Source organism: Tasmannia lanceolata, unplaced genomic scaffold, assembly GCF_043159265.1.
Source record: "Tasmannia lanceolata isolate RefF3 unplaced genomic scaffold, GAP_Taslan_0.1 ptg000003l, whole genome shotgun sequence".
In the NCBI taxonomy this organism is placed as follows: domain Eukaryota; kingdom Viridiplantae; phylum Streptophyta; class Magnoliopsida; order Canellales; family Winteraceae; genus Tasmannia; species Tasmannia lanceolata.
Genome location: NW_027518680.1, coordinates 8,106,703 through 8,239,910, shown reverse-complemented (window position 1 = coordinate 8,239,910; position 133,208 = coordinate 8,106,703). Strand labels below are relative to the sequence as shown.

The window sequence follows — 133,208 nt, the reverse complement described above, 5'->3', positions numbered from 1 at the left end:
CGAATATTTCTTCATGTGACTTGGGGTTCTGAGCCGATACATCTATTAGGGTGGCGGCTGCATCCATGTCACATCCAAGGTCAGCTAAATCCGTCCAATCCTCGCACAGCTGCGAAGATAATCGTGCACCTTGAGATGCATTTTCGCCCTTCCTCTCCTCCTCAACCCCCTCCATTCTTCCCCCAGTCCCTTCATTTGTTCTCCGCATACGCTCCCATCATTTTTTCAAATCCTCATCTTTCTTTCTGACATCTTCCTCTCTTTTTCCAACATCTTCCTCTCTTTTTCTTATTTCTTCCCATGCTGCTGTAATCATCTGCCACTGTCTATCAATTACATCTCCCTCTCTCGCCAAAAATTTTATATGCTTCGACTCATTTTCACTACTTCCTTTCTCCATTTCACTTTCTACTCCCAAAACTATCCCCTCGGATTCCAACTGTTCCTTATCGACTTCCATTGTCTCATCAACATCCTAATGTTTAAACATGACAGTCAATGATCAAATTTAAAAAATCAATAAGTAAAATAAAATAACGTACGCAACATAGTCCTGCTCGACTGCATTACCTCATCCTGTAGGTACTGTGACTTCTCTAACAGAGATACTTTCAATGTCACCACCACCTGAATTTTTGGAAAACATAGTCAGTTATCAAGATACTAGTATTGATATATACGTTAACAAATTTTTCATATCTCACCTCCGATTTCTTTATCTGCTTCTGCTCCACTAATCGATGTCTTTGATTCGTTTGCTTTCCAGTCCCATTTAAGGACACGTGGACGAGCAGTTGGATTGGTGGGAATCCAAAATGTGGTATGCTCGTATAACCATACCTGCATACATACGAAACACTATGTTAATCAAACTATAAACAGCACGGTTAGAATATTAAATGTCATGAGTCCAAATTACCTGAATTACCAACGAGCAGCCACCAAGGTACCTGCCACCCTTGCTGACTCTGTCTAGGTAATCTACGAGCCAGTCATACACTGCCATCGCCCAGTTATAGTTGCCAATGTTTCCTATGTCGTCGATGTAGGGCCAGAAGAGCTCGTCAGCTCGATGTGCGCTTTTTGTGAAAAGGACAGAGGCAAAAAGATGCAGGAGAACATATTTCACTGTCTTCTCTATCGAAACTTTATTGCGTTCTCTAACTAATGCTGTAATTTCATTCTCAATAACCGATGGCTTGACGTTGGCCTCTGGAAATGGCCAGCCAGGCACTTTAGGTTGCAGTTTTGTCCTGTCGAATGACAGAACCCTCACCACGTCCATTCGCTCTCCACTAAGTGGCAGTCCTAATGCCAATGCCACATCTCTTGGAAGGAAGGGGACATTTATACTCCCTAACGTGAACGTGTTAGTGCCGGGAGTCCACTTATCATGGATAGCTCTTATGAGAGGCTTGTGCATGATAATGTCCTCCATGCCAAACAGATGTCGGAAAGGAGTCTTTTCTATGGCATGAAAATGGACTGGCTTGAACTTTATCCTGTCCATTGCCGATTTGAAAGAAGCTGGAGAACATCGTGCTGGGACGTATGGAGCGTGCAAAACAAATTACATCGCCAAAATATATGTGGTAAATGAATTAACTTACTATGATTGATACAATTAACAACATACACACTTACATTTGTTCCTCTCTTCTTCACAGCTGCAGTTTTCGTCTCCTCCCCTTCTAAACTCCTTTCTGTCCTTCTTGGAGGCTTTGTTACTTTCACTCTATCACTTTTTCGCATCACCATCTTTCAAGGCTTTGAATGGCTCCTGACCGCATAAAAACTGTATAACAATGAACAACCAAATCAAAATCACCGAGATCAATTCATAACCCAAAAACTCAGTTATATTGACAATCATTAAAAATCTCGTCCTCATCATCTCTAAAATAAATTACCAAGAAAATCAATAAAATCCAACCCATAGCATAAACTCATATTCCCAATCAGTACTATTATGAAGAAAAGCTACCAAGCAAACCAACAATTATTACAATTCTCATACTTACCTGAAAATATGTATCATGTCTGTAACCTCTAAGGTCTGGCTTCTTAGATATGAAGCAAAGCAAATAAGAAATAAAAGAGCTAACCAATAAGTGCAACGATCAGTGTTCTATATGAATTTTCTGAAAGCACAACAACAAGGACAAACCCCCAAAACAGATTAGGAGGTCTGTTAAAATTCTCATCCACATGGGCATCAGGCGAGTATTAGCTCACATGCATTTTAAAAAAAACTTATAGCATCAGACCTTTTGAGAAACAAAGCAGATAAGCACTAGGTATTGGAATTCAATGACCACCATTGGACCAATAATTTAATAAATGAAATCGAAGATAAAACAAGTGAACCATGACTGCTTCAACAATGAACATGGGTCTCCACATGGTATTAAAGAAGGCCCAGCAACTATAAATTGTGCCCTCTACATTGTATTGAAGAAGGTGTTTTTGAAAACCCATTTCTCCACTCCACCTATTGTAAAAATAAAAGCCTAGCATAAACAAATAGCAGACGACCATTTGCATTTATTTTACTCCGTAGGTGGAAATGCGGTAACTGATATGTACATGAAATGAAATCGCATTTCTCCATTCCAAAAATTAACGTAAAAAATAAAACCTAGCATAAATGCAGAAGAAGGTCCTGAAGTTGAAAGTCAACTCTATTTCAGATACAAAAAAGGGGTTATTAGTACGTAAGGGGGGCTTCTCAAGGGCAATAGAGGTGACCTATGCATGGTATTAGAGAAGGGATTATGGGCCCTCAAATGGGGTAGGAAAAGTACCTTTGGAGGGTGCAGCAAATCCAAAGATGGTGCTCAAGTTGAAAGGCATGAGTTTTCAGCTACAAAGAAGGGGTTATTAGTACCTAAGGGGGGCTTCTCAAGGGCAATAGAGGGGAGCTATGCAAGGTATTAGAGAAGGGATTATGGGCCCTCAAATGGGGTAGAAGAAGTACCCTTGGAGGGTCCATCAAATCCAGAAGATGGTCCTGAAGTTCAAAGTCATGGGTTTTCAGCTACAAAGAAGGGGTTATTAGTACCTAAGGGGGGCTTCTCAAGGGCAACAGACGGGACCTATGGATGGTATTAGAGAAGGGATTATGGGCCCTCAAATGGGGTAGAAGAAGTACCCTTGGAGGGTCCATGAAATCCAGAAGATGGTCGTGAAGTTGAAAGTCATGGGTTTTCAGCTACAAAGAAGGGGTTATTAGTACCTAAGGGGAGCTTCTCAAGGGCAACCGAGGGGAGCTATGCATGGTATTAGAGAAGGGATTATGGGCCCTCAAATGGGGTAGAAGAAGTACCCTTAGAGGGTCCATGAAATCCAGAAGATGGTCGTGAAGTTGAAAGTCATGGGTTTTCAGCTACAAAAAAGGGGTTATTAGTACCTAAGGGGGGCTTCTCAAGGGCAACCGAGGGGAGCTATGCATGGTATTAGAGAAGGGATTATGAGCACTCAAATGGGGTAGAAGTAGCCTTGGAGGGTCCATCAAATCCAGAAGAAAGTCCTGAAGTTGAAAGTCATGGGTTTTCAGCTACAAAAAAGGGGTTACTAGTACCTATGGATGGTATTAGAGAAGGGATTATGGGCACTCAAATGGGGTAGGAGAAGTACCCTCGGAGGGTCCATCAAATCCAGAAGAAGGTCCTCAAGTTGAAAGTCATGGGTTTTCAGCTACAAAGAAGAGGTTATTAGTACCTAATGGGGGGCTTCTCAAGGGCAACCGAGGGGAGCTATGCAAGGTATTAGAGAAGGGATTATGGGCACTCAAATGGGGTAGAAGAAGTACCCTTAGAGGGTCCATCAAATCCAGAAGAAAGTCCTCAAGTTGAAAGTCATGGGTTTTCAGCTACAAAAAAGGGGTTATTAGTACCTAAGGGGAGCTTCTCAAGGGCAATAGAGGGGAGCTATGCATGGTATTAGAGAAGGGATTATGGGCCCTCAAATGGGGTAGAAGAAGTACCCTTGGAGGGTCCATCAAATCCAGAAGATGGTCCTGAAGTTGAAAGTCATGGGTTTTCAGCTACAAAAAAGTGGTTATTAGTACGTAAGGGGGGCTTCTCAAGGGCAATAGAGGGGACCTATGGATGGTATTAGAGAAGGGATTATGGGCACTCAAATGGGGTAGGAGAAGTACCCTCGGAGGGTCCATCAAATCCAGAAGAAGGTCCTCAAGGTGAAAGGCATGGGTTTTCAGCTACAAAGAAGGGGTTATTAGTACCTAAGGGGGGCTTCTCAAGGCCAATAGAGGGGACCTATGGATGGTATTAGAGAAGGGATTATGGGCCCTCAAATGGGGTAGGAGAAGTACCCTTGGAGGGTGCAGCAAATCCAAAGATGGTGCTCAAGTTGAAAGGCATGGGTTTTCAGCTACAAAGAAGGAGTACCTAATGGGGGCTTCTCAAGGGCAACAGAGGGGACCTATGGATGGTATTAGAGAAGGGATTATGGGCCCTCAAATGGGGTAAAATAAGTACCCTTGGAGGGTCCATCAAATCTAGAAGATGGTCCTGAAGTTCAAAGTCATGGGTTTTCAGCTACAAAGAAGGGGTTATTAGTACCTAAGGGGGGCTTCTCAAGGGCAACAGAGGGGACCTATGGATGGTATTAGAGAAGGGATTATGAGCCCTCAAATGGGGTAGAAGAAGTACCCTCGGAGGGTCCATCAAATCCAGAAGAAGGTCCTCAAGTTCAAAGGCATGGGTTTTCAGCTACAAAGCAGGGGTTATTAGTACCTAAGGGGGGCTTCTCAAGGCCAATAGAGGGGACCTATGGATGGTATTAGAGAAGGGATTATGGGCCCTCAAATGGGGAAAGAGAAGTACCCTTGGAGGGTGCAGCAAATCCAAAGATGGTGCTCAAGTTGAAAGGCATGGGATTTCAGCTACAAAGAAGGGGTTATTAGTACCTAAGGGGGGCTTTTCAAGGGCAACAAAGGGGACCTATGGATGGTATTAGAGAAGAGATTATGGGCCCTCAAATGGGGTAGAAGAAATACCCTCGGAGGGTCCATCAAATCCAGAAGATGGTCCTGAAGTTCAAAGTCATGGGTTTTCAGCTACAAAAAAGAGGTTACTAGTACCTAAGGGGGGCTTCTCAAGGTCAATAGAGGGGACTTATGGATGGTATTAGAGAAGGGATTATGGGCGCTTAAATGGGGTACGAGAAGTACCCTTGGAGGGTGCAGCAAATCCAAAGATGGTGCTCAAGTTGAAAGGCATGGGTTTTCAGTTACAAAGAAGGGGTTATTAGTACCTAAGGGGGGCTTCTCAAGGGCAACCGAGGGGAGCTATGCATGGTATAAGAGAAGGGATTATGGGCACTCAAATGGGGTAGAAGAAGTACCCTTGGAGGGTCCATCAAATCCAGAAGAAAGTCCTGAAGTTGAAAGTCATGGGTTTTCAGCTACAAAAAAGGGGGTTATTAGTACCTAAGGGGGGCTTCTCAAGGGCAATAGAGGGGAGCTATGCATGGTATTAGAGAAGGGATTATGGGCCCTCAAATGGGGTAGAAGAAGTACCCTTGGAGGGTCCATCAAATCCAGAAGATGGTCCTGAAGTTCAAAGTCATTGGTTTTCAGCTACAAAGAAGGGGTTATTAGTACCTAAGGGGGGCTTCTCAAGGGCAACAGACGGGACCTATAGATGGTATTAGAGAAGGGATTATGGGCCCTCAAATGGGGTAGAAGAAGTACCCTTGGAGGGTCCATGAAATCCAGAAGATGGTCGTGAAGTTGAAAGTCATGGGTTTTCAGCTACAAAGAAGGGGTTATTAGTACCTAAGGGGAGCTTCTCAAGGGCAACCGAGGGGAGCTATGAATGGTATTAGAGAAGGGATTATGGGCCCTCAAATGGGGTAGAAGAAGTACCCTTAGAGGGTCCATGAAATCCAGAAGATGGTCGTGAAGTTGAAAGTCATGGGTTTTCAGCTACAAAAAAGGGGTTATTAGTACCTAAGGGGGGCTTCTCAAGGGCAACCGAGGGAAGCTATGCATGGTATTAGAGAAGGGATTATGGGCACTCAAATGAGGTAGAAGTAGCCTTGGAGGGTCAATCAAATCCAGAAGAAAGTCCTGAAGTTGAAAGTCATGGGTTTTCAGCTACAAAAAAGGGGTTACTAGTACCTATGGATGGTATTAGAGAAGGGATTATGGGCACTCAAATGGGGTAGGAGAAGTACCCTCGGAGGGTCCATCAAATCCAGAAGAAGGTCCTCAAGTTGAAAGTCATGGGTTTTCAGCTACAAAGAAGAGGTTATTAGTACCTAAAGGGGGGCTTCTCAAGGGCAACCGAGGGGAGCTATGCAAGGTATTAGAGAAGGGATTATGGGCACTCAAATGGGGTAGAAGAAGTACCCTTGGAGGGTCCATCAAATCCAGAAGAAAGTCCTCAAGTTGAAAGTCATGGGTTTTCAGCTACAAAAAAGGGGTTATTAGTACCTAAGGAGAGCTTCTCAAGGGCAATAGAGGGGAGCTATGCATGGTATTAGAGAAGGGATTATGGGCCCTCAAATGGGGTAGAAGAAGTACCCTTGGAGGGTCCATCAAATCCAGAAGATGGTCCTGAAGTTGAAAGTCATGGGTTTTCAGCTACAAAAAAGTGGTTATTAGTACGTAAGGGGGGCTTCTCAAGGGCAATAGAGGGGACCTATGGATGGTATTAGAGAAGGGATTATGGGCACTCAAATGGGGTAGGAGAAGTACCCTCGGAGGGTCCATCAAATCCAGAAGAAGGTCCTCAAGGTGAAAGGCATGGGTTTTCAGCTACAAAGAAGGGGTTATTAGTACCTAAGGGGGGCTTCTCAAGGCCAATAGAGGGGACCTATGGATGGTATTAGAGAAGGGATTATGGGCCCTCAAATGGGGTAGGAGAAGTACCCTTGGAGGGTGCAGCAAATCCAAAGATGGTGCTCAAGTTGAAAGGCATGGGTTTTCAGCTACAAAGAAGGAGTACCTAAGGGGGGGCTTCTCAAGGGCAACAGAGGGGACCTATGGATGGTATTAGAGAAGGGATTATGGGCCCTCAAATGGGGTAGAATAAGTACCCTTGGAGGGTCCATCAAATCCAGAAGATGGTCCTGAAGTTCAAAGTCATGGGTTTTCAGCTACAAAGAAGGGGTTATTAGTACCTAAGGGGGGCTTCTCAAGGGCAACAGAGGGGACCTATGGATGGTATTAGAGAAGGGATTATGGGTCCTCAAATGGGGTAGAAGAAGTACCCTCGGAGGGTCCATCAAATCCAGAAGAAGGTCCTCAAGTTCAAAGGCATGGGTTTTCAGCTACAAAGAAGGGGTTATTAGTACCTAAGGGGGGCTTCTCAAGGCCAATAGAGGGGACCTATGGATGGTATTAGAGAAGGGATTATGGGCCCTCAAATGGGGTAGGAGAAGTACCCTTGGAGGGTGCAGCAAATCCAAAGATGGTGCTCAAGTTGAAAGGCATGGGTTTTCAGCTACAAAGAAGGGGTTATTAGTACCTAAGGGGGGCTTCTCAAGGGCAACAAAGGGGACCTATGGATGGTATTAGAGAAGAGATTATGGGCCCTCAAATAGGGTAGAAGAAGTACCCTCGGAGGGTCCATCAAATCCAGAAGATGGTCCTGAAGTTCAAAGTCATGGGTTTTCAGCTACAAAAAAGAGGTTACTAGTACCTAAGGGGGGCTTCTCAAGGTCAATAGAGGGGACTTATGGATGGTATTAGAGAAGGGATTATGGGCGCTTAAATGGGGTACGAGAAGTACCCTTGGAGGGTGCAGCAAATCCAAAGATGGTGCTAAAGTTGAAAGGCATGGGTTTTCAGTTACAAAGAAGGGGTTATTAGTACCTAAGGGGGGCTTCTCAAGGGCAACCGAGGGGAGCTATGCATGGTATTAGAGAAGGGATTATGGGCACTCAAATGGGGTAGAAGAAGTACCCTTGGAGGGTCCATCAAATCCAGAAGAAAGTCCTGAAGTTCAAAGTCATGGGTTTTCAGCTACAAAAAAGGGGGTTATTAGTACCTAAGGGGGGCTTCTCAAGGGCAATAGAGGGGAGCTATGCATGGTATTAGAGAAGGGATTATGGGCCCTCAAATGGGGTAGAAGAAGTACCCTTGGAGGGTCCATCAAATCCAGAAGATGGTCGTGAAGTTGAAAGTCATGGGTTTTCAGCTACAAAAAAGGGGTTAATAGTACCTAGAAGAAGTCGCCATAGAGGGGCCATCAACTGCCCAACATGGTCCCCAAGTTCACAGAAAAGGGTTTCCAGCTACTAGTACCAAAAGAGGGTTTTCAAGGCCAATATAGGGGAGCTCTACATGGTTTTCAAGAAGGTGTTTTTGAAATCCCATTTCTCCACTCCACAAATTGTAAAATTAAAAGCCTAGCATTAACATATGTACATGAAACGAAATTGCATTTCTCCATTCCACAAATTAACGTCAAAAATTAAACCCTAGCATCAACAAATACCGTAGCATGCAACTCTATTTTACTCTGTAGGTGGATATGCATATATGAAATGAAATCTGAAATCCAAGTAGTGACTTGGTTTGGCAACCTAGAGGGGGGGTGAATAGGATGTTTATAAAATCTTTACCTTTTAAAAACTTTTCCTAAGATTTCACCAAAGACTTATCCCTTGTTTAATTAAGTTTGAAATAGTTGAACTTAAACAATATTACAAATTAATATAAGTTCAAAACCCTTGTTGATTAGCAAACTTAATTAGGTAATTTTGATATAGCCTAGTTAGCAAGGTTAAGATATTTAGGTTGATTATCAATGCTAACTACTCACTCAATTCTAAGCACAAGTAATCAAATAAGAGAGTGAGAGGGAGTGAGAGAAATACCAATCACACAAGTAACACAAAGATTTATAGTGGTTCGGCAAACGGCCTAGTCCACTCTTCTCAAGGTCGCACTTGAGGATTTCCACTATTGAGACCTCCACGACGCCCGGCTTCGAGGCTTTTACACTCCAAGGGAATTAAATAAGGATGCCCTTCCACCTTTACAATGACTCTCCTTCTCCGTCGAGTTCCAAGCGGTTCACCCAAGGGAATTAAAAACAACGGATGCCCTTGCCACCGATCGAATAAAGAAGAAGATAAAAGCTTTGCCTCTATGTAGGCTACAATGCAAGTTGAAGCTCCAAGGATGCTCTCAAGAATAAACAAGTTTAAGCCTAAACCAATCTCAAAAGATTTTCTCAAATCAAGGCACAAAGAGTTTGGTTGGTGAGAGAATTTAACCCAAAAATAGTTCACAAATGTTTTTCTATGGTTTCTTGAAGTTGGACAATGTTCCTGTCTTGTTTTAGACCCATTAGATGGGTATATATGGTGTCCCAACTCCATGTGACCGTTTGGGGGGCAAAACAGTCAAAACTAGGTCAAAAATTCAACTAGCCGTTGGACAACAACGGCTATATTTTTTTGAATTCATAGTGTTCTCGGAGTTCCGAGACATTTCTCGGAGTTCCGAGCAAATTCTCGGAGTTCCGAGCAAAATTCTCGGAGTTCCGAGAATCCAAACAGAGCCTTTATTTTTAGAACCTGGACCATTTCTCGGAGCTCCGAGAATGGTCTCGGAGTTCCGAGCTCGGAGCTCCGAGAATAATTCTCGGAGTTCCGAGCCTGGATTTCCAGCAAACAGTGTTTCATTTGAAAAATTCATATCTCCCTCATTTCTCGTCAGATTTCGATGTTCTTATACTCTACGGATATGAGAAAAATGAGAGCTATCTGTTAAAAATATTTTCAAAAATATTTGAAAATGTTTTAAATAAGTTTTGATAGGATTTAGTTGCTGGTCCAGGTTGTTGCTTCGGAACTCTGTTTTGTTCTTTCTTGTGTTGAATGCCATATGGGTCCCAACATGTTGGTACACCACCATGGCCATTCACTTATCTATTTAAGTCCTTAAAGGGTGTGTTAGTCTCTTTGAAAAACATATTTTAGGGGTTTTAAGATGTGCCTTGATAAGAGAAAACACAAGAGAGATAGGTGATACAATCTACCATTTTTACCACTCTCTTGAATGAACTCTTCAGGTAGCCATTGCTTGATCTTCTCTTTGAGTGCATGGCTTGCTTTGGGATCTTCAAGGTTGAGCTTCTTTGCTTGACACCTTCAAAGGATGATGCCACCATTTGGTTCAAGCTCATTTGCAAGTTGTTGATCCACAAGCTTTGGCCTTCATTGATCTTCCTTTGCTTGTTCAATGCTTTGAGATGGTTGTGTGGAACTTCTCCTTGGTCCTCCAAGGTGTGATTGGTCCAAGTATGTTCCAAGCTCCTTTGCCATTGTGTTTGGTTCATCTTTAAGCATAGGCCAACAATGGTGTGTGCTAGCATGGATTGACATATGAATTCCCTGTGTATAGCACAACACTCAAGGCAAACAATTAATCCATAAACGACTAATCAATTTGCGTTTATTAATCATCAAAACAAGATGATTGAATGAACCCATGGGGAACCCTTGGGCTTACAAAATCCCATCTCTCCATTTCACAAATTATTGTACAAAATAAAACCCTAGAATAAATAAACAGCAGAACGTTTCTCCATTTCACAAATTAATGTAAAACATAAAACCCTAGCAGCAACAAACAACATTTAAAAGCATTTACAACTATTTTACTCTGTAGGAGGAAATGCAGTAACTGACATGTATATGAACTGAAAAAAATAAAAAACATATAGCATGAAAAAGGATTTCCCCCCCCCCTTTTGCATCTCTCTCAACCTGATTTTCCTCTTCAAAAATAAATAAAAATGAGATTGAATAAAGGAAGGGAAGGAAACGACGTACCAGGTAGGGTTTCCTTCAAATGCGAGGTTTGATACGTACTTCACCTTGGTCGAGATCGCCGGAGTGATTGCCGTAGAGATCGCCGGAGGGAGGAGAGGACGAAAAAAATTTAACAGAGACGAGAGGAGAGAAGAGGGAAGAGAGAAGAGGGAAAACGTAAATGTTTTTTTTTTAATTTTTCTAAGTCATTTCACTGTTTCTGCCAGAGGGGCATTTTCGTCATTCGAAATTTCGAAATCCAAATTTTGACCCCCTTATGTCATTTCCAACAAACACTTAACCCCTCTGATATTATGTCTTTTATTAGTCCCCCCTGTGTCAAATTTCCTTTGCTAAGAATGTGAAGTAGAAGTAGGGATTGTAACTTCCCTTATTGGAAGTTGTTTGCGAGTGGAAGTAGGGACCACGTCCAATAAGTCTTTTCGTTTTCCCTCAGGCGTCATGTCTCTATAAATGCAAGTTACTGTTCATATATAAATAGCCCAACTGTGTGAGAGAGAGAGAGAGAGAGAGAGACTCGTTCAATGTTGGGTTGTTTTTAACACTTGGGCTATTAGAGGTACGTGGGATGTTTTGGTAAGATTCTAATAGGATTGGGTATTCAAATCCATTAAAAATTGTTCCCCTCCAAAAAAAAAATCATGTGGAGAGGTGTGAAAACGTTCCACGTGCCCGGTAGGGGTGTAAACGGATCTAATTCGAAGCGGATATGACTATATCCAAATTCGATTACAGAATACACTATCCGAATTGGAATTCGACGGATATTTAATATCTATTACCGAATTAGATTCCGCCGGATATTGTTCGAATTCATATATTATCCGTATCCGTTTATCCAGTAAATTTGAACATTTTACTGTAACACTTTATCTTTTTTCTCCTCCTTACTCCTCGAATGAATTTTCCAAACCCTAAAACCAGACCTCTACTTTCTCTTCTCAAAATTAACTCTCAAACCCTAAAATATATGAGATCATCTTCTTCCTTTTAAAACAAAGGCGGAGAGAGAGAGAGAGAGAGCGGTGGTGGGGATGGATGGTCTTTGGGTTTTTTTTTTTTTTTTGTATATGATGGAATGGGTTTGGGCTATTTTGAAGAGGAGAAGTGAGAGTGTTGACGGTGGAAGATGAAGAGAAATGGGGATGTAGATGGGGATTGTGTTAGAGATGGAGGTGACTGGCGGTGATGGAGGTGGAGAGGGGCGGCGATGGATTTTGATGGGAGTTGGGTGCACCAAGGAATGCCGGAGATGGTGTCTCTGCCTCCTCTTTTCTCCTCTCTCTTGCTTCTCCTTGCAAACCTCAGAAGTCTCCTCTTTTAATTACATTTTGGGTTTTTATATAGCCCTAAGTTGGAAAATTGATCGAGTCGTCCATTTACTATCAATGACCTAGATGACTGTTTTGCTTTAGAATTCTCTAGAAGCTATGCCAGCTTCTTTCAATCACCATCATCCATTTGTCTCTTTCATCCTACAACCCACATTTGTTGCTTCATAAAGAAGCCATGTCAAACTCCAAGAATGCCCTTAAAATGAGAAATTACTCAATTTCCCACCCAAAATACTTTTGTTTTTCTTTTCTAAGAAGAAAATTCACTTTTCTTTTAGAAACAAAAGATAGTGTGTCATTACTAAAAATAAATATTAATGATATTATTAATAATAAATAAAAAGAATGTACTTCTCGGATGCGGATGTTAAACGGATCGGATATACCATTTACTAGATTCGCATCCGCTAAGTGCCGGATATCTCATAAACGGATTCGGATAATATCCGCTTGAAACGGATTCGGATAATATTAGCTTTAAATGAATTCGGATGCGGACGGTAATCGAATTTTTGAATATCCATTTACACCCCTAGTGTCCGGGATTTCGCAAGACCGTGAATCTTCCCAATTAAGGGCGATAACATTTATGAGATTTTCTTCCAATCAATCTCCAAGTCGGTTCACCAAATAAATTAATGCATGCAAGTTGGTTTTTCATGTTTCATTATGATATTCATTAAGCAATTTATTCATTTTTTTTCTTGCACACCTATATGCTTTTAGGGGCCGTTTGGATATGCGGATTTTAGAAACCAGGTTTTTAGTTTGAAAACAGTGTAAAAGAGGGTTGGAGAGAAGAGAAGAAGAGGACCAACCGTCGTTTTTTACTCATTTTTTACTTCTCTCCCTTCTTTCCATCAGCAAGAGAGTAGAAGATCCACCCATTTTCTTGGTTTTAGAAATCTCAGGTTGCAGGAGAGATTTTTAAAATCTGATTTTCTTGCTTAAAATCCAAGAAACACTGCCAGGATAGCACACAGCAGCCTGATCAAGAACCCTCTTTTACACTGATTTCTAATAAATTTTATTATTCATTTTATTTTTTTGGCCGCCCCGTGCATCGCACGGGACTACAACTAGTCTATTACTATATAGCAGAAGAGAAAAGGAGAGAATTACTTGAATTTCTCCCAAAATTCTAATAGAATTACACATTACTTTTTCCAACTTTTTTTTTAACAAAGGTACCCATTCAACCCACATATTTTCAATCCTACCCCCTCCTTTATGCTTTTTAACAAAGGCACCCATTAAAGCCACATAATGTCAATCCTAACCCCTTCCTTTACGCTTTTTTATTAAAAAAAGTGGACAAAGACGTTTTCTTTTTCTTTGCAAAATTACGGACAAAGTGCTTGAAAGTTGCAAAATTACAGAAAAAAGTACCGAAACGGGTAACTGTATATGACAATTGTACAATTACGAAAAAAACTACAAAGAAGAGGTATCGAAATATGGCAATTACGAAAAAACTACTTTTACTTACAAATTTTTTGAGGATATTACGAATTCTCGACACCTTTAAAAATATTTACGAATTCGGGGTACCTTAGTAGGAACAACATATTATGGAAACCTCTATAGATTAGAGGGCTAGGATCAACCTATGGAAATGATTTTACGGGCACAACCTATTGATGTTGTGTTCCATCACATGGACGGTTTCGATCAACCTATGATGTGGTCTATACAGTTCTTTGTCGGCCCCGAACGCACAGGGTTTTTCACTAGTGTGTGTGTGTCTATATATATATAGAGAGAGAGAGAGAGCTGAACTTGTCATCTTATTGGTAGTGATATAATGATATTACTGCAGGACGAATTTCCATGGATTGTATGGTTTGGATGATTCGATTAGCATAATATTTGTATAGTGGACCATCCAAGGTAGGCCAACTGATGGACCATTCCAAATCAATGTAGCCATGGAGGTATGCCACGTGTAGGTTGGATATTTGTGCCAACTACTGACTTGGGTCGGGTTTAGAACTCATGGGTCTTGGGTAGGGTCAGATTTTAAATTGGAAAATCGGACTAAACCATGGGTAGGGCCGGGTTTAAAGAAAAAAACCCTACCCGGCTCATATGAGTGTGCTGTAACTTTCTTAAATATCTCTTAAATAACATAGCAAATAATTTTCCAATATATTGATACAATTGTTTTCATTGAGGTGTTCATGTCTCTTATATGAAAATATAGTGTCGTCCTTAAATTTATACACTTATGACATAAATTTAGAGATTTTTGGTGTGAAGATTTGTTTTTCTTTCCACCAATCTTTGAAATTAGTCACGTTCCTATGCTACAAAATGAAAACCCGACCCGAGTTGCACCATTGTTTTGTTTTAGGGATGCTGTGGCAATTAATTTCTAAAAGCATGACTTTTGTGTAAATATGAAACTATTAAAGGATTATTTGGCAATTTTATAACCTTGGAACGATTTGGTTTGGGATAAAAAAAGAAAATAAATTCCATGGTAGGGTGTCCCCACCCCACTTTGTCGAGTGGGACTAATTCCCTCCGGATGCGCACAATCACCCGTAAACCAAGCACATCGGGTAAGCCCAGAGGGATTCGAACTCTCGTCTCTGTGGAGCATACCCAAGACTTTAGAGCCACACCTGTATGGGTTAAAAAAGCAGTTTCAATTGCCGAGGTGGGAAAGTGTGGTGGGGGCCCACAAGATGAATGGTCCGGATCACAACAAGGATCCCAATTATCTTATTACTATCCTAGGGCCCAGTATACCGATGGAGCATGATCAAGACTGTTAAATACAGATTACCTCTTGGTGGCCCACAAGATGAACGTTAATCTTATGATCATCACAAGCAGAGGGGATTAGATTACTATTCCTTCTCTAATTCCATTTAAACCAGCTAATCTGCAATTCCTTCTCTTGTTATCAAAATTTATACGAAACTTAATCTCAAATGGCATCTGCTCTTGATAATCCTCTGTTCTTCTTGCTTGCTCTTCTTCTGTTTCCAGTTTCTGCCGTGGCTCAAAGTAATGGTAGCATAAGTTTGGGCTTTAGTCTCTCTACCAGTGACAATACTTCATGGGTTTCGCCTTCTGGTGATTTCGCATTCGGGTTCACTCGCGTTGCAGACAAAGATCTCTTCTTGCTTGCAATTTGGTTCGACAAAGTACCTGAAAAAACTATAATTTGGTCTGCAAATGGAGATAATCTTGTGCTTGATGGATCGAAAGTTGAGCTGACGAGCAGTGGAAATCTTGTGCATCGCAATCATCAAGGACGAGATATGGAGGGCTCAAGTCACTAACGGTAGTGTCACCTCCGCCGCCATGCTCGAGACAGGGAACTTGGTCCTCAGGAATTCGAATTCTGGTATCACTTGGCAGAGTTTCGATCTTCTACGGACACCATCCTGCCTACGCAGATATTGGATCAGGGCAGCATGCTTTCTTCTCGTGAAACAAAGACCAACTACTCGAGCGGAAAGTTTGAGCTTCGTTTCCAAACAGATGGCAATCTCGTGCTTTACACAACAAATCTCCTTACCAATTATCTTTACAATGCTTACTGGAGTAGCGACACTGCAGGAACTGATTCTCAGATGATCTTCAATCAGTCAGGTTACATTTACCTCAGGCAAACAAATGGGAGCATACACAACCTCACTTTGGGAAACATAGTTTCAACCAGAGACTTCTACCACAGAGCAACACTTGATTTTGATGGAGTTTTCAGGCAATATATATACCCCAAGAATGGCTTAAGCAACAGAAACTGGGCAGGTGAGTCCTGGTCTATTGTATGGTCGGTGCCTCATGACATTTGTATGGCAATTACCGATAATTATGGCAGTGGAGCTTGTGGGTTCAATAAATGAAGACCGGTGCAGAGAACTCTGGTTGGATGATTGTTTTTGTGCGGTCGCATTTTCAATGGTGTAGACTGTTTCAATGGTGTAGACTCTCAAATGGGACACCAGCCAGAACAAGCGACACCAGAACAAAATTTCTCAGGAATGCATTTGCGATTGTTTACTTACAAAGAGCTTGAAGAAGTTACAGATGGGTTTAAACAAGAATTGGGCAGCGGTGCTTTCGGCACAGTCTACAAAGGCGTCTTAACATCAAGTACTGGTAATTTCGTCGCAGTCAAGAAGTTGGAGAAGTTGGTGGAGGAAGGAGATAAGGAATTCAAAGCTGAAATAACGGCAAAATCCATCATAAAAATCTAGTACAATTATTGGGATTCTGCTACGAGGGATCACAACGGCTTTTGGTATATGAGTTCATGAGCAACGGCTCCTTAGCAAGCCTCCTATTTGGAAGTTCGAGGCCCAGCTGGAACCAACGGACACAGATTGCCTTTGGAGTTGCAAGAGGGCTTACTTACTTGCATGATGAGTGTGGCAAGCAAATCATCCATTGTGATATAAAGCCTCAAAACATACTTTTAGATTGCAATTTTACTGCAAGGATTTCGGATTTTGGCCTGGCCAAGCTTATGCAAGCGGACCAGACTCGAACAAATACAGGATTAAGAGGAACCAGAGGATATGTAGCACCCGAATGGTTCAGAAACATGTCAATCACTACAAAGGTGAATGTTTACAGCTTTGGCGTCTTGTTGCTGGAGATAATTTGTTGTAGGAAGAACGTGGAAGTGGGGCTGGATGATATAGAGAATGCAATACTGACTTATTGGGCTTATGATTGCTATAGAGAAAGGAAACTAAATTTGTTAGTGGATGATGACGAAGAGGCACAAAGCAATGCTAGGAGGCTGGAGAGGTTTGTGATGATAGCAATTTGGTGTATTCAAGAGGAACCATCACTAAGGCCTTCTATGAAGAAAGTGACCCAGATGTTGGAAGGAGCAGTTGAAGTTTCTGTGCCCCCAGACCCATCCTCCTTCATTAGTTCAATTGGTTGAAACATCTTCTCTCTTTCCTTGTACGAGGGTGTGTGTTTATATGTGTAGATGTGTGATTATACTCGTTCAATATTTTTAGAGTATGTCTGTTGTGTATTTATATGTTGATCTTTAATCAAAGTGTATTTTGGTCAATAATTGAGAATCCACTGTCAAAAGTCCCAAAATGCCTGTTAGATCAATAAAATTCTTTGTGGGATTAATTCTTCATAGAAGACAATCTAAGGAGTTCAATTGGTTGAAACTTCTTCTCTCTCTCTCCTTGTACTCGTTCAATATTTAGAGTATGTGTTTATATGTGTTTATATGTGTAGATGTGTGATTATACTCGTTCAATATTTAGAGTATGTCTGTTGTGTATTTATATGTAGTTGATCTTTAATCAAAGTGTATTTTGGTCAATAATTGAGAATCCACTGTCAAAAGTCCGAAAATGCCTGTTAGATCAATAATTCTTCATAGAAGACAATCTAAGGAGTTCAACTGCAATGAAATTTTAAATTTTAGAACCACCGATGTCTCAGAATGATCGAATCAATAACAGAAACAAAACTATATCTCAGAATAATTGAATCAAATTTTGCAAATAGTATGCATAAGCATGCCATTTAAAAAAAAAAAAAAAAACCACCGTTCTCTTTGCAAAAGTCAAATGGAAAGCCCTCGTTTTTTTCATTTATTTACAGCCCTTGCCACATTCACAGCCCTCATCTTATAATCATTCTATTTTATTATTAGATAAAAAGATCCAGACCGATTTCTATTAGGCTAAGAGATTGGTCTACACGTGCGGCACACAGGGAGCCAGGCACAACCCTTTTCACCTTTTCATCTTCCCCACCCCTCTAACTTAAAAAAATCACCACCACCTTCACCATGTCTCTCTTCTTTCTTTCGTTTGCTACAGAGAGAGAGAGAGAGAGAGAGAGAGAGAGAGAGAGTACACGATATGAAGTGATGCTGGTAGAGTTATAGGCCTTAGGGAGCCACATTTTTTCTTTTATTAAAAAAAGGTGCTTCAAAAAGTGTGACTCCCACCACCTTTCCTAAACAATCTTCTCAAAACCCTAATTTAGCCTGCGTGGGTTTTACCATATTGGTCTGTGGATTTTCTCCTCTAAATTTAGCTGAAATTGAGATACAGGGGATTTTGCAAGATTGCAGGCTTGAATGCTTTCCTTTTTTTTCCTTGAAAAAGATATTACTTTCCCCTTATAAGAGCGGATTTGACTGGAGGGCTTGGAGGAATTCGGATTCTTTTGCCAACTAAAGCCAACGATCAGTATTAAGAAATTATAAAAAATTAAAACTCCAATGTCAGCATAATTGGATAAAATTTTAAAAGTAATAATTAGTGACTCTAGCTAGGGGCAACGGGGCGGGGCCGGATGTTGCATTCTCCATCCCCATCCCGCCTCAAGGAAAACGCCGTCAAGACAGCACACAGCAGCTTGATCATGAAGCCTCTTTTACAATGTTTTCAAACTAAAAACCCGGATTCTAAAATCCACGTATCCAAACAGCCCCTAATTTTGACTCAAAATTCATGATTTTAAAAAATCAAAATCCAACAAACCCGACGGGAGTTATACTCCTAATGTTTAGGGATTCTGTGGCAATTAATTTCTAAAAGCATGACTTTTGCGTAAATATGAAACTATTAAAAGATTATTTAGCAATTTTAACACCTTGGAACGATTTGGTTTGGGGAAAAAAAAGGAAAATAATTTCCATGGTGGTGAGCACAAATGCTTGTCAAATAGATTAGTGTCCTTGTCTTCATTTATTTCTCTACGAATTCCTTGTCCATATGGGATTAGATTCCACCCGCAGGGGGAAAGTCCAGTCAAATAAAACTGCTTATGGTGAGAGTGATACTGATACTTTTTCAACAATTTTTGAATTGTACTAAGTTCTTATGGTAGAACTAGATACTTTCGTGAATTATGGATTGTACTAAGTTCTTCTTAAGGTAGAACTAGATACTTTTATGTGTGTAATCATGTTTTTACACAAATGATTGGATTCGTTCTCATGAAATCCATATTTTGTAATTCACAGGGATTAGCGAAAAAGGAGGAGCTTGTCTTGATTTTGACTTTGATGAGGATGACTTACTTGATGAGTAAATCTTCTAAAGTCATGAAGACTATGCTTTTATGTCAGTATGTATAGAGTTCATTTTTTTTTTTTTGTGAAACTTTATTATGGATTTCGATGAGAATCATACCCCATGAATGAATTCATCTAAGATCAGTAAGGGTTATATATGTGCAGCTACCTTTTGGTTGAGTTTAGATTATTGTATATCTAAAACTCTTTGTTTGTCATAAAAGGAGTCGTGTTTTCAGTTAGATTACAGATCTTTTATGATATAGACCATATGGTGTTGTGGATGCTTCAATATTTTGTTTTGAACATCACACTATCTATCTATTGGATTGTGTTATATGTAGAACATAAGAGGAGATTGTTGGATATGTTCTAATATAAGCCCATTGATAGTGGACTAGATGTATGGGCCCATATGGGCTGAAGCCCATAACCTCTCTTATTTCTCATCCTTATCCCTTGAATATTTACAACCGTAAATAGGGGCCGGGGGCAGCTGTCTTGGTATTCCACTTTGATACCTTGGGTGTGATGCTTATCTTCTCCACCGACCCTCTCTTCCCCCATCTTTCGCTAACATATACTATCCTTAATCTCAAATGGCATCTGCTCTTGATAGTCTTCTGTTTTTCTTTCTTGATCTTCTTCTTTTTCCACTTTCTGCCATGGCTCAAACTAATGGTAGCATAAGTTTGGGTTCTAGTCTCTCTACCAGTGACAATTCTTCATGGATTTCGCCTTCTGGTGATTTCGCATTTGGGTTCACTCCTGTTGCAGACAAAAATCTCTTCTTGCTCGCAATCTGGTTCAACAAAGTACCAGAAAAAACTATAGTTTGGTCTGCAAACATAGATAGTCTTGTGCTCGATGGATCGAAAGACGAGTTGACGAGCAGTGGAAATCTTGTGCTAAGCAATCATCAAGGACAAGAGATATGGAGGGCTCAAGTCACTAACGGTAGTGTCACCTCTGCCTCCATACTCGATACCGGGAACTTGGTGCTCAGGAATTCGAATTCTGGTATCACTTGGCAGAGTTTCGATCATTCCACGGACACCATCTTGCCTATGCAGATATTGGATATGGGCACCAGTAGCACACTCTCTTCTCGTGAAACAGAGACCAACTACTCGAGTGGAAGGTTTGAGCTCGATTTCCAGGCAGACGAGAATTTCGTGATTTACACAGTAAATCTCCCTACCATGGCCCATTACAACTCTTACTGGAGTACCTCCACTATGGGAACACAGTCTCAGATGATCTTCAACCAGTCAGGCTACATTTACCTCAGGCACACAAATGGGAGCATGCACAACCTCACTTCAGGAAACATAGTTTCAACAAAAGACTTCTACCACAGAGCGACACTCGATTTTGATGGGGTTCTCAGGCAATACGTTACCCAAAGAACGGCTCGAGCAACAAAAATTGGCCTGCTGGGTCCGGATCTGTTGTATGGTCTGTGCCTGATGACATTTGTATGGCAATTAACGATGTTTATGGCAGCGGAGCTTGTGGGTTTAACAGCTACTGCAGACTAGACGAGACTCAAAGGCCTAGTTGCAATTGTCCACCTAATTATTCGTACTCTGATCCCAGTAACATGTTCAAGGGATGCAAACCGGACTTTGTTTCAGAAAGCTGCGAGCCCAATGGATCAGGGAAAGGCCCTAGGCCTCAATTCCAAATGATGGAGATATTGAACACGAATTGGGCCTCAGCCGACTATCAATGGTATACTCCAATAAACGAAGACCAATGCAGAGAAACTTGCTTGGGTGATTGTTCCTGTGCAGTCGCCATTTTCAAAGGTGCAAACTGTTGGACGAAGAAGCTCCCAATGCCAAATGGGAAGATGTATGCAGATTTTGGAGGAAAAGCTCTCATCGAAGTACCCTTTGGTAATTCCACTTCACAGATTCCTTCTCCTTCAGGCTCAAACAATGGGAAGAGTGATCGAGGTACTCTGATCCTCATCATTTCGACGATTTTAGGCAGCTCTGTGTTTCTCAACCTCCTCTTTTTGGTAGCCATTTTGTTGGTTGTTTTCTTCATGAAACATAAGAAATTGCTGAGACATCAGCCAGAACAAATTTCATTAGGAATGAACCTGCGCTCTTTTACTTACAAAGAGCTTGAAGAAATTACAGATGGGTTCAAACAAGAATTGGGCAGGGGTGCTTTCGGCACAGTCTACAAAGGTATGCTAGTATCAAATGCTGGAAATTTCATCGCGGTCAAGAAGTTGGAAAGGTTGGTGGCTGATGGGGACAAGGAATTCAAAGCTGAAATAACTGCAATTGGCCGAATCCATCACCAGAATCTGGTCTAACTGTTGGGATTCTGCTATGAGGGGTCACAACGGCTTTTGGTGTATGAGTTCATGAGCAATGGCTCTTTTGCAAGCTTCCTCTTCGGAAGTTCGAGGCCCAGCTGGAACCAACGGATACAGATTGCCTTTGGCATTGCAAGAGCGCTCACGTACTTGCACGAAGAGTGCGGCACCCAAATCATCCATTGTGATATAAGGCCTCGAAACATACTTTTAGATGACAGTTTTACTGCAAGGATTTCAGATTTTGGCCTAGCAAAGCTTTTGCACGCAGACCAAACTCGAACGAGTACAGGATTAAGAGGAACAAGAGGATATGTCGCACCCGAATGGTTCAGAAACATGCCAATACAGCAAAGGTGGATGTTTACAGTTTCGGCACCTTGCTGCTAGAGATAATTTGTTGTAGGAAGAATGTCGAACTGGGACTGGATGACATGGATAATGTGATACTGACGGATTGGGCTTATGATTGCTATAGAGAAAGGAGACTGAATTTGTTAGTGGAGCAGTTGACGAAGAGGCATTGAGTGATGCAAGGAATGCTTGAAGGAGCAGTTGAGGTTTCGGTGCCCCCCCCCCCCCCCGACCCAACTTCCTTCATTAGTTCAATTGATTGAAGCCACATCTCCTCCCTTTCTGCATATGAGGGTTTGCGTTTGTGTGTACATGTGCAATTACACTCAATTCATTATTTAGCGTATTCCTGTCACATATTACTTTCTGTTTGATCTTTGTCAATTTTAAAGTGTATTTTTTGGTTAGCTTTATATTGTTTTATTTTGAGAGATGTAATGAGGACAAAAATGTATTTTGTGTCCATGGGCATTTTGGTCTTTTGTTGGCCTAGCTTGCACATGTGTGAGCCACACATGTTTGCTTCATCTTTTCCCACTACCTACCTATTTCAAATTCAAATCCTTACTTGGAACTCTAAACCCACCACTTCCCTAAGCATTTAAGACACCACTTTCACATACCCACTACCACTTACCAAAGCTATTACTTCTTTATTTTCCTTTGACTATGCCTATTCTCGTTACTTCACTTTTGTAGAGATTCTCAACTACCTAGACCTCCATTGAAGCTCGATTGAAGCTCTCTTGTGTGCAAGTTTTCCTTTTGAAGCTTTCTTCTTCTTTTTTGTTCTTGTCTTGTATTGTGTTCTTCCATCATATATATTGGATTACATCTTGTGGTGATTGTTCTTCTTCTCTTTTGGTTATTGTTCTTAGGCTAGTGTAAACTATGGTTTCACTATTTGAGAAGAGGATTTTCCGGTATTGTGAAATTCGTCTTTCTCTATATTTAACAGAGGTGTACTTTGGTCATTAAGAAGTTGAGAATTCATTGTCCCAAAATGAATGTTAGACCAATGAAATTGTTTGTGGGTTTAATTCTTCATAGAACAATTTCTAGGGATTTCATCTGCAATAAAATTTCAAATTTTAGAGCCACCAAAGTCCCAATGATTGAACCAACAAGAGAAATGAAACTACAGATGGTTTTGCAGATAGTAGGTTTCAATGGAGTGGTGGATGTTTTTTATCAGAAGTGAACCTAGTATTGTCTTACAATATGGTGCTTTATGAATAAGTAGATTCACTAAGGATTCTTTTGATGATATAGTGATGCTATTTGAGTAGATTTCTTAGAAAAACACACCACGCCCCAAGTGAAAAATAAAGAAGACAGCACATGCTATCTGGGTAAATTTCCTAGAAACAAACATCAGTCAAAACATTTCATTTGTACGTTGATATACGAACCGAACCATCGGTGGCTGATGCACAGATTAAACACTGATTTGTATCTCCATCCATTGAATCCCTTCTTCCTCTCAAGTCTTCCTCATAAGTAAGAAAGAGATGAGAGACATATTTTTTAAATATTTTTTTCAAATGGAGATTTCTTAATTGAGAAAACGGTTTCTACGCACAAGTGTAGATAAGTTATCTTTACACTAGCTTAAAATATAGTGGGGGCCCACATTGTTCGGGTGATCCAAAGCATTCATTTGATGGGCCCTCACATAGATAGGGTGAGCCCAAAATATCAGCTTCATAGGATCATCCTAACCCTTCGAACCGTGGAGGCAAAAAATGGACAGATTTGCGAAGGTTTATACACGTCCATTTTACCTCCACAAATCGTAGGGTGGGGCTGATCCTATGGAGTTGATTTTTTGTGGGCACCCTATCTATGTGAGGGCCAATCAAATGAATGGTTTGGATCACCAAAACAATATTCCCTTCACTGTATTTTAAGCTAGTGTGTAGATAACTTATCTACACTTGTGTGTAGAAATTGTTTTCTCTTCTTAATTATCTCTCGAATCACATGACAAATTATTTTCCAAAATATTGATAGAATTGTTTCGTTGATGTGATCATACTTGTGATGTGTAAAAATAGTTTCCTTCTTAGATTTATGCATTTAATGATGTAAATTTAGAGATTTTTTGTTTAAAAATAGGTTGTTTTCTAAAAGAAATTAGTCACACTAAACAATAAAAACTGACTCAACCCGAAAAACTATCTCGGGAAGGGTCGGCCTTATGAATCTTGGGTTTTTCCCATAAAAAATTAGACCCAGCCCTACCTGACCTGAGATAATTTCTCGGGTAGGGTACGATTCCGGAAAACCTGACCCGCCCGACCCGAGTTGCAACCGTAGCATTACTCTTAAAGTCAAGTCAAATGAAGGAACCGTGTTGTTTTTCATTGTTTGGTACGTACAAGAGTAACAACACTTCCTTTGCCCAGGGTGGGACAGTGTGGTGGGGACCGATAAAATGAATGGTCCATATCACTATAAGGAAACTAAATTCTGTTATCACTAATTCTAATTTCACGCCATTCCAAACAATATTCTAATTTCAATTGCCAAGGTATCTATCCTTCTCTTGGGCCCACTATACAGATGGAGCATGATCACGACCGTTAAAACATGCCACAAGTATTTCTTACTCGGAGATTGCAGAATTGCAGGATTCATGTTTCGGACCATTGAATTTAATACGAAGCAAACAAGGATATATAGGCAGAAATCCCAATCAAACAATCCAAATAACCACATGCGAGGTGGGCCCAACCATATATGCTGATGGGTCAAACCTTTAAATAAGTAGAGCGACAGACTCCTTTGACGGGGAAGCTCAATCATCTAGAGAACGTACAACACATGTTAGAATACTTAAATTTACATTCGATGAAATGGTCGTTTGTATAAACTATACACCAAAGAACTGTGTATAATCAATACAGCCACTCAAAACCGTGCTTAATGAGCGTTTAACTTTTAATGACCGTCCATCCCAAAAGCAAATACTGATCGGATGGTTATTAACTTGCAATACGGAGATTTGAGGTCGTGTGATCTTAATCGGTAGCATGTGCATTGATTAGACACTAGACATGGGTTATACACTGAACTTCAGTACATATAAAGTCGGTGACATTGGTAAGACTTTTCGGCTCTGTTTCTTTCCACATGAATTGGGCGTAAAAGAAAATTAATGTTCATATCTAAGTGGAAAAATGGGCCTAAAATTTGTTATCACGCCCATTTTACACCGAAAGTAACAGAGCCTTATTTTTCTTCTCCCCTGCCCCTGTGAACACGTAAAGAACAATTTATCTGATGGGGTATGAAAAACATCAGCCTATTAGCTGTCGACACGTGGCCCCAGAATGGCCCACCACAAATCCAGCGTCAGCCTAGGGGTATTATGGTAATTACCTCAGAGTAGGTAAACTCAAACCTATAACAGGCCGACACCTGTCCTGGGGTAGGTAATCCAACCACCCCAGGTTTCCCTCTATAAAAAGCCTTTCAGGGTTCAAACCAAAGGGTAATAACTTCCCAACCACCACTCTTAAAAACTCGCTCTGCACTCCTGCTCATACTGACTTGAGTGTCGAAGGGCCTGTCCGGAGCAACGACTCCGGGTTGGTCTTCTGACCTCGTTTGCTCTTGTGCAGGACTCAGCTCCCTCACTTCGGCTCCTCGGGTCCTCCAGCTCAGCTCTTACGTCACTGCCGTATCTGTTACCGATTTTAGGCCTAACATTATCCATTCATGAAACCATCACTATCAAAATCTATACTTAACAAAATCTCAAATGGCATATGCTCTTTCTAATCTTTTCAGCTTCTTGTTTCTTCTTCTTTTTCCACTTTCTGCAATCGCTCAAACTAATGGCACCATATGGCAGCATAAGTTTGGGCTCTAGTCTCTCTACCAGTGACAATTCTTCATGGGTTTCGCCTTTTGGTGATTTCCCTTGTTTTCGCTCGCGTTGCAGATAAAAATATCTTCTTGCTTTCAATCTGGTTCGACAAAGTACCTGAAAAAAGTATAATTTGGTCTGCAAATGGAGACAATTTGGTGCTTGATGGATCGAAAGTCGAGCTGTTGAGCAATGGAGGGCTCATGCTCAGAAATTATCAAGGACAAGAGATATGGAGGGCTGAAGTCATCAACGGTAGTGCCACCTCTGCCGCCAAGCTCGACACCGGGAACTTGGTGCTCAGGAACTCGAATTCTGGTACCACTTGGCAGAGTTTCGATCATTCTACGGACGCCATCTTGCCTATGCAGATATTGGATATGGGCAGGGGCGGAGTTACATGTAGTATAAGTGGGGCAGTTGCCCCTGTTGAGTTGGGCCAAATCCTTAATAGCCCCAACTCAATTTGGCCCAGGCCCCTTTAAAATTTGAAGGCTTGCCCCCCTCTTATGCATAAATCCTGGCGGCAGCATGCTTTCTTCTCGTGAAACAGAGAACAACTACTCGAGCGGAAGGTTCCAGCTTCGTCTAAGGACAGATGGAAATCTCGCACTTTATACAGTAAATCTCTCGACCAAATTCCTATACAAGGCTTACTGGTATAGCAACACTACAGGAACTGGTTCTCATATGATCTTCAACCAGTCAGGCTACATTAACCTCAGGCAAACAAACAGGAGTATACACCCCCTCACTTCAGGAAACATAGTTTCAACTAGAAACTTCTACCACAGAGCAACACTCGATTTTGGCGGAGTTTTCAGGCAGTACATCTACCCCAAGAACGGATCGAGCAGTGGAAACTGGACTTTTGGGTCCTGGTCTGTTGTATGGTCAGTGCCTTCTGACATTTGTATGCCAATTACCGATGATTTCGGTAGCGCAGCTTGTTTGCTCAACAGCTACTGTAGAATAGATGAGACTCAAAGGCCTAGTTGTCATTGCCCGCTTGGTTATTCCTACTTTGATCCCAGTAACACTTTCAAGGGATGCAAACCGGACTTCGTTCTGCAAAATTGCGTGCTTGGGAGATCGGGAAAAGAGCCTGGACCTCAATTCCAACTGACGGAGTTGGCAAACACGAATTGGCCAACATCTAACTATGAACGGTATAATCCAGTAAACGAAGACCATTACAGAGAACTTTGCTTGGCTGATTGTTTTTGTGTAGTTGCCATTTTCTATGGTACACACTGTTTCAAGAAGAAGCTCCCGCTCTCAAATGGGAGGATGAATGGACTTGTTGGACAAAAGACTCATCAAAATCCCCCTAGGAAATTCCACTTCTCAGTTTCCTTTTCCTTCGGGTTCAAATGGAGGGAAGAGTGATCGAGGAACTCTAATCCTCATCTTGTCGACTCTTTTAGGAAGCTCTGTGTTTCTCAACCTCCTCTTTCTGGTAGCAACTTTGTTGGCTGTTTTCTTCCCATACCATAAAAAACTACTGAAACATCAGCCAGAACAAGGGACCCCGGAGCAAAATTTCTTAGGAATGCAACTGTTATCATTCACTTACAAAGAGTTTGAAGTAGTTACAGATGGGTTTAAACAAAAATTGGGCAGCGGTGCTTTTGGCACCGTCTGCAAAGGTGTCTTAGCGTCAAATGCTGGAAATTTCGTTGCAGTCAAGAAGTTAGAGAAATTGGTGGACGAAGGTGATAAGGAATTCAAAACTGAAATAACCGCAACTGGCCGAACCCATCATAGGAATCTAGTCCAATTGCTGGGATTCTGCTATGAGGGGCCACAACAGCTTTTGGTTTATGAGCTCATGAGGAACATACTTCTAGATGATAATTTAACTGCAAGGATTTCAGATTTTGGCCTTGCAAAGCTTTTGCAAACGACGAGACTCGAACATATACAGGAATAAGGGGAACCAGAGGATATGTCACACCCGAATGGTTAAAAAACATGTCGATCACAGCAAAGGTGGATGTTTACAGTTTCAGCACCTTGTTGCTAGAAATAATTTGTCGTAGGAAGAACATAGAGTTGCACCTGGATGACGTGGCGAATGCAAAACTGACTAATTGGGCTTATGATTGCTATCGAGAAGGGAGAATGGGTTTGTTAGTGGAGGACGACGAAGAGGCATTGAGTGATGCAACGAGGCTGGAGAGGTTCGTGATGGTAGCAATTTGGTGTATTCATGAGGAACCATCGCAAAGACCTTCCATGAAGAAGGTGGCACAGATGCTTGAAGGAGCAGTTGAAGTTTCGGTGCCCCCAAACCCATCCTCCATTAGTTCAGTTGGTTGAAACCACATCTCCTCCTTTTCCGTGTGCGAGGGTGCTTGTTTGTGTGTGTGTGCAATAATGCTTGATCGTTATTTAGAGTATTTTGTTACATATTAATAAGTTGAGATTCCATTGTCAAAAGTCCCAAAATGGATGTTAAATCTATGAAATTCTTTGTGGGGTTAATTCTTAATAGAAGACAATCGAGGGACTTCATCCGCAATAAAATTTCAAATGTTAGAGCTATTGATGTCCCAAAATGATTCAATCAACAAGAGAAAACCAAGTATTGTCTTTCAATGGTGCTTCATGGAAAAGTAGATTCACTCTCAATCAAAGGATTCTTTAGACTATATAGTAATGTTATTTGGGCAAGTTTTTCTAGAATGACACACTACAGCCCGTGAAAAATTAAGATAGCACATGAGAGCATAAGAGTGGTGTTTCTTTAGACAAATGGCTGGATTTCAAAAGTATACTAGTAAATATCACTCAAAATTTTCATTGGTACTTTCATATGTGAATCAGCAGATGGATGATGAACAAATTATACCGTTACTTGAGCCTCCATCCATAGAATACCTCCTTCCTCTTAAGTAACAGAAAGAGATGAAAGACGCACAGATTTTAAATTTTCTGTTTTCTTAAAATTTATATTTATCTAGTTTTTTCTATATTTTAATATTTTTTCTTTTTCTTGATATAAACACGAAAATAATAGAAAATACATGTGCATAAGAATAATGTTTCTTTAGAAAATGGCTGGATTTCAAAAGTATACTGTATACCAGTAAATATCAGTCAAAAATTGCATTAGTATTTTCATATGTGAATCAGCAGGAGGCGGATGCACAAACTATATAGTTACTTGACTCTCATAGAATCCCTTCTTCCTCTTAAGTAACAGAAATAGATGAAAGGCACACATACATTTTCAAATTTTTGTTGTCTTAAATTTTATATTTAACTATTTGTTTTTCAATATTGTTATATTTTTTCCTTTTCCCCAATATCAACCCGAAAATAATAGAAAATTTTTAAATATCCCAAGATTTTTTTCTAGTAGAGAAATTTCCAAGAGAGATAGTTGTGAGTATTGTGAGACTATAGGAAGAGCACCATCACCATCATAGTCACAAATATCTGTTTCGGGAAATTCTCGGGAATGACGTATCTTGAGATATATTTAAATTTGTTGTCATTTTTGAATTTATATCGGGAAAATAGGGGAAATAAAATGTATAAAAATATGAAATTTAAGAGTAAAATTAAGACAACAAATGTATAAAAATATTGTGAATTTATCCATATTGCAGTAGGTTTACCTATTTTCTTTTTTCTATTTTGTTGATTTTGTTTCCTATATTGCTCTCCCTAATTTCGATAAGATATAGATGTTGCATGGCTATTGAGCAGGCAAAAATCACGTTGAGGCCGAGTTTTCTTGAATTAACTCAATGTTTTCTCCATTTTTCTCTTATTATATGCTTCTCCCTCTCTATTTTCTATTTTGATAGAACCGTGTTCAATCACAATCTTGTCTTTCAGTGAGATATTAAAAAGAAAATCATATTTTACTGAATACATTGTACAATAAAGATGATTGGATCAAGGGAGATAACAAGGCTAGACGTAGATTTCAGTTGCATTGCAAAAGACCAGGTCTTTTGTCTTGAATTTTCCCTTCATATGGCTCAATAATTGCTGAAATCGAATCTATCCCTCAGAACCCATTTCAGGGCTCTGGATAATTCACTAGTATTGAACATATCAAAGTAGCGTATAACCATATATAAGATTGGCAACTACAGGATCTCTTGAATAAGATATTGGAAAGTTTGATAAGAATGGCAATTGCCATTTACTAAGGACTCTTAAGAGATGATAAAACCAAATAATTTTATTGGGTAAGAATCTAGTGCCGAGTTTTTAGAGAAGGCGCTTGAGTAAAAAAAATACTAATCGAGGAACAAATTTGAATATTGTTAGATTTGGGTAAAAAGGTTTGATAGTGAAAATCCAGGAACGAATACTCATTGAGGGATTTTCAGTTTTTTTAGCTATATAAAGAAGTATTGCCTATATTATTAGATATTAGATTTGGTTGCCTTTTGCAATAGAAAAATAAGAACAAAAAAATGCCAAAATTTTTTGGAAAGGATTGGCATTGAAGGTTGCCAAAACCAAAAATATAGGAATACTAAAAGAATTTGGTTGCCTTTTTTGCGATGGAAAAAGAAAGAATAGCTTAAATCTTGGAAAAATATCATAAATAGTGGAATATGGAATCTGAACCGTTGATTCACTTATCTTTGCTTATGCAAAATATATAGATAGAATTATTTTATTGGCCTTAGCTGGCCTTCTTTCCTTTTGGTGGAGGAAATGTTGAATAGAAGGGGTAAGAAGGAGATATGCTTTGGAAAAGGATAAATCCCAAAAATCTAGTTCCTAAATCGTGTAATATGGAGATTATGGAGAAAAAAACGAAAAATGGAGGAAAGAAAAAGGCGAATATAAGGGATGACATGTGGCACTCTCACGTCATCCAGGATTCCGTTTTACATATATATTACTAGTTGCAGTCCCGTGCGATGCACGGGGCGGCAAAAAAAAAGCTTTATAACTTACTTTTTAAAAAAATAAAAGAAAAAAGAAGAAGAAACATTCATAAAGATATAGAGAAAATTTCAAGAGAAAAGGGCATAAGATTGTAATAAAGATAATACAATGATAAGAAAGATAAATTGAGAAAGAGAGACTGAAATCACCTGATTCTTCACGAATAAAGGCATCTCAAACATAACTTATTGTTCTTCTTTTTCTTATCAGGTCCATCAGTTGAGCATCTAGAGGTACGAATTTCTTTGTTAGTCACAAATACATAAAATCTTGGTTTCCTCAGATTTTTAAGAAATGTGGAATTGGCCGTAAAACTCTCTCTGGTCAGACCTCCGGTATCTTAAAATTGGCAGGAAAAAGAAGAGTGAAAAACGTACCTAGGAAGGAGAAGAACAAATCTAAGATTAGAGAGAGAGAGACAGAAAATAAACCAAATAGAAAGAACTGAACAGAATATAATCGCATTTGACTATATATAAAAAATTGAACAGAAAACAATGGCTCTTAAATAATCACAATTTTTTTGCTCTTGGAATAATAAATGATAGACTTGTGAAATCTTGCGATGGTAGAAAACCGTAGTTAAATCCCAAAAAACTCTCTATATTCCTTTAATTTAGCATTTAAATCCCATAAAATTCTCTCCCAAAAAAATAGCTACTTTTTCTAATCGTTAATGCTAGGAGAAAGGAGAAACAATAGCTACTTTTCTTAATCGTGAATTTGTGGAGAAAGGAAACTTGGTATAGAAGATATGTGATGCAGCCTCTCCTAGGCTTCTTGGACTAAGGATCGGGAGAGTGACAGACACACACTCAAATGCTCAAGAATTCGGATTCAAGAAAAACAGATTTGCGCAAGTTCGGTAAAATGAGCGTCTCTCCCTCGATATAGGTCGGAATGACTTGATTCAAAAGCCAAAATTTTAAGGACTCAAAGATCTACAACTTTGCTGACAAAAGTTTGCTCAGAAAAATACTGGAAAGGGCTTGAAATGGTGATGGAAGTGGATGAATGCGAATGGACAGGTTTCTGAAAATAGAGCGGGGCAAAATAGAGAAAGATAACTTCAATGGCTACTCTTCTAGGTTGCCAAGGAAGATAGGTAACATCAATTCTTCTAGATTGATGGTTGCAACTCTTCAAGGATGCAAACAATAGGGGAAAGCTCCTACTCTTCAAGGAAGGAGTGAAACTCTTCTAGGTTTCAAGGAAGAACTCTTCAAGGTTCAAAGGAAAATGCACTAAGCAAATTTTCATTCAAATATTCAACTAACCCCATTACATATGTTTGATACTCTTTAAATAGATAAATACATGAGAAAATTCGTTCAAACTAGTCCACTAACTAGTTTAGGGACTCACATACATCATTAATAGTTTTAGGAACTCTAAACACATTAACTAGTCAAAGCTAGCAATATGCCAAGTGGCGCACCCAAAATCACATCTCTTTAAAATCCTTATTATTAGGGACTGAGAATTAAAATTAGAATTTCTGAAATCGTTTTGGAAATAAATAGAGAGATTTTCGTCTCTATCTTTCTCTCAAAATACCATCTCTTTGAAATTCTTATTATTATGAACTAAGAATTAAAATTAGAAACGATTTGTGAGATATTTTAGGGTGGGAGAGATTTTAGAAAGATAAACTATTGAAAGAGATAAATGAGAGATTTTAGGTAAGGGAGAGATTTTAGGGAGAAATAAAGAGGAAAGTGTAGAATTTGAAGGAGGGTGCAAAAAACGAAAATTCTCGTTGGAGAGAGTTTTACGTTTATGGAGGAGGGTGCCACGTGGAGCAACCACGTCGTCCAGGATTCCGTTTTATTATTATATTATATGATATGATGTGATATGATTATATTATATGATATATAGATAGATAGATTTCTTAATTCTGATCGTTGGATTTAGTTGGCAAAAGAATCTGAATTCCTCCAAGCGCTCCAGACAAATCCGCTCTCATAAGGGGAAAGAAATCTCTTTTTCAAGGCAAAAAAGGAAAGCATTCAAGCATGCAAGCTTGCAAAAAGGGGTTCTTTGCATAGTTGGCAAAACGTGATTCGCCAGTAAAACGGGACGGCAAAATTTCAAGTTTAATACGGTACTGGTTCAAAAAAACGTAGTAGAAAAAACGGAAACACAAGAAAATGAGTTTAGAATTTTGTCATTTACAAAATATGGTGGGGTAAAATTGGAAAGTTGACCCAAAAAACGTGTTTAAAACATTTAAAACGTGGTTAAAACGTTTGCCTAAAAAAAATGGAGTTTTATTCATTGTGAAAGTTTTAAACGGCACACCATTAAAGCACGTTTTTTTTTTAAAATGGAGTTTTGCTAACTATGGTTCTTCGCACCCCAAGATTCTCTGTATCTCAATTTCAGCTAAATTTAGAGGAGAAAATCCACAGAGCAATATGGTAAAACCCGCCAGCCTAAATTAGGGTTTTGAGAAGATTGTTTAGGAAAGGTGGTGTGGGTGGTGGGTGGTGGGAGTCACACTTTTTGAAGCACCTTTTTATGATAAAAGAAAAAATGTGGCTCCCTCAGGTCTATAAATCTACCAGCATCACTTCATATTGTGTACTCTCTCTCTCTCTCTCTCTCTCTCTCTCTCTCTCTCTCTCTCTCTCTCTCTCTCTCTCTGTAGCAAATGAAAGAAAGAAGAGAGACATGGTGAAGGTGCTGGTGATTTTTTGCAGTTAGAGGGGTGGGGAAGATGAAAAGGTGAAAAGGGTTGTGCCTGGCTCCCTGTATGCCGCACGTGTAGACCAATCTCTTAACAGATTGGTTAATGTGGGGGCGTGCTCGGAGCCAAGCATGCCTCTCTCTCTATCTCTAGTTTCTTAGGTGAAAAAATGTTAGCCTAATAGAAATCCGTCTGGATCTTTTTATCTTATAATAAAATAGAATGATTATAAGATGAGGGCTGTGAATGTGGCAAGGGCTGTGAATAAATGAAAAAATAAGGCTTTTCATTTGACTTTTGCAAAGATAACGGGGTGTTTTTTAAATGGCATGCTTACACATACTATTTGCAAAATTTGATTCAATTATTCTGAGATATAGTTTTGTTTCTGTTATTGATTCGATCATTCTGAGACATCGGTTGTTCTAAAATTAAAATTTTTATTGCAGTTGAACTCCTTAGATTGTCTTCTATGAAGAATTAATCCCACAAAGAATTTTATTGATCTAACAGGCATTTTGGGACTTTTGACAGTGGATTCTCAATTATTGACCAAAATACACTTTGATTAAAGATCAACTACATATAAATACACAACAGACATACTCTAAATATTGAACGAGTATAATCACACATCTACACATATAAACACACACCCTCGTACAAGGAAAGAGAGAAGAAGTTTCAACCTTAGTTGTAAATTCCGTTTCGGTCGCCATTTCGTTTTGGCCACCGAAACGGAATTTCGGTGGGATTTCGGTCATTTCGGTGCATTTCGGTCGAAACTTTTCGTTCAGACAAAAAATATATTAAAAAATATGAGAAAAGTCCAAAAAAATATAAAATCAATAAAAAAAGATGAAAAACTAATAAATAGTCCAAAATATGTGTCCCAAAAGGCATATTCATTACTTAAACACATAAAATCTTGCACAAGTCCAACTGATAGTCTGATACATATAAAAACATAAAAAAAATATACATGAAAGTGAAACATAGACAATAGCCAGTAGCAACAACTCTCAGTCATCATAACCCGGATGATCATACTCAATGTCTTCTTCGTCGTCGTCGTCGCCGCCGTCATCACCACCTGGACCACCAGTAGGGACATCTTCTTCAAGAGGCATGAGAAAGTCATCGTCGTCGTCCCCGGCCCCAACCACAACAGTAGGTGCTTCAAGATTTTCCCACCCAATGTCTTCCGGCGTGAATATGACATCTTCCTCTTTTGCAACCCAATCCATATAACATCCAGATGGTCTATGCTCAAAGGGTCACTAGTAGTAGATGACTTCCTCAACAAGTCTCTGAAAAGGAAAACATTAAGTTTAATGTCAAAGGTTAAACTTAAAAGCTTAAAGTGATGAGGTGAGAGTTGAAAACATTATATACGTTGTATACCTTTCTCGAAACTTAAGATTGTAATGGACAAACACCAAGTCATCTAATCTCTGGTGCTCCAACCTATTTCTCTTTGCAGAGTGAATGTGTTCGAAGGTGCTCCAATTCCTTTCACACCCAGTCGCACTGCAGGTCTGACTGAGGATTCTGATCGCAAAGGTCTGTAATTCTTCCACGTCACCTCCGAATTGATTCCACCATGCAACTGTAAAGTAACAAATAGTAAAGCATTATTTGTTGAGAAACTGAAAGTTAAAATGAATTATACTTAATTAAACAAACAACTCAAATATACCTGGTCCCAACTTCGTTCGTTTGCGGATTGCAAGCTTCATTCCAAACATACCCTTAGCCTCTCGATAATCCTCAATCTGATTGGTGATGAGGTCTTGTGTACCTTCATCAGATACCAGTCGAGTGATGCATGCCAACAAGCCTCTGGTTACTTCACTGTGCCTAGAGAAGGTAGGAGTGAAAAAGAGAGCAGGGTTAAGAAAATATCCTGCTGCATGGAGGGGACTGTGGAGTTGCATATCCCATCTTTGGTCGATGATCCTCCAGATGGGATTGTAATCTGATTTTCTCTTCAACCTCTCCTTAATGTTCTCTTTGGCCTTATCCATGGCCTCATATAGGTAACCCATCGCCGGTTTGTCCTGCCGATCTACCAAACGCAGCACTCTCACTAAAGGCTCGCTGATGTTTAGAATATACTTGCATTGGTCCCAAAAAAATTTATCCAACACAATACTAACTACCCCTTCACTCAGTGGGTGTTGGACAAACCTACTAGTACTATACTCATCAGACACAAACATCTGCTGAAGTGCTTTCCGATTCACCACCAGACTTTGTATGCTAATGAAATTTGTAGCAAATCTGGTTGCAGCTGTGGAACCCGATCCGAGAGAGGCGGGGGACGTGCCCCCACGCGAGTCTCGGGATCATCCACGTGAAGGAGAGCTCCGCCAAGGAACTCTCGAAAGAGTGCCCCTCACAGCATGAGCGGCGATGTGAAGTGAGATACCTCTCGATTCGGGGACTAGCCCGGATTCGAGACGCACCTTAAACAAAGAAAGAGTCGCCATCCAAGGAAGTAGGCCCTGGATCCCATGCTGTGCTCTGTCGCAACAGATAACCAGAGATATATAAAAGGTCCGTGCCTGATGACGAATGGGGAAGGGGTTAGGCGCCCCCAATTCGCCCAAGTGCGAGCACCTGGTCTCTTATGCCATTTATTATTAATTTTGAAGAATTTTGGGCGAAAATCACGCGAAATGGGAACGAAGATCTCCGAGATAACGTCTATCTAATCATGCATGTCTCGGAGATGAATAAGAAGCACAAAAAGGAAATGAAAGATGTCACCTAAGAATAGCTAGATTATGAGTGCCATGCCTAATTGGTGTCTAAGTTCTGGTGGGCACACACATGCATGCTACATCTAAAGGTATAGGATCTGTACATGAAAGTAAGAAAACACAGCAAAACATACAGCACAACCAATGACTCGACACGACACACCCTAAACTCTAAGGCGATAATTGACTCGGACCAAGATGGCCATCCATCTTAGCTGCACTACGTATCCCAGCCTCGGGAAGAATCAGAGCCAACGTAGTTCGGCGACCTATGCTAAACTACAATGCCTAACCCTCTAGAACCGCTATCCTAGACTCGATTAACTAGACCCGACTAGTTTTTAAAGCTTCTTGCGACATTACTTAAGTTCAAGTGCATGGTGATTTTTAGGACTCCCTGTATGCCCTAACTAATGCCAGTGAACCCTACACCCTAGGTGTGACTAGGCTGTGTGTCCTAAGGAAAACCGTGGGCTATCTAAGCGCGTTCTAGTCTAGCCATCGGCTCGACTAAGTGTCTAACCGACCACAACCTGAGGCCTCCTAACTCTAGGGACACTCACACGACCGGACATGACAAAGCAACACAATCAGGACAGACTCCCCACTCTACGACACCCCCAAACGCCTAGGACTGACTCCTAACTCTATGGGAGGATCTTTTGAAAATTGTTGGTAAAGTTATTTTGAAGAATTTTTGTAGTTTTGGAAGGTTTTGAAGTTGTGAAAGTTATGAAGTTGGGGGAAATATTTGCAAAATGGTGACTGCACTCAGGATGCCAGCAGCATGCCTGAGCTGCCTACGTACCCCTCAGCTAGGGATCAAGCCATCCGTAGTTCGGACTAGATTTTCCTAACTACTCCTAATGACTCGAGATTTTGAAATTTTTGATTTTTAGATGTTTTTGAATTTTTAAGTGTTTTTCACATGTTTTTGACACAAGAAGACAAATCCTATCATCATGAGGGGAGGACAGACTCTTGAAATCCCGCAAAGGTCGGACAGCATCCTATGCTTTGCGGGGGGGGGGATGAACAGAATAACCACTCTGCAATGGTTGGACAGCATCCTATACCTTACAAGAGCGGATAGAAAAACACAAGATTTGATGAGAGGTTGGATAAAATCCTAACCCCTATGATGATAGGACCGAATCCTGAAAGAAAGACAGACTCTCTAGCTAAGGACAGACTCCTAAGCTAAGGACTGACTCTGAAAATAGGATTCTAAGAAGGAGGTGCTAATGAGACAAAGCCTGTCTCCTAAAAGAAAATGAGATAAAGAAGGGTGCTAGTGAGACTATCAAGCTAAGATAAAGCTCACAAGTAACAAGGAAAAAGAGACCTTGTGCATATTTGGCAAAGGTAAAACAACCAGCCGGGCCGGACAGCTACCTAGCCCTAGGGTGCAACAAATGTGCAACCCAATACCCATAAGGGTAAGGGGTATGATGCCAAGCCGAGTAGGATGTTCTCCCAAAACCAAATGATGCACAACGAGGAGATTTAGGAAGAAAATGAGATTGGGTGAGACTCCTAAACAAAAAGATGAGCTCCAAGAGAGGTGCTGACGAGACATGGCATGTCTCCTAAGGATAGACTCACTAATGAGACAAAGCTTGTCTCTAAAGGATACAACTTTCTCTGTCTGAGACATAGCCTGTCTCCCTGAGAGGGCTCTAGAGAACTCTTTCATTGCCCTTGCAATGAAAGGATTTCTAATTTCTAGGGGATACACACCATAAAGACTTGGACAAGTCTTTAAATGAAGAAGGGAGTGCTACTTGGACTGAGCGAGTCCCCTAATGATGGGCTTAGGCTAGTGCCTTCATCGCCCTCGCAAAGAAAGACATAGTGAGGGTAACTACCAGTCCGAGTTAATTTTCAACATAAGCTAACCAACCACATGAAAGGCAGGTGATCTATGCATCCCAGTGATTGGGACGGGAATATGGACAAATATTTGAATGAATCAAGTACAAGAAGCAAGTACTTGAGTCACTGCACTGATAATGACGCACCCGCATATACACTATGCTCATCCACTTTTAGTCATTCTGGAATTTAAAGAAAATTATCATTCTTTTCAAACATTTGCTGAAAACAACATCAACTAAATTGGAAGAAGGCAAATTGTATTAGAAAACAACTAACATTTAGACATGGGCAGCCATTTAATTAATTCAATAAACAAAAATATATATCAGACAAATCCAATTGATGTTACATAATCATCATGACACTATTTCTCATAACAGATAACGACAATTCAAGATCACAAACATTTGGACAAACAAAATCAAGACTCCAATCACGCTTTGGAATACGGTCAGTACTCATAACCAAATAGATGAGAAAATAACAAAAGTCAACCAAGGAAGAGACAAAATCCAGAGATAAAGATCAAACAGGGGAACTTATCTCTAAAAAATTTGTAATTTCGTTTTAACACAAGCGACCCAATTGATGGCATTAAAGCAAATCACAGACTTAACATCATTAGGGCCCATTCGGTTGCCGAAAGGATTTTGATTCCGATTTCTCACATTCATAGCCCTTTTATGTTGCAATTTGAATTTGGATCTAATACTTGGATTTCCAAATATGCCTTGTAAACGAGTGATCAGAAACCCACAGATCCAGCCTTTTACTTCTTTGTCTTCCCTCAACAGGAGCTGGTGGATCTAATCACTTTGTGTTCACAACTCAATTCCAAACCCAAATACACCATAAACGTATCCAAATGGGCCTTCCTAGTAAATACGATTTCTATTTAGATCATAATCTGAGAAGATTACCTGAGCTGCTGGGTGGAGATGGGCCGCGGCAACGGCAATAGCATGCAGCGGCAGAAGTGGCGGCAAATGGAGACAATTAGAAAGGGGGTTGAGGGAGGAGATGAAAGATGGTCCGATTGAGAGTGTAGGGGGCGAGATCGCTATGGGAGGCGGTGCGAGATGACGGAGGTGATGAAAGATGCGGAGATGGCCAGTGGAGATGGTGGCCGTAGGGTGGGCAACAAACCCCTCTCTCTTCCCTTCTCCTCTCTCTCTCTCTCTCTCTCTCTCTCTCTCTCTCTCTCTCTCTTTTCTTTTGTTTTTATTTTGCGACAAAATATCGCAAAACAGAGAGGGAGGTGCGGTGGTGGGTTTTTAGAAAAAAAAAGAAAGATTGGAGAGGTGATCAGAGGAGGTGGTGGCGGCGGTGGAGAGGGGCTGTGATGGGGGTGATGGGAATGGAAACGGTGATAGAAGGGGTTGCTTGCAGAGGAGGTGAAAATGGGTGAAACAGATGTGGAGGAATGGGGGTTTGAGCTTGGCAATGGTGGTGGCCGAATCTGGATGGGGATCCAAATGGGTTTCGGGTCTAACGGTGGAGAAGGGTGGCTAGCGGTGGTAGAGAAGGTGGAGATGGGTGGAGGATGGTGGCGATTTTAAAATCGCATATACGATCGGAAATGGGTTTTGGGGTTTAATGGAGTTTGGGTTGCATTCAAGGTGGGAACGGAGGTGGGTGGAGGATGGTGGATGCTGTTGGGGGTATGAGGTTGAGGATGGTGGAGGATGGCGGTGCGGTGGAGAGTGGCTGTGGGTAGGATGGGTTTCGATTTTCGGAGGTACAGGGAAATGGGGTTTTGTCTTTTGGGTTTGGAGGAGGTGAAGGTGGAGACAGAGGAGGGTTTTCGAAGGGTTGGGTGATGGTGGTGAGGACGGTGGCGGTGGAGCTGAGGAGGGAGGAGGAGGTGGTTGCAGAGAAAGGGGTTTTTTCGACAGAAATGGGTTTTGGGTTTGGGAGGTGTAGAGAGAGGGGATTTCGGTTTTGGGTTTGGAGGGAGGTGAGGATGGAGATGGAGGGGATTTTCGAAGGGTTTGGAGGTGGTGGTGTTGGAGGTGGAGGATGGTGGAGGTGGGTGGAGGGCAAATGGGTGGGTTGCGGTGGAGGTGGAGTTGCAGAGGTGGCGGTTTGGGGTGGTTTATGGTGGTGGTAATGTTGCAGAGGTGGCGGTTTGGGGTGGTTTATGGTGGTGGTGGTTGTGGGGGAGGCTCGGCCGGAGATGGCTATGGTGGAGGAGGAGATGGTGGAGGTTGCGGGCTTGCCGGATTCCGGCAAGCTTGCCGGAGAAGAAGGTGGCGGCTGTGGGGGGTTTGGGCAGGATGGGTTTTTGGTAGTGGTGGTTGGCTAGGGTTTTGCCGGATTTTGACCGGAGGAAGAGGAAGGTGATGGTGGCAGAGCTCCTCCCTCTGTTCTTGATTTTTTTTTTTTTTTTTGGTTTTGGGTGGGTTTTGATGGTGGCTCAGATTTGCAGAGATGGAGGTTGTGGCTGCGGAAGTGGAGGTAGAAAGGAATGGAAGAGGAAGAGGAAGATGGGGAGGTTGCAGGCTTGCTGGATTCCGGCAAGCTCGCCGGAGAAGGTGGTGGCTGTGGTTTGCTTTTTTTTTTTCTTTGTTTTTTTTTTTGAAAATGGATGAGCTCCTCCCTCCCTCATGCAAGAACTCCCCTTTGTTTTATACTTAGGGTTGAATCCCTAACTCTAATCCTAACCCTCTATGTGGCATCTTCCTCTTCTTGGGTGATCTCCACCCTTGATCTCCTCCATTGCCTTTACAAACCCTAGAAAATCTCTTCCTCACCTCATCCTACCCACACATTTTCTTTGATTGATCCTATGGCTTGGAATTATTGCTTCTCAAGCAAGCAATGTGAACATCCAAGAATACCCTTAAGGATGGGTTGATTTCCTCTTTGCCCAAGCCCCTATTTTGAAGAGTGATATACTTGCCCCCCCCTTTTTGCTCTAGACAACCCCATCTAGTGTATTTTAACTACTCTTATCCTTACAGGGGGGTGGCTCGGGTAGAAACAGGGGGCGGAATAAAAATCTTTTTTTTTTCTTTTTCTTTTTATTTGCCTATGGTAAGCCAGTATTGGCACACCCATGCCCTGCTAATTCATACTCCCTTTTATATTTCTTTAAACTACGCCCGGCTCGAGCTCGAGACACGGGTTGGGGTGCGACCTGGGTTGATTCGTGAAATTCGGGTTGAGATTTCCAACTGCCAATCGGGTTAGGCTCCGATTAATTCCATTCATTTTCCGCCTGACCTCGGGATTTCATTCGGATACACGGGTTTAGGGCGCTGTCAAAATGGGGTGTCTACAGATGCCCCTCTTTGGCAGAGGGCGCTTGTCGCGCGAATGCCAAAGCCGAACAGACAACACATTTTGACTGGCCCAAGATTTCAAACGGAAGGAACGAGATGGATCGACGAGACAGATTCTCATCGAGAAGGAATGATAAGATGAATTGGCGAGACAGACTGTCACAAATTGCAGAATGGAATAATTAGACAGCCTCTAATTAAGCCACTCAGAGATTTGGAGATTATAAAGCGGAATGATTAGACATCATCTTGATCAAACCTAAATTGGGATCTGAGAAGACAGCATCTTGACAGATCAAAACAGCGGAATGATTAGACAGCATCATGATCAAACCTAAATTGGGATCTGAGAAGACAGCATCTTGACAGATGAACGAAGCGGAATGATTAGACAGTTATCATGATCAAACCTGGATTGGGATCTGAGAAGACAGCATCTTGACAGATGAACAAAGCGGAATGATTAGACAGTTATCATGATCAAACCTAAATTGGGATCTGGGAAGACAGCATCTTGACAGATGAACGAAGTGGAATGATTAGACAGTTATCATGATCAAACCTAAATTGGGACCTGGGAAGACAGCATCTTGACAGATCAATACAGCGGAATGATTAGACAGCATCACGATCAAACCTGGATTGGGATCTGAGAAGACAGCATCTTGACAGATGAACAAAGCGGAATGATTAGACAGTTATCATGATCAAACCTAAATTGGGATCTGGGAAGACAGCATCTTGACAGATCAACACAGCGGAATGATTAGACAGCATCATGATCAAACCTGAATTGGGATCTGAGAAGACAGCATCTTGACAGATGAACGAAGCGGAATGATTAGACAGTTATCATGATCAAACCTAAATTGGGACCTGGGAAGACAGCATCTTGACAGATCAATACAGCGGAATGATTAGACAGCATCACGATCAAACCTGGATTGGGATCTGAGAAGACAGCATCTTGACAGATGAACAAAGCGGAATGATTAGACAGTTATCATGATCAAACCTAAATTGGGATCTGGGAAGACAGCATCTTGACAGATCAACACAGCGGAATGATTAGACAGCATCATGATCAAACCTGGATTGGGATCTGAGAAGACAGCATCTTGACAGATGAACAAAGCGGAATGATTAGACAGTTATCATGATCAAACCTAAATTGGGATCTGGGAAGACAGCATCTTGACAGATCAACACAGCGGAATGATTAGACAGCATCATGATCAAACCTGAATTGGGATCTGAGAAGACAGCATCTTGACAGATGAACGAAGCGGAATGATTAGACAGTTATCATGATCAAACCTGGATTGGGATCTGAGAAGACAGCATCTTGACAGATGAACAAAGCGGAATGATTAGACAGTTATCATGATCAAACCTAAATTAAAAATTTGATTTGAAAAATGCGCTCAAGTTTTCTCAAATCCTGATTCGTTAAAACTGCTATCTCAACCGTCAATGCATGCTAAGTATCTTTTATGGTCTGACTTTCGTCAGGACATAAAAGATGCCCCTAGTAAAATTTCGCTTCCAGTTCAGGAGTCTTAACAGAACTCAAACAGATTCAAGCTTTCTTTTATGAAACTCGGGTTACAAAGATTTTGAAGGTACAAGAGACTGACTCTTGCTGAAAGGCCTACCACTTTTATGCCAATTGCAAGGGCTCTGGGCCTCAAAGGCTTTCAAAATGCACAAGAGACTGATTCTGCCTGAAATACTTTCAATTTTCTGCCAGCTATCAGAACTTCAGGTTGCAATGACTTTCAACTTCCAAGCAGACTGATTCCGCTTGACACATCTTCAACCTCCTGCCTGCTGCAGGAATTTCAAATGGGCCTGAGAGCTTGCCGCGCTTCTAGACCATGTATAGGTCATTTCGCCTTCTGGAGATGCGACTTCAGTTTCTGGTACCTGCTACCCCAGCTTTTTGAAAGGATACTGGACCAAACAGGTCATTTTGGGACACACCTGACTCGACTGAGTACATGACTTTGACTTGACAAAAAATGACCTTGACGACTGCTTGTCAAAGGACTTTTGGTGAATACACGACCGAGTTACAAGACTGACTTTCAGGAAAGACTGAATCTGCTTCTCAATTTGATAATCGTTTTAAGATGGTACAGCTTACCACTCTTGGAACTCTTTGAATACCGTGCTTTAAGGTGATTACGCCTCTTTCTGGTATTTAGTCATGGTTATTATACCCTTTGGATTGCTCGGTTTTAACCCCTAGCTTAGAGGAATATCAAAGGAAGCCTTGCCGGCACTTTTCAGACCTTGAAGTGATGCCGATACAGGTATGACGTCTTGCTAGCTTCTGAAGTTTAGTCCTTTACGAGAAGTCACTGCCATGACCAGACTGCCTTTTGGGTTTTCAATCTGGCGGACCGCTTGCCTTAATTTTTGCCTGGACTGCCTGCCCTTGCAGGTTTTCCATCCAGCAGGCTCTGCACCCTGATTTTTTTTGCCTAAGCCGCCCCTTCGGGTTTTCAACTTAGCGGGCGAATGACCCTAACTTTTGCCTAGACCGCCCTCTCGGGTTTTCAGTCTAGCGGGTCTAAGACTCCATTATTCTTTTCTTTTCTTTTTCTGTTTTGCCACAAACCTTTGCCTTATCACACCAGGAGGACTTCTAGGTGGGTTAGGGTTTGAAAGAATTGGATTAGGATGTTTGCATTGACTGGACCGAATCTGGACCCTTCCAGATAGCCTACGTACCTCCAAAGAGTGAGGATCAGGTCCGCGTAGTTCGCCCATTGGGGACTTTGGGTAGAGATTGCTTTGATTTAAGTCTCTTTCTTTTCTTTTCTTTTTTCGAAAGCTTTGAAAGATTTGACCGAACCCGAGTTTGTCAGGTTGCCTACGTACCCTGTGGAGAGGGATCAGGTCATGGCGTAGTTCAGGCTTTGCATCTTTTATGACGTAAGTCATAAAAGATGCCCCTGGTTTGAGGGTGACAAAGAAATTTTGGTTTCACTTATTGGCTCAAAGGGTTTGCAAACGGTATTTGACTTTTCCCTTCTTCTTCTTTTTTGAATGGGATTTTTGGCTTTGAAGCTCAGATCGACCAAGGACGGCCTCCCGGTGTCTCAGGCATAATACTTTTTAAGTTGATCAAGGTTTGTGGGTTCTGTTAGTTTTTCACCATTTTGATCAAGGAGTCTGACGGCTTTTCCAGGCAGGACTTCATCGACAATGTAAGGACCCGACCAGTTTGGTCTGAACTTCCCTCGGGGATCATGGACCGGTGCCCTGTAGGATTTCAAAACGAGGTCACCTTTCTGGAGATCTCTGATCTTCACCTTTTTGTTAAAGGCCTTCTCAATTCGACGCTGATACCCCTGGACATGATACAGAGCTCTGAGCCTCTTCTCATCAATCATCTGCAACTCCTGATACCGGGCCCTTGCCCATTCTGATTCTGGCAAACCAGCTTCCATCATTACCCTTAACGAAGGAATTCTCAGCTCAACTGGTAGGACTGCTTCCATCCCATATACTAGTGAATATGGCGTAGCTCCCGTAGAGGCCCTGATCGACGTTCTATAAGCCCACAAAGCATATGGTAGCTTATTTGACCAGTCCTTGTACGTTTCTGTCATCTTGCTGATGATGGCTTTGATGTTCTTGTTTGCGGCTTCGACGGCACCATTTGTCTGAGGCCTGTATGGTGAGGACTTGTGATGCTTGATCTTGAACTCCTCACAGAGGTGTACCACTTCTTTCTTGAAGTGCGATCCATTGTCTGAGATCAGCTCATGCGGCACCCCGTATCTGCAGATGATGTTCGTTCGAATGAATTTGGCGACTGAGGCTGAAGTCAGCGAAGCGAAGGATGCGGCTTCGATCCACTTAGTGAAGTAATCGATGGCTACCAGGATGTACTCATGCCCGCTTGAAGATTTCGGAAACACCTTTCCAATAATATCGATTCCCCAGACTGAAAACGGCCACGGCGAAGTCAGAGAATGTAACTCAGAAGGCGGCACATGAATGAGGTTGGCGTAAACCTGACATTTATGACACTTCTTCACAAATGCGAAGCAGTCAGCTTCCATGGTTGGCCAGTAGTACCCAAGTCTCAGGATCTTTCTTGACAGCATCTTCCCGTTCATGTGAGGCCCACAGACTCCTTCATGCGTCTGTTCTACGAGATTAGCTGCTCGATCTTCATCTACGCAAAGAAGCTGGATTCCATCAAATGACCTCCTGAAGAGCTCATTGCCGCAGATAATGAAGTTAGCCGCCAACTTCTGGAGAGACCTCCGCTCTTTTCCTGATGCTTCAGGGGGGTGCCCTTGGCCTAAAATGAGATTCTTTATATCAATGTACCAGGGCTTTCCATCTGGACATCGGGCTGCTATCTCTATAGCGTTCACATGCGCTGGAGCCCATTGTAACCGCACTGCCAGAGGCTGAACTTCCATTGATGCAGAGATATCCAACATTGAGGCTAGTGTAGCCAAAGCGTCCGCGAAATGATTTCTCGTCCTCGACAGATGAGTAAATGTAACATTCTTGAACCTTCTGACCAGGGAATCCAGGTGCGTGTGATACGGGATCAATCTATCCTCCTTTGTTTTCCATTGACCATTGATCTGACAAATGATCAAGATCGAGTCCCCGAAAACATCTATCTCTTGAATATGCAGAGCCAAGGCCGCTTCGAGACCAGCAATGCAAGCCTCATACTCGGCCTCATTGTTGGTACACTTGAACTGCAACTTGATGGACACGGGGATGTACTCTTTCTTCGGAGATATCAACACTGCCCCCACTCCTTGACCTCGGTTGTTCACAGCACCATCAAAATACATCAACCATCTGGTGCTTTGGACCTCCTCTTCTACAGCCATGATCTCTTCGTCAGGAAAATCTGCCGTCAGAACGGCATTCTCATCTATAGGCGCATCAGCCAACTGCTCAGCTATCACACGCCCTTTAACTGATTTCTGGGTCACATAGGCAATATCAAATTCAGACAATAGCAGCAACCATCTGGATGTTCGCCCGGTGAGAGCGGGCTTCTCGAACAAGTACTTCAACGGATCCATCCGTGAGAGTAAGAGAACCTTGTTTGATAACAGGTAATGCCTAAGCCTCTGAGTTGCCCAAACTAGTGCCAGACAAGTCTTTTCCAAGATAGAATATTTGATTTCGTATTCCAGCATCTTCTTGCTGATGTAGTAGATAGGCTTTTCTTTCTTCGACTCAGGGGCTTGCTGGGCTAACATGCAACCCATAGCTGTGTCGGTGACAGATAGGTACAGCAACAGTGGCTGGCCCGGAATAACTGGCGACAAGACAGGAGGCAAAGTTAGACACTGCTTGACTTTCTCAAATGCTTCCTGACACTCATCATTCCACTTCTTCGGAGAATTTTTCTTTAGCAGCTTGAAGATGGGTTCACACGTCATTGTCAACTGATTTATGAACCTTCTTAGGTACTGAACCTTTCCCAGGAAACTACGGATCTGCCTCTCGGTCCTCGGCGGCTCCATCTCTTGGATTGCTTTGATCTTTTGAGGATCTACCTCGATCCCTCTTTCGCTGACCATGAATCCCAACAACTTCCCTGAGGTGACCCCGAATACACACTTGCTCGGGTTCAAGCGAAGCTTATACTTCCGGATCCTTTCAAAAAACTTCCCCAGGACTATGGCGTGCTCTGGTCGAGTCTTGGATTTAACAATCATGTCATCGACGTAAACTTCGACCTCTTTGTGAATCATGTCATGCAATAAGGTGGTAGCCGCCCTTTGATAAGTTGCCCCTGCATTCTTCAGCCCAAACGGCATCACTTTGTAGCAATATGTTCCCCATGGAGTGGTGAACGCAGTTTTTATCATGTCCTCAGGGGCCATCTTGATCTGATTATATCCGGAAAACCCATCCATAAAGGATAACAAAGCATGACCAGCTGTATTATCCACCAGGAGATCGATGCTCGGCAAAGGAAAGTCATCCTTGGGACTCGCCTTGTTCAAATCTCTGAAATCCACGCACATTCTGACTTTTCCGTCCTTCTTGGGCACCGGTACTATGTTAGCCAGCCATTCTGGATATTCAACCACTTGAATGAAGCCCGCATCTAACAGCTTCTTGACTTCATCATGGACTTTCAACTCCCATTCTGGTTTTAATTTTCGAAGCTTTTGCTTTTTCGGCTTGGCACCTGGGATTAGGGGAAGACGATGCTGGACAATGTCTTCGCTTAATCCCGGCATGTCATCATAGGACCAAGCAAAAACTTCTTTGTATTCCTTAAGCAAAGTGATTAATTCTTCACGCTCCTCCGGGGATAACGTTTTGCCAATCCGTATTTCCCGGATTAAGGTTTCATCACCTATGTTGACGATTTCAATTTCTTCTTCAAGTGGTTTAGCCCGACGCTGCTCCTCCTGAGTGATCATGTGTTTGATCTCAGGGGGAGTTTCGTCGGCGTCCTCATAAGAGGGGGAGTCTTGATCATTGTTATTAGTTTTATCAATTTGAGAAGCAGAAACAGAGTAAGAGACAGGAAGATACTGAAACGAGTCTTTCATTTCATTCATAGAATCAAAATTTACATCATTGATCAATTGGCCCACAGCAGGCTTTACAGTATGCTCAAAAAGAAAGTTTGTATCGTCAACTGAAATGTTGACACCTGACTCAAATGGACTATGTATGGACTTTGCAGTATATTCTATGACGGACTCATCTTCATAGACAGCATCTATACCGGAGGACTCGCCACCCACACCAGGAATGTCTAAGCTTCCTAAGGTACCTGCATCCAAAGAATTGTTAGAAATAACAGACTTTATACTTGACTCGGAAACAGACACATACTCAGAAACTTTAGACTCTTTTGGAGAAACATGACCACACTGAAGAACTAATTGAGGAATGACCTGAGAAGTCCAGTTATCGAGGGGTACCTCAGCTGGGGTAATTCGGCCCTTAGGGCTCAGGAAGCGCGCATCTTCTCCGATCATAGCAATGACCGGTGCCTCAACCTCGAAGAGGGAGTCTAGAAGCTGCGGCTCTAAGTTCTTAGCCCAATCAGATTCCTGCTTTTCGACAGCTACAATCTGTCCATGGAAGTACTCGTCTGGCAATTCGTCAGCGGAGAAGATTTCAAAACCTGGTAACTCTTTCCCAGACTCATCAAACCACGGCTCGGGAAAACCATAGAACGGGCGATCGGCTCCTTCTTTCCTGTACTTACCATTCATCAACAGACTGAACGGTCCCATAGGCAGCTCTAGGCCCCGACGACGCAGCTCTGCCCACTTCAGCATGTACTGCTTTCTTTCCCTGATCTCTTTCTTGGTGGGTTCATATCCTAACCCAAACAAATTGTTTGCGACCTTCAGCTCCGGCCACTCAGTTAAACCTTGCAGACTTCTCCCCAGACCAGTTCCAGGAATATACCCATATTTGCGCATTATTCGGGCTACCTGCGCATTTGCACTGGACATAAACAGAATTTCTTCGCTCATAGCCTCTTCCATAGTAATGGTCGAGACTTCAAGCGAAAACCCAGTCAGACTGACATCTATGGTGCTTGAACCGATCTGCTCTTGGGATATCTGTCCAACCTCTGGTTCTGGATCCCCTCGAACTGTGACAATTCTGTTATCCTTGATGAACTTGAGCTTCTGATGGACAGTGGAAGGAACCACTCCGACTTTGTGAAGCCAAGGTCGGCCGAGAAGGAGAAAGAACGAGGTCTTGATATCTAGAACTTGGAATTCTATGTCAAACATTTCACCTCCGATCTCAATTTCGGTGACCAAGGTTCCGATGACGTCCCTTCTGGTCCCATCATAAGCCAATATCCCCTGCTCCGACGGAACATAATCATTCGGCCCAAACCCCAAGGCGGTAGCGGTGCTCAAAGGACATACATTCAGAGCTGACCCGTTGTCAACCAAAACCTCTGGTACCTTCTTCTTATTGCACACGACGGTGATTCTGAGGGATTTTGTATGATTCTTACCTTCCGGAGTCAGATCTTCATCCGAAAAGGACACGGTCATAGCTGATCTGGCCATAGATACGAGCCCAACCAGCTCACCAGGGGTTATATCCACAGACACCTGCGCTGTATTCAATTCACGAAGTATAACCTGCCGGTGCTTAGGGGATGACATTAACAGACCCCAGATAGAAACATTAGCTTGGGTCTTTCTAAGCTGCTTCAACAGAATGTCCTCATCTTCCTCAGGACTCAACCTCTGATTCTGATTCTCAACAGCTCTGGCAATCTCAGCGGGATTCTCTGCTCTCAACTCAGGGGGCTTAAAGAAACGTCCACCACGGGTAACATGGCGAACCTCATCACACGGATCGTTCAACAGCAGCAAGTCCTCATCCTCAAGCTTAAGGACATATGGGACTTCGCTTTTCTCTTCTTCCCCCTCGAATCTGAGGACATAAGGACCTTCAGAGGACTCCCCAACTTCCTGCGCAGAGGACAAGACATAAGGCTCTTCGCGCTTAACTTCCTCATCATCGGATTCCCATCTCAAGATATACGGCTCATCAGAAATAACGGCACATATACGGGAATGATCCAGCACAACCTCTTCAGTAAGAATGGCAAAAACATTTGGAGGAGGCATAGTATGCGTCGGCAATGGGTTCCTGGTGACATTAGGAAGAGCTTCCACTGCAATTTCTTTTGCCTCAATCTTATCCTGGATCCTATGCCTTAGTGCCATACATCTGTCAGTCAAATGCCCAACACTCTGGTGAAATTCGCAGTACTGATCCCTTCTCCAATATTTCGGGAGAGGATTTGGGGCTTCTCGAGGTTCTAGTAGAGTGATCTTCTTGTCCCTCAACAGCTTTTTGAGAGCCACGGATAGGGAATATGGTAAGGGAGTGAATTGTCTGGGCTCAGTTCTTTCCGGACGAACTCCTCCGGGACCTTCTCTCCTAACTGGACGAGCAGTATTCACATTGTTAACTTCCTTCGGAGGCGCCATAGGCCTTTTTCCCTCTCTGACATCTGAGGTGGAGGTTCTAGCTCTCAGGCCGCCCTTAGCCAATATGTCTTCGATCCTAGTCCCGGTCTTGATCAGATGATCGAAGTCATTGAAGTACTGGATTGACATATGAGGAAAGTAAAAGGGGGAAAGATTCTTGACGGCAATCTTGATAAGATCGTCATCCGGTAACTTGTGGGTCATTTGTGCTGCCTTTCTCCTCCATCGCCGAATGAAGGAAGTAAAGGTCTCATTGGGTCCCTGCTTCAGCGATTTCAAGTCCCTTTTCGTCACGTCAATCCCCTCTTCCATGGAGAATTGCTGGACAAATTTGTTGGCTACACCTTCAAGGGTCCTGCTTTCTTCTGGTTTCAGATGCAAAAACCACTTCTTCGCTGTCCCAGTCAAAGTTCTAGGGAACACCAAAGCAATCTGCTCTGGGGATAAACCGTGCTGCTGCAACAGAGGAATGACTGACTTAAGATGGCTACGAGGGCACCCCATTCCGTCGTATTTGTCAAAGTCTGGCATTTTGAACTTGGGCGGAAGTACGACCCCTGGAGCTATCATGAATTCAGACATATCCAAATTTTTGGGACCTTGGCACTTCATGGTTTCCATATCCCGAGTCAGCTTCTCAATTTGGTCAGCCAATTCCTGTGCTTTATCAGGATTTCCCAGGTTAGGAAGACAGTTCTCTGCTGCGTACTGGCCCTCATCAAAGTCTTCGATTTCAGGCAATACAGCTGGCCTGGGAGAAACAAGAGGAACAGAAGGTATAACTGAAGGCTGCTGATTGGCCGGGTCTTTAGAGGTAGAAAGACGATCATTTTTCAGGAGGGCTATATCATCCTTCATGGCACTCAGCTGAAGAAGAATAGCCTTCATCATCTCATTCGTATCAGGACTGTTGTTACCGGTCCCTTCCATTGATTCAGATGCAAGTGAAATGGGTGAAAGGATTTCCGGACGACCAAGGAGAAGCGGCGCAGGAGAAGTAAAGGATTCTGGGGAAAAAGAAAGTCTATTCAGCCTGGAATCTGAAGACTGACGGGACCAGGCCGATTTTGAATTGACTTTCTTAGGAGCGATGATGTCCCGCTAAGACTCCTGAATGGAAGTTAATAAGTTAGATTGCACATTTGATAATTGAAATCAGGTAGCTTCCACAAATAGAGAGAAAAGAAAAGGAACACACTTTGCATTGATTAAATCGAGACAGGTTACAACGACAACGATTGGCAACATAAAAATTGATGAAACTTTGAATCGCCAACTGCTTATAACATGTATCAAGTAAAACTCTTTTCTCTATATTTTCATCTATAATGAGACCGGGATTACAATCTTTGACTTTGATTATGTTCAAGTAAAACAAGTGAAGACAGTAAAGAAATGATAATTTCATGCCGAAAATACTCATGGTTCACCAGTCCGAGCTTTTCGGCTTGCAGGCCCTCCAGACATTCCTTCCTTCCGAAGTTTAGACACGAAAGCAGATCTCCTCTCCACGATTTTGTCTCTCCAAGCAGCTACTATGGATGTAATGAGATCAGGAGTAAGGTCTTCACAGTTAGGTGGTGTGATAACCTTCGGAGCACAAGAGCTTGCATTAATCTGGCAAGGGAAACACAAAGGTGCATAGAAAGATGATTTTTCTAAACCCATAAGATAGACGAATGAGTATGGGTAGGTGCTGGTGATAATTTTTGGACAGGATTGACTCACCCAATGAAATTGGTCTTCCCCTACATTCTTCAGCCAATGGCGCCACTCATTAAGCTGGGGTTGCTTAATCTTTGTCTTCCAAGAATGAAAACCCTTGAGGGTGTACTCAATGCTGTTTTGTGGCTGAAGGATAGTGAGTTTCTCACATAGCCACACATATAACAGCTTAGCACATCCGAAAAAATTATCCTGTACCTTTTTACTAGCAATAAGGTCTAAGCCATAAAAGGTTTCGGCTAGCATTGTAGGGACAGGATTCCTCCCCTCATTTATCTGATCTACTATTGTCAACAAAGTGAAAGGGGCGGCACTAGAGTCTCTGCGAAGGACATGGCGTGCAAAGACAGCAAAGACTAGAGCATTACGTCGACATTCCTGAAAACGGGAGTCAGTTGGGTCGACGTTTTTGGAAAACAACTCAATGAGGGTCTGAAATTGCACATCTTTCTCTGCTAAACAATGCAGGGTTCTCACAATCTTATTTTCGAATAATCTGCAAAAAAGGTCATGAGGGGAGCTTATGCTTGAAGGTCGGATCCAAAGTCCCCCAGGAGGAATCTCTAACAAGGCACACCAATCTTCGAATATAGGACAAAGTTCAAAAGACCCAAATCGAAAGACATGGAAGACAGGGTCCCAACATCCAGCAGCTGCTTGAAGAAACTTCCAATCTATACCGCGACTGTTCAGATGAGTAAATGAACCGATGAAATGCTCAGCCGCACTCCTTTCTTCACATCTTAACGGAAAAGATTTAACAGTCTCCGCTATCCATTTATCTAACAAATTATTCGCCATGATCTGACCTATCATTCAAATAGGACAAAGATCAGGAAGGAATAGGAATAACTGTGCGCAGACAAATGACAAGGCTAACTCGGCAATCAGTTTTATAAAAAGGATACCGTCTGAGACAATGAATTTTTCATCCAAGATGAGAGGTAAACAATAGATCAGAAAAATAGACCACGGCCATAAGATGACAGAAGTAGGTCATAAACCGGATCTAAGTCTGGCGTTGAATACCAATAACTTTACGATCAAGAGGATCAGAATGGTAGACCATGGCCATAGGGACAGCGATAAGCTATCGGCTAGATCTCGAGGTGAAACAAGTATACAGACGAACATATATCACCAAAAATGGGTTCTAAGCTAAATCAAGGCTATACCTGGGAATTAGGAGAAGGAAAACTGACTCTAAAGAATAGCCGTCATGCTCAAAATGTGCTGCAAAAAATTCAACAGCATAACGGCTAGACAAGAAAGATAAGGTGAACTCATGGTTTAACTAACTCTGAAGAGTAGCGGTCATGCTCGAAATATTCTGGGTAAAATCCGGCAGCATGACGACGCTAGAAAGGATTCCCACAACTCAACCCAAGGTATATGAATAGCGGTGGTAACAACAACTCCTAATCGGAAAACGAAATAGGGCTGCCGAAGAAAGGTGAGCCAATGAAGGACTGACCATAGGTGAGAACTCATGACAACGAGTCAAATCCCCTAATCAACAGATCAAGGACAAAGCAGGGCCAAGGTAATGGCAAGCAAAAGGCCACTGATCAGATCCAGATCTGAATAATGAATGGGTATAACTGATTGAAAAGAATGAGGGACTCTAACTAAGAGGAGAACCCTATATAATCAGTATACAAATATACACATACACATATCCTAACCAGGGGCACCAGCCCTAATCCTAATCTAGCGGAGTCAAGGAAGTCTCGACTCAAGACAGAGTGATGAGTATACTAGGACCGTGCTGTAGCCATGTAAAATGAACTACCCTAGTCTACAAAGGGGACGGAGCTCCTAAACTCTAGGCTTGACATGTGTAAGCAACACATGTCCGACCCTTATATGAATGCAATATACTTATATAAACATAGGTACTTCCTAGTTGGGTTTCACTAAGTCAGTAAGTATATACATAATATATAAAACAAAGTAGGGCTCCGGACTCAATCTATCAGGTACTATGCGTATGAAACATACTTAATATGTATAACAAAAGTACGCCCAATGTTATACATAGTATGCTTCATTGCCCATCGGCTGCTGTAGACAAAAGTACGCCCAATGTCTACGGCTGCAGCACCGGCGCATAGCTTGGAAATAGATTCAACAGTACCATCAGGGTGTAACAACATCCCAGTCGGGCACGCACTGAATCTATCCCGTGGAGCCAATAATGATGAAAAACAAAGAAGAAATAAACAATAAACAATATGGTAATGCATGATGTGCAGTGTGTGTATCCCTCGTTTTAATTACGCACCTACTTGGTGCCCCTGGATTCTAACGATAAAGTTCCCGTTTAGCTTGGTTTTGACCCAAATTTCTTCAAAATTAATTAAAATGGCATTTTTACAGAGTTAGGCAATGTTTCAAGAACTCCCCAGCAGAGTCGCCAATCTGTGGAACCCGATCCGAGAGAGGCGGGGGACGTGCCCCCACGCGAGTCTCGGGATCATCCACGTGAAGGAGAGCTCCGCCAAGGAACTCTCGAAAGAGTGCCCCTCACAGCATGAGCGGCGATGTGAAGTGAGATACCTCTCGATTCGGGGACTAGCCCGGATTCGAGACGCACCTTAAACAAAGAAAGAGTCGCCATCCAAGGAAGTAGGCCCTGGATCCCATGCTGTGCTCTGTCGCAACAGATAACCAGAGATATATAAAAGGTCCGTGCCTGATGACGAATGGGGAAGGGGTTAGGCGCCCCCAATTCGCCCAAGTGCGAGCACCTGGTCTCTTATGCCATTTATTATTAATTTTGAAGAATTTTGGGCGAAAATCACGCGAAATGGGAACGAAGATCTCCGAGATAACGTCTATCTAATCATGCATGTCTCGGAGATGAATAAGAAGCACAAAAAGGAAATGAAAGATGTCACCTAAGAATAGCTAGATTATGAGTGCCATGCCTAATTGGTGTCTAAGTTCTGGTGGGCACACACATGCATGCTACATCTAAAGGTATAGGATCTGTACATGAAAGTAAGAAAACACAGCAAAACATACAGCACAACCAATGACTCGACACGACACACCCTAAACTCTAAGGCGATAATTGACTCGGACCAAGATGGCCATCCATCTTAGCTGCACTACGTATCCCAGCCTCGGGAAGAATCAGAGCCAACGTAGTTCGGCGACCTATGCTAAACTACAATGCCTAACCCTCTAGAACCGCTATCCTAGACTCGATTAACTAGACCCGACTAGTTTTTAAAGCTTCTTGCGACATTACTTAAGTTCAAGTGCATGGTGATTTTTAGGACTCCCTGTATGCCCTAACTAATGCCAGTGAACCCTACACCCTAGGTGTGACTAGGCTGTGTGTCCTAAGGAAAACCGTGGGCTATCTAAGCGCGTTCTAGTCTAGCCATCGGCTCGACTAAGTGTCTAACCGACCACAACCTGAGGCCTCCTAACTCTAGGGACACTCACACGACCGGACATGACAAAGCAACACAATCAGGACAGACTCCCCACTCTACGACACCCCCAAACGCCTAGGACTGACTCCTAACTCTATGGGAGGATCTTTTGAAAATTGTTGGTAAAGTTATTTTGAAGAATTTTTGTAGTTTTGGAAGGTTTTGAAGTTGTGAAAGTTATGAAGTTGGGGGAAATATTTGCAAAATGGTGACTGCACTCAGGATGCCAGCAGCATGCCTGAGCTGCCTACGTACCCCTCAGCTAGGGATCAAGCCATCCGTAGTTCGGACTAGATTTTCCTAACTACTCCTAATGACTCGAGATTTTGAAATTTTTGATTTTTAGATGTTTTTGAATTTTTAAGTGTTTTTCACATGTTTTTGACACAAGAAGACAAATCCTATCATCATGAGGGGAGGACAGACTCTTGAAATCCCGCAAAGGTCGGACAGCATCCTATGCTTTGCGGGGGGGGGGATGAACAGAATAACCACTCTGCAATGGTTGGACAGCATCCTATACCTTACAAGAGCGGATAGAAAAACACAAGATTTGATGAGAGGTTGGATAAAATCCTAACCCCTATGATGATAGGACCGAATCCTGAAAGAAAGACAGACTCTCTAGCTAAGGACAGACTCCTAAGCTAAGGACTGACTCTGAAAATAGGATTCTAAGAAGGAGGTGCTAATGAGACAAAGCCTGTCTCCTAAAAGAAAATGAGATAAAGAAGGGTGCTAGTGAGACTATCAAGCTAAGATAAAGCTCACAAGTAACAAGGAAAAAGAGACCTTGTGCATATTTGGCAAAGGTAAAACAACCAGCCGGGCCGGACAGCTACCTAGCCCTAGGGTGCAACAAATGTGCAACCCAATACCCATAAGGGTAAGGGGTATGATGCCAAGCCGAGTAGGATGTTCTCCCAAAACCAAATGATGCACAACGAGGAGATTTAGGAAGAAAATGAGATTGGGTGAGACTCCTAAACAAAAAGATGAGCTCCAAGAGAGGTGCTGACGAGACATGGCATGTCTCCTAAGGATAGACTCACTAATGAGACAAAGCTTGTCTCTAAAGGATACAACTTTCTCTGTCTGAGACATAGCCTGTCTCCCTGAGAGGGCTCTAGAGAACTCTTTCATTGCCCTTGCAATGAAAGGATTTCTAATTTCTAGGGGATACACACCATAAAGACTTGGACAAGTCTTTAAATGAAGAAGGGAGTGCTACTTGGACTGAGCGAGTCCCCTAATGATGGGCTTAGGCTAGTGCCTTCATCGCCCTCGCAAAGAAAGACATAGTGAGGGTAACTACCAGTCCGAGTTAATTTTCAACATAAGCTAACCAACCACATGAAAGGCAGGTGATCTATGCATCCCAGTGATTGGGACGGGAATATGGACAAATATTTGAATGAATCAAGTACAAGAAGCAAGTACTTGAGTCACTGCACTGATAATGACGCACCCGCATATACACTATGCTCATCCACTTTTAGTCATTCTGGAATTTAAAGAAAATTATCATTCTTTTCAAACATTTGCTGAAAACAACATCAACTAAATTGGAAGAAGGCAAATTGTATTAGAAAACAACTAACATTTAGACATGGGCAGCCATTTAATTAATTCAATAAACAAAAATATATATCAGACAAATCCAATTGATGTTACATAATCATCATGACACTATTTCTCATAACAGATAACGACAATTCAAGATCACAAACATTTGGACAAACAAAATCAAGACTCCAATCACGCTTTGGAATACGGTCAGTACTCATAACCAAATAGATGAGAAAATAACAAAAGTCAACCAAGGAAGAGACAAAATCCAGAGATAAAGATCAAACAGGGGAACTTATCTCTAAAAAATTTGTAATTTCGTTTTAACACAAGCGACCCAATTGATGGCATTAAAGCAAATCACAGACTTAACATCATTAGGGCCCATTCGGTTGCCGAAAGGATTTTGATTCCGATTTCTCACATTCATAGCCCTTTTATGTTGCAATTTGAATTTGGATCTAATACTTGGATTTCCAAATATGCCTTGTAAACGAGTGATCAGAAACCCACAGATCCAGCCTTTTACTTCTTTGTCTTCCCTCAACAGGAGCTGGTGGATCTAATCACTTTGTGTTCACAACTCAATTCCAAACCCAAATACACCATAAACGTATCCAAATGGGCCTTCCTAGTAAATACGATTTCTATTTAGATCATAATCTGAGAAGATTACCTGAGCTGCTGGGTGGAGATGGGCCGCGGCAACGGCAATAGCATGCAGCGGCAGAAGTGGCGGCAAATGGAGACAATTAGAAAGGGGGTTGAGGGAGGAGATGAAAGATGGTCCGATTGAGAGTGTAGGGGGCGAGATCGCTATGGGAGGCGGTGCGAGATGACGGAGGTGATGAAAGATGCGGAGATGGCCAGTGGAGATGGTGGCCGTAGGGTGGGCAACAAACCCCTCTCTCTTCCCTTCTCCTCTCTCTCTCTCTCTCTCTCTCTCTCTCTCTCTCTTTTCTTTTGTTTTTATTTTGCGACAAAATATCGCAAAACAGAGAGGGAGGTGCGGTGGTGGGTTTTTAGAAAAAAAAAGAAAGATTGGAGAGGTGATCAGAGGAGGTGGTGGCGGCGGTGGAGAGGGGCTGTGATGGGGGTGATGGGAATGGAAACGGTGATAGAAGGGGTTGCTTGCAGAGGAGGTGAAAATGGGTGAAACAGATGTGGAGGAATGGGGGTTTGAGCTTGGCAATGGTGGTGGCCGAATCTGGATGGGGATCCAAATGGGTTTCGGGTCTAACGGTGGAGAAGGGTGGCTAGCGGTGGTAGAGAAGGTGGAGATGGGTGGAGGATGGTGGCGATTTTAAAATCGCATATACGATCGGAAATGGGTTTTGGGGTTTAATGGAGTTTGGGTTGCATTCAAGGTGGGAACGGAGGTGGGTGGAGGATGGTGGATGCTGTTGGGGGTATGAGGTTGAGGATGGTGGAGGATGGCGGTGCGGTGGAGAGTGGCTGTGGGTAGGATGGGTTTCGATTTTCGGAGGTACAGGGAAATGGGGTTTTGTCTTTTGGGTTTGGAGGAGGTGAAGGTGGAGACAGAGGAGGGTTTTCGAAGGGTTGGGTGATGGTGGTGAGGACGGTGGCGGTGGAGCTGAGGAGGGAGGAGGAGGTGGTTGCAGAGAAAGGGGTTTTTTCGACAGAAATGGGTTTTGGGTTTGGGAGGTGTAGAGAGAGGGGATTTCGGTTTTGGGTTTGGAGGGAGGTGAGGATGGAGATGGAGGGGATTTTCGAAGGGTTTGGAGGTGGTGGTGTTGGAGGTGGAGGATGGTGGAGGTGGGTGGAGGGCAAATGGGTGGGTTGCGGTGGAGGTGGAGTTGCAGAGGTGGCGGTTTGGGGTGGTTTATGGTGGTGGTAATGTTGCAGAGGTGGCGGTTTGGGGTGGTTTATGGTGGTGGTGGTTGTGGGGGAGGCTCGGCCGGAGATGGCTATGGTGGAGGAGGAGATGGTGGAGGTTGCGGGCTTGCCGGATTCCGGCAAGCTTGCCGGAGAAGAAGGTGGCGGCTGTGGGGGGTTTGGGCAGGATGGGTTTTTGGTAGTGGTGGTTGGCTAGGGTTTTGCCGGATTTTGACCGGAGGAAGAGGAAGGTGATGGTGGCAGAGCTCCTCCCTCTGTTCTTGATTTTTTTTTTTTTTTTTGGTTTTGGGTGGGTTTTGATGGTGGCTCAGATTTGCAGAGATGGAGGTTGTGGCTGCGGAAGTGGAGGTAGAAAGGAATGGAAGAGGAAGAGGAAGATGGGGAGGTTGCAGGCTTGCTGGATTCCGGCAAGCTCGCCGGAGAAGGTGGTGGCTGTGGTTTGCTTTTTTTTTTTCTTTGTTTTTTTTTTTTGAAAATGGATGAGCTCCTCCCTCCCTCATGCAAGAACTCCCCTTTGTTTTATACTTAGGGTTGAATCCCTAACTCTAATCCTAACCCTCTATGTGGCATCTTCCTCTTCTTGGGTGATCTCCACCCTTGATCTCCTCCATTGCCTTTACAAACCCTAGAAAATCTCTTCCTCACCTCATCCTACCCACACATTTTCTTTGATTGATCCTATGGCTTGGAATTATTGCTTCTCAAGCAAGCAATGTGAACATCCAAGAATACCCTTAAGGATGGGTTGATTTCCTCTTTGCCCAAGCCCCTATTTTGAAGAGTGATATACTTGCCCCCCCCCTTTTTGCTCTAGACAACCCCATCTAGTGTATTTTAACTACTCTTATCCTTACAGGGGGGTGGCTCGGGTAGAAACAGGGGGCGGAATAAAAATCTTTTTTTTTTCTTTTTCTTTTTATTTGCCTATGGTAAGCCAGTATTGGCACACCCATGCCCTGCTAATTCATACTCCCTTTTATATTTCTTTAAACTACGCCCGGCTCGAGCTCGAGACACGGGTTGGGGTGCGACCTGGGTTGATTCGTGAAATTCGGGTTGAGATTTCCAACTGCCAATCGGGTTAGGCTCCGATTAATTCCATTCATTTTCCGCCTGACCTCGGGATTTCATTCGGATACACGGGTTTAGGGCGCTGTCAAAATGGGGTGTCTACAGCAGCAGGGCGGCACAACTCCTTCCCACCTGTGAACTTCTTCCTCATCAAATTCAAGAGGCTTCCGTGGTTGTAGATGAACTTTGTAATCGTCCGAGCCCTCTCAATTGTGGTTGCTATGTGAGGAAATACAGTCGGTTTTCACAGATGCTCCAAGATGAGATCTAAGCAATGAGCTGCGCACGGAGTCCAGATGAATGTACCAAACGCGACTTTTAGTCTTTTTCCAGCAGCTTTGTAACTTGGCTCACTGTCAGTTACAAATTGCACCACATATTCAGGATTCACCTCTCCGACAATCTTTGCAAAGATATTGTATAATTCATTGGCATTCTTCACTATGCCAGATGCATCAACGGATTTGATGAATATGACTCCTTTAGGACAGTACACCAAAAAGTTGATTAGGGAACGTTGTTTGGTGTCTATCCATCCATCTGCTATAATGCTACAGCCAGTGTATCTCCATGACATCTTAATCTCCTCCAAGTAGTTATTTACCTCATCCACTGTATTCTTCAAAATGGGACCCCTTAAAGCATGATAAGTAGGTGCCTTATAACCCGAACCCACGGCATTCACAGCATCAAACATAGGTTGCCAGAAAGGTGAATTGGCAACGTTGAAAGGGAGATTGGCATCGTAGCAAAGCATGCCAACCGCCATGTCTGTTCTATCCATTGTTTCTTTAGTAGCCAAAGCACTTTTAATGCTTGGCTGGGCTCCAGGGGTTGTTCGTGGTGCAAAGAAATTCCTGATCTCTCCTGTGATTCCCTTCTTCTTCCTTTTTGTACCACTCGGTTCTACAAGAACTTTCTTACCTCTTCGTTGAGGGACTTGAGGCAATTGTGTGCCAATGTCTTCTTCATCCTGCTCTTCTTCTTCGTCTGGTGTGCCATAAAAACCTCCAACCTCTGCTCTGGATAGGCTCATCCTAGCCCTTTCTTTTCTCTTTGCATCTAAAAGTTACTTCATTCGATATTTTACATCTTCAGTCACTTTTTTGCATGATGCTACTTCACCAGGAACAGCCGCTAAATGTTCTTTCAAGCGGGTTATACCTCCACTCGATATGACTTTGCCACAGAATATGCAAGTTATTTTATTTCTTTGACCCGGAACCAATGTACCGTAAGCCCATGTCGGGTCATCCGATCTAGCGGGTGCCGAACCAATAGAGGATGCTCCTGCAGAAGGTCCCAAGCCCGACCCACTCATTCTGAAATGAAGTAGAAGAAGAGGAAAATAGAAGAAAGAAAATTGAAACAAATTACAAAAAAATGAAGTAGAAGGGGGCACATGAAGTAAGAAATAAAAGAAAGGAAATGGAAAGAAATAAAGAGAACTTTGAGGTTGAACTTGAGTTGAAGAGAAGAAGAAAAAATTAGCCTTCACTCACTTGAAATAAGCCTTTGGAAATAGTTCTTGTCTTCTTGACTTCTTGTAGTGGTAAGTTGAATGTATGCCTTCCCTTTGCTCCAAAATAGACTTGGATTGAGTTGAAGAAGATGGTAGACTTGCAGGAAATTTAGTAGAATAGATAGTGTAAGTGAAAGTAGAGAAGAGAAGGAGAATCACTTATGTGAAGGTGGAGGAGAAGAAGGTAGGGAAAATGCTATTTATAGAGTTTTTTTATTGATTGTGCATTTAAAAATGACTAAAATACCCTTCCCAACAGCTATAAACGGTCACATTTTGAGGTTAAAATGGTCAAAAACCAAAAAGAGCAGTTGCAGGGGCATTGTCGTAAATTCTGCAAAACAGTCAAACTAGCCGTTACGCACGATTCCGGCCGGAATGGAGAATTTCGTCCATTCCGGCCGGAATGGAGAATTTCGTCCATTCCGGACGAAATTCCGGATTTCGAAAAAATTCTTCCGGAATGGTCGGAATGGAACGAAATTTTTGGAATTTCGTTCCGGAATTTGATAGAAACCGGTTCGTTTCGTCCATTCCGGACGACTATGGTTTCAACCAATTGAACTAATGAAGGAGGATGGGTCTGGGGACACAGAAACTTTGACTGCTCCTTCAAGCATCTGGGTCACTTTCTTCATGGAAGGCCTTAGTGATGGTTCCTCTTGAATACACCAAATTGCTACCATCACGAACCTCTCCAGCCTCCTAGCGTTGCTTAGTGCCTCTTCGTCATCCTCCACTAACAAATTTAGTTTCCTTTCTCTATAGCAATCATAAGCCCAATAAGTCAGTATTGCATTCTCTATGTCATCCAGCCCCAATTCCACGTTCTTCCTACAACAAATTATCTCCAGCAAGAAGACGCCAAAGCTGTAAACATCCACCTTTGTAGTGATTGACATGTTTCTGAACCATTCGGGTGCTACATATCCTCTGGTTCCTCTTAATCCTGTATTTGTTCGAGTCTGGTCCGCTTGCATAAGCTTGGCCAGGCCAAAATCAATAATTCTTGCAGTAAAATTGCAATCTAAAAGTATGTTTTGAGGCTTTATATCACAATGGATGATTTGGTTACCACACTCATCATGCAAGTAAGTAAGCCCTCTTGCAACTCTAAAGGCAATCTGTGTCCGTTGGTTCCAGCTAGGCCTCGAACTTCCAAATAGGAAGCTTGCTAAGGAGCCGTTGCTCATGAACTCATATACCAAAAGCCGTTGTGACCCCTCGTAGCAGAATCCCAATAATTGGACTAGATTCTTATGATGGATTCGGCCGATTGCCGTTATTTCAGCTTTGAATTCCTTGTCTCCTTCCTCCACCAACTTCTCCAACTTCTTTACTGCGATGAAATTTCCAGTACTTGATGTTAAGACGCCTTTGTAGACTGTGCCGAAAGCACCGCTGCCCAATTCTTGTTTAAACCCATCTGTGACTTCTTCAAGCTCTTTGTAAGTAAACGATCGCAAATGCATTCCTAAGAAATTTTGTTCTGGTGGCGCTTGTTCTGGCTGGTGTTTTAGTAGTTTCTTCTGATATTGGAAGAAAACAGCCAACAAAATGGCTACCAAAAAACCTGTCAAAAAAAAATGGCTACCAAAAAGAGGAGGTTGAGAAACACAGAACTTCCTAAAAGGGTCGAGAAGATGATGATCAGAGTACCTCGATCACTCTTCCCTCTGTTTGAACCTGAAGGAAATGGAAACTGAGAAGTGGAATTTCCTCGGGGAACTTTGATGAGTGCCTTTGTTGTTCCAGTCTCTATCCTCCCATTTGAGAGTGGGAGCTTCTTCTTGAAACAGTCTACACCATTGAAAATGGCGACCGCACAAAAACAATCATCCAAGCAGAGTTATCTGCACTGGTCTTCATTTATTGGATTATATCGTTCAGAGTCAGACATCGGCCAATTTGTGTTTGGCAACTCTGTCATTCGGAATTGAGGTCAAGGCTCTTCCCCTGATCCAGCAGGCTCACAACTTTGAGGAACAAAGTCCGGTTTGCATCCCTTGAAAGGGTTACTGGAATCAAAGTAGGAATAATTGGGTGGAGAGAAGCAACTAGGCCTTAGAGTATCATCTAGTCTGCAGTAGCTATTGAACCCACAAGCTCCACTGCCAAAACTATCCGTAATTGCCCAACAAATGTCACTTGGGACTGACCATTCAATAGACCAGGACTCACCAGCCCAGTTTCTGTTGCTTGAACCATTCTTGGGGTATATATATTGCCTGAAAACTCCATCAAAATCAAGTGTTGCTCTGTGGTAGAAGTCTCTGGTTGAAACTGTGTTTCCCAAAGTGAGGTTGTGTACGCTCCCATTTGTTTGCCTGAGGTAAATGTAACCGGACTGATTGAAGATCATCTGAGAATCGGTTCCTGCAGTGCCGCTACTCCAGTAAGCATTGTAAAGATAATTGGTAAGGAGATTTGTTGTGTAAAGCATGAGATTGCCATCTGTTTGGAAACGAAGCTCAAACTTTCCGGTCGAGTAGTTGGTCTCTGTTTCACGAGAAGATAGCATGGTGCCCATATCCAATATCTGTGAAGGCAAGATGGTGTCCGTGGAATGATCGAAACTCTGCCAAGTGATACCAGAATTCGAATTCCAGAGCACCAAATTCCCAGTGTTGAGAATGGCAGCAGAGGTGGCACTACCATTAGTGACTTGAGCCGTCCATATCTCTTGTCCTTGATTATTGCTCAGCACAAGTTGTCCACTGCTCTTCAACTCGACTTTCGATCCATAAAGCACAAGATTACCTCTGTGTGCAGACCAAACTATAGTTTTTTCTGGTACTTTGTCGAACCAGATTGCAAGTAAGAAGAGATTTTTGTCTGCAACAGGTTTGAACCCGAATGCGAAATAACCAGAAGGTGAAACCCATGAAGAATTGTCACTGGTAGAGAGACTAGAGCCCAAACTTATCCTACCATTAGTTTGAGCGATGACAGAAAGTGGAAAAAGAATAAGAACAAGCAAGAGCAACAAAGGATTATCAAGAGCAGATGCCATTTGAGATTAAGGATAGTATAAATTTTGATAACAAGAGAAGGAATTGCTGATCTGCTGGTTTACATGGAATTAGAGAAGGAATAATAATCCAATAATAAATATATTTAAAGGTGATAAGGAAAAATACAGTTGTAGCTTAGGTTGACTCTTTGAATGTGATTAGATGGTTGAAAGGAAGTGCGGCTCGTCACGGCAATTTGCTCGGTGGATTGATGAGACATTCGACTACGTGTCCAAAACGTCCATTGCATTCCATCATGTGGGGAAAACGGTAAATTGTGAGACTGGCCGTCTAGCTAAGGACGGGACTTCAAGTGCAAAGTTGGAAGTCTATGACTTTCTCTCTCTTTGATTGGCTGTTGTATTTTGTATGGTTTTTGTTGTTTCCTTCTAACATTTGATCATCTCGATCCCTAGTGTTTTTCCCGGTGTTTCTTTTGTTATTAAGTCAATTCTTTACTATTCAAAAAAAAAAAAAAAACCAGCCAATCATATTTTAAAGAAAATATCAATATTTATTGTCCAAAGTCATGTATAGAAATGAGATCGCTCTTACAAGAGCATCTCATAAGCTCATATCGTTTTGTGAACCACTACCTAATGGTGCCCTTTAATTTAGCATATATATACAGGCTACCGATATTGGCACTATCATGTTTTGATAATCTGCCGAACCTACCTTGCTGTTTCTATTTTAATTGGATGCCGAGAGCTTTTGGAAATTGTAATATCTTTTGGCAGCTGGCTTAATAATAAACGGCAAAGGTGTTCGGCCCATTCTCAAAACATCGCGGATGGTTTGTAGGATGAGAGAGCAGATACATCATGGATAAAGACAATATGCTGAAAAGTGAGCCTAAGTGGCTGCTCTCTCATGCAACAGACCGTCCGTGAAATGCCTTTTGCGATGGTCCCTAGCAAATCCCCACTAGCCAATATATCATGTTTTATGGAATCGAAGTGAACCCCTCCAGTGTAACCTTTTGTACACTAATCATATCTATTTATGGAATATTTAAAAACCTAAATTGGTTTGTAACAATTGGTAAATTTATATGAAGAAAATTTTATTACTACCCTCTCTCACCCTATAGATTCAAGAGTAGAAGCATATAATCTGTGTATATCTGGTTGCTTTTTTATTCTATTTATTTTGTTCAATGTTTCATATTGGAAGGTAACACCCATTTCATGTTGCAGCTTTTTTTTTTTTGGTCCTAAGGAGCCAAGCCCTGTCAAGTGTCTATCGTTTGTCCAACACACCTTTTACCTTGATACCGATTCTTACATACAGCTACCACCTCCTTTGGGAAAAGCTACGAAAACATCCCTTCTCATGTTATTCCCAAAATACCCCTCTTTCTTATTTATGACATTGTAAGTGTACATTTATGTTTCTCCACATTCATGTATTTTCTCATCTTTCTTTGGGTTTAATGTATTTTTCCTTCCTTTATCTTCTAATAATGCATTCTTTAAATATCTTAATGAGTCAATGACCTCCAGATGATCTAGATCTTATCTTATATCTAAAAGGCATTTGATCAATTGATGGGATTTAAAATATTGATCAACATTTTATCATCATTTCCTCGGTTTCCACGGTTAAGATTGCACAGCGACTATTTTCAAGTCATATGATTTTGCACAGTGGGCCCAATCATAGCGTAGCAGACTCATTATACTCAACACAGTTGCAGGCAAGGTTTTAAATTTTGGTTTCGGCTATAATTTTGGGCTTCACTGAAACCGAAATTTTAGCCGAAATCCCGAAATTTCGGTAAGACTTATTGAAACAGCAAATTTTTCTCCCTAAATTTCGGTAACTTCGGCTGAAATTCCATAAAAGAATAAAAAAATAATATTTCGGCTGAAATTTCAGTAATTTCTTTTCATATGGTGCCTCCCCAGCTAAAATCTTGACCGCACTTTCATTGCAGATGAAGTCCCTAAATTGTGTCCTATGAAGAATTAACCCCACAAAGAATTTCATCAATCTAACATACACTTTGGGACTTTTGACAATGAATTCTCAACTTCTCAATGACCAAAGCACACCTTGATTAAAGATAAAATACAAAGTAATATGTAATAGAAATACTCCAAATAGTGAACAACTTCTCAATGACCAAAGTACACCTTGATTAAAGATCAAATACAAAGTAATATGTCATAGAAATACTCTAAATAGTGAACGAGTATATAATTGCACGTGTACGCACATACATGCACCCTGTACCCTCGTACTCGGTATGGGAGGACGTCTAGATTCAACAAATTGAACTAATGAAGGAGGATGGGTCTGGGGGAACAGCGACTTCAGCTGCTCCTTCAAGCATCTGTGTCACCTTCTTCATGGAAGGCCTTAGTGATGGTTCCTCTTGAATACACCAAATTGCTGTCATCACAAACCTCTCCAGCCTCCTAGCGTTGCTTTGTGCCTCTTCGTCATCATCCACTAACAAATTCAATTTCCTTTCTCTGTAGTAATCATAAGCCCAATCCGTCAATATTGCATTCTCCATGTCATCCGTCAGTCCCCGTCCCACGTTCTTCCTACAACAAATTATCTCCAGCAACAAGACACCAAAGCTGTAAACATCCACCTTTGCTGTGATTGACATGTTTCTGAACCATTCGGGTGCGACATATCCTCTCGTTCCTCTTAATCCTGTATTTGTTCGAGTCTGGTCCGCTTGCAGAAGCTTGGCTAGTCCAAAATCCGAAATCCTAGCAGTAAAATTGCAATCTAAAAGTATGTTTTCAGGCTTTATATCACAATGGATAATTTGGTTGCCACACTCATCATGCAAGTAAGTAAGCCCTCTTGCAACTCCAAAGGCAATCTGTGTCCGTTGGTTCCAGCTGGGCCTCGAACTTCCAAATAGGAAGCTTGCTAAGGAGTCGTTGCTCATGAACTCATATACCAAAAGCCGTTGTGACCCCTCGTAGCAGAATCCCAATAATTGGACTAGATTCTTATGATGGATTCTGCTGATTGCTGTTATTTCAGCTTTGAATTCCTTGTCTCCTTCCTCCACCAACTTCTCCAACTTCTTTACTGCGATGAAATTTCCAGTACTTGATGTTAAGATGCCTTTGTAGACTGTGCCGAAAGCACCTCTGCCCAATTCTTGTTTGAACCCATCTGTAACTTCTTCAAGCTCTTTCTAAGTAAAAGAGCGCAGATTCATTCCTATGACAATTTGTTCTGGCTGATGTTTCAGCAGTTTCTTATGGTATGGGAAGAACATAGCCAATAAAATGGCTCCCAAAAAGAGGAGGTTGAGAAACACAGAGCTGCCTAAAAGCGTCGACATGATGATGATCACTCTTTCCTCCGTTTGGACCTGGAGGAAAAGGAAACTGTGAACTGGAATTACCTATGGGTACTTTGATGAGACCCTTTCCTCCAACACCTGAATTAATCCTCCCATTTGAGAGTGGGAGCTTCTTCTTCCAACAGTCTGTGCCTCTGAAAACGGCGACCGCACAGAAACAATCAACCATGCAAGCTTCTCTGCACTGGTCCTCGTTGAACGGGTTATAGTGTTCAGAGTCGGACATTGGCCAATCCATGTTTATCATCTGCATCAGTTGGAATTGAGGTCCAGGCTCTTTTCCCGGTCCATGGGGATCACAACTTTGTGAAACGAAGTCCGGTTTGCATCCATTGAACTTGTTATTAGGATCCAAGTACGAATAATTCTGTGGACAAAGGCAACTAGGCGTTTGATTATCATCTAGTCTGCAGTAGCTGTTGAACCCACAAGCACCGCTGCCAACACCATCCCTAATTTCCATACAAATGTCGTCAGGCACAGACCATAGTACAGACCAGGACCCAGCAGGCCAGTTTCTACTGCTCGAGCCATTCTTTGGGTAGACATATTGCCTGAAAACCCCATCAAAATCGAGTGTTGCTCTGAGATAGAAGTTTCTTGTTGGAACTATGTTTCCCGAAGTGAGGTTGGTTATGCTCCCATTTGTTTGCTTGAGGTAAATGTAGCCTGACTGGTTGAAGATCATCTGAGAATTTGTGTTTGGAGTGTAGCTACTCCAGTAAGCCCTGTAAATGAATTTTGTAGGGTGATTTATTGTAAAAAGCACGAGATTTCCATCTGTCTGGAAAAGAAGCTGAAACTTTCCGCTCGAATAGTTGGTCTCTGTTTCACGAGAATACAGCATGGCGCCCATATCCAATATCTGCATAGGCAAGATGGTGTCTGTGGAGTGATTAAAACTCTGCCAAGTGATACCAGAATTCAAATTCATGAGCACCAAATTCCCGGTGTCAAGCATGGTGACAGAGGTGACACTACCATTAGTTTCTTCAGCCCTCCATATCTCTCGTCCTTGATGATTGCTTAGCACAAGATTGCCACTGCTTGTCAACTCGACTTTCGATCCATCAAGGACTAGATTATCTCTGTTTGCAGACCAAACTATAGTTTTTTCTGGTACTTTGTCGAACCAGATTGCAAGTAAGAAGAGATTTTTGTCTGCAACAGGAGTGAACCCAAATGCGAAATCACCAGAAGGCGAAACCCATGAAGAATTGTCACTGGTAGAGAGACTAGAGCCCAAACTTATGCTACCATTAGTTTGAGCCATGACAGAAAGTGGAAAAAGAATAATAACAAGCAAGAACAACAAAGGATTATCAAGAGCAGATGCCATTTGAGATTAAGGATAGTAAAAATTTTGATAACAAGAGAAGGAATTGCTGATCAGCTGGTTTACATGGAATTAGAGAAGGAATAATAATCTAATCCCATCTGCTTGTTTTGTATAGATGGAGATAATACTGTTGGTAGGAGCGTAGGATTACCAGTGACTTTTCCACGGTCATCAACTTGCATATACTGAAACTCAGTGTATTAATCAAAGTGATCTTGACCGTTTTATTATGCTGGGTTTGAGTCGTTAAACTCGGGTCGGGTATTCATTCTGTAGCATAGGATCGTGACTAATTTTAAAGATCGGAGAAAAAAATAACAAATCTTCACACCAAAAATCTCTAAATTTATGTCATAACTGTATAAACTGAAGGACGACACCTCAATGAAAACAATTGTATCAATATATTGAAAAATAATTTGCTATGTTATTCAAGGAAATTTAAGAAAGTTACGAGTCGGGTCGGTTTTTTTTTCTTCTTTAAATCCGGCCCTACCCAAGATTTAGTCAGGTTTTCCAATTTAACACCTGACCCTACCTAAGACCCATGACTTCTAAACCCGACCCATGTTATTTTGAAAACCCGACCCAAGTGACTAGTTGGCACCAATATCCACCCTACATGTGGCACACCTCCATGGCTACATTGATTTGGAATGGTCCATCATTTGGCCTACCTTGGATGGTCGATTATAAAAATATTGTGCTAATCAAATCATCCGAACCATAAAATCCATGGAAATTCGTCCTACATTAGTATCACTACCAATCTCATGAGAATCCTTGGTGGGCCCAATAAGATGACAAGTTCAAGTCAGTATATAGTTAAGTACACCGCGAACTACAAAAGCGGGCTACAAAAGCTTCATGAGTTCCATGAAAATATACTAAATACAAAGGGCACTTTCGTCACTTCATAAGATTCTCAGATTACATTGCCGAAAATCCCGACCGAAAATATCCACACAAAAAATACCGAAACTCAGTGTATTAATAATCAATGTCATCTTGACCGTTTTATTATGCAGGGTTTGTCAGTCGTTAAGACGGATTATACACCAATCTTTGGTGTATAGAGTCATTTTTTCTTAAATCGATTGTTATCAACCCTTCTTTAATTCAATGCATGTACGTTCTTGACGGGCTGGGCTTTCTACCTTTATTTTGCGGTGGGACCCCTCAACATATATGGTGGGGCCCATTCTACATGTCTTTGTTTGGATTCTTTGATTGGGATTTCTTCCAATCCTTGTTTGCTCGGTATCACAAATCTAACGGTTGGAAACAAGTATCTGGCAAGAGGTAATCTGTATTTAACGGTCTTGATCATGCTCCATCGGTATACTGGGACCAAGAGTAGTAATAAGATAATTGGGATCCTTGTTGTGATCTGGACCATTCATCTTATAGGTCCCCACCACACTTTCCCACCTTCGGCAATTGAAACTGCTTTCTCTTCTGCCTACCAAAAGAAGAAAAATAAATAATGTTTGACGGGCATTTGGGCTCACCACCATGGAAATTATTTTCTTTTTTTTTCCCAAACCAAATCGTTCCAATCCAAGGTGATAAAATTGTCATGAATATCTTCTTCATCAAAAGCCATGGGTAGCAACCGAATAACTTCATGGAAATACACGGGCAACTTCTCAGAATAATTTCTTGTTGTGAAAACTGCAACATAATCTTGACTTGGGATAACTCACATGATGTTAGCATGACTAGAATTTCCATCTCAAGACTTTGAAAATCACACTATTCAAACATTTCTAACCATGAAAATGAATTTAGACCTCTATAACTCTTTTATCTTTTTTTTTCTAGACCTGTTTGTATTGCTGGAATTTTCTAGAAACGTTTGGAAAGGAAAAATATTTGTAAAATTTCTTAGTATTTTTACACACAAAAAAAATAATTTGAAACAACCCTATTCCATTTTTATTTGGATAATTGATGAAGGAATTGTGTTAGTTTTCTGAAATGACACATGAATAGCGTTTAATTTGATTTCACGTCCATTTGGCATTGTACGATAAAAAGACAAAAATGTCCTTTTCTTCGTAAATTTTTTCTATTTTTTAATCTCCACCACTACCGACAACCATCGCTGCAACTTTAAAGAGAGAGGAGAGAGGAGAGAGGAGGAGAAGAGGAAGAGGAAGAAGAAGAGAAGTACGAAGAGTGAGAAAAAGAGGAGGAGGAAAAGGAAAAAAGAATTGATGCTGGAAAAAATTGAGAATGCCGAAAAAATGAAAAAGAAGTTAAGTAGAAGAAGGCAGAAAGAAGAATTAGCGTCAAAATTATTGGAAGATGCTGAAAAAAAAAAAAAAAGTAGGAAAAAGAAGAAGAAGAAAGGAAAGTTGGGGTTATGTCTACGAGATTTGGGGTCATCTCGGTGAGAATTGGGGTTACAGAGTCTACTTTTTTCTCTTATTCATTATCTTTTCATCCGCTTCATTTTCTTTTTCTGCTTCTTCTTTCAAGAAAAGTTGGGGTTGTGTCTACGAGATTTGGGGTCATCTTGGTCAGAATTGGGGTTACAGAGTCTACTTTTTTCTCTTGTTCATTATCTTTTCATCTGCTGCCTCTTCTTTTTTTGCTTCTTCTTAATTTCCGTTCCTTCTCTTTCGAGTTACAATGACGATTGTTGGCGGTGGTGAAAATGGTAAAATAGAAAAACTAAAGAAGAAGAATGATACTTGTTATTGTGAATATGATTTAGTTACAGAGTAGTTATTGTAGGATTATGCATTTAGATTTGTGGGTGTTAGTTACTTGTTATGTGTCATGTAAGTGGGTAAATGGCTTGGTGATGTGGCACACCTTTGTGTTGTATTTAACTTCTTTATTTCAATGAAATAGAGAGAAGAGAATATTTACAGCACCAAAAGACACTTCATTCTAGTAGTTCCTCCCTACTTGAATCTCTAGGAGGTTTGGTTGCCTCGAATCAACCTCTTTCCCTTCTTCTTTTCAATTACAAAAACGTATTACAAAGGGAAGAAACATGATTAGTATAAACATGGGCCATGCTAAGCATGGGAGTAGATGTAAAATGGTGGGGACACCATGCTATCCAAACTGTTCATTTCTTAATCATCAAGATGGATCAACCATGCCATAAAAATCTTATCTACCGGATGATCCTGACCATTCATATTTTAGGCTGTGGATAAATTGTGCAGAAATTATAATTTGGATGATCGGCCTATAGCACACCCATTGTAGTGGCCTCGGAGAATTTGGATTACCAATTTTATTTTTGTTGTTTCCGTGTAGCTTATCCAGAAAAGGCCAGGTGTCGATATCAAAAGAAGGTAGTGCTGATATCAACAATCTCTCCCTCTCTTCACTCCCCCCCTCTCTCTCTCTCTCTCTCTCTCTCTCCACTCCATCCGCTGGAAAATTAAGGATATCGTGAGGCAAGAGATGATGTTGGTGACAGATTGTACGGAGGCAGAATCAGCTGTTTGAGGGATGCACTTAATGGTCTGATTTATCATATCCCTCGCTTCGCTTCTTTCTTTCTGATGCAAAATCTTGCTGTTTTTTAATTTTTTTTCTTCTTTTCTTTGGTCCTTTGCAGAGTAAGATGGAGCCGTGGAATTTTTATTGAGCAGATATGATAAGGCGATGTTCTGTTTGCAGGCAAAGTTAAAGTAGAAAGATGGGTTGAAGTCTGTGGTTGGGTTACTAGGTACCAATTAATTTACTTTCTGGCGGAGAAATCCCCACCCCCTCCTTTTCTCTTAACTAAACTATAAAGGAGAGTCGAATAGAAGAATAACCGTTTCTTAGCTTCTAGCATGATCGAAATCAGTTCTCACTTGGTAGGGGACAACCTCTTTCACTAAAACTGTAATGCATTATCCAATGGCATTCGCTGGCCAATTTCATTGTCCTAATATTGGTATATTCTGCACACAACTCATTGCAGCCTCTTTCTTGCATTGCTGCACTTTTTACAAACCTGCTTTGTTTGGTTAAATGATTGACTCTACCTCAAATTTCCTGGCACATATATAGAAATACATGTATGTGAAGTGTGTAGGTGTCGTCGATGGATTATGCCGCCGAGCTATTTTTCACATATCCAGTTTCTTATTTCATATTTATATGTTTTTTCCCATTATGTTAATGTGAAATGGATTGAATTCCTTACGTGACAGGAAGGAGTTTATGTAGAAATACATATCATCCTGGGTTATTACAGCCACATATACGTGTGTTTGGATTCAAATAGGGTTTCACTGCTTTTCTCTAGGACTGAAACATTGTTGATTTTTTTTATGATTGTTATATGTTTTAGGATAGGAGCATGCTATGTTTTAGGCTTATGTATTTGATGGTTTGGATTCTGTTCTCAATGAAGGCTTGGATTCTCTTGATTAGAATTATCTCATTTCTTCTGAGTTTATGTGCTGTTCTGTCCGAGGGAACCGACTGATGTTTCAAGGGAAATTTAGTCTGAACATGCTTTATTGATTCATTAATCAGTTAATTATTTTCTTCATGAAAAATGAAGCAAATGGATCCCACTACTCATGTACCATTTGATCTTGATCCAATGGTGATAAAATTGGCCTACAGTGAACTACTCTATGGAGTATTTGTGTGGCACATCTATACAATGTTTAGAGTCCACCATTCTCTACTATTTATATTTTTTACTTAACAAAAATTGGGATTAGTAGTCTACTTGATTTATTGTTGATTGTCAATCAGGTTTCAGCTGTCGATTTGCCATTGTAATTAAATTGTTGGGAGTGCATAAGAAGGGGGTTTGATTGGAGTGAGAATTCTTTATGCAGTTACCTTTTTGACATCTTTTGAATAACTTAAGTGACTTTATTTCCTTCAATAATCGTAAAAATGTAGGCTTGGACAATACTACTTTTTGACACCTTCTTTACATCTTATTGACATTTTTTTATGCAGTTACACTTTGACATCTTTTTCCACTTTTAGTGTATTTCAAATCCGGGCTCAATCTGTTTAGCAGTGTGATGGGAGTTGGTTTATCCTCCGGCAGAAAAGAAGATAGTTGGGCTGAAGTGGATCTTCAAACAAAGTTGAATGTGGATGGATCTTTGCAAAAGCGTAAGGTGACCAAGTACAGATTTTCCAAAAACTTTTCCTCCCCTTCCTCGCCATCCTACAGCTGCAAATTGTAGAAGAGATGAAAAGATACATGCCAAGGTTATTAGGTTTCGACAAGTCGTCTTGGGATCACGCGTAGTCTCTTATTGTTTTAAGTCTTATTTCAAGGCTTTGGAAACTACTCTTAATATCCTAAAATCAATTTTATAGGCTAAGGTTCAGATTCAATTTTATAGGCTTGGTGATACTGTTGCCGTAAGTAATTTTAAACTTTTTTAGCTTTCAATTTATTGACTGCTTTATGGCATCAATTGTTGTTGTTTGAAGTTTTTTATTTATGAAATGATCCCATAAAACACTGTGGTTACAGTTGTTGTCATCAAAACAATATTAAAAATGGTATACGAATTTGGTTGTTCAGGTTAAAAATCACCAATAAGTTGTTTTCCTTTATGGGAAATGTTTAATGGTTTAGAACCAATATGAGTGTGCGAATGCATCATTTCAGTTCTTTAGATGGCATTTTATTCCTTATGGCCTTCATTTCTCATACGTTTCTCTTTTATATTCGTATATGCGCATTATTCTCAATTCGCATTATTCTCCTTTTAAATAGCTGATAAGTTAGAACCAAATTATGCTTAGGGTAATCAAATTTGGCAAACGTGCCCTTATTCTTTCGCCCTGTGCATCGGACTGCAACTACTCCTATATATATATGAGAAAACGGTTTCTACACACATGTGTAGATAAGTTATCTACACACTAGCTTAAAATACAGTGGAGGCCCACATTGTTTGGGTGATCCAAACCATTCATTTGATTGGCCCTCACATAGATAAGGTGTCCACAAAAAATCAGCTCCATAGGATCAACCTAACCCTTCGAATCGTGGAGGCAAAAAATGGACAGATTTGTGAAGGTGTATACACGTCCATTTTACCTCCACAAATCGTAGGGTTGGGATGATCCTATGGAGCTAATTTTTTATTGACACCCTATCGATGTGAGGGCCAATCAAATGAATGGTTTGGATCACCCAAACAATATGCCCTCCATTGTATTTTAAGCTAGTGTGTAGATAACTTATCTACACGTTTGTAGAAACCGTTTTTTTTTTCTCTCTCTCTCTCTCTATATATATATATATATATATCTATATATATATATATATATCTATATATATATATATATATATATCTACTATAATAAGCCGGAAGCATTTTTTACTGTTCACCCCTGCCACGTGTCAGTAATTTTATATCCCGCCTCTGCTTAATCGTTTGCAATATTTATTACCGCTTTAAAAGACTTGGGTTATTTATGGAATTTCAAACGAATTCAGTTTTCTCTCCCACTAATTTCTATAACGAGCTCATACACTGTCTGATGTGGCTGCCACATCAGCTCTTTCAAAAGTCTATGTAAGTTATCTAAAAAAGCACGTGGTTTGTTATTTCTAGGAATTTTCCTCTCTATACACACAACTACTCCGAACGGATATTCACCCCTTTCTCGCATTAAAAAAAAAGGAAATTGAAGCGGCAATCACAAATGAAATCTCCTAAAATCTCGATAAAAGGAAATTGCAAATTCCCAGCTGCCTTCTAAATTTTCTCTTCCTAAAAGGCATGATCATTACGTTTCTAATCATCCTATTAAATTCTAATAAAGAATCCCATTAATTATTAAATATTCCCAAGGAAAACTCTTGCAAAACGTCTCCTGCTGATTCTATTTCCCTCAAATACTATAGCAAAACGTCTCTTGCCCATTCAAGTGCTTTTAAATTATTTTTTCTTTATATTTTTATACATATATTATATTGATTTGGGTGCTTTTCTTTGATGTTTCAAGGATGCAGGTGCTTGGAATCTGGGTCTGCGATCGCGCGGTCGGTAGAGAGCCTCCGCGGGGTCTGCAATCACAAACAAAGGAGGTCAGGGGGGTCCGGGGTGGGTCCCGGACGACCACTTCGACACCCAAGTCAGATTCTTTGACCAATCAATATAAAGAACAGCGAGAAGAGGAGAGGGTTCGATCAGGTTTACCAAGGCCAAGGCGCAGATTCTTTTCTTGGTGTGTGGGTGGATGGGTCAGAGGGGACTAACAGGGAGAGTGGGATTAAGTTCCCGGCCTCCTCTGCTGTTGCCTTGCCTCTTTCTTTTTCGGTTGTCTTGTGGGAGATAAAAAAGAATCCCCTTCTCTTCTTCCCTTCTCCCTCTTTTAAGGGGTGGCGTGCGGACCTTTTCATCATTATGGAGAGAAAACCTTCCTTGGCGGGATTGGGCCTTTCCCCTGTTTTGACGGCGCGCGCGGTTTTGCTGGATAATCCCTTTCATAATTTGTGATGATGAGGTTTGGACGGCGAGAAGGTGACACGTGTCGCAATCGCATGGTCTCGTCGCTTATCAGCACCTTTCCTCATGATGGTTAGGCTTTTTTGGTGCATGAACGACACGTGGCGAGATTTGGGAGTAGTGCCGTATTTATGTCCCATCATAATACCCCCTTACTCCTTTGGTCCATTGAATGGGCCAAGGGAGTAATGTCTGGTCAAGCGATGCCATGGTGAGGGCATGTATGGGGGCTCCGGAGTACGAGGAGACGTGCCGTTTTATCCGGCGGTCATCCCCGGGAAATGGTAGCGTCATTATGTGGCCTCCGGTCGTTTACTCGATAGGGAGGAGACACGTGTCGGGTGGGTCGCCTTGTTTCGAGACACAAGGGTTTCTCCCTCGAGCTTAAAAAGGAAGACCATCCCGGCGTTCTGTCATTGTTTTCTTTCTGAGATAGGTGTTTCTCCGCACCTTTTCCCTTTTTTGGTAACATGTTTGGTTCCCCTTCGTGGGTTAGGGGCAAAGCTCCTCTTTCCGATGAATCGTCGAGTGACCCCGACTTGTCCTCCGACTCGGAGGAGGACCTTACGGCCCGCCGGAAAAGGGCTAGGAGGGACTTGGGCCCTTCCTCGGGCTTTCCCCCCTTCGTCTTTCCTCCTTGCCTAGGAAGGACAAGTCGTCTCACTCCCGTGTCGCCAGTGAGTGGTCTTTTTTCTCCAGGGCCTATCACCAGGGGATGAAACTGCGTGGCCGGGTTTCGAAGATGGGTAAGGAGATTGAGGATTTGAAGCGGGAGAACGAGGCATTGCAGAGAAAGGTTCACTTCCTCAACGAGCAGCTGCTTGAATACGAGGTGGACCCCTTGCTGGAGAGCTCCTGGGAAGATGAGGGGGACCCTTCGGGAGAGGAGTCTTCTTCTGATTAGTTTCTGGCTTCTCCTGTTTTCCTGTTTCTTTTTCCTTTCTTCCCCTTTCTTGTAGGGGATTTTGGGGCCTGCGTGCCCTATGTTTGGTTTCTTGTCCCCCCCTTTTTTGTAGGCCTGTGGGCCAAAAGGATGTGAATGGATGGTTTTTATGAGTTTGTGCCCTGTTTCTTATCCTACTTTTCCCATCTGTTTGGTTGCTTTTCCGCTGTGTTTGGTATATATTTTCCTTGTTCCGAGGAATTGTGACGCTTTGCCCGAACCTGTGCGGGGTTCCGAGCCTTTACCTAGCGCGTTTAGTTTCCTCCGCCTGTTGGGTTAGTATGTCGAGCTCTCGTGCCGTGACTCTGGGTTCGGGCGCGTATTTTTCCTCTAGTGGTTTTGAGGTCGGATCCCTTTGCTTGGTTTCCCCTCTCCGGACCCTTCCTTTTCATTAGGTGGGGAGGGGTTGAAACTGGGCCAGCGCGGGCGATTTGAAGTCCGAGCCCTTCCTTTGGCCAGGAGGCGAGGATTCGAAGCTGGGCACGCGCGGTTGGTTCGAAATCCGAGCCCTTCCTTTCACTAGGTGGCGAGGATTCGAAATTGTGCACGCGCGGGTGGTTCAAAATCCGAGCCCTTCCTTTCATTAGGTGGGGATGTTATGGGGATGGCTTGCTGGGGAAGTTATTTAGCTGTAGGGGTAGCAACGTCTTTTTAGTCGGGGGGGGGGGGGGGGGAATGGCGCTTCGATTTCTGGCGGTTCCCTCGAGTTCCCCAATTGGCGCCACGTGTGCATCTCCCATCCGATTAGACAGGGAGGGAGATTAATTGACGCGTGTCGAAACCCTAGCTCTTTTTAAGGCCTTTTTGGGGATTTCATTCTTGTCTTATTTCTTCGTCTTCCTCGGGTGAAGTGGGCTTCCTTCTGCGGCGATTTCTCTAGGTGCTGCTCTTCACCAACTTCTCTCTGGTTTTTGCCCTTCCTCGTTTGTCTGCCTCGGTGAGTTCTGTGCTTTTTATTTTGTCTGACATTTGGTTATTTTACGATGCCTGTCGCGACCGGTTCTCAGAGTCCGCCTACTGAGTCAGTAGAAGTAGTGGAGAGGGCTCCGCCAAGGAAAAGGAGGCGGTTGGTAAAGGGCGGGGGCGGCGGCTCTCGAGATGAACAACTGCCCAGGGAGTTGGAAGATAGCTCCGGGGCTTCTGGATCGTCGTTGGGGGCCGCTCCATTTGAATCTCCCACTCGAGTTTCTTCTACTCGTGAGGCGGAGATTAGGGACATTCGGTCCGGTGCCGTTATCCGCCCTGGTCGGGTGGCGTCCTGTAGGAGTACTTTGGAAGAAGGGGCGGCGGAGAGGATTAGGAGGGAGTTTCATATTCCCGAGGATTACGGGATTAGGGTTCCTTCTTTTGGGGATGGGGTGTGCAAGGGAGTTACGGAGGAAGAGGTAGCCTTCTACGTGGAGGCTTTCCGGGCGGGGATTAGGTTTCCGCTCTTGGGTATCATAGTAGAGGCCCTCGAGTTTTACCGGGTGGCCCCCTCTCAACTGGCGCCCAATAGTTGGCGTACTCTCTTGGCTTTTGTGGCCAAGGCGGGTCTTCACAAGATTCAGCCTACCCTCCCTCTGCTCAGGAGTTGCGTTGCCCTTAGCCCATTGGTGAAGGGGGAGGACAGCTGGTTGTACCTGACCCAGCGTCCTCAGGTGAAGATCGCGGCGAACTTGCCCTCTTCCATTAAGAAGTGGAAAGAGGAGTACGTGTTCATCATTCCTTCGTCGGATGTTGGTTGGGGCTTCCCTCCTTCTTGGAGGCGCTTCGTTGAGTGGCGAAGGAAATCCCTCCCCGACGAGTCAGACTGTAGCAAGTTCGACTTGGAGAAGCTTGCCTCCGGGGAGCCTATTGATGTTTCTGAGTTTAGATGGGAGAGGGATTTGAGGAGGTTCGGTTTGCTGGGTGCTATGGAGAGGAGGGCCCGCTGCACGGGCGAGGAGGCGGGGGAGAGTTCTGCCAGTCATCGCGGTGAGCCTTTCTCCCTGGGTTTGCCTACATGTACTTCAAGCATTTTTTTTAGCTGTCGTTTTCTTTGCTCTGAGTTGTTGTTGCTCTTCTGTTTTTGGCAGCATGTATGTCTTCTTCTGGTGATGCTGGTAGGGGAAAGGGGGTTGCGGCGACGGCGGCGAAGGGTCCGGCTAGCCGTCAGAAGATTCCTTACGGCTTTATGGCCGCGGCCAGGAAAGACCGGTCGCAAACTAGGCTTCCCCCGTCCGCGGCGTCTTGCTCTTTCGGTCGATCGGTCGGAGAGAGGGGTACGGCTAGGTCTCCTCCCTGGGAGTTGGAGCCTCCTGCCAAGAGGGTTGCCCCTTCTTGCGCTAAACAGGGGAAATCCGGCCGTGGGGCCCGTCCTCCTGCCGCCTTTGCGGAGAACATGTCGAGTCAGTTGGAAGGGTCGGTTATGACCAAGCTGCTTTTGGAGCAAATGGAGTTTTCCCCGTAGTGCTACCGGGCGCAAGGAGAAATGTTTAAGCCTGACTGGAAGATCGGCGTTGAGGATGGTGTCCTTGGGAATCCCCGGGTTGAGGTGGAGCTTGGGTTGATGACCGCCCTTCCTAGCGATGAGGCTGAGTTAGAAAGCTTCCCCTGCAGGGCCCTGGGGGCCCGGTACCTTCAGTCGATGTCCTACGTAAGTACCGAGTGACTGGCTTTTCCGCTTGCGTTTTCCCCTTTTTGTTGCCTTTGAGACTGCACGCGGCAATTTTCTAATGGTTTGCTTGTGGCGGGGGCTTTTGTAGGTTCAAAGTTACGCCAGGAAGATGCTGCAGTACATGGTTGAGGACGAGTCTGAGATCGGCGCTTTCGAGGACCGAGTTCGCAAGCTAAGTGAGGACCTGGAGAAGGCCCAAGCCGAAAAGGCGGCGCTTGACGACACCGTTTCTTAACTTCGGGGGGAACTCCAGTTGGCCGAGGACGGGAGGAACCGTGCGGAAAATAACTTGGCGGTGACCCGACAGACGTACGCTGAGGAGTTGGCGAAAGCGCGGGAGGCATGGCGAGATTCTGAGGAGTTTTTCAAGGCCGCAGCCTCGTTCAGCGTGGACATCGAGATAGATGCTTTCGTTGAATGCCGGCGGCGCGTTCGCGATGTTGATCCCTCCTTCCCTCTTGAGAAGTTGGTACACGAGGCCGAGGAAGCCGTTTCGAAGGATCTTTTGCCGGAACCAGTGGATACCATGAGACCGGTCGAGAATCCGGCGGTTGCCCCGGATGCCTCTACTGTTATTGGGACCTCTGTGGGGGGTCGGTGAGGCTCGGATGCCTTGGGATTTTTTGCCTCTTTTTATGGATCTGTAATAGCTATTTGAACTCTCTCTTTTTGATATATACAATGCGTCGCGGGCTATTCGAGCTTTTCGGTATGTTTCTTCGCGGCGGGTTATTAAATTCTAATTTGTCGGCGAGAATACTTCTAGTCCGTCTCTGTAGGGCGTCTTGTCCGTGGGAGGGCCATCTTCCCCTCGAGTGATCAGCTCGGAGTTAATGGGTCCTGCCTGCCCTTTAAAAAGGGGAGGTCTTTTTTTTTTCATGGGGAGCGTTTTAGGGTATTTTCGGGGGGATCAGCCTAGATGCTACCTCTGTCCCACTCCCTGTCTTCTTCCGACCCTTTATTCATCGTAGGCCGGAAAGTGGAGATGCGCATGGCTCAGGTGGGAACGCTATTCCATTAATTTGTAAAGGGGAATACATGGCTTTGTTCTGGAAATAACAAAAAGAAAACAAACAGAACAACCGTCATGACTTAAAAGAAAACACGGACCTTACCCTTTCTTTCTACTGGTAAAACTCTCGGAGGTTATCCATGCTCCAACTTCGAGGGACTGGGGCCCCGTCGAGGTGCTCAAGCTGATAGGCCCCGGGGCGTAGCGCTCGAACGACCCTGTAGGGTCCTTCCCATCTCGGTGCAAGTTTCCCAGTGTTTCGGGGGTCGGAAACCTCCGCTCGCCGTAGTACTAGGTCTCCTTGCTTTACCATGCGTTTTTTCACTCGGGCGTTGTAGTATCGTGCCACCCTTTGTTGGTAGGAGGCGGTTCGGAGGAGGGCTTGGTCTCTTTTTTGGAGCACGAGATCGAGCGCGTTCCGGAGGAGCTCAGAATTTCCCTGTTCGTTGTAGTTCTTTGTGCGGAAGCTGGAGAGGCCGATTTCCAGCGGAATGACCGCTTCGGCCCCGAAAGTCAAGCTAGAAGGGGACTCCCCGGTTGCGGTCCGGGGCGTTGTCCGATAGGCCCAGAGGACGCTCGGGAGTGCTTCTACCCAACACTTTCCGGCTTCTCCCAACCGCTTCTTGAGGCTTTGGAGCAAGATCCTGTTAGTTACCTCCACCTGTCCGTTGGCCTGCGGGTGTGCTACGGAGGCGAAACGGTGTTCGATGCTCAGATTATCACAGAACCTGCCGAATTCAGCACTTGCGAACTGGGGTCCGTTGTCCATTACGAGTATTCTCGGAATGCCGAAACGGCAGACCACGTCATGATAAAAAAACTTCTCTGTTGCTTTTGAATTTGGCCTCGCCACGACTTTAACTTCGACCAACTTGGTGAAGTAGCCGATGGCGACGTACAACATCGTGTGCCCCCTGGGGCCTTTGGAAACGGCCCGAGCAGGGTCCATGCCCCACATGGTGAAAGGCAGGGGCCCTGCCACCGCGGTGTACGGGGTGGCCGGTTGATGGGGGGTGGTAGCGAACCTCTGGCACGGGCTGCATTTTTTGACAAATTCCTGGGCGTCTCTGAGGATGGTAGGCCAAAAGTAGCCGTGCCTTACGATCTTCTGGGCTAGGATCCTGCTGCCTCCGTGGTCTCCGCAGATTCCCTCGTGCACTTCTTGTAGTGCGTACTCCGACTCGGAGGGTACAGGGCATCGGAGGTATGGCCATGTGTACGACCGTTTGTACATCCTGGGTCCGTGGAGCACGTAGTGAGCGGCTTTTGCGGTTAGGCGTCGGGCTTCCAGCTTATCTTCGGGTAGTATCCCATCTTTTAGATACCGCATGATGGGGTCCATCCAGTTTGGTCCTGGTGGAATTTCCAAGACTTGTACCTCATCGATGCTGGGGTGGAGCAGTATCTCTGTGAGCACGGTACCGAAGTCATGGGTTTCCTCAGAGGCCATTTTTGACAGAGCATCCGCTCGATTGTTCATGTCCCGCGGTACCTGGAGAATCTCAACTTCCCCCATTCTTTTCAGCTTCTCCTTTACCTTCTGGAGGTATCTCTTCATCCTGAGCCCCCTGGCCTCGTAAGCCCCGTTTACTTGCTCGACGACCAGCTGGGAATTGCTATAGACCTTTAACTTTCCTGCGCCGAGCTCCGCGGCCAGGCTTAGCCCTGCCAATAAGGCCTCGTATTCAGCTTCGTTGTTGGAAGCTGTGAAATCTAGCCGGAGGGCGTACTCTGCTGTGAATCCGTCGGGGCCGTGGAGGACCACTCCTGCCCCGTGCCCCGTTTTACCTGCTGAGCCATCCACGTGCAAGGTCCAGTGAATCTCGCCTCTCTGTTCTGTCGAGTCGGGCCCCATGTCTTCGCAAGCCGTTTGTCCGGTGGGGCCCCTGGTCTCTTCCATTATTGCGGGTTCCGTGGCAGGGGCTGTGGATTCCACTATAAAGTCGGCAAGGGCCTGGGATTTAATGGCCGGTGAAATCCCACTAGGCAACCCAAGAGGGGGGTGAATTGGGTGTCTTTAAAAAAATTTATCCTCTTTAAACACTTTTGTAAGATTAGTTTCAAAATCTTAAATGAATATCCTCTCTTAGACCTTTTGTCAAACACTTGTTAGATGGCCACCAAACACGTGCTCTAGCTCCTTTGACACGTGTTTGGTTCATCTTCAAGCATAGGCCATCAATGGTGTGTGTTAGCATGGATTAACCTGTGAATTTCCTGTCCATACCACAACACTCAAGGCAAACAATTAGTCCATAAAAGACTAATCAATTTGCGTTTGTTAATCATCAAAATAAGGTGATTGAATGAACCCATGGGGAACCCTTGGGCTAACAACCGGCCTCGGTTGGACCTGTATGTCGAACTCTCCTAACTCGACGGCCCAGCTTACCATCCTGCTCGAGGTCTCTGGTTTTTGGAGAATCCTCCTGAGGGGTTGGTCAGTCAAAAGTATTATGGGATGGGCCTGGAAGTAGGGGCGGAGTTTCCGGGCGGCGCTGACAACTGCGAGGGCGAATTTCTCTATGTTCAAGTACCAGACTTCCGCACCGTGGAGGGTCTTGCTTACATAGTACACGAGGTGTTCCCTCTTGTCTCTCTATTTGGCCAATACCGCACTTACCGCCGTAGGGCTGATGGCTAGATACAAAAATAATTCTTCCCCAGGCTCAGGTTTGGTTAGTACGGGCGGTGTTTGAAGGTACTGTTTCAAGGCGTCGAAAGCTTCTTGACAGGCCGGGGTCCATTCGAATTCTCATATGTTTTTTAGCTGTTTAAAGAAGGGCTGACATTTCTCCGCCGACTTGGGTATGAAACGGCCGAGGGCAGTGATTCGTCCTGCGAGCCGCTGCACCTTTACCGCTGTTGTCGGGGGCTCCATGTCCAGGATGGCCTGGATTTTTTCGGGGTTGGCCTCGATGTCTCTCTGGCTCACCTTGAACCCTAAGAACTTCCCGGAAGTCACCCCAAAGGCGCATTTTGCGGGATTCAGCTTCATCTGGCAAGGTGTCAAAGGTTTCTTGAAGGTCGGAGATGTGTTTGGAGGCTTCCAAGCTTTTTACCAGCATGTCATCAACATACACCTCCATGTTTCTTCCGATCTGCTCCCGGAATAGCTTGTTTACGAGCCGCTGGTATGTGGCCCCCGCGTTTTTCAACCCGAAGGGCATGACGGTGTAGCAGTAGATGCCCTGATCGGTGATGAACGCAGTTTTCAGGATGTTTGGTTCGTGCATTTTTACCTGATTGTAACCGGAGAAGGCATCTAGGAGGGTGGGGAGCTCGTGCCCGGATGTGGCGTCGATGAGCTGGTCTATACGCGGGAGGGGGTAAGGGTCCTTTGGGCAGGCTCGGTTTAGGTCTGTAAAGTCTATACAGGCCCGCCAGCCCCCACCGGTCTTCTTGACCATGACCACATTGGACAGCCACTCGGGGTACCGGATCTCTCTCACAAATCCGGCTTGTAGCAGTTTCTCCACCTCGGCTTTTATGTGAGTTTGGTGCTCTACCGCGAAGTTCTTCTTTTTTTGTCGGACGGGTTTGAGGGTCGGATTCACGTTTAACCTGTGAACGGCCATTTCTGGGGGTATACCGGGCATGTCCTGAGCGGACCATGCGAACACGTCTTTCTTGGCTCTGAGGAAACTGATCATTTGGTCTCGTAAGGTGCCTTTCAGCAGGGAACTAATCCGGACTTGTTTCTCTGGTTGATCTTGGGCTATGGGGATGGAGTCTAGCTCCTCGGCGGGCTCTCCTCTGATCGTGCGGGCCCGCTCCCGGGGGTCTTCACTCCCGATCGTGAAGTTTTCGGCCGGTGCGTTGCTTCCTTTCAAGCTTGCCTCGTAGCATTGTCATGCTATCATCTGCTGCCCCCGAACTTCTCCTATCCCGGTTTGAGTGGGGAATTTCATCTTGAGGTGGGGGGTGGAGACTACCGCTCCCAAGTCTCTCAGAGCGGGGCGCCCTATGATGGCGCTGTAGGTGAAGGGTATGTCCACCACCATGAAGGTGGTCAAGATGGTTTTTTGAAGGGGGTACGTTCCAAAGGTTACGTGTAAGTCGATTTTGCCATTGACCCGTACCGACGCGCCGGAGAACCCGTAGATGGAGTACTTCGCGGGTCCTAGTCTCCCCTCGCCCAGTTTCATCTCTTTAAAGGTTCCGAGGTGCAGCACATTGACGGAGCTCCCCGTGTCAACCAGAAATTTTCCCATGTCGAAGTTGGCGACGACTAGCCTGACGACCAGTGCGTCGTCGTGTGGAACTTGTAGTCCGTTGAGGTCTTCGGAGGAGAAAGTGATGACTTGATCCTCATGGGGAGGATCCGTCCGGGCCTTTTTGGAGGGCATTTCCAGGGAGAACACCCGCTCCGCGTACGCACGTCGACCAGCTGTTGTTGGTCCTCCCGCCGCGGGTCCACCCGCGATGATGTTGATTTTTCCGATAATGGTAGGCGGTTGTTCGCGAGCCTGCGGCCGTTCAGGGGGCTCTTCTTTCTTGGGGCGCTGGTGGCGGCGTGTGTCGTGCCTGCTGCGGGATCGGTGTCTGCTGCGGGATCGATGTCTGTTCCGGGAGCGATACCTGCCGAGGGATCGGCGTCGGCTACCGGATTGGCGTTAAGTACTGGATCTGCGTCGGCTACTGGACCGGCGCCTGCTACGTGGCTGGCGCTCGCTTCTGGGCTCGTCGGCGGGGTTTTCGACAGGGCTCCTGAGGTATTGATTTAGATGCCCTTCCTCGGCCAGTTTTTCTAACTGGAGCCTGAGGTGGAAACAATGGTCGGTTACGTGGCCGTGGTCCCCGTGGAAATCGCAGAACTTTCTTGTGGACCGCTTCTTCGGGTCCGTGGCCATTCTCTTGGGGGGGGGGGGGGGTCAGGAGACCCTGATCTCTGATAGCAAGCAGGACATGGGAGAGGGGAACCTTCAGGGGGCGCTTCCCAGTCTTTCGAAGATGGGGACGGGGTTCCGGCTCGCTCGTCTTTCCTCTGCCCGTGGCCTCATGGCCCTTCGGCCGTCATTGCTTTTTCTTTCATCGGGGCCGGGCCGGCTCCGCTCTCGTGCGCAGGCTTCTTCTGCTCGTACGAATTTGTTAACCTTGGATTCAAGCTCCTGCAGGTCCCGTGGTGGCTTGAGGGTAAGGTGCAGTTTGAGATTCGGGTCGGTGGTGGCATGCTTCAGTGTTACGACCGCTATTTGGACGTCGATGTTGGAAAGTTGGGCTAGCTCGGCGTTGAACTTCAACATGAAGTCTCTTAGGGTCTCGTTTCTTCCTTGTCGGAGGGCTAAGAGGGCATCCGCCGGATCGTGGCGGAGGCGGTTGTTGGCGAATCTTGTGCTGAACTTCCTTCCGAATTCGTGGAAGGATGCGATGGAGTCGGGCTCCAATCTCATGTACCAGTCGTTAGCGGTCTTTCTTAACAGGGAGGCAAAGGCTCTGCACATAAATCCGTCCGACGCGTCCCGGAGCGTCATTACCCTTTTGAAAGTTTGGAGGAACTCAAGAGGGTCTGTGCTCCCATCGTACAAACCGAAACGGGAGAGGTCTATTCCTGCTTCCACGGGGGTTTTTAAGACCTCTGAGGTGAACGGGGATGCCGTTTCCCTCTCCCACTCGTCGAGGATGTCGTGGGCGTAAGGCTTTTTCATTTCAAGTTTTACTTCTCGGATTTGTCTTTGCAGGTCGGCTAGCGGGTCCATACCGGGGGGTTGCGCTGAGGTCGCTACCTCCTCTGTCCGAGCTGAGGGTGGTCCCTGGAAACGAGCCGTCCGGACAGGGGGAGCGCGGCTTAGCGTAGCTTGCTTCCCGTCGTTTCGCTGGTGCCTGCTAGCTGTGGGAGGCAAAGAGCTATTTGCCGAAGGGGAGGGCGTCCGGCGGGCCGGTACTCGCCTTCGCCGGGGATGGCACTCTCCCGGCTGTTCCTCGTCACCTTCGTCATTGGCTTCCGTCTGGTCATGTGCTGTCGGGGGCCTCCCTGGGGCTGGAGGTTCAGGCGGAGGTAAACGTTGGAGTAGCTCTTGGCGGAGTTCGTTAAACATTTCCATGGTGGGGACCATTTGCGGTGTGCTGGAGGAGGGCTGGTGTCGGCCCGAGAGCGGCGAGTTTGGCTCCCGGGAACTTGAGGCATGGGTTTGTGCGTGTTGGGCCTGGCTCCTGGTCATTACCCCCGTTTCTTGCTGTTGGGTGTGGTTTCTCATCGTTGTAAGGCGTTCAATACTGGACGAGTCCCACGGATGGCGCCAATATGATCGCGACGGAATCCGGGTCTGCGATCGTGCGGTCGGTAGAGAGCCTCCGCGGGGTCTGCAATCACAAACAAAGAGGGTCAGGGGGGTCTGGGGTGGGTCCCGGACGACCACTTCGACACCCAAGTCAGATTCTTTGACCAATCAATATAAAGAACAGCGAGAAGAGGAGAGGGTTTGATCAGGTTTACCAAGGCCAAGGCGCAGATTCTTTTCTTGGTGTGTGGGTGGATGGGTCGAAGGGGACTAACAGGGAGAGTGGGATTAAGTTCTCGGCCTCCTCTGCTGTTGCCTTGCCTCTTTCTTTTTCGGTTGTCTTGTGGGAGATAAAAAAGAATCCCCTTCTCTTCTTCTCTTCTCCCTCTTTTAAGGGGTGGCGTGCGGACCTTTTCATCATTATGGAGAGAAAACCTTCCTTGGCGGGATTGGGCCGTTCCCCTGTTTTGACGGCGCGCATAGTTTTGCTGGATAATCCCTTTCATAATTTGTGATGATGAGGTTTGGACGGCGAGAAGGTGACACGTGTCGCAATCGCATGGTCTTGTCGTTTATCAGCACTTTTCCTCATGATGGTTAGGCTTTATTGGTGCATGGACGACACGTGGCGAGATTTGGGAGTAGTGCCGTATTTATGTCCCATCAGCATTTGCTGTATTTTTTTCCAGATTGATATGTATATTCTCTTACATATTACCTGAGATTTCTCAACTTCCTGTAAATTTCCTTCTGTTCCTTTGGAAGTTAATGATTTTAGTTGATGCACAATGGGTGTTTGATGGAACCCTTCGAAGATTGTTGCAGCATTTTTATGGGTGTTTGGCGAAGGTGCTTCATTGGTTTCTCTAAGTTTTTGTTTGTGACGATAGGATGATTTGACTGTTTTGATCTTTAGTCGAAATGTTTATTATTTTTTGTTTGTGACAGCAGGTTGATCAACCCATTTCCATTGTTTGTACATGCTAGGGTAGCAATTACACCTAACGGAGAATCTTTCTCTTTTGTTTAGAAAAAATGGAGTTTCTTTCCATGCCTAACAATCGCCCCCTATGGAAGCAATTGAAACATCAAGGAATCAAAGGCACTCCAGGAAGTTAATGTGTCACCAATTTCATATGTTTCCTTTTCTCTTCTCTTCTTCTGTTTTTTTTAATGGTATATGTTTCCTTTTCTTCTTTTCATTTTTTTTATACATTTCAGTACGATTTTATTTGACGCACAGGTCTTTGATGGAATGCTTTTCCTGTTTTTTGCTTCTATGGATATTCCAACTGCTTATTGAATTATCCCACGAACTAATCCCACTCCTGGGGGATTTTCGAGGAGCTAATACCATTCCTGTGGGAATTTTCTTTGAATGTGGATATGGGCCTATATATCTATATTCTATACATATATAGCTAGATGGGGAAATACTTTTCACTACTGATGTGGCCTCCTCTCTGGCCTTCTCTCGCTCTCCCAGAAGTACCTACAAACCTTTAGATATAAGCTTACAAAAACATCTCTACTAATGTCTGCTTTCATTGTTATATGTTTGCAATTTATGTCATTAGAATGCATAATTTATGTCATTAATCAGATAAGTTATTTTGTTCTATTTGTTTTTCTTTTGAAGGATCATGTGGCTGCCAGTTGGTTTCGTTCTAATAAACTATGTGACTCCTTTTTCTCCAACGTAAGCTCATTGATATGTTCTTATCTTAAATTTGTATTTGTATGATATAGCTGGGGCATACTACAAGGTTCAGTTTATCATTTTTTCTTACATTTAATTGTCTTTGTTTATCATTCCATTCATTCGGGCCTAATGATGACTACTCATTTCCCTTTTACCTTTCCATTTTAACTCTTTTATATAAGTTCTTTTTTTTTCTTTTTTTCTTTTTTTTTGGAAATGGTGTCATTTAATGTCAGTATAGTGCATAAGCTATTTGAAATTTCATACATGCTGCTTAGGATATTAATTTTGGTCCCTGATTCTATTCATTTTTTTTAACTCTTTACAGCTGCTGACAGTGGCTCATTTTGGCGAAATTAGGCTTGGAGTGACCTCATTTTCCATTCATTTGCTAATACTTGCCTTACTGTCATTCTATTCACACATTTTGTATTCACCTCATATTTGGAATATAGCATTAGATAATACTGATTTTGTACTTTTAATTCCGATTGTTTACCTTCTATTGTCCAATCTTTTCATAAATAGAATCTTTTCATAACTAGATGCCTTGGGGTTTGACTATTTTTTTTACCATTATAAAGTACAAATGCTAACTGTAATATACATGAAATTGTATAGGTGAAGTATGAAGCTTCGAACTTTCGATTTTTGGAATGGGATATTTACGGAATCCCCATGAATAGGATCAAACCTTATTCCATGGTATTTCCATGAGATTCCTCTTTCTTATTCTTAAACAAGCCTCCGAGAGGGCTTAGTTGATCCATAATTTATGTTTCATCTTTCTTTTCCTTTTCATTTGTTTCGAAAAAGAGATCGATCAATTCCGATTCGTTCTTTTTCTATTGATTCTTTTCCGATCGAACAACTGGGCTCTCAACATCTTTTAAGTTTGGTAGCTTATGAACTTCCAATATCTATAATGGACCGTTTCACTATGTCCATTTTATTTTTTTTGGATAACCAAATAACTGTCCATCTGTGCCATGGTAAACCTTTGGTTCGCTAAACCTCTGGTTTGCTCTGTCCATCCATTATATGCTACCCTAACTAAGGCAAAACTCTTTTAGATATGTAATTTTGTACCACTGCTTGATTTTTGTTAGAATTTGGAGGTTGGTGAAGCTTACTCTGGAGCCCATTGTTTCAATGAGGATCATTGGAGAGGAGACATTTTTGCACATCAATAGTTTTTGGCTGATTGAGTTTTTGTTTCAATGGGGATCATTGTACTGGAGGAGTTGTTCATTGACCCGGGCATTGCACGGGTTCTATCCTATTCCAACAGAGAGAGAGAGAGAGAGAGAGAGAGAGAGAGAGAGAGAGAGAGAGAGAGAGAGTTTTCCGTTTAATCTCGTAGCATACGGAGATACGAAATCTCGTTGGATTGAGAGAAATTCGAATAAAAAACAATTTTCTAGGGAAAAATGGGCGAGAAATCCGAAGGCTCGAAGCTGAAAAGACTTCTGTTAGTTTCGAAGAAAAAATAATCATGTTTTTTTCAACCTAAATTTACTCTCAATCCTGCATCGAACGGTTGGTCCCATGAATCATTGTACATTGTACATTGGTGACAAACTACATGGGAATCATTTGATGAATACTTTGTATCATTGTACATTTATTGTAATATCATAATTTCTAGATTGATTATAGCCTCTATATCCAATGCAAACATGAAATAGTTAGTTTATGTCATGTTCTATGTTTCGCTACTTTGTTATACTTTATGTTTCATTATTTCATAAGAATTTGTTTAGGCCCTAGTTTCCAGGTTTGTTGTTTGGTTCCATCAAGGTTCAATTCACAGTTCATGATTTTAAGGGTGGTCTGTGAACCCAATTAGTTGAGTTTGCTTTGCAATTAACATGTTCAGTTCTTGACATTGATTCACCTACCGATTGTGAGCCCAATATTCAGTTTTGGACTCACATTACTAACACAGATGACAATCATTCACAAACTTGCATACTAAAGAATATCTACCAGAAATTTGGGGAAATCTTTATTTTAAAAAAAATATTATAAAGCTTTCTTTTTGGGCCGCCCCGTGCATCGCACGGGTTTGCAACTAGTCTATAAGTAAAGCGGATCCTCTAAGCTGTGGCTGTGCCACGTGTCAGCCCCTCCTCTATCCCGAAAATTTAAAAAGTCTAAATTTCAAAAGACTTTAATGGATATATATCTATTCTAGAGGCCTTTGTGGCTATTAATTTGGATATTAATGGATAACACTTATTATTTTTCTTAAAAAAAAAAGATTTTAAAATTCGTCTCTTCATTTCCCACATATGTCTATCTACGTTATCTAAAAAAAGCATGTCGTTTGGTATTTCTAGGAATTTCCCTCACTAAATACGCAACTTCTACGTATCCTTCCAAAGCCACGCCTGATATCTCTCTCCTCCCTTAAATCATGGGATTTACCAAACAGATATTCACCCCTTTAACGTTTTTTGTGACTCTCTCAAATCCACATTGAGTTATTCAATGTGGATTTTTGGTTTTTTTCATTGCTGATTTTTGTTTCCCCAAATTCATTATGGGGTTTTTAATTTTGGATTTTGTTTTTCCCTGTGTTCTTCACAGGATTTGGGTTTTCGATAAACTTTTCTTCTCTTCTTTTTCATTGTGTTTATTGGGGTTTTGAACATAGACCTATGATAGGTACCCAAAAATAGATAAGAAGAAGGTGAAATAATGGTTCGTTTGGGAACCAGTCCCTCGTACAGTAGCACGACATTAAGTTAAAATCTTCTCTGCCATTTCATTAAGAGATAAGAAAATATAAATGTCTACAATGATCTCAATAATCAACACAACTAGGACTCTACAACCAATCAGAATTAAGAATAATAAAAAGATAAATACGATACTAACAACCCTATTATTTAGGTTTCCTAATCGTAACCACTCCCCACAATTTATTTGGATTTCCTAATCATAACTAAAAATCCCATAAAATCTGGAACTTAACACTCCTCCCCCCTTGAAAATAGCCTTGTCCTCAAGGCTGTTGATTTTCTTCGTCTTCTTCACTATCAAGAACTTGAATTAACTGAAGTTGAGGAAACTTGCATTTGTAACCAGGAACAAATTGCTAATCAAAGTTGTAGCACAACCCTTTAGAACGTCTCTCCTTCATCTCACCCATTGTAAGCCTTCAAGGACCTTTCGGATCTGATGTTGGGTACTCATGCTCAATCATTGTACCCTTTTGAAATATCTGGCTCTGCTGGATTTTCTCTTCCATCATCCGCGCCAACCCAATAGCCTCATTCAATGTCTTCGGACTGAAGACTTGAACTTCTCCTGCCAACCCATCCTTGAGACCTCCCACAAAAGTCCCGACCAAGGCCTTATCAGTCCATCCTTCAACCATGTTAGACAACCTCTCGAATTGTTTTTTATATTCCCGTACCGAAGCTGTTTGCTGAAGTTTGCTGAGTGCCGAATCAAAGTCTTGGAAGTCTGTAGAGTGGAGAAGTTGGAATAGATCGTTAACAATCTGGCAGAGATGTTTCACAAATTTATGGAAAGTCAAAAGCAGAAATCCGTCGAGGATGAGGCTTCTCATGGCAAGGTTACCTATTCCAACGTGGAATTAGGAGGAAACGACGCATCAGGGTCTGGAACAAAGGGAGGATCTATCCAAGCGAGGTACACTCGGTTGGATTTCCCTAAATACGATGGATCAGAAGAACCGACGGGGTGGGTATATCACGCAGAACAACTTTTTCGCTTCCATCAGACTGCAGAAGATATGAAGGTACCCCTTTCATCGTTCCATCTAGAGAGTGAAGCGCTACAATGGTTTCAATGGTACGAGAAAGTTCACAAAAATATGGAGTGGAAGGACTTGAAGTTAGCCTTGTGTGGTACCCAAAAATACATAAGAAGAAGGTGAAATAATGGTTTGTTTGGGAAACCAGTCCCTCGTACAATAGCACGAAATTAAGTTAAAATCTTCTCTACTATTTCATTAAGAGATAAGAAAATAAAAACGTCTACAATGATCTCAATAATCAACACAACTAGGACTTTACAAGCAATCAAAATGAAGAATAATAAAAAGATAACTACGATGCTAACAACCCCCTATCATTTAGGTTTCCTAATCGTAACCACTCCCCACAATTTATTTGGATTTCCTAATCGTAACTAAAAATCCCATAAAATCTGGAACTTAACAACCTATAATCGATTAAAAAACCATATTATAACTTTAGGCCCTGTTCGTTTCAGATTGTGACAACCGATGGTCATGGTCCTGTGCAGAACTGGTGAGCTACACATTTTCCTTCCTGTTTTTTGTTTGTATTTCATTGAAACTGCATCAATCAATCATTTTCTCTTCCAACATAATTTGAGAATTGGATTGGATGCAGATTTTTAGTATAATACCCTGTTCTCAGTTTATGCAGATTTTCTGTTTTTCTCAATTGATTATTTTAATACCCTGTTCGTTTAAGATTATGATGACTGATTGTGGCTGCTTAACCATTTAAATTTGATTCGCACTCACAATCTATTGTCATGAACTTAAACGGAAAGGGTCTAAGATTATGATGACTTTTATTTAATTTCATTTTCTAAAGATCATAAGTCTCTGCATTTTATTGGATGATCAGATTGTTATCATCTATTCTATACTTGGAATTGAAGAATAAAGAAAAGAAATTACTGGTCGGGAATGACTTATAAAATAGTATTTGTTTCCATTTCTCTCTTATCCTTTTTCCATATTAAATTCTTTGTGGTTTGATGTAGAGGGATTTAATTAGGTTAATATATTTTGCAATTTTAGCAGTCTAAAACTACATTTCGTTTTCGATACATTGTAAAGATTTCAAGATCATTGGAACTAATGAGTGCTGAAAATTGGACCAAAGGTTTGGCTGACTGTTGCATGAGAGAGCCACCTCAGTTGAATTAAATGAATTAGACAAAATCTGCTGAAAATGAGTCCGTGTGATGTTTTTTCATGCAAAAGTCAGCTGCAAAAAGCCTTTCCATGAAATTCCATAGCAAATCCCTAAAAACTATATTTGCTTCATGGATTCTCCATTACATTTGTTAAATCCATTCAATTATATTGGATTCATGAATGGTCTACTTCATATATTTTTTTTGAAATAGTCTACTTCATTTGTTAAATCCACTCATTAATATCATTTTTTGAGGATGGCAAAATAATTGGTCAACCAATGGTGAAGAGAAGATTGCTTCAAATGACCAACTCAGTTCACTGTAAGACATGCCTGGACCGGATTGTCCTGTAAATTCTTACAACTGAAAGAGTAAGGGTAAGTGCTGTACAAATTGTCATTGAGTATATGATGAATAATGCATAGTGGAAGTGGTCCTTCGAATCTGTTTTTTGTGTCATGTAACCCTTCCTGGCAGACAGGAGTGCATATTTACCAAGGGGCCGTTTGGATATGCGGATTTTAGAATCCAGGTTTTTAGTTTGAAAACAGTGCAAAAGATGGTTCATGATCAAGCTGCTGATGCTGTCCTGGCAGTGTTTCTTGGATTTTAAGTGAGAAAATCAGGTTTGAAAAATCTCTCCAGCATCCTAAGATTTCTAAAACCTGGAAATATGGGAGGATCTGCTACTCTCTTGCTGACGGAAAGAAGGGTGAGAAGTAAAAAATGAGTCAAAATCGACCTCTGGTCTGCTTCTTCTCTCGTCTCTTACCTACAATTTTGAAGAAATCCCGGATTCTAAAATCCGCGTATCCAAGCCGTTTGGATATGCGGATTTTATAAACCAAGTTTTAGTTTGAAAATAGTGTAAAAGAGGGTTCATGATCAAGCTGCCGTATGCTGTACTGACAGCGTTTCTTTGATTTTAAGTAGGAAATTCAGGTTTTAGAAAACTCCCTCGTCATGAGATCTCTAAAACCTGGAAACATGGGCTGATCTGCTACTCTCTTGCTGACGGAAAGAAGGGTGAGAAATCAGAAAACGACGGCTGGTTCACTTCTTCTCTTATCTCTCATCTGCAATTTTGAAGAAATCCCGGATTCCAAAATCGGCGTATCCAAATGGCCCCCAAGTGTTTTCTGCAAGCATTTGGGTTGCTATGAATACTGACCAGATAATTCTCTGGAAACTCTTGGATTGCATAATTTGCCTATAAGGTACATCTTTCTGTGTCTTTGCATGCAAGCGGTTTTAAAGCTAAATATGATTATTTTCATATAATAGTTATAATAGTTTTAGAAATTTTATACCAATGAGGCTTTAATGACCAATTTGCATTCTTCCATTTCTATGACTCAATCGAATTCACACTTGGTGCTGACGAATCTGATGGGCACTTTATCATGGACCAGTTCCTGAATTCCAGGTAATCCGGCTGTTTTTGGGGTATACTTTTCATAAATTACTATTTTTCAAAATTTTGAATTGGCATGAAAATTCATTTTTTTTAATAAAAAAAATCAACTATTCTGAGATTTTTGTGACTGTTACTGACATTGGTTAGTAATGAAACAAGAAACAAGTACACAGAATCAGCCACATCTCGACCCCCTTGAGTGACCTGTGAGGAAGACTTAGGTCTATTCCTGGATTGGCTCCCCTGCTTGGATTAGTTTATCTAGAATACATCCCTCTGACTGTCCTCCCTTCTAGGATAGCATACTCCACCACAACTATGTGAATGAATTTATTTTATCTTGAATAAATACAGCCCCAAACATACATAACCCAATCCTGGACAATTACTGGCTTCATTAGGATTTATAGTTAAGTTTCTTTCAACACGAAATTGATTCAAATGAGGACATTTAAAAAGCGTGTGAAACATTTCACATGGCAAATGTCTAAATAAATGAAGTTCTCTACTTTTGTCTTATTGATCTTCGAAGGTTGAAGTAGTTTCAGAGCGCGCAAAAAATAGTAGATTAAAAATAGAGTTTTTAGTTTATGCTTCTCATTTCCGCCCACCAGCATATATGCATGCAAACAAGCATAAATCTGCTTATGTAATACCTTATCTATTTGTCTCTCAGGTAGTTTAATTTGCTTTTGTTCTGATTAGGCTATGCTGACTGACTTTTGCTTGGGAAAGCAATTTGAGGAGATGCAAGGTCGAACTCCATGTGCAGAATAGTAGAGTACATGTCACATGAAATTATTCTTGGAAAGGGACATGCTAAAATGCTCACCAAAAAGGTTGGTTTTCTTTAGTCTTATTTTTCTTATTGTTTCCGACCAGTTTGTTTAGAACTTCACAGTACACTTATTAAATTTGTGGTTTACCATAAAATTCTAACCATGATCAATATTCATCACTTAGAACTGTTATGATAGCATTCCAAAAAAAACGGAGAAAGAAGAGATTTTGTCATTCAAAAGATAGTAAAGAAAATCTAACAGTATAAAATGCACCATCTCCTGTTGTACCATTGAGTGAATTACCATTAATTCTTTCTATGGTATGCAGTTGCTGCTCATATCTGCGTACAGGGCTAATTCAAAACTTATCCATTTTATGAATGCATTTTATTACATTTTTTGAACATTTTTTCTCATCTCTCCCTAAATCATTTACTTCTTGAATTTTCTTTTTCTTCAACATGCTTCCCACAATTTTTTATGAATCATTTTCTTTTTTACTCGCCCCGTGCAACGCATGGGTCTGCAACTAGTTATTTTATAAAAGCATGACTTTTTGGCAAATATGAAGATTTTAAGGACTGTTTAGCAATAAGTCTGCAAAGTAGGGACCAAGTGGCAAAGATCCCATGTGCAAATTAGTCATTAAAACTTACTTAGGGTTAGAGTTTATCTAATGGCTGCCCTCCTAATCCTTTAAAACAAAGTACAGTTTGCGAATTTGGTAGGGATTCAATATAAGTCCTTTATGTACAGTTTGAAGAAAATATAGTTCCAATGAATAAGGTATGACATGTTTTCTTCTGTTATTAGGTGTATATGATTGATGCTAGTCATTAACTTGTTGTAATGGTCCTGAATTGAAGGGGTGGGGGGGTCACTTCTTCTATTCTGAGGGATCCATTCCTTGTATATGACTCTTTACGCCAAAAAACGACTATGCCATGCCAACATCTCACAGCCCTAGTTGACACATATCAAACCCGCCCACAAATGGGAATTAAACATATGTGTCTTCTCCAAATATCCGGTTATATGCTACTCTAATATGGTAAATTCTAGTGAATTATCCAGGGGCCTGAAATGGGTTCTGCAGGTAGATTCGATTTCAACAATTATTGAGTCATATGAAGGGGAAAAGGGAACAATCAAGAATAAAGACTTGGTCTCTTGCCATGCAACTGAAATCTATGTGCAGACTAGTTATCGCCTTTGATCCAAACATCTTTACTGTGCAATGTGTGCAATAAAATATGAACTTTTTATGCCGCAATGAAAAATAAGATTGCGATAGAATACAATTCTATCGAAATAGAAAACAGAGAGGGAGAAGGATAGAATAGGATAAAAATGAAGAAAACAGTGAGTTAATTCAAGGAAACTCCGCCTCCAATGTGCTTATAGCACTAAATGTGATTTTTGCCTGCTGAATAGCCATGTGACATCTACTTCTTATAGAAATTGGGAAAGCAAAATAGGAAACATAAATTTGCAAAATGAGAAAAAGAAAATATGGAAACATCAGTTTGACGCTTGACAATATGTCGGTCTAAGATAGGATGTGGTTGGGTTTTCACTTCACCTGATGGAGATGTGTCTGGTAGTTGCTTAAGCACATTGTGACACGCTCTCCCAATTTCTTTTTCAAGCACAACACATGGAAAATTAGGTGCATTTTTTAACCCTCTAGTAGATCTAGCTGGTAAGCAACAATTCCAATGTGCTTAAGCACTTTGTAAGGCCCATAGAAACATGGAGAAAGTTTTCTGGAAGCGCGAGCATTAACGGATAACTGTCGATAAGGTTGTATCTGCAAGAATACTCAATTACCAACTTGGAATTCTCTCTCGGTTTGATGTGTATATGCTTATTTCATGCAGGCTTGAGCACCCTGGAAATTGTTCTGAAGAAGCTGCAACACAGTCTTGATCATCACGTAAATCACAGTCGAATTGGTGCACTTTAGAACACCCGTGAGTGTAAGAAGCGATGAGAGGTGGGAAATGCTCATGCGCAATTTCAAAAGGAGTCCTTTTTGTAGCGGAGGGTGATAAGTCATATTATACCACCACTCAGCCCAGGGGTTCCAATGCACCCACACCTTGGGTCGATCACTTGTGAAGCAACACAAGTAATTTTCTAAGCAGCAGTTGACTGCCTTAGTTGACCATCAGTTTTCGCAACAGTAGGAGCAATATATGGATGAGATAAGGGGCAATAGCGAGCGTACTTTGTGCAATATTTGACGACCACAATTATGGCATTTTTTCCTTGTGACAGATGCAAGCCATCTATATAGTCCATGAAAATATTGGTCCAAGCCTGTGACAGTATTGGCAAGGGCTGAAGTTAGAGGTGCAACTTGCGTCAGGTTCAACCCGAACCCGACGAGTTCAACCCGAACCTGACTAGTTCAACCCGATTTTTGGGCGGGTTGGGTTGAATTTTTTCAGGTTGGGTTGGGTTACGGGTTGGGAATTTATAACCAGACTGAAAATCGGGTCAGGTCGGGTTGGGGTATGGGGCAACCCGACCCGAATTGTAACCTGACTATTTTCTGCAAGTTTTTTTTATTTTTTTCAAATTTTAGTAATATTTATGGTTTTGAATAGGAAGGATATTTCATCACTGTTGATATTGAGAAGGGGATGCAAGATGGACAAGTAAGCTTCATAATGGTTGATACTTGGTGCATTATATATTTACACACACACACACACTAACTTGTGTACTATTTCTAAAATTTTAAATTACAGAATGCCACTTGCGCTCTCGGTAGTGTTCAATCTACATTTATCCACCTAATTTCTGGCTTTCTATATTGGATCCATTAGTGACTTAACTAGTAACTAGTGCACCACTATATCATTGACCCTTCATTTCTGACTTTCTATGTTGGATCCATTAGTGTCTTAATTAGATGAATTATATGATATCCTTGCATATCTTCTGAGGAAAAATACTGGTAGCAGAAGTACAAGTGGGCACAATTCAATATGGAAATCAGGTTGGGTTGGGTTGGGTTGGGTTGAGGAAATTGTTCCTCGGGTTGGGTCGGGTTGAACCTCTCCGGGTTGGAATTCAGGTTGGGTTGGGTCAGGTTGAATCGGGTCGGGTTGGAAAAATGGGTTCCTCGGGTTGGGTCGGGTCGGGTTGGAAAAATAGGTTCCTCAGGTTGGCCTCAACCCAACCCAACCCGACCCTAGTTGCACCCCTAGCTGAATTAGATTGGCGCTTGCCATTGTCTTACCTTTGTTTCGTTGACATATGCCACATTTTCCTCAATTTTTTTGACTTCTCGTCTCATCCCCTTCCAATAGAAAGCTTGAGATATCCACTTGTATGTGCGAAAAAATCTAGAGTGTCCAGTAAATGGTGAAACATGGAGTTCCTAAAGTATATTGAGATTTTTAGAAGAGTGAGCGACCAACACCATTCGCCCTTTATATCTGAAATATGTCGAGTCCCATGTTTAACTTGCAATGGCAGCAAGGTCTTGCTATAATTTATGAATAATACTTTGAATGGCAGGATCGCAAGTCTACTCTTTGTGAATGTCTACAAGGTCATTGAACACCGGCATCGATATGGCTACAAGTGATGCATTTCATGTATACATGATAGTGCGCCGACCGCCACGTTTTCAGCCCCTATAGATGATTTCATAACCATAAACCATCAACTTAGAGACCCATTTGTGCTGCTCCATAGACGAAATACATTGCTCCATTGTATATTTTACTCTCTTGTGGTTAGATCCGCTCGAGTAGTTGGTCTCTGTTTCACGAGAAGAGAGCATGCTTCCCTGATCCAATATCTGAGTATGCAAGATGGTGTCTGTAGAGTGATTGAGACTCTGCCAAGTAGTACCAGAATTTTAGTTCATGAGCACCAAGTTTCCTTTGTTGAGCATGGCGGCGGAGGTGACACTACCGTTGATGACTTCAGCCCTCCATATCTCTTGTCCTCGACGAGCACAAGCCCTCCATTTCTCGTCAGCTCAACTTTCGATCCGTCTGGCACCAAATTATCTCCATTTAGTTTTTTTAGGCACTTTGTCAAACCAGATTGAAAGCAAGAATAGATTTCTGCCACCAATGCAAGTGAACCTGAATGCGAAATCACCAGAAGGATTAACCCACGCAGATTTGTGAGTAGTAGAGAGACTAGAGCCCAAACTTATGGTGCCGTTAGTTTGAGCATTGGCAGAAATGAATTGAAGGAGAAGCAAGAAGCAGAGGTCAGAAAGAGCAGATGCCATTTGACAAAATGTATAGTATAAATTTTGATAAAAAAAAGCAGCAGCAGGAAGCTGAATTGAAAGCTTGTTCTAACAATAGGAGGAGTAGGTGATGGTTTTTGCTGCTTTAATTGCCTTTTATACCCAGAAAGACACTATAATTTGGACTGAAAACAACATAATTTGCCTATCTGAACTTGTTTATTATTGATGGATTAATGTGCTTCTTTAACTGTCTCTTCTGCGTTGGAGGCTTAAAAAACCAAGGATATGAAGAATTAACCCCACAAAGAATTTCATCAATCTAACATACATTTTGGGACTTTTGACAATGAATTCTCAACCTCTTAATGACCAAAGTACACCTTGATTAAAGATCAAATACAAAGTAATATGTAATAGAAATACTCTAAATAGTGAACGAGTATATAATTGCACATGTGTACACACACATACGTGCACCCTCCACTCTCGTACTCGGTATGGGAGGACATCTGGATTCAACAAATTGAACTAATGAAAGAGGAGGGCTCTGGGGGAAGAGAGACTTCAACTGCTCCTTCAAGCATCTGTGTCACCTTCTTCATGGAAGGCCTTAGTGATGGTTCCTCCTGAAGACACCAAATTGCTACCATCACGAACCTCTCCAGCCTCCTAATATCGCTCGATGCCTCTTCATCGCCCTCCACTAACAAATTAAGTTTCCTTTCTCTATAACAATCGTAAGCCCAATCCGTCAGTATTGCATTCTCCATGTCATCATGCCCCAATTCCACGTTCTTCCTACAACAAATTATCTCCAGCAACAGGACACCAAAGCTGTAAACATCCACCTTTGCTGTAATTGACATGTTTCTGAACCATTCAGGTGCCATATATCCCCTGGTTCCTCGTAATCCTGTATTTGTTCGAGTCTGGTCCGCTTGCAGAAGCTTGGCTAGGCCGAAATCCGAAATCCTTGCAATAAAATTGCAATCTAAAAGTATGTTTTGAGGCTTTATATCACAGTGGATGATTTGTTTGCCACACTCATCATGCAAGTAAGCCAGCCCTCTCGCAACTCCAAAGGCAATCTGTGTCCGTTGGTTCCAGCTGGGCCTCGAACTTCCAAAGAGGAAGCTTGCTAAGGAGCCGTTGCTCATGAACTCATATACCAAAAGCCGTTGTGACCCCTCGTAGCAGAATCCCAATAATTGGACTAGATTCTTATGATGGATTCGGCCGATTGCCGTTATTTCAGCTTTGAATTCCTTGTCTCCTTCGTCCACCAACTTCTCCAACTTCTTGACTGCGACGAAATTTCCAGTACTTGATGTTAAGATGCCTTTGTAGACTGTGCCGAAAGCACCGCTGCCCAATTCTTGTTTGAACCCATCTGTAACTTCTTCAAGCTCTTTGTAAGTAAAAGAGCGCAGATTCATTCCTAAGGAAATTTGTTCTGGCTGATGTTTCAGCAGTTTCTTATGGTTTGGGAAGAAAACAACCACCAAAATGGCTACCAGAAGGAGGAGGTTGAGAAACACAGAGCTGCCTAAAAGCGTCGAAATGATGAGGATCAGAGTACCTCGATCACTCTTTCCTCTGTTTGGACCTGGAGGAAAAGGAAACTGTGAACTGGAATTACCTATGGGTACTTTGATGAGAGCTTTTCCTCCAACACCTGAATTAATCCTCCCATTTGAGACTGGGAGCTTCTTCTTCCAACAGTCCGTGCCTCTGAAAATGGCGACCGCACAGAAACAATCAACCATGCAAGCTTCTCTGCACTGCTCCTCGTTGAACGGATTATAGTGTTCAGAGTCGGACATTGGCCAATCCGTGTTTGCCATCTCCATTAGTTGGAATTCAGGTCCATGGTCTTTTCCCGGTCCATCAGGCTCACAACTCTGCGAAACGAAGTCCGGCTTGCATCCCTTGAACTTGTTATTGGGATCAAAGTACGAGTAATAGGGTGGACAATGGCAACTAGGCCTTTGAGTCTCATCTATCATACAGTAGCTGTTGAACCCACAAGCTCCACTGCCAAAATCATCTCTAATTGCCATACAAATATCGGAAGGCACTGACCATACAACAGACCAGGACCCAGCAACCCAGTTTCGGCTGCTCGAGCTGTTCTTTGGGTAGACATATTGTCTAAAAACTCCATCAAAATCGAGTGTTGCTCTATGGTAGAAGTCTCTCGTTGAAACTAAGTTTCCCGAAGTGAGGATGTATATGCTCCCATTTGTTTGCCTGAGGTAAATGTATCCTGACTGGTTGAAGATCATCTTAGAATCTGTTCCTACAGTGTCCGTACTCCAGTAAGGATTGTAAAGATAATTGGTAAGGAGATTTGTTGTGTAAAGCTTGAGATTGCCATCTGTTTGGAAACGAAGCGCAAACTTTCCGCTCGAGTAGTTGGTCTCTGTTTCACGAGAAGATAGCGTGGTGCCCATATCCAATATCTGTGAAGGCAAGATGGTGTCCGTGGAATGATCGAAACTCTGCCAAGTGATATCAGAATTCGAATTCTCGAGCACCAAATTCCCAGTGTCGTGAATGGCAGCAGAGGTGGCACTACCGTTAGTGACTTGAGCCGTCCATATCTCTTGTCCTTGATTATTGCTCAGCACAAGTTGTCCACTGCTCGTCAACTCGACTTTCGATCCATAAAGCACAAGATTACCTTTGTGTGCAGACCAAACTATAGTTTTTTCTGGTACTTTGTCGAACCAGATTGCAAGTAAGAAGAGATTTTTGTCTGCAACAGGTTTGAACCCGAATGCGAAATCACCAGAAGGCGAAACCCATGAAGAATTGTCACTGGTAGAGAGACTAGAGCCCAAGCTTATGCTACCATTAGTTTGAGCCAGGGTAGAAAGTGGAAAAAGAAGAAGAACAAGCAAGAAGAACAGAAGATTATCAATTGCAGATGCCATTTAAGATTGAGGATAGTATAAATTTTGATAACAAGAGAAGGAATTGCTGATCAGCTGGTTTACATGGAATTAGAGAAGGAAAAGTGATCTAATAATTCCCTCTGCTTGTTTTTTTTTTATAGATGGTTGGTTCTCTACGTCTAGTAGAAGAGATTTTTGTCTTTTTGGGCGACTTGGAGTCAATGGTAGGAGCGTAGGATTACCAATGACTTTTCAACGGTCATCAACTTGCATATACTGAAACTCCATGTATCATATCAATCAATGTGATCTACTGATCTTGACCGTCCAGCTAAGTAAGTTTAGCCACATTGTAAAACTTGCTTTTGGGGATGACATCAATCAATGTGATCTACTGATCTTGACTTTTCCACGGACAATACGATTATCGCGTGATTTTAGGCCTGTGACCAACCAAAGAGGAGACACCGTTTTATGCACGGTTCGAGTGTTAAGACGGATTATACACTAATCTTTGGTGTATATATAGTTTATACAGGTTATCATTTCTTAACCCCGATCGCTATCAACCCTTCTTTAATTCACAGCTGGAAATCGCTACCAATTCATTGCATGTACGTTCTTGACGGGTTGTTCTTTTCAACCTTTATTTTACGCTGGGACCCATCAGCATATATGGTGGGGCCCAGTCTACATGTCTCTGTTTGGATTATTTGATTGTGATTTCTTCCTATCTTTGTTTGCTTGGTATTAAATCTAACGGTCGGAAATAAGTATCCGGCAATTGGGCAATCTCGATAGGTAATCTAAGTAAGAAATACAAGTGGCATGGATATACTTTGCTTGGTATTAAATCTAACGGTCGGAAACTGCTGATATGAAGATTAACTGTTCATCTTGTGGGCCACCAAGATATACTTTGTATTTTACGGTACTGATCATGCTCCATCGATGTACAGAGCCCAAGAGGATTAGATCCTTGGCAATTGAAATTAGAATAGTAATGAGAAAATTGGGATCCTTATTGTGATCTGGACCTCACATCTTGTGGGCCCACACAACACTTTCCCACCTCTGTGCAGTTGAAACTGCTTTCTCTTCGGCATTAATTCCTCCGCGTGGAATCTAATCCCATATGGGCATTAATTCCTCCGCGTGGAATTCGTAGGAAATAAATGAATATCAAGACATTAATCCGTTTGACAGGCATTTTGGGCTCACGACCTGTAAATACCCCAAAATACCCCTGGCTCTGTTTGGTTGTAAAAAGTAGGGAAGACGGCTGAGCATTTCTAGGAATATGAAATACCAAATGTTGTTTGGTTGTCATTTTTTAGCTCAAATCCCATTGGACTAATAGACATGGAAGATACATCATTATTAGCTTTTTGCTTAGGTGGCGCCTATGTGGCGGGATTGTCCCCTCCCCTACTTTTCCAATGCCAAACCTTATTTTTGGTAAATTTTAGAGGGGAGAAGAGTAGAATATGAAATGCCATGTGTAATCATTACTTTTCTCTCTCTTTCTCTCTCTTCTACTATTTATTTTGTTAATGACACCCCTCCATTCTCCCACATGCTTTGACATCTAACCAAACACACCACCAAAATTCCCCAAAATTCCCTCTAATCTTCTCTAGACAAGTCTACACATATCCCACCCTTGTCACCTCCTTGTTGACTACTACTTCCACTAAAATCTCATCTAACCAAACAGAGCCTAAGCGAAAATTCGTTTCTTCCTTTTAGGAAGGAGTGTTTTTGTCCCATATTGATTTATTTAATTAGGACTTCTTAAGAGAAAGCCTATAAATACATTTTTTGGGAGTTTAATCAAATCCTAAACTCGTTTTGTTCAGCCCTAAGAGAGGATTGTGTGAAGAAGAGAAGGATGAAGTGGAAAACGTGGATCGAGGTAAGATCTATGATCTATGATGTGTTAGATGAATTAAAGAACCCTAAAACAAGAATTAGAGAGAGGAGATGTGTTATAGGTTTTATTTTTGTCCAAGGATGAACTCTGTGTTTCATCTTGGATTCCCTTGGATTTGTAACTGTTCGGAACCCCCAAAGAACTCAAGATCGAGCGGTTATATCCATGGAAGCTAGGTTTTGAAGAGATTTGACCTAAATATTACATTAATTTACAGAAATTGTTCGTACCGATTCGGAACGCGAAGTTGGATTTATTGGATTCCTCTCGTCGATACGAGTCTAACGGATTCAATCACGCCCGAATCGGAGGTCAAACGAGAAAGTTATGGCCTGTTGAAGTTTTGGTAAAATCGGGACGAATCTGGAATTTTCGCAAAAACCAGTTGAATGAATAGTGTCGGACGTCTGAATAAATAGTGTCGGACATCCGAACGAACATGAACCTAGAACCCGAGAGTGTTTTTCCTTCAGAAGTCTTAAAGACGTCCGAATGAATAGTGTCAGACGTCTGAACCCAGTGAAAATTTGGAAGTGTTTCTTTAACTTTGAGAGGCTTTAACCACTACTTTGGCCACCATTCTAGGCATATTTATTGATATGTATGACATTGTTTGGGATATGTATTGTGCCCTAGAAGTTGTTGAAGGGAAATATATTCGTCATTCGAGGTAATTTCATACTACTTTAGTGATATGATTCGATATATCCTTTTGATTTGTAATTCTCTATTCTCTTTGAATATATGAAACCTCTGATAGCTTTAGCCCTTGCTTTGGGTCTTGCATGCTTACCCCTCATTACTTACAATCTATTAAATTTTGTACTCATTGATAACTTATGATTTTATATTGAATACGTGACCCTTCTTATTATAAGAACCTTTTGATAATTGTATACCCAACTATTCTGGAAAATCCTGTGGAACCAATGTGAATCACAATCTTTGGAACTTTGTACGTACCTTTGGACCTTGAGTATATGTCGACACATTTTGTGGAGGCGTAGGTTTATATGTGAACTATAAGGGCCCACACCAATGGGGGTTATACGTTGGCTTTTGGGTTCCGTTAGTAAGTGCTATTTGCTGACCTTGTTGATAGGTGTATGAACTTAGAAATTAGTTTCAAACCGCAAGCAGTCGCATAAAATAACATGCTTTTTGGGCTAAGCTGATGACCTTTTGGTGGTTTTATACTTTTTGATTGCTTTCACTAATCTCTTGAGACTTTGTGGCTTCCCTTCATTGGACGCACTTTGATAGGACTCTTTGAAATATTACTTTGTGGACTTTGTTTATCAGTTATTGTATTTATATTAGCCACTTCGTGTGTACCTCATACCATCTTTGTTTACCTATTCACCCTCTCTATATAGCATGCTTTTGACCCCACTTTTGTAGTGCGTCATTATGTATTGAGTTTTTCAGCTGACTGTGGTTTATCATTTTCAGATTTTGACCCTCTTGGAGCGGACGAGGGAGCGCAGGCGTGACTTTTCAAGTTATAGCTTCAGTTGACTCTTTTAGTTTAATTAGACAGTGAGTATTGTTTAGGCATTATTGACACTATGTTATCTTATTTCATTATTGATTATTAGGGAGAGTGAGAAAAAGTTAAAAGTTTGATTATTTGGAATATTTATGCTAATGTGGACCTTTATGGATGCTATGATATGAATGGTTTTTGTTATCGCTTGTTAGCTTTGTATGCTTGTAAGGTTTCCTTGCATGTATACGGCGTTGTTGTGTTCCCAGGCCTTATGTGTGAGGCTTGGGGGTGTGACACCACCATGGAAATTATTTTCTTTTTTCCCCAAACCAAATCGTTCCAAGGTGATAAAATTGCTAAATAATCCTCTAATAGTATCATATTTACTCAAAAGTCATGCTTTTGGAAATTAATTGCCACTGCATCACTAAAACAAAACATTAGGGGTGCAACTCGGGTTGGGTTTTCATTTTTTAGGATAGGATCGTGACTAATTTTAAAGATTGGAGGGGAAAAAAAAACAAATCTTCACACCAAAAATCTCTAAATTTATGTCATAAGTTTATAAATTTAAGGAGGACACTATGTTTTCACATAACAGACGTGAACACTTCAATGAAAACAATTGTGTCAATATATTGGAAAATGATTTGCTATGTTATTCAAGATATATTTAAGAAAGTTACAGCACACTCATATGAGTCGGGTAGGGTTTTTTTTCTTTAAACCCGGCCCTACCCAAGATTTAGTCGGGTTTTCCAATTTAAAACCTGACCCTACCCAAGACCCATGATTTCTAAACCCGACCCATGTTATTTTCGAGTCGGGTATTACCCGACCCAAGTTAGTAGTTGGCACCAATATCCACGCTACAAGGGGCATACCTCCATGGCTACATTGATTTGGAATGGTCCATCCTTTGGCCTACCTTGGTTGGTCTACTATACAAATATTGTGCTAATCGAATCATCCGAACCATACAATCAATGAAAATTCGTCGTACATTAATATCACTGCCAATCTAATGGCTACGATCATGAGAATCCTTGGTGGGCCCAATAATATGACAAGTTCAGGTCAGTATATAGTTAGTACACCGCGAACTACTAAAGCAGGCTACAAAAGCTTCATGAGTTCCATGAAAATATACTAAATACAAAGCGCACTTTCGTCATTTCATAAGATTCTCAGATTACATTTCCGAAAATCGCGAGCGAAAATATCTACAGTATCCGCACAAAAATCTCTTTTAGATTCCAATATATTGCGTGCGCGGATATTTTGCCAAACCAAATAAGAGAGTAAATTCTGGCGATAAATTAATAGAAACCCTTTGTTTTGGTTGTACACTCTTGTCTTCCCTGGGCTTATAAACGTCGTGACTTTTTCTTTTGGACAAAAGGATACCCTACAAGACTTAAATTCTCGGACAGTTATAAGACAAAAGAAATTGATAAGAGTGTAGAAAAAATAAAAGCTCACAATATGTTCAAGCCAAGGAAAATTGTGGGCCAATATAACTATTTGTGAGCTCAACACTAAATGAATGGCCAAGATCTATAGGTGAATGTGGACCCTTGGTGAAAATTTTCTCGCAAGAGTCCACATTCGACAAGACAATGACAATGATCACATGGTTGAAGAGAGTTTTCTTTTCTTTTTTTTTTGATTTTTTTGTAGGTTCGCTTGGATTGAACCTCTGACCTCAAGGTTGAAGAACAATGCCGTAAGCCACTAACCGTTGAACAGAATTTTTTGTTGCTAGGCTCGCCCTTAACACTACCTCTTTGGATGCTACCAAAATTGTTTCCTATTTTTAGGACTCTTTGGATGTCAAAAGTGAAGAATTTCTGCAACTATTATAAACTTAAGGGATTTTTGCTGATTAGTTCCTACGTGGAAAAATAATTGCTTATTAGTCCCTAAAAAAAGCATATTAACTGAAGAGTCCTACTTTTAGAAAATATTTGCTAAAGGTCCCTAAAACTCACGAACTTCAATTTTTCTCCGTTAAAAATTTTAGAATGACAAATTTATCCCCAACTCATTTAATCAGTTTTAGGAATTAAATAAATTGAAAATCCCTCTAAAATAAATTAAATAGGGTATGTTTGAGTTATCTTTTCTTCATAGATAAATAAAGTAAGAAATTTTAGGAATATTTTTCATTTCTTACTTTTCTAAAAAAATTCCTACCTTTGTTGGATTCCAAGAAAATATCTCTGATGGAAAATTATTTCTAAGGATTTTTTTTTTCATTGAGGAATTATTTTTGATTAATTTAGGGGGATAACATCATAAACCGAAGGTCCATAACTAAAAAATTGAATAAGGTTGGTTTACCTTATCCTTTTTTCATGTGTAAGAAATAAGAAACTTTAGATTTTTTTTCCTTTTCGAACTTTTCCAATAAAATTCCTATAATCCAACGGGGCTTAAGTAGAAGGCATTTTGTAAGAGAAGCACTAATCCATCTTGTATTTTAAGAATTGCAATTTCAAAAATCTCTTACAAACCAATTTAAAAGTAGGAAAACACTTCTAAAACAGGATGCTGTATTGAAAATAAAGGAGGTGTAAATATGACCAATCGATTTGGTTGTTTTTTGCATTTCTCAAGGCAGTTGGAGGTCTCGGTGTTCTTGATCACGGCCACCGGTTGCAATACGGTAGGGTTTTATTTTTGTTTTGGGGAAAAAGAACTAGGGTTTGGCTTCTAATCTTAGGAGAAGAAGAAGAAGGGAGAATGTCAAAGGGAAAGTCAATATTGGAAGAGATAATATTGTTACTTATTTCCTAGTTTTTGTCCGAAAATATTGGAAGCGAAATCAAAAAACACTAAAACTGATTAAATGGGTTGGGGGAGGGGTAAATTTGCCATTTTAAAATTTTTAACAGAGAAACATGTAGTTCGTGAGTTTTAGAGATCTTTTAGCAAATATTTTCTAATTAAAAGTAGGACTATTCAGCTAGTATGCTTTTCTTAGGGACTAATAAGCAATTATTTTTCCATGTAGGGACTAGTCAGTAAAAATCCATAAACTAAATTTGTAAATAATTATATTTAACTTTCAAACTATTTGGAAATAAGATTATATTGAATATATGGTAAAAATGTCAGTTAGAAAGATGGAGTGGGAAGGAATATAATCCCATAAAAAGATAAAAGATAAAAAAAGGCAAGGAAAAATCATATGAAATATGGGACTCACTTTCCAAAAATAAATATAATGGTCGAATGACAAAAATACCCTTTTTCAAGGTTAATTTATATATATATATATATATATTTATTTATTTATTTATAGAGAGAGAGAGAGAGAGAGAGAGAGAAAAGTGTAGCTACACATACGTGTAGCTAACTTAGCTGCACCGACGGCTTAAACTACAATGGGCCCCACATTGTTTGGGTGATGCAAACCATTCATTTGATGGGCCCTCACATAGATAGGGTGTGCCCAAAAAATCAGCTCCATAGGATCATCCCAACCCTACGATTTGTGGAGGCAAAAATGGACATGTAAAAACCTTCACAAATCTGTCCATTTTTGCCTCCACAGTTTGAAGGGTTGAGATCATCCAATGGAGCTGATTTTTTGGGCACACCCTATCAATGTGAGGTCCTATCAAATGAATGATTTGGATCACCCAAATAATGTGGGCCCACTGTATTTTAAGCCGTCGGTGTAGCTAAGTTAGCTACACGTATGTGTAGCTTCACTTAACTCATATATATATATATATATATATATATATATATATATATATATATATATATATATATATATATAAATGCCCTATCCACTAATGTTGTCATCGGCCGCCTACGGTAAATGCCGATTAGGGTTTTGTCATCTAGCTGCTACGACACCAGAGGGAAAGTCTGTTCGAAAAAAGCTGGTCCATCAGCATCGGACGAAGCCTCATGCAATATGAAATAAACTCCTCCTCCAAAACGGATGAAGAAATCATCTATTGCTTCCACTTATCCATGACATACGACGTCCTCCTCCGAGCATGAAAATTAAATGTATCCAGAAGTGGACCTATGGGTGTCCTGACAGTCAAACAACTAATCTAATACAAACATTAGAGGGTGAGCCTTGGCACAACGGTAAGGTTGCTTCATTGTGACCTGGTGGTCACGGGTCCAAGTCACAGAAACAGCCTCTCTGCGTACATCTAGCCCTCCCTAGACCCCACAATGGAAGGATCCTCATGCACTAGGCCGCCCTTTTTGTTCTGCACTAGCGGACCACCTTTTGCCTTCCAGGCTTTCCTCTAATGATGTATTAGCTAGGCGGAGAAGTCATTAGTGGCATCCGGCAACCAGAGTTAGGACCGGCAATTAAACCAGTGAAAACAGAGATCCTCCCCGCCCCTCCCCGCACGGGACGGGACGGGGATTCCCCGATTTAAGCGGGGACGAGGATTAAAAAAATTCCTCGAAGCAAGGATGGGGATGGCTTGGCCCCACCCCGTAATCTCCATACAAAATTGATTTTTTTGCTATTAAAATTGGGTTTGCTGCTTTTAATTTGTGTAGCCGCACTTACCATAGAACAAATTTCGTTTGGTATTCCTAAATTTTTCCTAATATCTTTCTCAAATTCATTTATAGTAGAATGTTTCCAATAATAAAATCCATCAAACACGTTTTCCCGTAATGTGTGAGGCGGGGACAGGGATTGGATTTTCCTTGCGGGGCGGGAACGGTGATTCCCCGCCATCCCTGAAGCGGCGACAGGGAATTTTCCTTGAGGCGGGGATGGGGACGGAGAATGCAACATCCGGCCCCGCCCCATTGCCCCCTAGCTAGAGTCACTAATTATTACTTTTAAAATTTATCCGAAAATAGGGTTATTTTGGTGGAAGCCCCAACAATTATGGTAACATTGGAGTTTTAATTTTTTATTATTTCTTAATACTGATCGTTGGCTTTAGTTGGCAAAAGAATCCGAATTACTCCAAGCGCTCCAGACAAATCCGCTCTCATAAGGGGAAAGAAATATCTTTTTCAAGGCAAAAAAAGGAAAGCATTCAAGCCTGCAAGCTTGCAAAATGGGGTTCTTTTTTAAAAAAAAAGAAGATAACAGTTTATTTTATTCCTGGAAGGAAATTACACGAAGAAGGGACAAGATGTCCCTGTGTAATACGGTGAATTACAAGAGATTCGCTCCCGGAGCATTAAATACAACATTCGGAACCGATAATCCCACTCCCTCCTTCGCTAAACGATCGGCCAAAGAGTTAGCCGTACGCCTTCGATGCGTTATCAACGGACGTATGATACCCATGAGATCTCGTATCTCATCAATCTCGTTTGCAAGCCGCCAAGGGCCAGGACCTTGATTCCTCACCCATGCAATGATGTTGGTTGAATCACCTTCCACGATTAAGGGCCCCAAATTATGATTCCCAACCAACGAAGGCTAAATAATAATGCTCTAGCTTCCGCCTCGTTCGCATCACATACACCCGCCGGGGTGCAAAATGGGGTTCTTGGCACCCCAAAATCCTCTGTATCTCAATTTCAGCTAAATTTAGAGGAGAAAATCCACAGACCAATATGGTAAAACCCACACCAGCCTAAATTAGTGTTTTGCCGAGATTGTTTAGGAAAGGTGGTGGTTGGTGGGAGTCACGCTTTTTGAAGCACCTTTTTATAATAGAAGAAAAAGGGCACCCCCCCCCCCCCCCCCCCCCCCCCCCACCCCACCCCACCCAAACAACTAACAGATATCCTTGGGATATACAAAGGGGTGGAGGAGCCACCGATAAGTCCAAAAGGGTTAAAAGTTAACGATCTGTTAAACGGGGAGGAAAATATCCATTAGAGAGGGGGGGGGGGATCACTGCCCAAGAAAAAATGTAGCTCCTTCAGGCCTATAAATCTACCACCATCACTTCATATTGTGTACTCTCTCTCTCTCTGTGCGCGTGTGTAGCAAATGAGAGAAAGAAGAGAGACATGGCGAAGGTGGTGGTATCTTTTGCAGTTAATTAGAGAGGTGGGGAAGAAAAGAAAAGGTGAAAAGGGTTGTGCCTGGCTCCCTGCATGCCACACGTATAGACCAATCTCTTAACTGATTGGCTAATGTGGGTGGCGTGCTAGGAGCCAAGCATGCCTCTCTCTCTCTCTCTGGTTTCTTAGGTGAAAAAACGTTAGCCTAATAGAAATCGGTCTGGATCTTTTTATCTTATAATAAAATAGAATGATTATGCTTGTTACTGCTATTCCATATCTATGAACTAATCAATTGTTTTTTGATAGGAAGTCCAAGAATGATATTGAAATACAGCTACTGAATGATATTGAAATAGAGCTACTGGTCCTCTCTCTCTCTCTCTCACACACACACACACGACTTCACGCTTATAATAGGGATTTGATTTGTTAAGGACCATCGCAGAAGGCATTTCACAGACCGGCTGTTGCATGATTGAGCAACCACCTATGCAACAGCCGCTCCGCGAAATGCCTTCTGCGATGCTCCCTTGCAAGCATGTACAAATGACCATTTTTTGCAGTTTATAACCCAATAATAAATATATTTGAAGGTGATAAGGAAGAATAGAGTTATAGCTTTCCCTTAATACTTAGGGTGACTCTTTGAATGTGATTAGATGGTTGAAGGGAAGTGAGGCTCATCACGGCAATTTGGTCGGTGGATTGATGAGACATTGGACTACATGTCCGGAACGTCCATTGCAATCCATCACGTGAGACGAACGGCAAATTGTGAGGCTGACCATGCTAAGGACGAGACTTCAAGAAGTCTATGACTTTTTCCCTCTTTGATTGGCTGTTGTATTTTGCATGGTTTTTGTTTTTTCCTTGTTATATTTGATCATCTAAATCCCTGGTGTTTTTCCGTGTTTCTTTTGTTATTAATTCAATTCTTTACTATTAAAAAAAATAGTAAATCATATTTTAAAGAAAATATCAATATTGGTTGTCCAAAGTCATGTATAGAAATAAGATCATAAGCTCTTACAAGAGCATCTCATAAGCTCATATCATTCTGTGAACCGCTACCTAAAGCTGCCCTTTAATTTAGCATATATGTACATGCTACTGATATTGGCACTATCATGTTTTGATAATCTGCTGAACTCAACTTGTCGTTTCTATTTTAATTGGCCGCTGAGAGCTTTTGGAAATTGTAATATCTTTTGGCAGCTGGTTAAATAATAAACGGCAAAGGTGTTCGGCCCATTATCAAAACATCGCAGATGGTTTGTTGCATGACAGAGCAGATACATTTTACACATCTATTCCCTCAGATACTGATTCTTACATAAAGTGGCCACATAAAGCTACCACCTCGAGGCCCTATCCTCATTTGGGAAAAGCTACGAAAACGTCCCTTCTCATGTTATTCCCAAAATACCCCTCTTTCCTATTTATGACATTGTAATTGTACATTTACTTGGGGACAAGGTTGATTTCAAGGGGGGAGGAATGTTACATGCTTGTATGGTCCCACCTAGGCATGGCCGCGTTAGAGATTAGCAACATATGTTTTTCTTTGTGTTAATCTTTTTTTTGTTTTGATAGGCAGGGGCAGAGACAGGAATTTATACTTGGGGGGGGGGGGGGGGGGGGGGGGGGGGGTGTGCTTACTATTACCGGCGTTCATGAACGTCGGTAAATGTCTTTGGATTTCTTTCATGAACGCCAATAAAAACCTTTTTTGGTTTTAGTTATAAAAGGGATTTTGCAAGTCATCGGGGGAGGGGGCGTGGCTCCCTCCGCGCTATATGTGGCTCCGCCCCTGTTGATAGGATAATAATTAGTAGTAGGAGTAATTGCTATTTGATAGGGATTTGATAAGGAAGTTACCTATTTATTAGGTGACTAGCCTATTTAGTTGGGAGGGATTGTGCCTACTTTCATGGGAGTATCACGTTTATAAACATTTATTTAAAGCTTGTAAAAGGCATTGAAGGGAAAAAATGAAGAAATTGTTTCAATCCTTGTCTCGTGCATAAAGGAGGATTGATCATTCCCTCGAAGTGGATCAAGAGGACGATCTTCCCTCTAAGAAGATCAATCCGTTGCAAACCGGATCGGGTTTGTAACAGCATGGTGGTTGGAAAACAAGGAAAAATTCTATATCTATATCTATATAGCAAGAGAGAAATTAGAGAATTATTTGAATTTCTCCCAAAATTCTATGAGAATGACACATCACTTGTTTTTACTTTTTTTAACAAAGGCACCCATTCAACCCACATATTTTCAATCATACCCCCTCCTTTATGCTTTTTAACAAAGGCACCCATTAAAGCCACATAATTTCAATACTACCTTCCTCCTTTATGCTTTTTTAATAAAAAATCTATAGGGTGATCTTAACCATCCGATATAAGAGGAACAACATATTATGGAAACCTCTATAGATTGGAGGGCTAGGATCAGCCTATGGAAATGATTTTTGGGGCACAACCTATTTATGTTGTGTTCCATCACATGGACGGTTTGGATCAACCTATGATGTGGTCCGTACAGTTCTTTGTCGGCCCGTGCATCGCACGGGGTTTTTTACTAGTATATATATATAATTCTATTAGAATTACACATCACTTTTTTTGACTTTTTTTAACAAATGCACCCATTCAACCCACATATTTTCAATCCTACCCCCTCATTTATGCTTTTTAACAAAGGCACCCATGAAAGCCACATAATTTCAATCTTACCCCCCTCCTTTATGCTTTTGTAGTAAAAAATCCATAGGGTGATCTTAACCATCCGATGTAAGAGGAACAGCATATTATGGAAACCTCTATCGATTGGACGGCGAGGATCAGCGTATGGAAATGATTTTTGGGGCACAAGCTGTTGATGTTGTGTTCCATCACATGGATGGTTTGGATCAACCCGTGATGTGGTCCATACAGTTCTTGGGCCGGGTACGGGTCCAAGATTCGTGACCCGTAAATTTCCCCAGGTCATTTTGATCTAGCCCGTGTCACCCTGACCCTTACGGGTCAGGTCAAACCCTCCCATAATTTTCAAAATCTTTTTGATGGGCCCAAAAATTAATCTCTTCAAATTTTTGCACTCGTGTATCCTCGCTACAGTTGGTGGGCCCAAAAATTAATTTCTTCAAATCTTTGAACGAGATAGGCTCCACCTGTATATTTCAAAATGAATTGTACGCACCGCCCCATGATCCAAACCCTCCATTTGATAATCATAGCCCTCCGATCTAAAGAAAAACTGCATATTACGGAAACCTCTATAGATTGGAGAGTTGTGATCATCCAATGGAAATGATTTTTGGGGCATGACCTATTTACATTGTGGCCCATCAAACGAATGGTTTCGATCATCCTATGGTGTAGGTCGTGCATTAACATTAAGGCCAAATTGTAGGCCCCATCCAGATTTTTCAAATTAAGTTTGCGGTCAACACCATAGGATGATCCAAGCCGTCCATTTGATGAGCCGCGACGCAAATAGGTTGTGCCCCCAAAATCATTTCGATGGGTTGATCGCAACCCTCCGATCTATAAGGTTTCCGTAATATGCAGTTTCTCTATTGTCTATCATGAGAAGCTGAATATAATGTTTTCCCACTCCCCGTGTATCGCACAGGGTGTCCTTCTAGTATACTATATAACAGAAGAGAAAAGAAGAGAATTTTTTGAAAATTCTTTGAGAATTACACATCACTTTTTTTGACTTTTTTTTATCAAATGCACCCATTTAACCCACATATTTTCAATCCTACCCCCTCATTTATGCTTTTTAACAAAGGCACCCATTAAATCCACATAATTTCAATCTTACCCCCCCTCCTTTATGGTTTTTTAATAAAAAATCTATAGGGTGATCTTAACCATCCGATATAAGAGGAACAATATATTATGGAAACCTCTATAGATTGGAGGGCTAGCATCAGCCTATGGAAATGATTTTTGGGGCACAACCTATTTGTGTTGTGTTCCATCACATCACATGGACGGTTTGGATCAACCTATGACGTGGTCTGTACAGCTTAATAAAAAATCTATAGGGTGATCTTAACCATCCGTTTTAAGAGGAATTGTGGAAACCTCTATAGATTGGACGGCTAGGATCGGCCTATGGAAATGATTTTTGGGGCACAACCTATTTATGTTGTGCTCCATCACATGGATGGTTTGGATCAACCTATGACGTGGTTCGTACAGTTCTTTGTCGGTCAGTGCATCACACGGGGTTTTTTTTACTTGTGTGTGTGTGTGTGTGTGTGTGTGTGTGTGTGTGGTGTAAAATGGTTGGCCCTAACATGCCTGCATGTGGTGTAAAATGGTGGGCCTCACCCCATCAAAATGTACGGTTTACTCCTCGCCTGCTCTATTTATTATGAATAATATAAATTTATTGCGTTCCGGATATGTTTTTTTTTTTGCAAAACGTATCTATTTAGCCAAATTAACCCATATTAACAACATCATTGGAGATCATCACCTGATAAAAGATGAACGATCTAGAACATATTCAACAGCTAAGATGATCTCCAATTCCTTACCGTGGGTCCCACCATGGTGTGCCTAGAATTGGCATGAAAAATTAAATATTAATGGATTTTTAATTGAAATTTGTTCCATCTTTTGATTTTTTGTGTTTCTAATAATTTAGGGAAATGATATTCCTTCCCCCCAAAACGGTTTATCTGAGAATGGTTCACTGCATGAGGATAAATTCACCCACTTTAATGTTTTTCTTTGCCTTTAAAACTTAACGAATAACGTTAAAATGAGGGATTTGATCGGTCAGGGTCCTCCCAACTAATTGGGCACTTCCTGATTTCTTACGAATTCGATGTTATTAAACATCTGATCAGTAACTTGCTTTGGGGATGGATGGTTGAAGGCAGCATTCTAGAAGAGAGGTCTCTTGAACAGATATGTTTAGGACCATCCGATTATAATTGTGATTTTGGGCCTATGAACAATCCAAGTGGAGACCGTTTTATGCACGGTTTGAGGGGTTAAGACGGATTATATACCAATCTTTGGTGTATCTATAGTTCATTCAAATTATCATTTCCTAACCTGTAACGTTATCAACCCAGTCCTTGCGTCAAAGCTGGATATCACAGCCAAGTCAATGCACGTACGTTCTTGACGGGTTGAGCTTTCCCTCCGTTATTTTAGGGTGGGACCCATCAACATATATGGTGGGGCCCACTTTACATGTGGTTGTTTGGATTGCTTGATGTGGGATTTCTCCCTATCCTTGTTTGCTTGGTGTCAAATCTAATGGTCGGACATAAGAATCTGCCAGTTAGGCAATCTCTAGAGGTATTCTAGCAGGAAATACACGTGGCATGGTAATCAGAATATTAACCGTTCATCTTGTGGGCCGCCAAGAGATAATTTGTCTTTAACGGTCATGATCATGCTCCAACTGTATATACTTGGCCCCATGAGAAGTATCTGATCTCTTGGCAATTGAAATTAGAATAGTAATAAGAGAATTGAGATCCTTATTGTGATCGGGACCATTCATCTTGTGGGCCTCACTACACTTTCCCACCTTGGCCAATTGTCCAGTTGAAACTTTGGTTACTCTTCTACGTACCAAAAAATCAAAAATAAATAACACGGTTTTTTTTTATTTGACCGGACTTTCACCCCTTCGCCTGGAATCTAATCCCAGAATTACATACATATAAGGACAGGGAGTCCGTAGAAAAATAAAATGAGGATAATGACATTAATCCGGTTGCCGGGTTTTTTTTGGGTTCCTGGATTTATGTGGGAGAAAAAAAAAATTCATGGAGATTGGTGGGAAAAAAAAGTCCTAGAAGTATCCCCGTAAAATAAAAATCCCATGTTTGGTTGACCGGACTATGGTGAGAAAAAAAATACTTTGTTTGGTTGCTTGAATTGTTGGGAAGAAAAAAATTCTTCTCAAGCTTATTTTTGGTTCCTGGGATTATTTTGGGATGGGATGAAAAGGCAATCATTACAAGAGTGGGATTAAAAAAATTCTAGTGCTAAAAGACAACCAAACATGGTACTGGGACCAAAATTTTACTGGCAACCAAACGGAGCCCACGCCTTTCGACTCGAAGAGTGTAACCGAACAAATCCCTAAAACAAACCTCAGAATTTGTTAAGGATTTTGGCAGAAAAGCATTTCGCTTGCATGAGAGAGCAGCCACCACACATGAATTAATGAATAAGACAAAATATAATGAAAAGTGAGCCTGTGTGGCTGGTCTCGCATGCAAAAGCCAGCCATAAAATCCCATTCTACGAAAGTCCCTAGCCAATCATTACATTCCTCTCTTAAACTTTTGAAAATGAGAATATTACACACATGTGTTTTTGAGCCATTTTCGACTTAAAAACGTTTTACCTTCTTCGTCTCCCCTCCTACGTTTACAAAACTAAACCCTAGCTCCCTTTCTCTATTCACAAGCAAAAAAGAAAAACCCTAGTTTCCATTGAAGGGGAATCCAATCTTTTCACCTTATTCCATTATCTGCTTAAAGGATGTTTCCTCAGTATGACCAACAAATTACAGTATGAGAATTTGGCAGGTATCAATGTAAGCCCTTTATGTTCAGTTTGAAGACAATATAGTTCCAATGAATAAGGTATGCCATGAATTCTTCTGTTATTTGGTGTATATGATTGATGCTAGTCAAAACTTGTGCTCAGATTATGTTTTGAGGGATCCATTCCTTACACATTACTCTATACATCAGTTTTGTATATGTTCTGGTAGCAGGGGCATTTTACTGTATAATACAAGAATGCGAGTTTAAAGAAGAGGAAAATTTTGATCATAATAAATAAGGCAGCACTTTGTGTGCATTAGATTGCGAATGAATAGAGTTTATGGATAGCCTAATTGGCTCATACTCCCATGTTTCACCTTCTAAAAAACAGAGAGCTATGCTGGTAAAAACACCCAAAGGTGACATCTGCCATCCTAACATTTCACATAGTTTTAAAACTCCCCTGCGTCCATGCCGACTCCCTTTCACTTGACCGCGTTCCGCATTGCGTCGCATCCGCATTCTGCTTTTTGTCCTGCAGAGTCAATAAAAGCACTTTTGACTCCCGAATTATGATCAACTGTGTGAACCGAGTACTTGGTCATGTCAACCGAGTACTTGACCGTGTCTTGCCAAGTCGACTAAGATTTTCTTCGGCAGCGTTCCACGCCTCTGCTTTTTTAAACACTGATCTCACAGTCCTAGCTCTCACAAATCAAACCCTCCCACAAAAGGTAATTAAACAAATGTGTCTTCCTTGAGCTCGAGTCCCTTCCGTTTCCAAAACTCTCTCTCTCTCTCTCTCTCTCTCTCTCTCTTTCTTATCAAGCTTGGGAGGGTATCATGAATCTTTTGGATTGATCGATTTGCTCTTTTTCCCTTCGGGACAGCTGTTGTGCCGTTTGTTGTATATGTTACTACGGTGTATTTAAAACAACAATAGGCTAAGTGGGTTTTAAGGTTTGTTAATTATTATGAAGTCTTTCAATCTCCCTTTGAAATTGTCCGCTTTATTTAGGTTAAATAATTCTTTGCATTCTTATTTTCTACGGATCTTTCCCTTAAATTCTGTAATTATGTCACTAAAATTGAATTGCAGAAGTAACTTGTTTCCTCTCTAGCAAGGTAATGCAAAGAATAAAATATGTGTATTCTAATTAACGTTTTGCAGATGTCATTCATGAATTTTATCAGAAAATTTGTGTTATTCGATATGATATTTAGAAATGCGACAATTGATCCCCAATTTGTCCAATTGTGTGAGAAAGATACTCATAAGTTTGGGCTCTAGTCTCTCTACGAGTGACAATTCTTCATGGGTTTCACTTTCTGGTGATTTCGCATTCGGGTTCACTCCTGTGCGGACAAAAATCTCTTCTTACTAGCAATCTGGTTCTATAAAGTACCAGAAAAAACTATAGTTTGGTCTGCAAACAGAGATAATCTTGTGCTTGATGGATCTAAAGTGGAGTTGACGAGCAGTGGACAACTAGTGCTGAGCAATAATCAAGGACAAGAGTATGGAATTTGAATTCTGGTATCACTAACGGTAGTGCCACCTCTGCTGCCATTCTCGACACAAGGAATTTGGTGCTCAGGAATTCGAATTCTGGTATCACTTGGCAGAGTTTCGATCATTCCACGGACACCATCTTGCTTTCACAGACATTGGATATGGGCACCACACTATCTTCTCGTGAAACATAGACCAACTACTCGAGCGGAAAGTTTGAGCTTCATTTCCAGACAGATGGCAATCTCGTGCTTTATACAGTAAACCACCCTACGAAATTCAATTACAAGGCTTACTGGAGTACCAACACTGTAGGAACAGATTCTAAGATGATCTTCAACCAGTCAGGATACATTTACCTCAGGCAAACAAATGGGAGCATATACAACCTCACTTCGGGAACGTAGTTTCAACTAGAGACTTCTATCATAGAGACTTCGACACAGGGAATTTAGTGCTCAGGAATTCGAATTCTGGTATCACTTGGCAGAGTTTCGATCATTCCACGGACACCATCTTGCTTTCACAGACATTGGATATGGGCACCACACTATCTTCTCGTGAAACATAGACCAACTACTCGAGCGGAAAGTTTGAGCTTCATTTCCAGACAGATGGCAATCTCGTGCTTTATACAGTAAACCACCCTACGAAATTCAATTACAAGGCTTACTGGAGTACCAACACTGTAGGAACAGATTCTAAGATGATCTTCAACCAGTCAGGATACATTTACCTCAGGCAAACAAATGGGAGCATATACAACCTCACTTCGGGAACGTAGTTTCAACTAGAGACTTCTACCATAGAGACTTCGACACAGGGAATTTGGTGCTCAGGAATTCGAATTCTGGTATCACTTGGCAGAGTTTCGATCATTCCACGGACACCATCTTGCTTTCACAGACATTGGATATGGGCACCACACTATCTTCTCGTGAAACATAGACCAACTACTCGAGCAGAAAGTTTGAGCTTCATTTCCAGACAGATGGCAATCTCGTGCTTTATACAGTAAACCACCCTACGAAATTCAATTACAAGGCTTACTGGAGTACCAACACTGTAGGAACAGATTCTAAGATGATCTTCAACCAGTCAGGATACATTTACCTCAGGCAAACAAATGGGAGAATATACAACCTCACTTCGGGAACGTAGTTTCAACTAGAGACTTCTATCATAGAGACCTCGACACAGGGAATTTGGTGCTCAGGAATTCGAATTCTGGTATCACTTGGCAGAGTTTCGATCATTCCACGGACACCATCTTGCTTTCACAGACATTGGATATGGGCACCACACTATCTTCTCGTGAAACATAGACCAACTACTCGAGCAGAAAGTTTGAGCTTCATTTCCAGACAGATGGCAATCTCGTGCTTTATACAGTAAACCACCCTACGAAATTCAATTACAAGGCTTACTGGAGTACCAACACTGTAGGAACAGATTCTAAGATGATCTTCAACCAGTCAGGATACATTTACCTCAGGCAAACAAATGGGAGCATATACAACCTCACTTCGGGAACGTAGTTTCAACTAGAGACTTCTATCATAGAGACTTCGACACAGGGAATTTGGTGCTCAGGAATTCGAATTCTGGTATCACTTGGCAAAGTTTCGATCATTCCACGGACACCATCTTGCTTTCACAGACATTGGATATGGGCACCACACTATCTTCTCGTGAAACATAGACCAACTACTCGAGCGGAAAGTTTGAGCTTCATTTCCAGACAGATGGCAATCTCGTGCTTTATACAGTAAACCACCCTACGAAATTCAATTACAAGGCTTACTGGAGTACCAAAACTGTAGGAACAGATTCTAAGATGATCTTCAACCAGTCAGGATACATTTACCTCAGGCAAACAAATGGGAGCATATACAACCTCACTTCGGGAAACGTAGTTTCAACGAGAGACTTCTACCATAGAGCAACACTCGATTTTGATGGAGTTTTTAGACAATATGTCTACCCAAAGAACAGCTCGAGCAGCAGAAACTGGGTTGCTGGGTCCTGGTCTGTTGTATGGTCAGTGCCTTCTGATATTTGTATGGCAATTAGAAATGATTTTGGCAGTGGAGCTTGTGGGTTCAACAGCTACTGTATGATAAATGAGACTCAAAGGCCTAGTTGCCATTGTCCACTCGATTATTCGTACTTTGATCCCAATAAAACATTCAAGGGATGCACACTGGACTTCGTTTCACAGAGTTGTGAGCCCGATGGACCGGGAAAAGACCATGGACCTCAATTCCAACTGATAGAGATGGCAAACACGGATTGGCCATTGTCCGACTCTGAACACTATAATCCCTTCAACGAGGAGCAGTGCAGAGAAGCTTGCATGGTTGATTGTTTCTGTGCGGTCGCCATTTTCAGAGGCACGGACTGTTGGAAGAAGAAGCTCCCACTCTCAAATGGGAGGTTTAATCCAGGTGTTGGAGGAAAAACTCTCATCAAAGTACCCATAGGTAATTCCAGTTCACAGTTTCCTTTTCCTCCGGGTCCAAAGAGAGGAAAGAGTGATCGAGGTACTCTGACCTCATCATTTCCTAAAAGGAAGAAACGAATTTTCGCTTAGGGGTATTTTGGGGTATTTACAGGTCGTGAGCCCAAATGCCTGTCAAACGGATTAATCTCTTGATATGCCGAAGAGAAAGCAGTTTCAATTGCACAGAGGTGGGAAAGTGTTGTGTGGGCCCACAAGATGTGCGGTCCAGATCACAATAAGGATCCCAATTTTCTCATTACTATTCTAATTTCAATTGCCAAGGATCTAATCCTTCTCTTGGGCTCAGTACACCGATGGAGCATGATCAATACCGTAAAATACAAAGTATATCTTGGTGGCCCACAAGATGAACGGTTAATCTTCTGATCAGCAGTTTCCGACCGTTAGATTTAATACCAAGCAAACAAAGATAGGAAGAAATCACAATCAAATAATCCAAACAGAGACATGTAGACTGGGCCCCACCATATATGTTGATGGTTCCCACCGTAAAATAAAGGTTGAAAAGAACAACCCGTCAAGAACGTACATGCAATGAATTGGTAGCGATTTCCAGCTGTGAATTAAAGAAGGGTTGATAGCGATCGGGGTTAATAAACTATATATACACCAAAGATTAGTGTATAATCCGTCTTAACACTCGAACCGTGCATAAAACGATGTCTCCTCTTTGGTTGGTCATAGGCCTAAAATCACGCGATAATCGTATTGTCCGTGGAAAAGTCAAGATCAGTAGATCACATTGATTGATGTCATCCCCAAAAGCAAGTTTTACAATGTGGCTAAACTTAGCTGGACGGTCAAGATCAGTAGAGCACATTGATTGATATGATACATGGAGTTTCAGTATATGCAAGTTATGACCGTGGAAAAGTCATTGGTAATCCTACGCTCCTACCATTGACTCTTAGTCGCCCAAAAAGACAAAAATCTCTTCTACTAGACGTAGAGAACCAACCATATTATCTCCATCTATAAAAAAAAACAAGCAGAGGGAATTATTAGATCACTTTTCCTTCTCTAATTCCATGTAAACCAGCTGATCAGCAATTCCTTCTCTTGTTATCAAAATTTATACTATCCTTAATCTTAAATGGCATCTGCAATTGATAATCCTCTGTTCTTCTTGCTTCTTCTTCTTCTTCTTCTTTTTCCACTTTCTACCATGGCTCAAAGTAATGGTAGCATAAGTTTGGGCTCTAGTCTCTCTACCAGTGACAAATCTTCATGGGTTTCACTTTCTGGTGATTTCGCATTCGGGTTCACTCCTGTTGCAGACAAAAATCTCTTCTTACTTGCAATCTGGTTCGACAAAGTACCAGAAAAAACTATAGTTTGGTCTGCACACAGAGGTAATCTTGTGCTTTATGGATCGAAAGTCGAGTTGAAGAGCAGTGGACAACTTGTGCTGAGCAATAATCAAGGACAAGAGATATGGACGGCTCAAGTCACTAACGGTAGTGCCACCTCTGCTGCCATTCTCGACACTGGGAATTTGGTGCTCTGGAATTCGAATTCTGGTATCACTTGGCAGAGTTTCGATCATTCCACGGACACCATCTTGCCTTTACAGATATTGGATATGGGCACCACGCTATCTTCTCGTGAAACAGAGACCAACTACTCGAGCGGAAAGTTTGAGCTTCGTTTCCAAACAGATGGCAATCTCGTGCTTTACACAACAAATCTCCTTACCAATTATCTTTACAATGCTTACTGGAGTAGCAACACTGCAGGAACCGATTCTCAGATGATCTTCAATCAGTCAGGTTACATTTACCTCAGGCAAACAAATGGGAGCGTACACAACCTCACTTTGGGAAACATAGTTTCAACCAGAGACTTCTACCACAGAGCAACACTTGATTTTGATGGAGTTTTCAGGCAATATATATACCCCAAGAATGGCTCAAGCAACAGAAACTGGGCTGGTGAGTCCTGGTCTATTGAATGGTCAGTCCCAAGTGACATTTGTTGGGCAATTACGGATAGTTTTGGCAGTGGAGCTTGTGGGTTCAATAGCTACTGCAGACTAGATGATACTCTAAGGCCTAGTTGCTTCTGTCCACCCAATTATTCCTACTTTGATTCCAGAAACCCTTTCAAGGGATGCAAACCGGACTTTGTTCCTCAAAGTTGTGAGCCTGCTGGATCAGGGGAAGAGCCTAGACCTCAATTCCGAATGACAGAGTTGCCAAACACAAATTGGCCGATGTCTGACTCTGAACGATATAATCCAATAAATGAAGACCAGTGCAGAGAACTCTGCTTGGATGATTGTTTTTGTGCGGTCGCCATTTTCAATGGTGTAGACTGTTTCAAGAAGAAGCTCCCACTCTCAAATGGGAGGATAGAGACTGGAACAACAAAGGCACTCATCAAAGTTCCCCGAGGAAATTCCACTTCTCAGTTTCCATTTCCTTCAGGTTCAAACAGAGGGAAGAGTGATCGAGGTACTCTGATCCTCATCATTCCGACACTTTTAGGCAGCTCTGTGTTTCTCAACCTCCTCCTTCTGGTAGCCATTTTGGTGGTTGTTTTCTTCCCATACCATAAGAAACTGCTGAAACATCAGCCAGAACAAATTTCCTTAGGAATGAATCTGCGCTCTTTTACTTACAAAGAGCTTGAAGAAGTTACAGATGGGTTCAAACAAGAATTGGGCAGCGGTGCTTTCGGCACAGTCTACAAAGGCATCTTAACATCAAGTACTGGAAATTTCGTCGCAGTCAAGAAGTTGGAGAAGTTGGTGGACGAAGGAGACAAGGAATTCAAAGCTGAAATAACGGCAATCGGCCGAATCCATCATAAGAATCTAGTCCAATTATTGGGATTCTGCTACGAGGGGTCACAACGGCTTTTGGTATATGAGTTCATGAGCAACGGCTCCTTAGCAAGCTTCCTCTTTGGAAGTTCGAGGCCCAGCTGGAACCAACGGACACAGATTGCCTTTGGAGTTGCGAGAGGGCTGGCTTACTTGCATGATGAGTGTGGCAAACAAATCATCCACTGTGATATAAAGCCTCAAAACATACTTTTAGATTGCAATTTTATTGCAAGGATTTCGGATTTCGGCCTAGCCAAGCTTCTGCAAGCGGACCAGACTCGAACAAATTCAGGATTAAGAGGAACCAGGGGATATATGGCACCTGAATGGTTCAGAAACATGTCAATTACAGCAAAGGTGGATGTTTACAGCTTTGGTGTCCTGTTGCTGGAGATAATTTGTTGTAGGAAGAACGTGGAATTGGGGCATGATGACATGGAGAATGCAATACTGACGGATTGGGCTTACGATTGTTATAGAGAAAGGAAACTTAATTTGTTAGTGGAGGGCGATGAAGAGGCATCGAGCGATATTAGGAGGCTGGAGAGGTTCGTGATGGTAGCAATTTGGTGTCTTCAGGAGGAACCATCACTAAGGCCTTCCATGAAGAAGGTGACACAGATGCTTGAAGGAGCAGTTGAAGTCTCTCTTCCCCCAGAGCCCTCCTCTTTCATTAGTTCAATTTTTTGAATCCAGATGTCCTCCCATACCGAGTACGAGAGTGGAGGGTGCATGTATGTGTGTGTACACATGTGCAATTATATACTCGTTCACTATTTAGAGTATTTCTATTACATATTACTTTGCATTTGATCTTTAATCAAGGTGTACTTTGGTCATTGAGAGGTTGAGAATTCATTGTCAAAAGTCCCAAAATGTATGTCAGATTGATGAAATTCTTTGTGGGGTTAATTCTTCATATCCTTGGTTTTTTTAGCCTCTAATGCAGAAGAGGCAGTTAAAGAAGCACATTAATCCATCAATAATAAACAAGTTCAGATAGGCAAATTATGTTGTTTTCAGTCCAAATTATAGTTTCTTTCTGGGTATAAAAGGCAATTAAAGCAGCAAAAACCATCACCTACTCCTCCTATTGTTAGAACAAGCTTTCAATTCAGCTTCCTGCTGCTGCTTTTTTATCAAAATTTATACTATACATTTTGTCAAATGGCATCTGCTCTTTCTGACCTCTTCTTCTTGCTTCTCCTTCAATTCATTTCTGCCATTGCTCAAACTAACGGCACCACAAGTTTGGGCACTAGTCTCTCTACCACTCACAAATCTGCGTGGGTTAATCCTTCTGGTGATTTCGCATTCGGGTTCACTCGCATTGGTGACAGAAATCTATTCTTGCTTTCAATCTGGTTTTGACAAAGTGCCTGAAAAAACTATAATTTGGTCTGCAAATGGAGATAATTTGGTGCCATACGGATCGAAAGTTGAGCTGATGAGAAATGGAGGGCTTGTGCTCAGCAATCGTCGAGGACAAGAGATATGGAGGGCTGAAGTCATCAACGGTAGTGTCACCTCCGCCGCCATGCTCGACAAAGGAAACTTGGTGCTCATGAACTCAAATTCTGGTACTACTTGGCAGAGTTTCAATCACTCTACAGACACCATCTTGCATACGCAGATATTGGATCAGGGAAGCATGCTCTCTTCTCGTGAAACAGAGACCAACTACTCGAGCGGATCTAACCACAAGAGAGTAAAATATACAATGGAGCAATGTATTTCGTCTATGGAGCAGCACAAATGGGTCTCTAAGTTAATGGTTTATGGTTATGAAATCATCTATAGGGGCTGAAAACATGGCGGCCGGCGCACTATCATGTATACATGAAATGCATCACTTGTAGCCATATCGATGCCGGTGTTCAATGACCTTGTAGACATTCGCAAAGAGTAGACTTGCGATCCTGCCATTCAAAGTATTATTCATAAATTATAGAGGGCGAAGGGCGAATGGTGTTGGTCGCTCACTCTTCTAAAAATCTCAATATACTTTAGGAACTCCATGTTTCACCATTTACTACACTCTAGATTTCTTCGCACATACAAGTGGATTTCTCAAGCGTTCTGTTGGAAGGGGATGCGACAAGAAGTCAAAAAATTTGAGGAAAATGTGGCGTATGTCAACGAAACAAAGGTAAGACAATGGCAAGCGCCAATCTACTTCAGCTAGGGGTGCAACTAGGGTCGGGTTGGGTTGGGTTGAGGCCAACCAGAGGAACCTATTTTTCCAACCCAACCCGAGGAACCCATTTTTCCAACCCGACCCGATTCAACCTGACCCAACCCAACCCGAATTCCAACCCGGAGACGTTCAACCCAACCCAACCCGAGGAACAATTTCCTCAACCCAACCCAACCCAACCTGATTTCCATATTGAATCGTGCCCACTTGTACTTCTGCTGCCAGTATTTTTTCTCAGAAGATACGCAAGGATGTCATATAATTCATCTAATTAAGACACTAATGGATCCAACATAGAAAGTCAGAAATGAAGGGTCAATGATATAGTGGTGCACTAGTTACTAGTTAAGTCACTAATGGATCCAATATAGAAAGCCAGAAATTAGGTGCATAAATGTAGATTGAACACTACCGAGAGCGCAAGTGGCATTCTGTAATTTAAAATTTTAGAAACAGTACACAAGTTAGTGTGTGTGTGTGTGTGTGTGTGTGTGTGTGTGTGTAAATATATAATGCACCAAGTATCAACCATTATGAATCTTACTTGTCCATCTTGCATCCCCTTCTCAATATCAACAGTGATGAAATATCCTTCCTATTCAAAACCATAAATATTACTAAAATTTGAAAAAATAAAATAAAATAACTAGCAGAAAATAGTCAGGTTACAATTCGGGTCGGGTTGCCCCATACCCCAACCCGACCCAACCCGATTTTCAGTCGGGTTATAAATTCCCAACCCGCAACCCAACCCAACCGAAAAAATTCAACCCAACCCGCCCAAAAATCGGGTTGAACTCGTTAGGTTCGGGTTGAACTCGTCGGGTTCGGGTTGAACCTGACCCAAGTTGCACCTCTAACTTCAGCCCTTGCCAATACTGTCACAGGCAAGGGCTCAATATTTTCATGGACTATATAGATGGCTTGCATCTTTCACAAGGAAAAAATGCCATAATTGTGGTCGTCAAATATCGCACAAAGTACGCTCGCTATTGCCCCTTATCTCATCCATATATTGCTCCTACTGTTGCGAAAACTGATGGTCAACTAAGGCAGTCAATTGCTGCTTAGAAAATTACTTGTGTTGCTTCACAAGTGATCGACCCAAGGTGTGGGTCCATTGGAACCCCTAGGCTGAGTGGTGGTATAATATGACTTATCACCCTCCGCTACAAAAAGGACACCTTTTGAAATTGCGCATGGGCATTTCCCATCTCTCATCGCTTCTTACACTCACGGGTGTTCTGAAGTGCACCAATTCCACTGTGATTTATGTGATGATCAAGACAGTGTGTTGCAGCTTCTTCAGAACAATTTCCAGGGTGCTCAAGCCTGCATGAAATAAGCATATAAACATCGAACCGAGAGAGAATTCCAAGTTGGTAATTGAGTATTCTTGCATATACAACCTTATCGACAGTTATCCGTTAATGCTCGCGCTTCCAGAAAACTTTCTCCATGTTTCTATGGGCCTTACAAAGTGCTTAAGCACATTGGAATTGTTTCTTACCAGCTAGATCTACTAGAGGGTTCAAAAATGCACCTAATTTTCCATGTGTCGTGCTTGAAAAAGAAATTGGGAGAGCGTGTCACAATGTGCTTAAGCAACTACCAGACACATCTCCATCAGGTGAAGTGAAAACCCAACCACATCCTATCTTAGACCGACATATTGTCAAGCGTCAAAATGATGTTTCCATATTTTCTTTTTCTCATTTTGCAAATTTATGTTTCCTATTTTGCTTTCCCAATTTCTATAAGAAGTAGATGTCACATGGCTATTCAGCAGGCAAAAACCACATTTAGTGCTATAAGCACATTGGAGGCCGAGTTTCCTTGAATTAACTCACTGTTTTCTTCATTTTTATCATATTCTATCCTTCTCCCTCTCTGTTTTCTATTTCAATAGAATTGTATTCTATCGCAATCTTATCTTTCATTGCGGCATAAAAAGTTCACATTTTATTGCACACATTGCACAGTAAAGATGTCTGCACATAGATTTCAGTTGCATAGCAAGAGACCAAGTCTTTATTCTTGATTGTTCCCTTTTCCCCTTCATATGACTCAATAATTGTTGAAATCGAATCTACCTGCAGAACCCATTTCAGGCCCCTGGATAATTCACTAGAATTTAACATATTAGAGTAGCATATAACCGGATATTTGGAGAAGACACATTTGTTTAATTCCCATTTGTGGGCAGGTTTGATTTGTGTCAACTAGGGCTGTGAGATGTTGGCATGGCATAGTCGTTTTTCGGCGTAAAGAGTCATATACAAGGAATGGATCCCTCAGAATAGAAGAAGTGAAGCCACAGCTCCCCCCCCCCCGCAATTCAGGACCATTACAACAAGTTAATGACTAGCATCAATCATATACACCTAATATCAGAAGAAAACATGTCATACCTTATTCATTGGAACTATATTTTCTTCAAACTGTACATAAAGGACTTATATTGAATCCCTACCAAATTCGCAAACTGTACTTTGTTTTAAAGGATTACGAGGGCAGCCATTAGATAAACTCTAACCCTAAGTAAGTTTTAATGACTAATTTGCACATGAGATCTTTGCCACTTGGTCCCTACTTTGCAGACTTATTGCTAAACAGTCCTTAAAATCTTCATATTTGCCAAAAAGTCGTGCTTTTATAAAATAACTAGTTGCAGACCCGTGCGTTGCACGGGGCGAGTAAAAAAGAATATGAGAAGCATGTTGAAGAAAAAGAAAATTCAAAAAGTAAATGATTTAGGGAGAGAGGAGAAAAAATGTTCAAAAAATGAAATAAAATGCATTCATAAAATGGATAAGTTTTGAATTAGCCCTGTACGCAGATATGAGCAGCAACTACATACCATAGAAAGAATTAATGGTAATTCACTCAATGGTACAACAGGAGATGGTGCATTTTATACTGTTAGATTTTCTTTACTATCTTTTGAATGACAAAATCTCTTCTTTCTCCTTTTTTTTTTTTGGAATGCTATCAGAACAGTTCTAAGTGATGAATATTGATCATGGTTAGAATTTTATGGTAAACCACAAATTTAATAAGTGTACTGCGAAGTTCTAAACAAACTGGTCGGAAACAATAAGAAAAATAAGACTAAAGAAAACCAACCTTCTTGGTGAGCATTTTAGCATGTCCCTTTCCAAGAATAATTTCATGTGACATGTACTCTACTATTCTGCACATGGAGTTCGACCTTGCATCTCCTCAAATTGCTTTCCCAAGCAAAAGTCAGTCAGCATAGCCTAATCAGAACAAAAGCAAATTAAACTACCTGAGAGACAAATAGATAAGGTATTACATAAGCAGATTTATGCTTGTTTGCATGCATATATGCTGGTGGGCGGAAATGAGAAGCATAAACTAAAAACTACTTTTAATCTACTATTTTTTGCGCGCTGTGAAACTACTTCAACCTTCGAAGATCAATAAGACAAAAGTAGAGAACTTCATTTATTTAGACATTTGCCATGTGAAATGTTTCACACGCTTTTTAAATGTCCTCATTTGAAGCAATTTCGTGTTGAAAGAAACTTACCTATAAATCCTATTGAAGCCAGTAATTGTCCAAGATTGGGTTATGTATGTTTGGGGCTGTATTTATTCAAGATAAAATAAATTCATTCACATAGTTGTGGTGGAGTATGCTATCCTAGAAGGGAGGACAATCAGAGGGATGCATTCTAGATAAACTAATCCAAGCAGGGGAGCCAATCCCAGGAATAGACCTAAGTCTTCCTCACAGGTCACTCAAGAGGGTCGAGTTGTGGCTGATTCTGTGTACTTGTTTCTTGTTTCATTACTAGCCATTGTCAGTAACAGTCACAAAAATCTCAGAATAGTTGATTTTTTTTATTAAAAAAAATGATTTTTCATGCCAACTTCAAAATTTTGAAAAATAGTAATTTATGAAAGTTATACCCCAAAAACAGCCGGATTACCTGGAATTCAGGAACTGGTCCATGATAAAGTGCCCATCAGATTCGTCCGCACCAAGTGTGAATTCGATTGAGTCATAGAAATGGAAGAATGCAAATTGGTCATTAAAGCCTTATTGGTATAAAATTTCTAAAACTATTATAACTATTATATGAAAATAATCATATTTAGCTTTAAAACCGTTTGCATGCAAAGACACAGAAAGATGTACCTTATAGGCAAATTATGCAATCCAAGAGGTTCCAGAGAATTATCTGGTCAGTATTCATAGCAACCCAAATGCTTGCAGAAAACACTTAGGGGCCATTTGGATCCGCCGATTTTGGAATCCGGGATTCCTTCAAAATTGCAGATGAGAGATAAGAGAAGAAGTGAACCAGCCGTCGTTTTCTGATTTCTCACCCTTCTTTCCGTCAGAAAGAGAGTAGCAGATCAGCCCATGTTTCCAGGTTTTAGAGATCTCATGACGAGGGAGTTTTCTAAAACCTGAATTTCCTACTTCAAATCAAAGAAACGCTGTCAGTACAGCATACGGCAGCTTGATCATGAACCCTCTTTTACACTATTTTCAAACTAAAACTTGGTTTATAAAATCCGCATATCCAAACGGCTTGGATACGCAGATTCTAGAATCCGGGATTTCTTCAAAATTGTAGGTAAGAGACAAGAGAAGAAGCAGACCAGCCGTCGATTTTGACTCATTTTTTATCCGTCAGCAAGAGAGTAGCAGATCCTCCCATATTTCCAGGTTTTAGAAATCTTAGGATGCTGGAGAGATTTTTAAAACCTGATTTTCTCACTTAAAATCCAAGAAACGCTGCCAGGACAGCATCAGCAGCTTGATCACAAACCATCTTTTGCACTGTTTTCAAAC

The 133,208-nt window shown here is 41.9% G+C and overlaps 7 protein-coding genes, 2 long non-coding RNA genes and 2 pseudogenes across 17 annotated transcripts in view; 6 read left to right on the top strand and 5 right to left on the bottom strand.

Annotated features, from left to right (window-relative positions):
* Positions 1-15,088: 15,088 nt before the first annotated feature.
* Positions 15,089-16,366, top strand: LOC143864727 (G-type lectin S-receptor-like serine/threonine-protein kinase LECRK2). The gene is made up of 3 exons (XM_077375516.1): positions 15,089-15,434; positions 15,522-15,917; positions 16,077-16,366. The coding sequence occupies exons 1-3, from the start codon at positions 15,089-15,091 to the stop codon at positions 16,364-16,366; spliced, it is 1,032 nt and encodes a 343-aa protein (XP_077231631.1).
* Positions 16,367-16,422: 56 nt separating this feature from the next.
* On the top strand, positions 16,423-17,064 carry LOC143864719 (G-type lectin S-receptor-like serine/threonine-protein kinase LECRK1). Its single transcript, XM_077375507.1, has one exon. It carries the CDS (start codon positions 16,423-16,425, stop codon positions 17,062-17,064), a length of 642 nt encoding a protein of 213 aa, XP_077231622.1.
* Positions 17,065-19,775: 2,711 nt separating this feature from the next.
* LOC143864712 (G-type lectin S-receptor-like serine/threonine-protein kinase LECRK3) lies at positions 19,776-21,508 on the top strand. The gene is made up of 2 exons (XM_077375494.1): positions 19,776-20,566; positions 20,683-21,508. The coding sequence occupies exons 1-2, from the start codon at positions 19,776-19,778 to the stop codon at positions 21,506-21,508; spliced, it is 1,617 nt and encodes a 538-aa protein (XP_077231609.1).
* Positions 21,509-26,270: 4,762 nt separating this feature from the next.
* Positions 26,271-27,672, top strand: LOC143864705 (G-type lectin S-receptor-like serine/threonine-protein kinase LECRK2). Its single transcript, XM_077375483.1, has 2 exons — positions 26,271-26,985; positions 27,074-27,672. The coding sequence occupies exons 1-2, from the start codon at positions 26,271-26,273 to the stop codon at positions 27,670-27,672; spliced, it is 1,314 nt and encodes a 437-aa protein (XP_077231598.1).
* Positions 27,673-51,696: 24,024 nt separating this feature from the next.
* LOC143864699 (uncharacterized) lies at positions 51,697-53,149 on the bottom strand. Its single transcript, XM_077375471.1, has 2 exons — positions 52,006-53,149; positions 51,697-51,894 (listed from the first exon to the last, which is right to left on the bottom strand). The coding sequence occupies exons 1-2, from the start codon at positions 52,816-52,818 to the stop codon at positions 51,697-51,699; spliced, it is 1,011 nt and encodes a 336-aa protein (XP_077231586.1). The 5' UTR covers positions 52,819-53,149.
* An 8,869-nt stretch (positions 53,150-62,018) lies between these two features.
* LOC143860764 (G-type lectin S-receptor-like serine/threonine-protein kinase LECRK3) lies at positions 62,019-64,480 on the bottom strand (annotated as a pseudogene).
* Positions 64,481-66,524: 2,044 nt separating this feature from the next.
* LOC143860754 (G-type lectin S-receptor-like serine/threonine-protein kinase LECRK3) lies at positions 66,525-69,229 on the bottom strand (annotated as a pseudogene).
* A 3,264-nt stretch (positions 69,230-72,493) lies between these two features.
* LOC143850073 (uncharacterized) lies at positions 72,494-107,017 on the top strand. 9 transcript variants are annotated; one of them, XR_013235959.1, is made up of 8 exons: positions 72,494-72,649; positions 72,747-72,857; positions 89,074-89,133; positions 94,323-94,445; positions 95,002-95,285; positions 95,481-95,494; positions 96,191-96,324; positions 106,775-107,017. It is a non-coding gene; the product is annotated as an uncharacterized LOC143850073 (long non-coding RNA). The 9 variants fall into 9 exon arrangements; XR_013235957.1 differs by having other exon boundaries at positions 94,546-95,285; XR_013235961.1 differs by having other exon boundaries at positions 94,323-94,780.
* On the bottom strand, positions 100,842-103,531 carry LOC143850065 (G-type lectin S-receptor-like serine/threonine-protein kinase LECRK3). Its single transcript, XM_077359382.1, has one exon. The coding sequence runs from the start codon at positions 103,426-103,428 to the stop codon at positions 101,008-101,010; it is 2,421 nt and encodes an 806-aa protein (XP_077215497.1). The 5' UTR covers positions 103,429-103,531; the 3' UTR covers positions 100,842-101,007.
* Positions 107,018-124,225: 17,208 nt separating the features above from the next.
* On the top strand, positions 124,226-127,095 carry LOC143850056 (G-type lectin S-receptor-like serine/threonine-protein kinase LECRK3). The gene has a single exon (XM_077359374.1). It carries the CDS (start codon positions 124,450-124,452, stop codon positions 126,871-126,873), a length of 2,424 nt encoding a protein of 807 aa, XP_077215489.1. The 5' UTR covers positions 124,226-124,449; the 3' UTR covers positions 126,874-127,095.
* Positions 127,096-131,192: 4,097 nt separating this feature from the next.
* The window catches only part of LOC143860747 (uncharacterized), a 2,193-nt gene continuing 177 nt past the window's right edge, over positions 131,193-133,208 (bottom strand). Inside the window, exons 2-4 of the long non-coding RNA XR_013239798.1 lie at positions 132,546-132,829; positions 132,337-132,350; positions 131,193-131,640 (exon numbers count right to left, since the gene is read on the bottom strand). This is a non-coding gene — a long non-coding RNA (uncharacterized LOC143860747). The remainder of the gene's footprint in view (positions 131,641-132,336; positions 132,351-132,545; positions 132,830-133,208) is intronic.

What these genes read in the sequence shown, in the direction of transcription:
- LOC143864699 (XM_077375471.1), bottom strand. Translation starts at nt 52,818, where the DNA reads ATGATAGGTCAGATCATGGCGAATAATTTGTTAGATAAATGGATAGCG. An exon ending in GGGAAGACCAATTTCATTGG is followed by an intron (nt 51,895 to 52,005) that starts GTGAGTCAATCC and finishes TTCCCTTGCCAG; the next exon opens with ATTAATGCAAGCTCTTGTGC.
- LOC143864727 (XM_077375516.1), top strand. Translation starts at nt 15,089, where the DNA reads ATGGCATCTGCTCTTGATAATCCTCTGTTCTTCTTGCTTGCTCTTCTT. An exon ending in ACGAGATATGGAGGGCTCAA is followed by an intron (nt 15,435 to 15,521) that starts GTCACTAACGGT and finishes ATCACTTGGCAG; the next exon opens with AGTTTCGATCTTCTACGGAC. An exon ending in AAGCAACAGAAACTGGGCAG is followed by an intron (nt 15,918 to 16,076) that starts GTGAGTCCTGGT and finishes TCAATGGTGTAG; the next exon opens with ACTGTTTCAATGGTGTAGAC.
- LOC143864712 (XM_077375494.1), top strand. Translation starts at nt 19,776, where the DNA reads ATGGCATCTGCTCTTGATAGTCTTCTGTTTTTCTTTCTTGATCTTCTT. An exon ending in GATTTTGATGGGGTTCTCAG is followed by an intron (nt 20,567 to 20,682) that starts GCAATACGTTAC and finishes TGTTTATGGCAG; the next exon opens with CGGAGCTTGTGGGTTTAACA.
- LOC143850065 (XM_077359382.1), bottom strand. Translation starts at nt 103,428, where the DNA reads ATGGCATCTGCAATTGATAATCTTCTGTTCTTCTTGCTTGTTCTTCTT.
- LOC143864719 (XM_077375507.1), top strand. Translation starts at nt 16,423, where the DNA reads ATGAGCAACGGCTCCTTAGCAAGCCTCCTATTTGGAAGTTCGAGGCCC.
- LOC143850056 (XM_077359374.1), top strand. Translation starts at nt 124,450, where the DNA reads ATGGCATCTGCAATTGATAATCCTCTGTTCTTCTTGCTTCTTCTTCTT.
- LOC143864705 (XM_077375483.1), top strand. Translation starts at nt 26,271, where the DNA reads ATGCTTTCTTCTCGTGAAACAGAGAACAACTACTCGAGCGGAAGGTTC. An exon ending in TGTAGTTGCCATTTTCTATG is followed by an intron (nt 26,986 to 27,073) that starts GTACACACTGTT and finishes AAATCCCCCTAG; the next exon opens with GAAATTCCACTTCTCAGTTT.